The sequence below is a fragment of the Teleopsis dalmanni genome, chromosome X, assembly GCF_002237135.1.
Source record: "Teleopsis dalmanni isolate 2A chromosome X, ASM223713v2, whole genome shotgun sequence".
Taxonomy (NCBI): domain Eukaryota; kingdom Metazoa; phylum Arthropoda; class Insecta; order Diptera; family Diopsidae; genus Teleopsis; species Teleopsis dalmanni.
In genome coordinates this window covers 56,896,117-57,018,012 of record NC_051848.1, presented here as the reverse complement: position 1 = coordinate 57,018,012, position 121,896 = coordinate 56,896,117, and the positions used below count along the sequence as shown (strand labels likewise).

Below are 121,896 nucleotides of genomic sequence, written 5' to 3'. Positions count from 1 at the left end.
ACTCATTTTATGGAAACCCAAATTCTTTTCTTATTACGGATTTACACACTTTTCATGGACTCTATGGTTAACTAAAATATCTTTTACGAATACCAATAATCAATATATTTAAATTTCCTAACTTTTAGATGGACTTCTTTTTTTACGATAAATTATCTAACAGTCTTATATGCGTTGGTTGTTTCCTGATGGTTTTATTGGCTACAGAGCTTCGTCTACTGTATAAGTAACGGATAGACATCGTTTTATTATCAGATGAAAACCTAAGTTCTTAAACGAACCTGCGCAGTTAATTGCTAATATATAGTTAATATAATAGTTAATATATTGAAAATCTGTAGAAGACAGTCAGGTCCATTTGTTAGTAGACTTTCATAGTAGTAAGTCTTAATGTTGCCAGACCAAGGCATTTGCAAAAAAAAGTTCTCACTTAATTCTTTTTACCCCTTCTATCTGTAACTTCTGCATTACTTTAAAAGAAATACTTGATCTTTCGGTGAAGTTGTCAAATGGCCTGTCAGCATCGTCGCGAGTTTTCATACTTTGATCTAGACTCTGTCCAGTCCTCGTTCTCGATAAATTCTAACTTGCTTATATTAGTTTGGATTTTTTACATCCTTTTGTATTTTTTTGTATTTGGAAAGTTATATGCGTTATTATGTTAAAAGCTTTATTCGTTAAAAAAAAAGCGACCTAGTCATAGTTTCTAGTCCGACATTTCATAACACAAAAAAGTTCCAAACACAGTCATATACGTCTTGATCATTGCAATGTACTCTAAGTATTGCAATTGTCAGACGTTACTACTTGTGTAACCAATACATAATAATTATAAATGACTCGATATGTAATATAGAGTTTGCACAATTTCAAAATAGGTTTACGTAAGGTCATACCGACGACCCTAAGGTACGACCCGACTTAGACCTTATAGGCCCATTATGTTACTGTACAGAAGTTCATAGGTTTAAAAATCACTATGAACCTTCAATGAAATCTAAAATTTTCTTTAGACTAAAGTTCTGGAGCTAAGTAAGATTCTAAAAAAAAATAAGCTTGTGTGATTGGTCACTACAATTCCCTTTCATGTTTCGGCCTAACGCAGCACTTCTCTACAGCTGCTTATGTTCTGTTTACGCCTTCTACAATTCGGTATATCAAGTATTGTTAGTACTCCCTGAATATGATCATTCAAATATAGATATGCTTTTCCGATCTACGTATTATTTCTTCAATTGTCATGTTAAATATATTTTCTGTTGGAGCATTCTCTATAATATTTATAGTAAAACCGGTGAACCTATTAACTTTTCTAGGGATTCAAATAATTCTAATATGTAGAAGAAAACCAGCTTTATTTTTCGTTTGCAGACAGCTGCATGCTTCTTCTATAACCAATATTTTCCAACCAATAGATGGGGAACGCAGGTGCACAATAGACATAAGTAAGTCTAACTGTGGGTCTTCATATACAATTTTTGTAGGTTTTCCTTAATCTTCTTATTTTTATTTCCGTATACAACAATTACAAGAAAACGCACGTTAAAACAACGAGAAAAAATTCAGTTGGACGTGAATTAATAATTAATTTGCATAAGTTACGACATGTCGAAGATAATATTTTGTGACGGCGGGGCTTATCACTACGAGTCTACGCTTGCTATGACTTACTAGAGCACAGACAGCGGTACAAGTCCGATAATAACAGAGACTCAATTGTATTTAATTCATATTTCGCTATATATGTCTATTGTTTATAAAAGTCTATTGGATGCTTTATATATATAATGTCAGCCAATTAATGAATTTTATTTAGTGCTAATTAAAATTGTTTCGGTTTAAGTTATTTTATTAAAGTGTACATTTTAATTTAATTAAATAAAAAAATAAATAATAAGCAATAAACAATAAACAATAAACAGTCTAATTTAAGGTGAGACCTGAGGATTGTAATAGAATAATTATTGCGGTCTGTTATTTTTTGTTGCAATTGAAAAAATGTTTATTGCGTCAATGCAACATGAACTTTCATTTTGTGTAATTGCTGTGCTATGTTTCTAAAGTACTTACACAAAATTTCAAAGTTAAGATTTTGAATATTTTGTTGTACTGCTTAACGGTTTTAGCAGTATATTATGTTTTAAAATAATTAAATTGTTTTAAAAAAATGAAAATAAAATTTTAAATAGAAATTAAAAAGTTCTTTTATGTTTATTAAATTGTTTGGCAACAAAAGCAGTTGTGTGCACACTTCTGAACGCATTTCAAATGTTTCACAAAACTTTATAAACTTAAATAATAGTCAATAATTGTAATAAATCTTTTCACTAATTAAAAACATAAAAAAAAATATAAATTTTAAAAAATTATAATTATTATTTTAAATAAACTCAAGTTTTTTTCTTCATTCAAACCCCTTAACAACATGTTTATATAAAGTTTTCCAATAAAATCTGTATTATCGACATATTTGTAATAGCAACATGTTGCTTATAGAACTGTCAAAACCGGCGAATAGAAATACAAAAACAGAAAATCAGATACAAACAAATTTTCTAAAAATAATAATAAAGTTTTATTGTACATTTTGAAAATTTCATTTCGGCTATAAATAAATTTTCTACACAATAAAAATGTTTCAAATTTAAAGTGCATTAAGTTTACATGAACAAAACACATGAACGTATGCATTTTGCAAAATATTGCATAGAAAAAAATTGAATGGTACAGAAAAAAACAAAAAAGTGTGATAACCTCTTTGAACTTAATGTTTTATAAATGTTTTAAGCAAACTGATAACGTATAACGTTTCTCAAATATAATTTATTTTATTTTTAGAGTTAAATACTAGGAATTGGAACGCAGTTTGGCTTTTATATTCTTGTGCGAATTCATACCACGGATTTATTGAACAACGGCATTGTTATGATGCGGTCTTTGCTGCTATTACTGGCAATTGTTGCCATTTTCGCTACAGTAAAGGTGAGTTATTATTTTATAACACTAAATAAACAATTTCACATAAATATTTAATGTATTATATGTGTATATTCTTGCTTCCAACAGTCAATGCCATCTGGTTGCGAGGATACTTGCAGTGCACTTGACTTTGAGGCGCGCGTTTTTATTGAACGTGAAAGTGAATTACTAAGACAGCGTCGTCGTCAGGATTTCATAGCTGCATATAATTATAATATTAATGTTACTGAAGCGAATCGTCAGACTATGATAAATGTAGCTACTGCAAATGCTGTACTTAATAAGGAGCTCGCACCAGAACTTCAAAAATATCTTGATAAAATTGATGATGAAGATCTACTGCGGCAGGCGCGTATCCTCTCTAATGTCGGTTTCGACGCACTAAGTGAAAAAGATTATAAAGAACTGAAGAATGCAATAACCGCAATGCAGAGTAATTATGCAACCACAACTGTTTGTTCGTTTTTCAACAAAAGTGATTGTTCACTAACATTGGAACCACACATACAAGAACGTTTATCAAACAGTCGCGATCCAGAAGAATTGAAACATTATTGGAAAGAATGGTATGACAAAGCTGGCACACCAATGCGTAAAAACTTTACCAAATACGTTCAGTTAAGCTCGAAGGCTGCACATTTAAATAGTAAGTAAAAAAAATATCTGTTTAATGTAATGTTAAGTATTTAACTCTCTCCAATGCTTTGTATATTTTATATATGTATATAGAAATTGCTTAAAAATGTCCAGTGTTTAGTTACCATTGTGTCCTGAAAGCATGTGTCTCTATAACCATTAAAGCGGTTATGGAGCCATGACGGTTTATCACCGTCCAGTTACCTCAATGACTGCAGGCTTGAATATCAATAATGAATGTTGAAATTGCTAAGTTACATAGTTTCTAATTGTTAAGTACTAAGTTTTCTAAATAGCACCAATACATAAAATGTTTTCTCAAAATTTAGCAGTTTGAATTTCATCCAGATAGCAATACAGTAGAAGCTCACAAATTAGAACCACTTGAGTTTTCGGGTAGTTCGAATTTCCGAAAAGTTTTAATTTCTGATTTTTTTTTATTTCTATAAAAAATTATCAAAAAAAATTAAAATTCTGCATAAAAACTTTATTTTACAATTGAAATTAATCCTTCTTAAGTATAATTGTATAAAACAGGCTTGTCCAGACTAGATGCGATCGCGGTTCAATACAAAGTACTGCACAGATTGGACGTTTATAGTTGTTATAACATTAGTCAACTTAAGTACAATGTTATCGTTATGAAGAGTTAAAAGATTGGTTAAAAGATTGGTCATGTGGTCCGTAGGTAGCGAGTCATTCTTTTTGCATCGATTTATTAAGTTATTAACGCTTTCAATCGCTTCAAAATGAGACACATTTTGTGTGGGATGTGGTGTGGGTGTGGTGTGGTGTGGGATTGGGAAGGTCAACTTCAATGTTATTTGAAGTATCATTATCGGTATTAAACTCATATTCAGATCCGTTTTGAACTTGCATTTTTGAATGAGTTTCATTAAAGTGCGCATTTTGGGAATTCCCCCTTTTAGTTTTTTGAAACAAAGTATGAACAATAACATTTATCAACTAACTATTTTATATAAAGCTTGAAAAAAAAAAACAGAAAGGCGAACTTGCTCAATAATTAGAGCCAAAATGAAATTTTTTGATTCTAATTTCTGGACAATTCGAATTTGTAAGAGTTCTAACTTGCGTTGTCAGCTTCTACTGCCTATATCATATAGCTTAAGGTACAAAAACACTTTTGAATACATACAAAGGTGTAAGCTTTATTGTCTTTGCAATTCTAATATGCAAAAACCACCAAAAATTTTCGGATTTTATGTTATGACATCACCTGGTTGAATGGCTCACAAATCATATTAGAAACCCTATAACAATAATCAAAATTTTATGATCAATATACTTATCACTCATAGATTTTTTAAAGAGCTTTAATAGCTCGTATTCCAACGTCTTCATCTAATTGGAATACTATACACAAAGTTAGAATTTCTACAAAAGTGTTTAATCTGATAAGAGCAGATTATGAGGATTTAATTGGCAATAGACGTTATAGGTGTTTTTAGTCCATTTGTAATCTTAGTTATTATTATTTTCAGATCTATTCAACATTTATTTACTTCTGTTTACAAACTTAAAGTTCTAACACAATAGTTGTTCTTATTATCATTATTACTTATTAGTCTTATTATTATTATCTCAGCGGTTATTATAACCTATAGTCGTGGTAAGGAAGGGGAGCTGGATTTTGTAGTTCAAATAGATATGTGACACCAGGACGTAAACCCGACCGTTCCTGGAATTGAATTGAATTGAAAATTGTCGGTATTTTCTGATTATCCACACTTAGTTTACAGTTTGACAGAAAATATTAGATATTAAGTGTTATCACAATAAATCTCTTTGTTATCTGTAAGTATTTTCTTCGTTTTAATAGCAATTAATACCGGTTAAGTGTTACCACAATGGATCTCCTGTTTATCTGGTTTTGATAGAAAAAATCTCTCAAAGCAGAGATCAAGTGGTATCGTAAATGATTTTCCCGTGATTTAAGTGCTTTGGATTACATTCTCGCAATCGCGTTAAGCTAATCTAACCCCGTTTTTGTGTTGATATTGCAAGTTCTTTTGTGATATTGAAGACCGATTTTGATATAATTAGGTTGTGTTATTGTTGGAATTTTGGAATTCGCTGGGCTCTGTTTGTAAAATTTCTTTGGGAGGTGATGAACGGCACTTGGTCATCGTGGTTGACGAATGCCTCCCAGATGTGATTAACAATATTTTGTAATGTATCTTTTCATGACGACCTCATGTTAGAATTTTATTTTATATTAAAAAAATTTTAAACACCTATGCTTATTTTTATTTACTTTAATAGATTTTATGTCCTATGCTGACTATTGGCTACATTTTTACGAAGATAATGAATTCGAGGAAAATTTGGATGCTGCCTATAAAGCAATATTACCATTATACCGTGCAATTCACGCGTATGTACGTCATCGTTTGAATGAACATTATGGCAATGTAACGGTGCCCGATAATGGAAATATTCCTATGCATTTACTGGGAAACATGTGGGCTCAAAATTGGGATGAGGCAATGGAATTGTATACACCCTACCCGGAGGTGCCATTTTTAGATGTTACATCTGAAATGGAAAAGCAAAATTATACAGTAGAAAAAATGTTTCAATTAGGTGATGAATTCTTTAAGTCACTTAATATGCGTCCATTACCTGAAAGTTTTTGGAATTTGAGTGTTTTGAAGCGTCCCACCGATAGACCAATTGTTTGTCATGCATCAGCTTGGGATATGCTACAAGATAGCGATGTACGTATCAAAATGTGCACAGAAGTCGATACACACTATTTGTATGTGGTGCATCATGAGTTGGGACACATACAATATTATTTGCAATATGAAAACCAGCCAGTAGCCTATAGATCTTCAGCTAATCCCGGTTTTCATGAAGCCGTTGGTGATGTGATTGCATTGTCAGTATCAACACCTAAACATTTGAAGACAATTGGACTGTCGCCAACAGGTCAATTGGATGCGAAAAGACGCATAAATGAATTATTCAAAACGGTAATTATATATAAATTAGTTTTGTGAAGATTTTATAAATTAAAAAAAAAATGTTTTTCCTTTTTCCAAATCGCAGGCATTGAAAAAAGTTGTTTTCCTGCCTTTCGCATATACCTTAGATAAATATCGTTATTCTGTATTTCGTGATGAAATTGATGAATCAACTTGGAATTGCGCTTTCTGGCGTATGCGTTCTATGTTTACTGGCGTTGAACCACCAGTAGTGCGTACTGATCGTGACTTTGATCCTCCAGCAAAATACCATATTGACGCGGATGTTGAGTATTTGCGTTACTTTGCAGCGCATATCTTTCAATTTCAATTTTATAAAGCATTGTGCACCTTATCCAAACAGTATGTACCTAACGATATTAACCGTCCTTTGGACAATTGCGACTTCTTTAACAACAAAGCGGCAGGCAGAGCGTTTAGGTAATGTAAAATATGAGTTGCACAATTTTTCTTATTATTAAATAAATAAACTTATTTCTAATTTTTTATAGTAAATTTCTGACCGTTGGCAATTCAAAGCATTGGAAACCTGTACTCGAAGAATTTACTGGTGATGATGAGATGAATCCAGCTGCTTTACTAGAATACTTTGCACCACTCTATGAATGGCTAAAGACTGAAAATAAACGTTTAGGAGCTATTGTTGGCTGGGAACACACCGATAGTAAGCTTACTTAATTTAACTATAAATTTAATTAATTTTTTGCTTTATGTTAATTTTTTTCTCTTCGCAGAAGTGGCTCCTGATTGTTGTCCACCTTTTAGTACTTGAATCTGATAAAAAACAACCACTATAAATTTGCAGACTAAAAATTTAAATAGTTTAGAATTTAGTGTTAAGATTTTTACTTAGTAGCTATTAAAGATTAATGATTATTAACATAAATGGCGCATATCATATGAGATTTTGACTTTACAATATATTGATTATACAAGCATAACGTTGAGATACTACATCTTTTCTACACGCAATACTCATGTTATTCAGATTAATATTAAGAATACTGGTCATTGTAAACTTACTTGCCATTTTTTAAATATAAATTATTTTAAAAATTTAATGCATGTTTTCTAACACGAAAATCCAAGAATTTTAAATTTAATAAAATTTGTTGTCTACAATAAATAACCAAAAGAATTTAATAATAGTGTTTTTTAATTAAGTTAATTTCCTTTTGCTATATTGTAATTGTTATAAGCGTTTCTTTAATTCAATACACTCACAGGCTATATGCTATACATTATCTGTAAAAACTATTGGGAATTTATAATTTAAAAAGTGCGCTTAAAAAATATTTCAAAAATGAGTTGCCTGTTTTTTTATTATTATGAATAGACTGTACATGCACTGCGACCTGAAAAATGTTTTGTATAGCTTCTCGCCCAACTAGTCCAATTCCAAATGAATGGTGTAGTACAAGCATAGACCAAGACACCACCGTTTCACTTGTGCTAGGGTCCATCCAGTCAGTCATGTCACTTGTCAAAATTGGTAGGACTATGTTATGCCCAATTATCAATTACTTCGTACTATTACTTAGTAGCTGACTACATTAGCTAGAAGTGTCGAAAGTTGATGCATTCTGAAGTAGTACACATGGTTGAGTTGCAGTTTTTTGGTACTGTATTCCACACAATTAGACTACAGTGAGAGTAGTCAGTTATTCTAACGAAGAAGTGTAGTTTTATCATGCATTGAGCATTACCATGATAGGTTTGATCTCTAACTTATAGTGTTAAAAGGAGTCACTTTTGTAAATATATCTATAAATATTCTGCAATCCTACAAATGTCATATTGTATTTGTCATATGTACTTACTTGTAAAATCCCTTTGGGAGGGTGGTAAATGACACTTTGTCGTGGTGGTGGAAAAGTAGCCTTGAGACATATACTAGGCCGCTCTTAGAACCGAAAACTCCACCCATCACCAATCCACTTTTACTCTCTACCCTTAATCAATCATTACCTATCGCTATTCTAGCTCATGTATTTCACTTGTGACTCCTTTCATGTTATCTGCTTTATAGATCTTAGTGGATTACACCAACCCGCTGACTTTTTTTCTGTTCCCGAAATTAAAATGACTACTTTGTTTTAAATCAATTGGGGCGGTAAAAAAATATTTACTGAAGGAGTTGAAATGCATGGATGCCTAGGTCATACGCTGGCATAGTAACTTCTGTTCCACTTGCATTTAAATTCATTGATTGTTTTTTATTATTTTATTTAAGAACTCTAGATACTTTTCACATATTATACATATGTAAGGTTCATAAGTCCATATAAATCCAAAAAGTTCTTGAACGTCAATAACTAACTATGAGAATAGTTCTATTATTTTATGAGAAATATGTCATTAATTTGTTTATAGCGTAATATAATGTATTATATATACTATAATAATTGTTAGAATCCATATCTATATTAGATATGGATTCTAACAATCTTCGATTCAAGTGTGATGTTTACTCACTTGATGGCTTATAATTCTTGATTTATCATAGCAGTAAATAAGTGCTCTCTAACTTTATTTCTCGGTACGCTTAGGCTATATGGACTTAAGTCTTGAGCTGAGTAATATTGTTCAACAATGGTTGTAATTTAGTACAGCTTAGTAGACTGTCTCAAGCAATAGCACAATAGATTTAATATGGAACATTGTTTCTTCTAGTTATGTTAATATCTGATATACTAAGAAGTGATATAATTATTGTTTATAACACGTTATTTAAATGGCTTTGCAAAAATATATTTATGTTGGCAAATATTATGTATCTATGTATATGATAAAAACGGTAAGAAAATAGTATATAAGCAGTTAAAGGTGAGTCCAATAGTCTTACATATAGGTAGGTATATGTAGGAATAGTTTTAAAAAGGTCTTCAATATTTGAAAGACCTATTTTTCACATCAATGGCATTGAAGAATTTTATCATTAAAGCGAATAAATATCAATTCAATATATCCCAATATGATATATTCAATTGACGTGGTTAGGAGTTGATATCATTGATATGAGTTTAAATTTACTAAATAAATTTTTTACAATTTAATTGTTTGTGTGAAGGGTGCTAAAGCTTCGACAAAGCCAAAGCAAACTGTTATTCTTTATTAATCTGTTTACTTGAACATTATTACAATCAACTTAGCAGATCTATCTTCTAAAAAAAGTGCTTAAATATTTTTTTTAACCATTACTAGTGCAAATATTTATTGAGTCTTTAACTCTTTTTACAGGTTTAAGAATGGTTAATATTTACTTAACTAATTCAAACGAATAAATTTAAAATTAATAAATGGAAAAAGTTATTCGCCGGTATATCTTTCTCATTGGGTCACAACCATTTCGGTTCCATAATATTTGTTTTTACTTAAATATTAGATGGAGTAAAATTTTTCAATGCTATAGATTAAATAAATTAAAAAGAAATTATGATTTTAGTTATAACTGAATGAGTTTAAAAATATTCTTCATACAATATCTTTATAATAGATATAAATTATATTTATTCTCTGGTTAGTATTACCACTCTTAATAAGAGCATATGGCGGATTTATATATATGCATTAGTAAAAAAGTTATTACGGACTCTCAGGGTTGCAATTAAACAAAACACAATAATTGTTTAGTCGTTCAAATCCGATTGATTGATCAGTGTCAAAGATATAAGCATGGGAGTGTGTTTATAGCATATTTATTCACTTTATTTAGTCCATTTTTCGATGATCGTCTTATTGTTCCAATACAGTGCGTTCAGCAAGGCCTCAAACACTACTATTCGCCAAGTAGAATTTGCACAAAACCAGGCTCTGAGAATACTTTTTAAGGTATCATGATGAACCCGTTCAAAAAATACATAAAGGATAAAAAATTGAGTTAATGTGGCATTATCAACTGCAAATCCTCCTCATACTCATTGAACTATATCAATATGTAAGTAAGAGATAGCAGATAAAAGATTAGTAATTACTGTAGCTCCCCAAACAAGTATTTGTCTTCATGATAAAACATATCCATATAAACATATCCAAACATATAATAAAATAATTACTCCAACTAATCAGGTTTGGGTATATTTATTTACGAAAACTAACAGGCTTACCAATACCGCGTTATCAAATCTCAGAATGGTTACAGGCTCTTCGGGGAGGTATGCAGATCTGAGGTCAGTTATTGCTTACTCTGTTGAAGTGATAAACAATAATCAGTCAAGGCATAGAGAGAGGTTATGAAGAGACCTGGCAGTTAATAGAGAGTAAAAGTGTTTAAGTGCACTGACTCAACTAGTCTCAACATAACACTAGAAGTTTGTTTGAAACACTGGTTTTACAGTGTATTTTCTTATTGTTTCTTTCAGTGTCGTATCTTTACTTATATTCACACTATGCATATAAAACATTATTATCAGTATGCATAGGCAGCAAAGCTGTGATATGTAACTTGCGAACAGCAATGTTCATTGACAAGCACTAAGAAATAACGCAAGTAATGTCATGTTATGATTTTGTAGATATGATTTTGTGTTTGTATAAATCAAACTTATAGTGAAACTATTTTTTTTTATGTATTACGTTGCCTTTACTTCAAATTTAACAAAATAGTACAATTGAAATAAAATTTGTACAAATTTGTTTATGGACTGTTTCTAGCTGCATTGGTTTAATCCGTCTGCATACTCACTCTGAAATTGTTAAAATTTGAAGCTCTGAGATGAATTTAATATTAAATTTATGCAACTTACCTACTTGACTAATTATATATATTTTGGTTTTGTAATTGATTTTGTCATGCACACCATGGAATTCGGACTTAATCCATCACCATCCACCACAAAAATTTGCTTAGTTAGTTGGTTGGGCAATATGTATGGATTCTTTTGAACATATTTTTTTTTATTTTTAACAATATTTTTAATTTAACAAAAACTAAAATTAATATTAACGACTACTTACCTGAATCTGAGCCACTGTTTGATTCAATGTCAGAGTCAGTCTCATCATCGGTACTTGGTTCGCGAGAGGAATCAAAGTATTCCTCATCCTCTTCACTGCTCGACTCATTACAAGGCACTACAACTTCTTCCTGCTCCTGTTCCTCTTCCAACAACACTGGCGCTGGAGGAATACCGCTAGAACTAGGTTCATCGGACTCCTTTAAAGGTAATTTAGTGCAATCGGACTTATTTGGAGTTGCCATGATTAACAACAAATTTTGCAAATAACTCAATGCAAAATAAATTGAACGATAAATATTGCAACGTAATACATCAAAAGGCAAATTGATATGAAATTCTAAGAAATGACAATTATGTTTTTAAAAAAAAAAATTCTCTCAAGCCTACTTATCTTCTACGTAGGAAAAATTTTTAAAAAATGCATATGTCAAATATAGAAAATCTCTTTCTTATTAATTTTTGAACATTATTTTCACAAATTTCACTCCAAAGTACCATCACAGAAGAATAGTAAGAGGAAAATTCGTAAGGAATAATTTTTTACAATAAGGTAATAAGGTAATTGGATAATAAAGACATGATGTGTCCGTGACGTAGATTGTGACAGAGACGGATTAGCGTTAATATACTGGAGAATATTTTTATTGGTAGCGTTTTTGCAGTGTTCTTCCGTAGTGTTCTACGGAAGAGCAGTAGGATAAATCTACTGTTCTTTCGCGGAGTAGGATAAATCTACTAAATCTAGATGATTTATCCTCTAATCCGTACTGTCTATACCATTGTTCTTTTACTAAAATTATCCTCAATTTTCACACAATCAAATTTTTATTAAGTTTTTAAAAAACTTTCCTTTACATTTACTTTGCGTAGTATTTTTTTAAACATATTTCATACTAACAATATAAACTGCAAAAATATAAATTGGATAAACTGTATATTAAAAGTAACTGCTGTTGTTATTCATCGTCACTTTTTGTTTCCTCCGCAAATTCTGGGTTCCCAAATTCAAAATAATAAACAGACGTTGATTTCAGTTGTCCGTTGGTCATCATTGCGCTTAAGACCCATGTAATCATCCGTCGAGTTGTGGGATTCAGAGGTACAGCGGTGTGATTCTCTGTAACTTCTCGTAGTACGGCCGCTATAGACATTTTTCCACCGGTTTGATGTAGTTTATTCAAAGCGTCAGCGACAACATCTTTGGTCAAATATCCTGTTGTGTTCTAAGAAATGTTAGAATAAATTTAAGCAAAATTAAATAATAATTATGAATTTACCATCTTGAATCAGGATCTTTTAATTAAAATTTGCTCAGTAACGCGTGTATCATTTACGGAATCTGCCGAAACACATGCAATGTATCGATAATAGTGCTTACAGGTTTATTAGAACACTACCAACTACCAATACTACCAACTTTAGAAATTTCCTACTGAGCATACATTATTTTCTTTACCAGGAGATATATAATTTATAATAATATATAATTTAACTTTTGTTCGATTTAATCAAGCTTTTTATAATAAATGGTTTTTAACAATTTAAAAAAATTATTGCATGACAATAGTTACTAAATATTTATTATAAAGCAAAATGTATATCGAACATAACCTATAATTTTAAATCAATAGCCTGTAAACCCTATAAGCTCAACAGAAAAGACATACAGTACCCGAGAATACTTAAAGCAGCGACAGCATGATATTAACATCTATTAACATCTGTTCATACCATCTGTGGTATGAAATAAAATAATTTACATACTTCTTTCGTCTCCTTCCAAGTAATACATATAACCTGGTATATATACTAATGGTATATTATTGGTATATTGTTGGTATATATACCAATGGTATATACTGGTATATATAACAAGGTTTCAACGTAAATAATACCGTAAATAATAAAAAGAGAATCGACTGAAATAGGTTTTATGTTAGAGTAGTTCTATTAGTATTTCACAATGCAATCATATATCGCAATACAAAATCAGTGGCTCTCCTTATTGTATAATAAAGCCATTAGTGTTATATATCGTTAGGTTGATAAGATTGTGGCAAGAAATCAATTGTGGAACTGTGTGCAGTAATCTTGACGTAGAGGTAGCGAAGCTATGGCACTACTATGAAACAAATTATTTTGTGTTATCCTAAGAAGGGATATTGAATACATTCATATGTCCAGCACAGCTTTGTTTTGCTTCGGTCTTACACTAGACAGACACTTGTCCCAAGGTGTCTCTAAATGGGTTTCGACCAACGCCAATGTGATGGAGTTCTTTGATAGAAAGCAAGTGATTTATATAATACAATTAGACTACTTCTATTATCAATGATAATAGGATTAATATAAATATTAATAATTAATATTATAAATAACATAAAAATTATAAATATTATGTTTATAAAGAAAATCAACTTTATAAATCATTATGCTGTGTTTATGATGTAAAATTGATAAGAAAAATTAAAATCGACTTTAACGGGACCAATATTCTATTCGGTTAAGAGAACTATTAAAATAACAACAATTATATGAAAAATGACAAATGGGAACTAGCTACATTGTATATATAACAGAAAGGCCTTTTACTTTCACCTATTATTATTATTATTATTAAAAGAAGGAATTGCGCACTGCGACCTAAATGATCTATTCTGCCCTTTACTCGGTTTAGAGTGTTTCTCTAAATCCGATTTCTTTAATGAAAGACTTGAAAAACTAGTCTTGAATCTTTATGATGCATGAAATACCCTCCTAGAGGTTTTTTTCGCTTGTGCATTAATGCCTGATACTCCCAAAGCACAGTTAGATTGAATTCCTAACTTCTACAGTGACCGGTCCAGATACTTTCACCTAAATATAATAGAGTTTTTGCATGTATAAAAGATGTGATAGATTGATTATTTCAACTTACAGTTAATAGTTTATATGACAAGTTACCTATAGAAAGATTTTCAGTTTATGTTGTTAATGTTGATGTCCCGGATTTTATATAATACAATTATAATATATTACTATATCACTATGAAATGTGATTTATATATTAATGTATATATTATATATAGTGATATAACTACATACATTTCATTTTTATATTATATTAAATTAATACCTATGTTACATTTATATATATAAAAATATAAATATATGGCTGACAATATAAATACGAATACATATATATGCATATAAATATATATATACGTATCTATATATACATAATATGTACATACGTATATGTATAAACATATAAGTGCTAATTTCTATACATAATCCATGTAAATTCTGATTGAAAGTCTAACTATATACAATATTTTTATAGTATTTTATATATATATATATATATATATATATATATATATATTATATATATATATGTATATATTTTTTTTATAGTATATATACAATGCGAGGTTCCTAATTGAAAGTGTAAATATGTATAAGATTTTCATGGTATTTTGGTAGATTCTCTTGTTCTTGAGTTAGTGCTATTATGCACTTTTACTTTATAATGGCTGGGGGGCTTATCTCTACCTCACACTAGGCTTTAACTAGGCTAAAAAGTCATATAATTTATTTGTCTTTTGGTAGATAATTCTTTTTTAATAGAAAAATGATGTCAAAAGTTAAGAGAACTATATGCAATTAAATTATTTTATGAGCAAAGATTTTTACATATTGAGAGGGCTTTCAAATTACAGCTCAATTCTGCAAATCGAAAACATAATAAATAGAAGAATCCTTTATTATTTGTTATAAATTGACGGGAATGACGTTAAGAGAAATAAACTTTTTTGACCTGTTTTAAGTTAAGAAAACTTTGACGTATTTTAAATCAAACTGTCAGTTGTTAAAGAAAAATTTATTTTAGAAAATGATTTAAGCAGTACATATTTTTTTCCGTTCAATTATTTTACTGTTGACTTATTGTTCCGTAGAATCGGCCGAAATTCCGAACATTTAATAAACGTAGGAAATGTTATTATAGAAGAGGATTAAAGCAAATATACATTTAATGCTTTTATTGCTGAAACTTTGGTCAATAATATTTTATTGTCACTAACAACAATGGATGATGCCACAGGAAGTGACATAAAGGTATATCACTTGAAATCAAAGGAACATTATTTTCAATAACATAATTTGAAGAGTCAATATTAATTTATTTTATATATTATAGATTCAGAATTTGGATGAATCGGTTAGCACTCTGTTTTTGACATTTCAATGTATGGATGTAGAAGAGCATAAAGCGGATGCTATTAAAACAGTTGGTACTATCTTACGTCAAATTAAAGTGTTCGTGCCAGGAATGGAAAATTTATTGCCAAAATTAGTTAAGTCATTGGATCATCCAAAAGTTTCTATTCAGGTGGAAAGTATATTGACATTAATAAGTATAGCCGCAAGAAGGGTTAATGGACCAAATTCCTTAAAACTAACAACTGTGTCTTCCGTCGATTTTGAAGACATTTTTCGCATTGAACTAATAGTATTCGATAAGCTCTTTGTTACCTTGCAAAGGGTATTACTGAAGAGTCAAACGGTCCTATTTTATACTATTAAGCGAGATATACTAAAGCATCTTCTGGTTATTATAAGGAGTTATTTAAATAGGAAGCATTATCATGTGATTGCAATTATGCTGTATTACATTTTCAAAAGTTCTGTGGCATTAACTATGGAATACGCGAAGGATGCATTGCATTTATTCCAAGCATTGCTGGGTGTTGCTGATATTCCACAGTTAAAGTTGATAATAAGAGGTTTGCGGGAATTAATCAGGCACCCGGCTAGAATTGTGCCACTACATACAGCTGGAATTTTAAGTGCCGCTTGTAAGTTAATAGTTCATAAGAACGATGATATAAAAAAGCTGGCTTTAAAATTTGTTGATGAAGCTAGTGTCATTTTGTATGTTCAAATAAATCCGGAAATATTGCTTATATCCCCAAATAATGTTCACAATTTACTTCGTTATGGAAATGAGAAAATACGTAGGCGTTCACTGATGATTCTGTATCATTTAACCGATGCAAAAAATGGGCTTTCTCATCAGCTGGTGGTGCATGGTCTAATACCTTCCATTCTATATAGATTTAATGAAAACGGTATCAAGTCCAAATATTTTGCACTCAAAGTGATAAAAAATATCACCGTCTATGCTAACAGTTATGATGTTGAAAAACTCATTGATACTCATGTTATACCCGTTCTATGTGAATACCTCACCGGGAATGCAAATGATTTTCTTATCATTTGCCTATCATCTATATACAATATGCTCAGATCGCTGGTGTGTGACACTTTTTTTGCATTACGTGATTTTAATGCCTTAGATAAAATTCAAATGCTTCAGATCGACGAAAACTGTGTTATAAGGAATCTAAGCAAGATAATATGTAAACATTTCTTATATTTAGTTCAAGAATCTATTTCGGACGCTTAATCCAAAAAAAAAAATTCATTTTTGGATTTCCAAAAATTCATATCGATATGTAGGCAAAAAATTTTAATGAATTGCCGCTAACCAAGCGGCCTCCAAAATTTAATTGTTGAACAATACTACGACAAATAAAAAATAATTATTAATCTCTCGGTCATTTATATTTTTTTTTAATAATTTTGGATTCTAGTATTTTATACTTATATATTTGGAATAAATTTAATCAAAAACAAATACGTTTTTTTTTCATTATTTTCTTCTTCATAATTATTAGTGGGTATAATAACCGTGATTCAGCTTTATCCGTCTTAAGAAGTCTATTTCAATAGTTTTTTTTTTTGTTTCTTTTTTCTTGATGAAAACCATTAATTAGCAGTTTAAGCTTTGCCAAAGGTTCATGATGGTTTTAAACTTCTAAGTATTTCCTTTATACGGTAACACAATGGGCCAATAGGATTACTTTTGATTGCCGGTTTAACCTAACCTAACCTGTATTCATCGTCCTAACGGGATACTGGACTATACGGCGGCATAGAGCCAAGCCTGACCTGCCTTGTCGTATCTCATATAGTTCATATCTATCGGCGTTCGTGGAATCGATCGAAATAAAATTTAATACTTATATATTAATTCAATAAAATATTTACAACTAATAAAAATCATTCTTAACCACAATTGTGCCCTATTTAATATCAATTTACATAAATTTTATAATTATTAAACCGGAATACCTGTTGTGTTTATAAATAGGATTTTCTAAAACCAGGCCTAAGTTTTTGGAAGTTTCATTCTTTAACACACTCGATGATATTTATAATATTGATGTTGGTCCGATCGCCCAACTTTCTACCCACAATTACGGGAAATGTGGAATCAAAACTGCTTTCTTAGCTAATTGAAGAGAATTCGATCCTTGTGTTTTATCTACCTTTTTTCATGGTTATAGTAGTCACGATTCAGCTTTAAAGATCTCAAGAAGTTGCATTCAATAGTTTCTTTCATTTGCTGCTGTCAACTAATTATCGCAATGTCTATCCATCTTGCTTGGGTTTGCTTTTTAATTCCCTAGAATTGCGTTTTTCATACTGTGTGAGGTGTGCAACCTTTTTCGGTTCACAAGAGATTTTAATGCCTGTTACGATATCTGCTTGGTCATGTAATTGATGAATTTCAGTCACCGTTTTCCTTTATTTTATCAAATATCTGCCTGAAAATGTGTCTCTCAAAGACAGATAAGAGGTGCAGATAAGAGCTTTATAAGAAGAATGTATTTTGTTTAGATAACAACTTGATCGTAAATTTGATCCCAAATGTTTCATTTCTTTAATCTTAATTTGGTGTCCAACAGACTTAAGCTCTCTCACCATCATGGCCCCATAACCATTTCTGTGGCAAGAATCCTATGACTTCAGTGTATTGCTAGCATATCGTTCCTTACTGCAAATTATATTCAAAATCTTAAGCAAGAAGAGCATACTCATACATCGATCACCTGAGTGCGTCAATATTTTTATTGCAGATATTCCATCCCCCTTGCCGGACATGGAGCAGATAATATTCGTTAATGATAATTCCTAAGTCTATAAAGGACTTAATAATTTCGACCTTATAGTTTCCTATTTGTGATTCGGGTACTAAACCAGAAGAGCTTAAACAGAGAGCTGGTTCAAGAAGCACCCAATAGTTACATATAACAGTCTGAAAGCCAAGATGAAAAGACAAAACATTTGTACCGGGGAGAGTTCGCAGAGGAAGTAGTAACTGCTGCAGTTAACGACAACTAGAAGAATGTATTCAATGCGTTTCGATTAGTGTCCAATAAAAATGTAAGAAAGAACGTTTTCATAATATGGCAAGAAAAACAATTTAATGTGTCATGCTAACCTTTTGCATGGTTTAATGTTGTATCTCGAGTATATCAAATATACATAATAATAGCTTTTGTTTTCATTTCCAAAAAAAAAATTAAGAAGAAATAAAATTTTTTCAATGTTAGCCATAGAAAATATTGTTTGTATTGGGCCGCGATCACATCTTGTCTCGACAGCCCTGATTTAAAATATCGCACTTATTCAAAAATATTAACTCTTACTTAGTACAGAACTCTTACTTAGTACAGAGTCCCAAACTCTTACTAGCTGATATTTGCAATTAATATCGCTTTAGGAGAATTTTGTCGGTTGCTGTCAACTTAGGTGACTACCATCCACTGTCCCATACCGTATGAAAATATTATTTTTATTACACTGAAACATCACCAAACAATGTTTAAAATGATCGATGTGATATTCTACTACTATTCTACATGTACCTTGCAAGGTTTGCAAACAGGATGCCGGAAATAGGGTCACAACCTATGCCCCACTAGGGGAAACTGAAACTAAGAACGAGAAGAAAATTTAGATTGAATCCAGATTTAGCAATCGAATAGGCCCTTTCTGTCGCCAAGTAAATAGTTATAAATAGTGTATAAATAGTAATAAATAGTAATTTTCTTAATTTAAAATTATATTTAAACACTAAGTCAACAACGTCTCCAACCATTTTGCAGACAAGTTGTTGTTTAGAAGACCTACAGTTAGTGCACTAAGAAATCGGTTGTGGCTTTCTACAATTGTGTTGATATATTTCTTCTCTTAAAAAAAAAAGATTTCTAGGATCTAAAACCATTTTTTTATAATTAAATTTTTTTTTATTGATCATATAGTTGTTCCTGCAATATTGAGAATATATCTCAAGAAAATCTCTAAATGGAGTCCGCAGTGATATCGGCATCCATGAAGACATCAAAAAAACGAAGTTAGAATTGTTCATAGTAAGCGTACTACTTGGAGCAAAAAGTGATAAAATTTATTGTTTAAAATATGTTGAAATTTTAATTAATATGTTGTATAACAATTCGCTTTACAGTTATAATTACCGGATTGAGCCGATTCTTACAATGTCGCAATAACCGGTTTCGATCACAGTTTCGAAACCCGACACTTGCAATCTAAAATTTATATATGGACTATTAAACTAACAAATTTTTTCAAACATTACACTACATGTATATAGTTATATCGAGTATGGTTCAATATTTATAGTCAGTAGTGTTTGGAAACATTCATTAACACCTAAAAATATTTGGAAATATAACATTTGATTTAACAGTAAAGCTATGCATTATATTATTTAAATAAAGTATTAAAGTATCGTATTAAATATATATGTATATATATAAATTTACATAGTTTTACTGTAAAATTATATTGTTATATTTCCAAATATTTTTAGGTGTTGAAACCGGTCGATACCGGTTAATACGACATTGAAAGATCGGCTCAATCCGGTGCTTATAACCGATAGTCGTTTTAAGCGATAATATAAAATAAAAGAATAAATATTATAACAATACTTACAGAGAAGTATGTATCTTTAGTAAATCATTTATAATTACATATTAAAGCAATCAGCTATATTATTTCAGAAAATATAAGCGTATATATATTTCCCAGATTCTACAGATAAATTATTTTCCGTTGTCGAAGAACATATGTTTTAGGTGAACATTTTTCTTCAGATATTTTTAAGAGAAGAAAATTTTATTTCGTTTGAACTCGTTGTGATCTGTAACAACTCGTTTTTGCTTTGCATATTCAATTTTAAGCGACACGTGTTCTATTGGAGCATTAATGTCAAAAGAATACACTTTATCTCACCGTAAAAGGTTGCATATTGTCTGTGAGTATATGGCAAGCCAAATGTGATTATATTAGTGATTTTATAAGTGATTTCAACTATATTGATTAAACTACACAAAAGCCAATGTTGCTCTAAATTTGCATTATATTATTTTTCCACTGCCAGCTAAAACTACTTATGTTAATGTAATCAAGAGTTGGTCGTTTCCATCGGCATGACTTGATTTATACATGTGTCAGAAAGTCATAGTAGAGCATTTCTTTGTTTACATATCAATTGTTAGCAGATGATATTTAAATTTGTTTTGTTACCAGAAATTAATTAATTCAGTATGGAAAACGCAGAAAATGCTAATAATTTAATATATAATGTTTGAGAAATTGTTCACAATGTGAGTAAAGTAATAGGTGAATATAGAGAGCAAAGTGACATGCAGCGAAGAAAATTAATAATTATTAAAAAACAACAAATAGTATTATTTTTTCTATATATTGCATATTTAATTTTTAAAAACCAAAAACTCTATTAAATACTAGTACGTACTTCACTATTTTTTAGAAATAAATAAACTTCACTTAATAACACAAAAAAATTAAATATATAATTAATATATTAAGTCATTTATATATATTTTATGTATCTATTACATATTCAATTAAAAAATAAAGATTTTATTAAATACTTATTTTTTCAGTGTTTTTATTTACAGCTCAGCTGTTGTTTGTTTATGTTTTACATATAAAACATATGATAACTATAACAAATTTTGGTAATTTCGCTTGTGGGAAATTCAGTTTTAAGGGTTGCATTCCACATTTTATGCTTTAAATGAGTTGATTTATTTATAATGTGTTAATTTATATGAAAGCTCTTTGTATGGTAAATTATTCTCATTAGCGACCTAATACCATGTTTCCACTGCTTACTTAGTAAGTACTTAAATAACTTACTAAGGACGTGTGCGAGTTGCGTTCTAAATGAGGGAAATTCTAAGTTGTGCCGATAATATGGTGATGTGTCGAAACGTGTTGATAAATGGCTTAAAGTGTGCAGTGCAAAAAATTCCAAAAAATCTCCCATTTGGTTTAGCATTAACTTAGCCTAACTCACACACGTCCTAAGTACTTAAAGTAACTAATAAGCAACTTAAAGTTTTTTGAAAGTTCTAAGACTGCCTCTGTTTGTTTAAACAAATCACATAAAAGAATTAAATATATAATTGATTTATTAAATCAACTATAAATATATATTTTATATATCAATTACATATTCAATTAATAAAAACAAAGATTTTATTAAATACTTACTCCCTTAGTGCTTTTGTGCACAGCTCAGCTCTTATTTGTTAGAATTTTACATATGACACATAAGTCAACTTTTAGTAATTTCCCTTGTGGGATATTTATTTTTAATCAGCTGTTGTTTGTTTACGTTTTACATTTAAAACATATGATAAATATTACAAATTTTGGTAATTTCCCTTGTGGGAAATTCAGTTTTAAGGGTTGCATTTCACATTTTTCGCTTTAAATGAGTTCATTTATTTATAATGTGTTCATTTATATAAAAGCTCTTTATATGGTAAATATTTCTTATTAATTAGTGGTTAAAGAGGTCATGTTATGAGGTTTTATAGCGTTTTTTCTGGTTGTAATTTTTCATTATTTATCACTTTATAGTTCAAAATAGTTTCTGTATCATATTTGATTTTTTTTTTTTTAAATAAATAATACAAAAATATTTTGAAACGCATATTGTGTATCTATAATTCACATATTAAATAACCCAAGTATTTATTTTCTGGTCTGTATGTAAGGTGCTTTTAGAGTGGTCTTGATCAACTATAGTAGATTTTTTTTTCTTTTTTTGCTAATTTTTGTTTGGTAGTTCTCTCTCCTGCTTTGAAATGCTCAACGGTCAAACAAGTCGCTTTGGTATCTGTCAACAAGCCGCGGGAATTCAGCGGTGCTGCATATAAAAATAACGAAATTTCTGCTCATAATTTTCAGTTTACGTGCGGTAAACAAGCGCATAAGTTCGGTTTAAGTAAAGATCGAGAAGTGCTCCAACATAGATACGTAAGTTTGTGGTTTCCGATTTAGTAAATAAATTATTTTGCAGCTGTTTCTTAATAAGATATAATTAAAAAGAACGTGCTTTATTTATGCAGTGCAAATTTTTTCATTACACAAAGTTTTATTGAACTTCTAGACCCAAAGCCACAGATTCTAAATCAACGTTTTTGTGACTCAGTTAATATCGATGTAAATGCTTTTGATATAATTACATTTAAATAACGATCTTGATCTCGTTGTCCATTGAATTGTTATAAAAAAACTATACAACAGAAATAATAATAAAAAAAAAAACAAATTACAACTGTAATTACAATTAAAATCAGAACAAACTTTTTTTAAAAAAAAAAATAATTACGAAGTTCCCTTTTTCGGTCGTCAATGGAGTAAAATTTGACAAGAAATACATAAAAATGACAACTAAATTCTATTTTATCGTCTATTTATCGTCGGAAGAGTGCGGTTTTTCTATATTATTATTAAAAAATTTTTAATTAAATACATAACTTTTATTTATTTTTTTTTGTTATGATGTATTCGTTTAATGAATTCAATAATTTAAATAATTTGACAATAAAAGGACACGCTAGAGTAAATTTAGGTTAATCAAACAATCGCATTAGAAATTTTATTGTCAACATATTTCAATAATTTTGTCTTTGTTTAATTGAATCAAATAATTATTTTCAATGAATTGCTTAGTGGTTAATTTTATATATAATATATTAAATGTACTTATATACGTACATCAACGCACCCGACAACTTTAAGACAATTCCAATTCCTTGAACTTTCAAATATTACCAGATTACCAGATTACAAGAACAATATAACGAATATATAAAGGAATATAAAGATTGTTCACAAATATCAAATAGCAGCAGTAGTAGTAGTAGTGGTTTAATATATATCTATTTTAATAATAGTAACGTAATTACCATGACTATCTAGGCTATCTGGTCCAATCGTCCAATGGTTCAATCAACTAAACGCGTTAGAAATTTTATCGTCAACATATTTTAATAATTTTAGTTTTGTTTAATTAAATCAAATAATTATTTTCAATAAATTAATTTGTGATTAATATCATACATAATATATTCTATTTATATATTTATTTGTGAGTTAACACTAAAATTAATTTTAAAGTTATTTAATAATAAGGGACTGGACTACTAGGTCTTTTACCCTAAATAATATATTATATGTAATTGCATTCATCAACGGATCCAACAGATTGTAAAATACCCAACCTCTTGAACTTCAAAATATCCTTAAATAATAAAAATATATAATTAATATAAAAAGGAATATAAAATACAGGCAATTACAAAGACATCAGATCCATCATATTATAAAGCCCCGTATTCAGTTATTCTTAGTGTGACTTAAAACTGTCCACAGATAAAATAGAGTAAAGGTGCTGATTCACCAACTCAGACATCTGAATATCAAGTATAAAATACAGTTAAACTTCGATAACTCAAACTTCTATAACTCGAACTAGAGTACAACAGGATTTAAAGAGCAAATTATATACAATTATAAAAAAATTCTTTAACTCAAAGTATCCATAAGTGAAACCTATCTTTTTTTGCAAAATGGCACTTCGAGTAATCTAATATATATTTAGTTTAATAATAGTAACACAAAAGATAAGCATGGTATTAGTGGTCCGCTCCAATCGTCCAATGGTTCAAGCAACTATTATTAATTTATATTATTGATTCAAAAATTGCCTTCATGTTGTTTTTGGACGTCCTCTTCTTCATGATCTAATCGAGTTCCATTCTTAGGCTGTAGAAGTTATGGTGCGCGTAAATTTTTTTATATTATGATATCATTTTGTTTCACTAAATCCAATAATAATAGATTTAACTTTGCTTAATTCAATTAAATTATAATTTTTTATTAATAATAATTAATTAATTAATTAATTAATTTTATACATAATATAAGTATTTACTATTATCAACATATCCAATATGTTGTAAAATACTCAACTCCTTCACAAAATTGTTAAAACTGTGTTGTGAAAAATGCTTTCCAGTATTTTTAGAATAAAATTTTCCTGGAGTTTCTCTCTCTCCACCTACATAGATTATAAGTTATACCACAAACATTTTCCGAAAAGTTCCTTCTTTGAACTTTAACAAATCTTATCAGTCATGTCATACGTTATTACTTACTTATTACTAAATAGTGTATTTAGCGGACTTAATAAAGCATATTTACTTAAGTAAAATTAATTTTTCATGAAATTGACTTATTATTTACATAAATAGATTGTGAATAAACTTTTACCAACTCAAAAAAAAAAACAGGTGGTTGATAAATTTAAAGTCCCTATCCAATATTCCGATCATATTGTTATATCCCCACCATATATCTTCCTTCTTATTATAATATATGTGGACTATCTTCGGTCTCTCTGCTCTTTTTCATTTTATTTCTTTACTCCTTATTATCTTGCTTGTTAATTGTACCCCCAGTCTTCCTTCTTATTATAATATATGTGGACTATCTTCGGTCTCTCTGCTCTTTTTCAGTTTTTTTCTTTACTCCTTATTATTTTGCTTGATAATTGTACTATCAGTCTTTCTTCTTATTATAATATATGTAGACTATCTTCGGTCTCCCTGCTATATTTCTTTGCTCCTTATTATCGTGCTTGTTATTAGACGTTATTAAGCAAATATATATTATAGCAAATTATACTATATAGGCCTAGCTTTAAGAAAACTCTGCAATGGAAATTTATTTAATAAAGCAAAAATGTAGAGCAAGTTATACTATAAAATGTTGGTTTTAGTTTTTTATATAATATAAAAAAATCAATAAAATAAAAAAAATAGAAAAAGTTTATCTCATAAATCTTGAATCTAAACATCTTGAATCATTTAAAGTCCACTCTACGTGTAACATAATTTCAACATGTTTAAGCCATCGTCCCAAGTACATTTACCGTCCTATTAATTATTACAAGTGTTTTAGTTGACTGACGATGTCATCTGTGATCTTCATACTATAAAGCTAACCTAATTCAATTTACATAAATTAACTAACTATCTTTTGTTTTATAATGTCTTCTATCGTTTGTTTTTTTTTTCTTTTATTTCTTTGAATAAATTGCACATCAAAAAGAAAACTTTATTGTGCATAAATAATTAATAATTTAAATAATCTCGTTTGGCGAAGTTCAGTCTTTAAATTACTTTTATTTATGTTGTTTCGTTTTCTAAATGCTTTTTGACGTAATTCGTAGACCCATTTCCATGATAACACCTAGAAAGTGTTAAAATTATATTACATTCAACATGACATTATTAATAGATCTTAACTGATTTACAAATGAATAATTAACCATAAATGCAAAAAAAAAATCGTTCTGGAGATAAGAAGTAGATTATCAGTAGCGTTAAACTGTGAGCAATAGAAATATAAAAATTTATTATCGTTTTATAGTCAATAATCTGGTAATGGTATTTAAACAAACACCGAAATTATCTAACAAGTTTTCGTTCATGAACATTTTATTTCATTGAATAATCAGTCTCAGCTGTCTAAATATATTGTGAGCATATTAAGTTACTTTTAAATAAAAGTACAATTAAAATCGGTTTTTTTTCTTATTTTGTAATAATACTAATAACAAATTTTTTTAAACATTAAAATAAATAAAGACAAGTCAATGGTAATCTACAATCCAAAAGTATATTACGAGTGGTATCAATATTTTTCATTTCTTCTTTGATATGATTAAGTCTATTATATTCTATATGTTAAGTAAATTGAATACGTTCACTCAATACAACTGGGTTCCACAACAAACCAACAATAAAAAATGAAATTATTTGCTTTTAGTATCCATATGTGTTGTCTTTCTTTGTCTTATATGATTTTGGCACATCTCCTTTCTTCCAGTATCTCCAGGTTGCACAATCCTAGGTTCTCACTTAATTCACGCTTATGTATTACATGTCTTTTTTAATAGTATACTTGTTGAACTACCCAATTCGTACTTAAGTTCCTTTATCTGCGAAATTTGACTCAACGTGAAGTACTATTTTCATGCAGTATCTCCAGGTTGCACAATTCTAGGTTCTCACTTTATTCACGCTTCTGAATTACATGTCGGTTTTAATAGTATACTTGCTGAACTACCCAATTCGTACTTAAGTTCCTTTATCTGCGAAATTTGACTCAACGTGAAGTACTATTTTCATGTAGTATCTCCAGGTTGCACAATTCTAGATTCTCACTTCATTCACGCTTCTGTATTACATGTCGTTTTTAATAGTATACTTGCTGAACTACCCGATTCGTACTTAAGTTCCTTTATCTGCGAAATTTGACTCAACGTGAAGTACTCTTTTCTTGTAGTATCTCCAGGTTGCACAATCCTAGGTTCTCACTTCATTCACGCTTCTGTATTACATGTCGTTTTTAATAGTATACTTGCTGAACTATCCAATTCGTACTTAAGTTCCTTTATCTGCGAAATTTGAATCAACGTGAAGTACTCTTTTTTTGTAGTATCTCCAGGTTGCAGAACTCTAGAACTCTAGATAGTGTACTTACTGAACTATCCGGTTCTTAATTTAGTTCCTTTGTCTGCGAAACTTGACTCAACGTGAAGTATTTTAGTTTTTAATTGTGAGATTAGGTAAAGTTTGTAACCACGGCCACGAAAGCTAAGGGAGATAACGTGGGAATTTCGGTAAAGTAATGGAACATAAGACTAAGTAATACCTAAACAAGTATTGTAAGCAATATTTAAGATATATTGAGCTTTTCAAAACACTATTCGATTATTTCTTGTTAGAATATTGCAATGACAATACAAAATCATATAAAATTCAATTCATTTCTTGAGTGTGACAAGTATGTGAAGGAAAATAATTCGAAATATTTAATCTGCTAAGTTCTTACAAATGAGATAACCATTTGAATGAGATAACCATTTATTATTGGGTATTGTTTGCGGTGGACGTTTCAAATGATATCGTATTACTATATTACTACTCATAAACTACCTATAAAAAATGTAATAAATTGATTACTAATAATTATTATTTCATATTTAATATTTCTAAATTTAAATATTTTTATACAAACTATATAAAGAATTTGTGACATATACAATATAAATGTTGAAGATAAAGTTTTATAATTCAATTGAATATATATTTGTCCTACTTTTTTCTTCCATAACGACTTATATGATTTAAGATAACCATTTTTTTTATCACTATTTTACTTCATTAACCGAATATATCTTAAATATCTTCTCTTCTTTATACTGTCTGCTTTCATTAAAATTCTAAAGTGAGATATAAGTCGCATATGTAAATTAATTAGATTCTGATAAATACTTTTTTTTATTCAAATCACTTATTTAACAAAAAATTTTAAAACCCCCTATTCGATATATATATATATATATATGAATACGAATATATACATAAAACATATAAGTATATGCATATATTGATTCACAATTAACTTTAGGCCAAGAGAAATTAATGTCAGTGATCATTTATTAAATATTGAAAATTTATTCAAAAAAATTATTTAAAAATACACCAAAAGAAAGAAAGAAAGTTATTAATTTACATAAAAATATTTTTTTTATCGTTTATTAATAAATCGAACAATCAAAGTTGTTTCCTTATTATGAAGTGATATTTTTAATGTATCACACATACACGTTTTAAAATCCATTTAAATAAACCACTTAAATAAATCCATTTTTTAAGTCCTTAATATAGTCATAAAAAACTTGCTTTGATATTTAATTGATACCTCTTACAAAGCAAAATATGGTATAAGATCCAGAGTTTATTCGCCCACACGTGAAAAAATTAATCACTCCCCATGGATTTTGTTCCAGCACCTTTCCCCTCATTCCCTGATTCTGACGATTGTTTCACATTTCTATACTTAAGAACATATTACGACAGGGTTTCAAAAATTTTCTGCGGATATTGAGCAATAGCATAATAGCCTTTATGCAAAATCTTGCCCATTCCCCATTACTTTCCCCATATATTTACTATATCAATTAATCCTTTGGTCATCTGTTATTCAAAAGATTTTTTTTTGTATTTAAAAAAATATATATTCTAAGCTCTTTGACTAAGCTCTTTGGATAATTTCAATATTTGAAGCTCTAGCATTACCATATTACCAAATAGCTATATACCATAAATCCATATTAGTTTTATGATGCTGTTATGCAAGAGTACTTTATACTCTAGGCACAGGGAGGATCTGTTGTTAATGAGCAATTTAGAGGCTTCGTGCTTCATCCGAAATTTTTTTTCATCAGTATGCTTGCGCCAAGTTAGTCGTCTGTCGAGGTGAATACCTAAATACGTTATATTACCTGGTTGTGGTATGGGAATGTTATTAAGCAAAATTGTTGGAGATATACTCCGATGTATAAGTAATGTTGTAATGTTATAATCTTAAATATACAGTTAATACAATATATTTTATGTATTAAATATGTTTTAAAGCGGCATTAACTATTTGATGAGTTTTCTTGCGACATTATAGATAACTTTATGACACTACTCGTATTGTACTATATAGAACATATAAAATATGATTTTATTCCGGAATTTCGTGGCATTTTACACCAAAATTTATTAGCTAATTGATCATTAATATTATATATATATATATATATATATATATATGTGTATATATTAACAGCGATGTTTCTTCATAACCTTGACTGGATTATTGTTTATCACTTCATCAGACTAAGCAATAATTCACCTCAGATCTGCATACCTACCTGAAGAGCCTGTAACTATTCTGAGATTTGTTAACGCGGTGTTGTCAGTTTTCGTAAATAATTTCAATGCTCTATCCTTTATGTATTTTTTGATCGGATCCATCTTGAGGTCCTTGAGGATGTCATTTGTCCTAAGGTACCATGGTACCTTGAAAAGTTTTCTCTGAGACTGGCTTTGTGCAATTTCTAGCTTGCGAATACTAGATTTTTTATATTTATAAAATGATATGATATATTAAATTGTGATATATACGTATATATGTATATATAATATTATTATATATAACATAAAACAATACTCCTTTATGTTATTAAAAATATTTGTAGTTTGGATATATGATACAAGACATTTTAGATCCGCTATTGTGTTTAACGTAGAGAGAGAGAGAGAGAGGCAGAAAGTGAGGGAGACAGAGAGCGAGAGAGAGAATAAATTATTACAATTTACAATAATTTAATTTAATTATTTAAATTTAAATTCAATTATTGCATTAAGACGCTTTTAATAATCAGGAAATTTCCTTGAATAATTTTAATGAAAATTGATTAGTATGCCTTTTAAGATGACACGTAATGATTTTTATCTAATCTTCGCAATAGACGTCTATTCAGCAACTAAAATTAAATTATTTGCTGCAAGTTTAAAAATAAAATTAATATTTTTAATTTAAAATCAAATTTTTGTTAGCAGAACCAAAGCCACAATAGCCTGTTAAATAAATGGAAAAAATTATATATATTTATTAAATATATATCCAAAACTTGATTACTATTCATAATTAATTTTGTACTTAATTTAGTAAACTGATTACGATTCAATCTTAGTGATTTTACATATTACTTAGATTAATTAGTATATTGTTAATATAAAATGATTTAATTATTTTATTATTGGAATGTAAAGTACTTTAGGGAAAAGTTTTTCTAGTTTGTTAAATTTTCATTCCATTACTTATTTGTAGTTATGAGTACTTTTTTTCGAAACTTTATGTGGTTGGTTAATGGATTACGTGTTTCACGTGAATAGGTTTACTCTTAAATGAGAACATATAATCAATTTGAAAATAATTAAATGCAATATTAACTTGACCTTATAGGGTTTGAGATATTGGTATTATTAAACTGTCATCGTTGATGCATATTTCAGAAGAATTTAAAAAAAAACGAAATATATTTTCAAAGTATGTAATTCACAATAGAATTTATTGACTTAAATAGATAGGATTTTAATAAAATCGAAAGTAGTTTCAATGATCGCAACATTCAATACACAATACAAATAAATTTTGTTCTTAATTTCTATCTGTAAAATTTACATATCAGACACATTTTCTTCAATCAAATTTGAGAAAACTTTTTGTATTTTCTTACTTAGATTCTCAATCTTTTTATCTTCATGGTGTTGAAGCACTTCAATCTTCTCTAAACCCTTGCATTCTCGTAGTGCCAACTCAGTGCATTCTCTAGCTATTTTCAACATATTATATATGGAAGTCAAAGCACAGTAAACATCCTTACTTGAAGTCTGTGTAATTGATTGACACAACAGTGGAATAACATTTCCATCAATAAGTTTCACAATATCCGACTTTTTACCATAAACACTAATATTTTTTATCACTTTGATTACTATATATTGTATGGTTCTATTGCTCTTGTCAAACTCATGTACAATCAAAGGAACTAAACCGTTGTGAACGACTCTATGTACTAATCCATTATTAACTACAGTCAAAGAATGTAGAACCTCCAAACAATATCTTCGAATATTTTCATCAGTATGTGTAAGCAAGTTGAGAACATTGTTTAGTGGAATACGGAGAGCGTAAGGATTATTTTTGATATAAACGTTTGTGCTGATATCAACAAAAAGTCTCAAGGCATCTTTTTTTACATCATCGTCTTTATGTACAATTAAAGTGCTTAATGTATTTAATATATCCGTTTGAAGTAGTAGTGAAATTGCTTTTGGATGTTTAACCAGACCCCGCAAACCTTTTAAGATCCACTTCATGTGAGCTTTGTCAACTACGGTCAATAATACTTGAAACAAATGCAATAAATCTTTTCCTGTTTTATCAGATAACTCTACACTGTGATGATAAGTATAGTATAGCATTAATGCAATTACGTGTATATGCCGTCTTTTTATGTGACTACTTCTAATAACTACCAAAAGTGTCTCAATTATTTCTTGTTTAACAAGGTAAAGTACGGACATTTGACCGTGTAACAAAACCTCCTGCAATTTTTGAAAGACAAGATCATACGTGTTGGACTCAATGTTGCAAATTTCATTTATATCTACAAAAGAGTCATCTTCAGTTTTAAGTAGATTTGGCCCCTTAATGGTTCTTGCTGATATACGCAAAATTGCCAAAATACTTTTAATACGTATATCGACTTCTTGATGGTTCAGAGACTCAACTAACTTAGGTATTATATTCTCCATTCCTGGGACGACTCTTGAAATACTGGTCATTAGTTTACCCATCATTCGAATTGCCTGAGGTTTTGATTCTTTTATGTTGAAGTCCAGTAAGGAAGTCATAAGAGCTGTCTCTCGTATCGTCATATCCAGAGAAGACTTTACAATTAAGAATATCGTTAGTTGACTATTTAAATAAAATTGATATATTTAAATTTACCTTTTTTGAAATACGTGGAACACTCATTTTGTATTTTATAGTTGCAAGAAAAATTTCAAAGTACCCTGAATTAAATTACATATATGATTAGAAATTTGGATTTTTTTTTGCATAAAACCATAATCGTGTATACTTTTTGTTAATAAGTTTTCATGAAACTTATATATCACAGATACAAAAAATAATAAAAATTATTTCAACTGACACTATAAGTTTTTTGTTTGGAAACTGACAGTTTGAAAAAAAATTTATCTATGGTTGCTTAAATTTAAGAATTAAATTATATATACTATAAGTTAATGAATAATAGCTTCTTTGTTTCTTTTTTTTTTTTCTAGCCAAATGAATGAAAAATAATGCTCTTTCATAATTCACAAAATGTTTCTATTATGGATCTATTGCCTACATACTTTATATAAAGATATAGATTTCATTTGTCATTTTATATATTTTTAAAAATTTTTAAAGATCGAATATACAATATAAAATCTTCCATTTTTCAAATACATTTGTGTGATCAATTATATGTCTGGTTTATTGTCTTTATTACGACAACCATATCATTATTAAGTAATATTCAATTCTCGGTATAATGAAAGATAATATCAAGACCTTTCGTTATTTCGAATACATATTATATATAACATTTGTTATTTAGAGAGAACATTTTCAGTATGTTTACGTTTTACAAGTATTTTATCGTTCCTTATTTAGAGGTAAACCCTCTATATCGGGTATGTATTCAACTGAGCGACCACTCTGTATGCATACTTGAAAAAATTATTAATTATATAGCAAATGTACTTAAAAAAGATTTAATTTGTATTAAATTTATTACGTTAATTTTACATTAATTAACATTATCTCAAAGTATACCTAACTTAATATTAATAACCTGAAATTACTTTCTAAAAAAAAAACCATAACAATTACAGTAAATATATAATAATTTTATACTTAATTAATATTATAAAATCTTGAAGTTAAGTTGTTAGAATTATACCGAATTTCGATAAGAAAAATCCCCACTTGTTAATTAAATATTTACTTTTCAACGAGTAATTCATGTTAAGCAGTCTTAAAAAATTAATTGGTTTTAAAACAAAAACAATTCAATAAACACATATTTTTTTATATAATAATAATAATATTTTACTGATTGCGAAAAATATTAATTTCTTTATATGTATTATACATATATTTAATTATTTAATTTATTAAAAATGTAGTTTCTTTAATACATTTAATAATAAACTTTATATGATGCTTGGTAATAAATTAAGACATATAATTATAGTAATTTATTAGATATAGCTTATGGAATATTTTAGATTAATATATGTTATTTACGAAATATATATAATATATTATAAAGTAAATATTTTCAAAAAGATGTTTTATTTTTATTTAATTTTATTTCACTTAATTTATATTGTCTGAAACAAACCAATGAGATACAATACAAAGCTTTTTAAATTTAATTTTAATTTATAGTCGTTTTTTTTTGTTTTTAATACAAACACTTAAAAGAATTTATTTGTTTTAAAAAATAATAAAAATTTTAAATAAATAATTTTAATTAACCTTCAGGGCTCTGACATATATTATGTATCAATTATTTTTTATATTCTTTAATTATTTTTCTTAGCCAAACATTATGCTCCATTATACTAAATATTGTATTAAATACAAATTAAATTACATAAATATAAATAGGTGTCTCTACAATTCATATTAAGTTAATTCTGTCGACGTTTAATATCCAGCTCTTTTTCCACCATTTGCGTAGTCTTCCCGGAGCACAAGCCTAGGTCTTAATTTATTTGTAACTTTGATGAGTAGTTCGTAAATTGTAAGAATAAGTAATAAACCCGTTTTCTTATTCTAATAACCTTCACAATGTCCATCATTTTTTGACGATTATCTTAATTTCTGATGGTAAATAAAAATTCGTCTGAGCACTGACTTAATAAGTAAGATTTCATCACTTCATATTCAAGTCTTTATTTCACAAACCCGGTAATCTTACCACTTGCGTATATTTTTCCTTGTCCTCTCTACAGTTCTAAAACTTAAGAATTCAACTGTGTAATCAGAATGTAGTCCTAGGCTGTCCAGACCAGAGCAGATCGCAGGCCCATACAAATTACTGAATAAATTACTGAATTACTGTTAGGTTGGAGAGCCGCAGAAATAAATATATATGCTCATATATATATATATATATATATATATATACACGAAAAATGTTTTATTTTTAATATAATGACTTACGGTTAGATACGAGTTTTTTTTTTGCCAATTCTAGAAAGGAATATATACTAAAGTCTTTATCAATTAAGTAAATTAACGTGAAGTGTAATAAAATGTTTAAAACATCTTAATTCATTTATTAGAAATATAATAAAAATAAAATAATGTGATGTTATCAAAATATAACAAAAAAACTTTGTCTACCTGTAGAAGATGTGCTATCCGCACATATATTAGCCGCAGATCGCATGATGCCCGTGGGTCGTGCTTTGGGTAGGCCTGATGTAGTCCATTTCAACAACGCATATCATATAAGGCAAAAATTGTAAGGCAGTCTTTTCAACCTAAGCAAATTTATATGTTTTTGTTAAAATAAAGAAGTTTTAGAAAAATGTATTAGTAAGATAAGAAGACATTTGTATATAAAAATGAACAAAATAGTCTACTAAGTATTAGTAGACCATAGATATCATGGTCTATCACGGTAAATATCGAAAAAACCTAACTCCTTTTTCAAACTAAGTAATCCTTACCTGAATGTAAGCCTATATATTCACTTGAGAACTTGTTTTTAGGTAGGAATATGTAAAATTACTGTTTCGAACCAGCTTACAAGACGGACAACCGGACATTACATATATGATTTCTAGTGAACAAAATATGTCACGAGCAAATAATGACAATAGATTGAAAACGGTTTCAATCCCACTGATTAAAAACATTTTTGACGTCAAAAATAATTAAAATATTTACAAGAAATGACTTGAAGAGTAAAATTTTTATAATTCATAATTAAAAAATTTGTTTTTATTGATTTTAATCTTGATGCATTCCTTTATCAGTGCTGGTCAAGTTCCATTTTTGACAACAACGCAACTACGATTCAGAGCACTATTAGGAGCTGTTTCAGTGAGATACAAAGTATCTCTTGCATCAATACGTGACAAAGGTTGAAACATCTATCTACTTTTATGCATCAGAATTAAAAAGGTCATTAGTTACCGAGATAATACCACGTTCCCACTGCAGCTAAATCAATTCATATTAAACATATTAAAATTTGGTTGTTTTCATTGGCGTTAGTTGATTTATATTTGCGAAAGAGCTTTTATATATTAACTAAAATGAATATTTTTTGTTAAACAATATATGATAATGTATTATGATATGAAACATACATTTGATATGTAAACTCATTTATAAATTTTTATATATCAATTAAATATTTTACTTATAAAAAGCGAACTTTTTAAAAAATTTTTACCTCTGGTTTGTTTGACTTTCTCGTTTTTTTAACATTTTATTTTATTTTTTAAATATGATAAATTTCCTCTTTGGGAAATTTATTTTGCATTGTTACGACATTTTTATTTTAATTTCCCTTGATTTATTCTTAACTAAGCTCGAAAGCTTGGAAGCTCTTTGTACGGTTAATCAACTTCATTAGCGACCTTAATGAAATGAACTGCTTTAATGAAGGCAATGGAAACATACTATAAGTCGTTCAAAGCAACCAAAACTTCAAAAGTTAGCCAACAAGGTTATGGCATTTATATTTTGAGATGTGCGTGGTAATTTATTTATCGATAAATAATTATTTATTGATACAAGTCAATAAAAAACAACAGTTAAATTAACAAACTTACACTTCGAATCGTAACCTGAATTGTTTGTTTCGAATGGTTGTATTGCAAAAGAACACCAAAAATTCAGAAAAAGTGTTGGAATAAATATATCTCTCTTAAAAAGTGTTATATGGACTAAACTAAAAACTAATTAAATAATTTGTCACATATTAATATCTTTGTGGTTGAGAACACTATTCCTTTTAACATAATAATGTCTAGTATTGTGACGCTTTCGAAAAAAATTTTTATTTTAAGTACTGATTTCAATAACAGTAGTTCCTCCATAGTAATCATACGGGTATGGAATCTATAAAATAATACTATTTTATTCAACGTTTGATCCACACACGTTAGAGTAGCTCATTTCTAGACTTCTGAAAAACTTTCTTTATTATTTATTCAATTGCGCCTCGGGGACTTGAAGAAGTCGATATGAATCCTTATCTATAATATTACAATATAATGTTAAATATGTAATTTAATTAGTTAAATCAGAGGGTTTGGTTCTCTTAAGCCATCGTACGAGGTCTTCTGTCTGAAGGAATGCTAAAGCTTTTGTTTTGCAGTAAACTTCTAAGTCTTTTTTTATATGCTTTAGCCTGAAAAATTGATTATATCTATAGATTTGTTTAATTGATTCATAAAGGAGTTTAATAAATTAATTTTATTAAATTTTAAATAATAAATTATAATATAAATTTGGTTTTATTAAGATTTGTGGTTTGGTTTAGTTTGGATCATATCATAATTTCCTGGTATTAAGCATTATTTTCCATGAAAAACATATATAAGAATCACAATTCTGTTGCTGATAATACACTTCAGTCGGGATAGGATAGACGTAGATGATGTATAGCATGACATTTAATTTTTGGTATATATAATGTTTTTCAAAGTTTCTTCAAATGTAATCGAAAGTTTGACACATTTTTATGGGCCGGCAATCGGTGCTGTTGGTTATTTCATCTATAACATTTGCACATTCTTTGGTGTATGTCTTCATATACAAAGTTTATTGGCGATATATAATATATACGAATTTTTATGATTTTTAACAAACTAAATTCTTAATAGACTTTTGAAATACTTCCAGTACTCTGGTAGGATACTGGCATTTAAACATTTTTATAGCCCGTATATAGTTTGTTTGGACTAATTAAGAAATTCGAATATTTCTTAAGACCACTGATGATAAGTACTTGGCAATACTCGAAACAGCGTTGCATGGTCAGCCAAATTTCAATAAATTAAATAAAATTTTTGTCCTTGTTTTTTCTTTGCTATTCGAATCCGTCTAACTGATAGTTTCTGTTCGTCATAAAGACGCGTCTCCCTTGGCAAGAAAAAATTAACATTAATAAAATATTTAATTGATATACTTAAATTCAATGAGGAACCAGTTCAGTTTTCTTTTGAAATATATAGGTAGTAACTCTTTAAAATTGATAACGTATTTAATAATGATTTGAATTGTAACTCAAATACACTATATTTAATTATATTTATTTCTGTTTTAAGTATCATTCTCATCTCTATCTGACAATTTTATTGCACTTCAAATAGTCAGTTTAATATAGTATATCCCGCCAATATTCTGAGAAGTACTTGACACTTGATAAGATTTAACTTATCTTATAAATATATTGCTTCAAGAACTGCTTATAAATTAGTTAAATCAATATATTCTGTATAAACAACTATAGTTTGATAATTTTTTACATTTGCTTTCTTCACTTTTCTTAAGATTTATGGGTTTCGGTATAGGTAGTTAAGATATTTATTATTGTATAGTTGTTTCTCGTAGATTTTGAAGTGAAAGAAATTCGATAAGAAATCCGTTGTACGTGTGTAACTACTTTACTGGACTTGAAAATGAAATTCAAAAAATAAAAAAATATATAATATAGAATGAATATATTATGTCTGTATACAATATAATAATCGTAAATATTGCTATTTAAGAAGAGTATCTACTTAAGATAACCATAGTGAGTTACTGTTTTTACTCACGTATAAGACTTTCACTTGTTTTTTAGAAGGCTTGACGTTAACACTCATTTTACGGACGAATAAGTGTTTTATTTTAGTATTGTAGGATCGCAAAAGTGAGTCTGAATATTTTTTTTTAAATTAGAAATTATAAAAAATATATAAATATATTACAAACAAAAACTAAAAATAGTGTAGTCAACACGTAAAATTTTTTTATAATATATCTAATCAAAAATTAAAAAAAAATATATTTTAAACGTTGAGAAATAAGAACGCAATAATAATTAAATAATATATAATCATAGATAAATCTCAATACAGACATAATTAATAAAGATTCAAAATTTATAAATATCTAAAATTTATTTAATATATAAAGTACATAATAATATAAAACAATATATAAAAATAGAAAATTATTTAAAAATGCATGAAAGACAAAAATAACAAAAATTAAAATTATGATAATTATAATTACAACATAAAAGTTTCTTTTATTAATATTACTAGGTAATCACATTTTTTTAGTTTTTTATAAGTGTACTCTAAATTCAAAACAAAAAAATTTAATCTTACGACTATATGGTATACATTTTTTATTTACAGATAAATGTACTAAAAATTATGTAGAAATAAATATTTGAGACTAAAAAATATTCTAATAAAAAATATTCTAATAAAAAATATTCTAACAAAAAATTATAATAATTATACTAAATTCATTTATTTTATTAAATAAATTTTAATAAATAAATTTTATTAATAATTTTTATTTTAAAATAAAATTTTATTAAAGAATTTTTTCGAACAGTAGTGAAATACAACAACAAAAATTTTATTTTTTAAATTATTTTAATTAATTAAATTTTTGGCTTACCATATAGCTGTTTCGAATATTGCCAAATACCCATAATCAGTGGTCTTGGAAATAATTCTTGTATTTAATTATTCGTAAATAATTTTTTGGTTTTTTGGAGACTGCAAGTATCAGGAATCGAACTCGGGTCCTGCCAAATGAGAATCTCAGAATCAGAAATTTTATTTTAATAACAAATAAATGATAATAAAGGTTAATAAGTTTTTATCTGATAATAATGATAATAATGTTAGTGTTAAGTCAATATATTGTATTGTTAGGGGATGTGGCACTGCGACCGTCGGATCTATTGTACTCAAAATATTGTATTAATAATTGTTAATATTTAAAGGAAAAAATCGGTAAAAAAAAGTAATCAACAAACTTATATTCGAAGCTTCTAAATTAAAAATTTATTTTATAATTAATTTACTTCGAACTTTTTATTATTTTTTTTTTATATTATTACACTTTTTTATTTAAAAAAGTTAATATTTGAAATAAATTGTTGCATTATGTAGAAGTAAAAATTTTTATTAAAATTGCTGAAATCTATTAAAAAAAATAATCAATAAATTTTTTTTGAAAGATATATTCGAAGCTTTTAAATTAAAAATTATTTTTTTTTTTAACTTTTTGTTATTTTTTTTATATTATTACACTATTTCATTCTAAAAAAGTTAATAATTCAAATAAATTATGGCATTGTAAAGAAGTAAAATTTTTTTTTAATTTTTTGCACATAAGAACATTATAAAGGATTTGTTAAGAATATTAATTAAAAACTGAAAATTATTTCCAGTTTATTTTAACTTTTTAACTTTTTAAAACGTGATCGGATTATTTTATTTGTCAATTAAATGATTTGAAATACTTCAAAACAAAAAAAATTTTTTTTGAGAAACAAGCCTTGGATTGCCTTACAATTTTAATTAATTACGAATATTTTTTTAAGTAAGCTATTGACCTTTAAAAAAAATTTTTATTGCTTTAATAACAAATATTGTGAACTTTTAAATTTCACAAAAAAAAAAAAACAAAAACAAAAACAAAATAAACACATTTTAATTTAATTTAATTAAAAAATAAATTTTTGATAAATATGTGATAAATGATTTAGCTATATCCAATTATCTTAATTTAATAAATAAGGTAATTTGATAATAATTTAATAAACAATTCTATATTGTTCACTTTAACAATTCTGAGAATTGTGTATTTTTTAAATCAATAAAGTATAATTAAAATGCACGTACATATAACAACACATACTTCACATATAAAAAATAGTTAACATGCAAAGTAATGTATAAAAAAGAAATAATATAAATTTATTTAATAATATATATAATATGAAATAAGCAATAATAATAAAAAAAAAGTATTAAGCATATATAATAGTAAATATCCTATAACAAAATATTGTTTTAATTACAAAATAATATTATTTATATATTAAAATAAAATTTAGATACATTTAAAATACACGTATATCTGAGAATACACACTTTACATATATACGATATATAATAAAGGACATTGTATAATATATTAAATGCAATAACACAAATTTTTTTTTGTTATATATTTTATATATTTATTTTTTATATTTAATTATTCGTAAATGGAGAGGTTTCGAAAAGTAGTGAACTACAACAACAGAAATTCTTTTTATATTATTTTAATTAATTAAATGTTTGGCTGACAATACAGCTGTTTCAAATATTGCCGAATATTTATCATCAGTGGTCTTTGAAAATAGCTTGAAAAAGCTTAAATAGTCCATACATACTTTTTACAAGTTACAAGTGTCAGGTATTACACCTGTACAAATTAGAACCGTGGACTCAGGTGTATAGTATATAATTGTACTACAGCATTTGATTACAAATAAATAAAAAATTTTAACTAAAAATTAATTAATTTTAATTTGTTCCATAACGTAGAATTAAATATAACAGGAACCATGAAACAGTCACAAATCATAACAGTTATTCGCTAAATATCCATTTAGTAACCATATTTGTTAAGCTATGTATAGTACAGTATCTATCTACGTATGTAATGTCTATGTTATATAGATAACTTCAAATTAAGTGGTAAAATGGAATCATTTGCACCAACATAAATCGAGTGTTTATCATCTGTTAATTAATTTAAAAAAAATTAAACCCAAAATCGGTAGCAAAACAACCCTTATAATTGTTAACTGCATAAGGAAACCGTTAATTTTTTTTATCTCTACCAAAAAACATAATAGAAGAAAGAAGAAACTCTAATCTAATGTGTAGTTGCCTCTATTACCTGCCCAGACCCCGCACAATAATTCCTGGAAAACCCAACTTCGAGAACCCTATGCATAATGACATTATCTACCATAAGAGTTTGATTTTTTTGTATGTGTTTTAGTGAAAGAGAATCTGTATGGAAATTGTGTTCAAAGTTTTTCTATAACATTTGTTTTTACCGATAATGACTATTTCATAATTCCCAGACTTTTTTCCATACAAAGTATGTTTCAATCTACAATCTGTGAAAACAATGACATTCAAAATCTTTTAAAATTTATATACCATAAAGCAACTACTATAATGATTCATATTATTTGTATATATAAAAAACGTGACGGCATAAAATTATATTAAATTTGTCAGGATGTTTTTTAAGTATCGCAGGGTATCATTGGACATAGTGCAAGTAATTTTAATTAACTCATTGAAACTATCGTCTGTCTATATATTTGCCTGCAAGTTATAATAAAGAAGCTATCCATATAGAAACTTTCAGCAATACTTTTTAATATGTCATCTATATTATTGTATTATATATATTATATATTGAATATTATATATTGAATATTATATATTAATATTATGTCTTCTATATTGGAGATTTTGTAAAGTTAATTTATTCCGAATCAACTCGTTAAAATAAATTTATCTACACATATCTGCTTATGCCTCATATCGATATATGCCTCTATGCAAATAGACAGAGATAGTATATATAGTATGGAGATAGTATAGAAATAGTATATATATTATATAGCTATAAATTATATATTAATTTTATGTCTCCTATATTGATGACTATGTAAAGTTAATTTATTTCGAATTATCTTGTTAAAATAAATTCATCTACAGATATCTACATATCTTGTTTTGTCTGTTAGTCTGTGATTTTAAATAGTATATATTTTATATAGTTTTATATATTATATATTAATATTATGTCTTCTCTATTGGAGACTACGTAAAGTTAATTTATTCCAAATTAACTCATTTTAACGAGTTAACGAAATTCATCTTCACATATCTGCTTATGTCTCTCTGTCTATTTGTCTGTGATTTTAAATAGTATATATATTTTATAGAGATATATATTATATATTGATATTACGTCTTCTATATTGGAGACTATGTGAATTTAATTTATTCCGAATTAACTCGACAAAATAAATTCATCTACAGATATCTGCATATATTGCTCTGTCTATTTGTCTGTGATTTTAAATAGTATATTTATTATATAGTTATATATTATATATTAATATTATGTCTTCCATATTGGAGATATTTTCCTTTACACTACCTATTCATGTATTTTTACTTTTTAATATTTACGTTTACTTAAGTAGTTTTTTTTTTAATTTAATTATTATTATAGAGTTAAAAAAAAATAATTAAAATTACAATAAATTATAAAAACAATTGCAGCTAACAGTTAGTAATAATTGCTTTAGACAGTATTTGATCTAATGAGTTAAAGGTAAATATTTATTACGTGTTTAGATTGTTTGTTCTCATTACATGTTTTTTTTTATTAGTTTATTGTTTAATAACATATAATTTTCTTTAATTTAAAATGACATTTATTTTTTGCAGTGTCTAAATATAAAATCTAATATCTTTAAATGAAATCTAAATAGCAAAGTATTATTTGTACGTGATTGTATTATGTTTTATTTGGAAACTATATCGGAATACAAGTTAAAGCCATTGTAATTATGACTACTGAGAGTTTCGAAAAAATATCCTCGACTATTGTTTATTACAGAACTAAAGATAATTTGGTACCAGGAGCTCTTATAAAATTAAAATCAATAAAGTCCTTCAAATCATCATGTGGTCGGTATTCCCTTGATAAGAAAATCTGTCCTTTAGTTTTTCAAATGCGACTTAAAAATATATAAAAAAAATTTTAAAATTTCATTAAATAAATTAAATACTTTGATCATAAAATATTTTAAATATATAAGTGATCTTTGAATGATTGCAAATAACCTAGGAACTAATAGACAATTTTGAAATTTGAAATTGTATTTTTATATACCTATGTACTCGTAATAAATATACATTGTCTCATAGAAGTTAACAATTTTTTATGGAAATTTTATATGAAGTTGGGTGTTGTAGTGGGCGGAATATTATGAAACATTTTGACCTTTAGTGATATAGCACAAGTGTTTAATATACCATATTTCTACCTATTATAGTTTTTAAGATACTCAAAATATTGAAAAGTTTATCTGGTTTGTATCAGAATTTGGAGAAGGCTCAAGTGAGCCGATTGAGTTCAAAATACATTCAATAACAAAGCTAAAATCAAAAGCTATATTCAAGGAGTTATTTGATTTCACTATCTCTACTGGTTGAGAAAATTGCCTTACATCGGTAAATTTATTTTCCGAAAAGTCTAAGCTGGCACGGTATCATCTCAAGTGAATGCAAAGATCCTTGGTTGACCTTACTTATGCATATATTTACTAATAGATGTACTTACTATATTTACTTATTTTGAAACACTTATATATATAGATATATATATATATATTTTATACAAACTAGAGTACGAAAATATAAAAAATATATATAAATATCTCTACTCAACATTAGTTCCTTATTTTTGAATATTTATAATAATTATATGTTTTTTTTGTTAAATTTTCAGTCAAAAAATATGAAATTGTTCCTTATAGCCTTCCTGGCAACATTGGCGGTAAGTTCAATCATTTTTATTCTTTAAATACAATTAGGAATAATATAAACTCATATATATCCGATGATGGAATCCTGAAAATTAATGTTATTTCAATTTGTGTAACTAACAGTTTTATCTTCTAAAAAAGTAATTAGATAAAAATTTCAATTACTATCTCTTATTAAACTCTACTATTTTTTTAAAAAATTGTTAAGGCTTCAATTATATAGAATATAATTTAAATATTTTAATTTTTGACTTATATTTCAATTCTATTATATTGATTTAAATTTAGTTTGTTGAAAAATTATTCTTCAAAGTAAAATAATTTCCAATATTTTTGCAACTTGGTTAAATAATTTTTAGTGTATTAATTTATTTATTGCTACATTATTTATAATATGCTTTAAGTATGCTTATGGCATGCTTTAAGATAGTAGTATTTATCATATAGCGTGAGTATCATTTACTAGGTTGCACAACATATGTTGGGCCTACAATATACGTACCAACACCTAGCTAAAGATTTTTAACGCATGTGTCAAATCGGTATGCCTATATGGATTGTAAACCTGGCTTGCTAACTCCGCAATCGAAAAAAGACCTCAAAAATTTATTAATCATTGCCTGCGCAACATATCTATTTAGCATATGGTGGCCTAAAATGGTTTCAAATGAAGAGTTATAGAGAATAACGCACCAAACAAACGTAAACAACGATATAAGAAAAAAGAAGTATGGTTAGATTGGACACAAACTGCATAAGCCTTATAAAGATATCACGCATGCTGCACTTACTTGGAACCTCTAGGGAACTAGGCGCAGAGGCAGACCAGCAATGACCTGGAGAAAGACAGTTCAGCAGGAGACAGGCAAATCGTTTATCGGATTAAGACCAACAGCCCAAAATAGAAACCAGTGGAAAACTTTTGTAGACTTCTTAAGCTTTTAATGAAGTATAGAAATAATAATAATATATCATATAATAGTGGTCTTTATTAAGTTTTTAAACTTAGTTTAACTTATTCATAAAATAAGATTATATTGATATCATAATTATTACATATATTATAATATCCTTAATAGGTAATTACAAATGTTTATTCTAAGAGCCGTAATCTAATATAAAATATAACTCGGATTAGATATAGTACATTAATATACATCATGATACTCATTCGTCTCTTCCTTATTCTTTTCAACAAATTATAGCTTGTTCAAGCTGCCTCCAAGGAAGAAATTGCTGCTGCAGAATACCTAGATAATTTGAATAAAGAGATTGCAAAACGCACCAATATTGAGACAGAAGCATCTTGGGCATATGCATCAAATATTAACGATGAAAATGAACGTAAAAAAAATGAAATCTCTGCTGAAGTTGCAAAATTCATGAAGGAAGTGTCAAAGGATATACAAAAGTTCAAGTGGCAGTCGTACCAATCAAGCGATTTACGTCGTCAGTTTAAAATGCTCTCTAAATTGGGATATGCTGCTCTACCCGAAGAAGACTATGCTGCATTTTTAGAGATCATGTCAACTATGGAATCTAATTTCGCCAAAGTACGTGTTTGTGATTATAAAGACTCCACCAAGTGTGATCTATCATTAGACCCAGAAATTGAAGCAGTTATTACTACTAGCCGTGATCCTGAAGAGTTAGCCTACTACTGGCGAGAGTTTTACGATAAGGCAGGCACGGCAGTACGCACACCCTATGAAAGTTATGTAGAATACAATACCAAAGCAGCCAAGCTAAATAGTAAGTAATTTAATTAAATTTAATAATGAATATTGATTAACATTTCATATTTTTTAATAAATTCTTTTCTAGACTTTACGTCTGGTGCTGAACTGTGGTTAGATGAATATGAAGATGAAACAATTGAACAACAGCTTGAGGATATTTTTGATGAAATTCGTCCACTTTACCAAGAAATACATGGTTATGTGCGTCATCGTTTGCGTGCATTCTATGGTGATAAAGTAGTCTCTGAAAAGGGACCAATCCCAATGCATTTATTAGGTAATATGTGGGCACAACAATGGTCAGAAATTGCTGATATCGTATCACCGTTCCCTGAAAAACCGCTAATTGATGTTACTGCTGAAATGGTTAAACAGGGTTACACTGCAACAAAAATGTTCGAAATGGGTGATGATTTCTTCACTTCGATGAACTTGAAAAAATTACCGCAGTGAGTATTGATTATTTATGTGGGTTGATGCTATTGTTTTTTTAAAATTTTTAACTTTATTAGAGATTTTTGGGATAAGAGTATTTTGGAAAAACCAGATGATGGACGTGATTTAGTTTGTCACGCAAGTGCTTGGGACTTCTATTTAACTGATGATGTACGCATTAAGCAATGTACTCGTGTTACACAGGATCAATTCTTTACAGTACATCACGAATTAGGACACATACAATACTTCTTACAATATCAGCATTTACCATTTGTCTATCGTACCGGTGCCAATCCTGGTTTCCATGAAGCGGTTGGTGATGTGCTCTCACTTTCTGTCTCTACACCAAAACATTTGGAACGTGTGGGTTTGCTAAAGAACTATGTTCGTGATGATGAAGCACGTATCAATCAATTATTCTTGACTGTAAGCGTGTTGCCTAATACTTCTAATTATCAATTATATATAAGTAATAAGATATGTATTTTTTTAAGGCTTTGGATAAAATTGTTTTCTTACCTTTTGCTTTCACTATGGATAAATACCGTTGGTCATTATTCCGCGGGCAAGTTGATAAATCCAATTGGAATTGTGCTTTCTGGAAGTTACGTGAAGAATACTCTGGTATTGAACCACCAGTTGTACGTACTGAAAAAGACTTTGATGCACCAGCTAAATATCATGTCTCAGCTGATGTTGAATATTTGAGGTAAAATAATTACAGAATTAAATTACACTTTACCATATTATCAATAGAAACCGAGTGTTTGAGATATTAGAGAGTTATTTGTTGGTAGTTTTATATATGGTTTTCTAGCGATAAGTAAAGATAATCTATATTTCTTATTTTAAGTTTTTCTGTCATTTCAGCGTTTTCCCTTTTTTTTATAACTTTATATATTTGATCACTCTTCTACGAGCATATACGTCAGAAATATATCTAGATTATGAAAAAATCAGGGTAATTGGCGCAGTGCTTATTGTGTTTCCTTGTGTAGTATTGAGTTTTTGTTTAACATTATTTTTTGAAATAAGACAACATCTAAGAAATATTCAGAACTTCGAATAGATATTGAAAATAAAATCAAAAACAAAGCCATATTTTTTCCGGATCAAAATCTGGCCGGATCGAAAAGAATGTTGGACTGATATATTTTTTTATTAAAGCGTAACGTAAATTGAAACGAAGAAAACTCTGGTTCAAAACTTTAGAAATATTATAAGAAGTCATCCAAATTTTGATAACTGCCCTGGCAGTGTGATTAGACGCTCTAATGAGTATCAATAGAACACAGAAAAAGCTTTACCGATTTTTGTATGATCGTAAGTTTTGTAATGTTTAGAAGGGATTTTGTAAAAAAGTAATTAAACTTCTTTTTTATATTTTTTGTCTATTCAATTATTCATAATAATAAAATGCTTCATACAAATTTATTTTTACATTGCCTCATATTTTATATGTTGGAATCTGCGCGCTACATTAGTTGTATTAACGATTTCTTCAATATCATTATATACATAATGCTCTTAAGACGTTATAAATGAACGGATACAATTTTCCTTATTAAAGAATCAGCTGTGTATCACGATAAAGGTCAGACATAAACACACTTTTATAACTTATATATTTGTCTAATAGCTGATGTTGTTTAAACCTGTTATCTCTGTAAGACTCTAGTCAATTCTTCTGCTTTATTACCAATAACATATAAAACCGTATCATCAACTATTGAAGTGAACTTAAAACTTCATATATATATATATGATATATATCTATATATTTCAAACATCTTAATGGATAGCCTCTTGTTTTATACAAAAGATAGACCTAGGTAAGATTGAAAGGGTGCCTTTAGAAACGAACATCAGTACTTCCACTGGCAGGCAAATATTGTCGATTGTAATGCCAAATCACACAAGCCATTTTTTTCTAAAATTGTTCCTTATGTTATCTTTGCTTACCTATTTGTTTATCCAGATGAAGTTAAGCAGTCTAGAAGGTCTACTTGCCGTATATCTATTAAGGAAATTAAGAAACCGGCGCTTAGACATTTATTATGTATTGTTCGACAAATTTCAGTTCCTTTTTATCACATGGTAACTTCTGCACAGTTCACTTGTTGAAACACACCAACACTGAAAGATTGGTGCAATGGCACTGTATCTCCTTGTTATTCCAATAAGCACAGGAAGTACAGATTTAATTTTCTTTCTGTCTTTATGATTAGTCCATGATTTATTCGTTACTACAATGGTGAATTCATCAACGTTCCTAAATAGTTCTTAGGACGGCCTTTATATTAAGTTGTCGGTGCTATATATATATTTTTTTGTCAATTTCGGAGGCTCTTACAGCCATCTCATCAGTTAGTTAGTTAGTCCATGATATATTCGTTACTACAGTGGTGAATTCATCAACGTTCCTAAATGATTCACAAGACGGTCATAGTATTAAGTTGTCGGTGCTATATACCATATTTATATTTTTGTCAATTTCGGAGACTCCTTCAGCCACCTCATCAATTCATTGACTTTGATATCATTGTGACCAGAAACTTTACAAAAACAGAGCGTGTGATGTTCATTATTCATTATTGAGGCATTATATTTCATTGAAATGATTAATTTTAATATTCTGCTTTTAATTGTCTTTATTGCTGGCTCAATATTTATAATGACAGACATTGATGTTCAAAGGTTGAATCGTTCTAACCTGTATTAACCTCTCTGATGAAGCATCTGCTGCTCTTGATTGCTGTTTGATTTTTGTTTATTTTTAGCATAATGTTTAATTTATATTTTTTAGATTTTTTTTAATTTAAATAAGTTTTGTACCATTAATAAATATTTCTATAACTTTTCTACAATGTTTAGATATCTTGTTTCGTTCATCATTCAATTCCAATTCTACAAATCAGCTTGTATTAAGGCTGGTCAATATGATCCTTCTAACACGGAATTACCTTTGGATAATTGTGATATTTATGGCAGTATTGAAGCTGGTGACGCTTTCCAGTAAGTAACTTAAGAATATTAATTAATTTTAATTTAATTTAACTTACTTTTTTGCAGCAAAATGCTTTCATTAGGTGCATCTAAAGCATGGCCCGATGCACTTGAAGCTTTTAATGGTGAACGTACTATGACCGGTAAAGCTATTGCAGAATATTTTGAACCATTACGCATTTGGTTGGAAGCAGAAAACAAAAAGAACAATGTGCACATTGGCTGGACTGCCTCAGATAGTAAGTTCCACTTAATAATTATCATAAATGATAAAATTCCTAAATTTGATATATTCTTCTCTTAATTTTTCTAGAATGCGTTGCTGCGTAAGAGATGTTACGATTCGAACAGTTTCATTTCGTTTTAATCATAAAATTATTTTAACACTGATTTTTCATTTAATTATTTTTGATTAGCAAAATTATTTAAATTACAGTATTAAAGATTTTAATACAAAAAAAAAAAAAAATAAATAAAATTGTTTTTATTATTTTGTCATTTTGCATTGAAATAGTATTCAAAATTTAGAGCACCTAATAAGAATTACACCAACATAAGCCATCAATCCAACACTGTGTGTTAACCAGTCCTTGGTTATTAATCGCATATATTTTTGATTTGGTAGCAATTTTTGGTCTTAGGTATCCTTCTAAAATTCCATTGCTTATCGATTTAAAATATTTGAAGAGATAGATTGTTGAGTCTGTATAGAAGCAGACGAGACTTCAAGTCACATTCTCTGTGACTGCCTAGCCTGGATCTGGACCAGAAAAAGATCACTGGGTCAAGAACTACTTTCCCTTTCTGATAGTGGAACGTTCTCAACGGCTGATGTTCTGGCTTTCATTAGGAAGATGGAATATCTTTTTTTCGGTTAGGGTCTGTTGCAACACAAAAGATCAACCATGGTCGCAGTGCTCCGCTCCGTTTGGCGTTTTTTACCCTGTTTATTATTATGTTGAGGCTAGTTGAGTCAGTGCACCTGACAACTTTTACTCTCTATTTACTGCGAGGTTTCTTCGAAACCCCTCTTTGCGCCTTGATTGGATTATTGTTTATCACTTCATCAGACTAAGCAATAATTGACCTCAGATCTGCATACCTCCCCGAGGGGCCAGTCACCATACTGAGATTTGATAACGCGGTGTTAGTAAGTCTGTCAGATTTCGCAAATAATTTCAGAGCTCTATCCTTTATGTATTTTTTTATTGAAATCAATCTTGTGGTCCCTGAGGATGTCATTCGTTCTAATGTACGTGATTGAAAAAATTATTACACACAAAATATATACCTTTAAACCGACATATTTTGTACATTTTGCCAAAGACCCGAACCTTTTGTGAACACAAACGATACGCATTGGTTTCTGTTGTTAAGAAACCGTGTCTATATCGGTGCAATACAAAATTTATGTAATTGAAGTCATCACAACCAATTAAATAAGATTAAATATTAAATTAAAGTGTGCTGGGCATGTGCTTATTAGAGACAAAATCTCCATTCAAGGTAAGGGTAAAGTTGCCGTATATAAAATGAATCCTAATGAAAAAAGACTTCAGAAAACCGAAATTAAATTAAATTAAGAAATTAAAAATGTGCAATAAAACATTTTGAAAACATATTAATATATCAAATATATAGAATTAAGCATGCTATCAATAACCAAAATCAAACCTTTAAGAGTTTGAAGTAGAAATTAAAAAGTTGTATCTTAAATTTGTTGACACAATAAACCACACATAGCAAAAAATCATAGGTAATCCATAGAAACAGAAAAAATGAAGACACTGATTTCAGATTACGAAATATAAAACGATCAAGATTCAAGCTAACAATTATAAAGGCCATTATCAAGTAATTATAATATAATTATAGTATATCGCTTGGTCTTTTTAGGGTAAAATGATAAAGGTGTTAAGTCTATAATAATTGCTTTAAAGGATACTATTTTTAACATCATTTTTTTGCTTCTTCGAACTAAAGCTTACAAGCGTGAAAGGCAACTATCTTCTGCACTAGTTTAACTTTAAAATTAATTTTATCTAATTTTATTAACCAGAGCTAGTATGTTTGAAACTCCAAGTTCGAACATACAAGTGAAGTACGGTTTTGGGTTAGTTGCTTAATGAACACTGACTCTGATTTTAAAATTTGGTAGGGCACGAGTTCAACCTTTGGTACTTGCAGTCCCAAAAAATTGTTTACAAATAATTAAATATAAGAAATAATTCCAAGACCACTGATGATGGGTATTTGGCAATACTCGAAACTGCTGTATGATCAGCCAAAAATTCAATTAATTAAAATAATACAAATATAATTTTTGTTGTTGTAGTTCACATTTAATAGAAACCTCTCAATTAAAAAACTATAGTTTCTATTAAAAGTGCAAATAGTCTTTCTTATTTAATTGGCCATTATAGACGTGGGTCGTCCTTGGCCGCGTTGAGTAGCCTCCGCCAGTCATCCCAATCAGTTGCGAGCGCCCCAAATCGTTGGTCACGTGATCCTTCTATCGACAACATGGACGTCTTCTACCGCGTTTTCCACATACGAGTACCGAATCAAATACTTTTCTAGCCGGAGCACTAGAGTAAAAATAGTCACTAAAAATAAAATATTCTTTCTGAACTCATAATGGTATTGGATAAGTACCACTTCCACTGTAGTCTAAAGTGATTACGCTAAAATTACTGAAAAAACCTTGTCGTATATGTGCTTATTCGCTTATATTCTTTTTTAGCTTGCCAATACTCTTCGTATGTGATGTGGGTTCTGCTTATTATTTTTCGGCGACTCATGATTGAACTTAAATATTTCATATTAAGCGAGCACTTGTACTATGTATATTATAATACCATTATGACCTCACGAATCTTATCTCACGAGTCTATATCATTATTTTTTGCTGTCCGCTATTGTGTTTTTTTTTTGTTTTATAGGTTCCGAAATATTTTCGTTGGGTATTTTAGCTTATCTGTAGCTTCTTATTCCTACAAATATCCCTCTAAACGTTTTATTTAACTCGGTTGGATACATAGATCTGTAAAAAAAGGGGTCACAAATTATTTTGTAGTAACAGGTTGAAATTCTAATTTTTGTACAACTACATATACTATAAATATACAACTACAAATATTTTTTATTAATTTGATTTTACATAATTGAAAAGAAATTTTTTGCTAAAAAAATTTTTAACTTCCAAAATCTTTCAATCTTAAATATAGATGTCTATTTCTTTTTACGCTGCTTTATTTTAGCATTTTCCAGTGTGGTCTAGTTTATTTCTGTTCCAGTTGTCAATTAAATGTTTCACCAATTATTCGGTTTCCGGTTTTGGATTTTTCATTTTTTTAAAAACCCTATCCAGCAAGAAATGTAGAATTTGTAAATTCCAATCGTTAATTACTGAATATTCAGGATTCCCAAATCAGGATTCGTAAATAATAAAAAGGAGATCATATACTTAAGACTATAGGAAGAAGCTTATTTAAGGGGATTTTTGGAAAGCTCATATAATTTTAAATTTAAATAAAAAAATAAAATTGAAACAAATTAATATCATATGATTGTGTTCTTGAAAGAGATGGGTTAAACAATTATTTATAAATATTATACTAGAGGTCTACCACAGGTCTACTTCTCAAATTGAGTTTGTTTTCAGATTTCCTCTCTGTAACACTTATAGTCAATGGTTAAACATAAACATATGCCAATTGACAAAATGATAATAACCTTAATACGTACCCCTGGGAATATAATTTTATTAATTTTTCTTTAAAAAAAAATCTATTGCAATTAACTCAATCGTTTCAAGCAAGGAACTACTAACGGACCCGTACCCCAAAATTTATTAATGGGTAGTTTGATATAATTTTAATAATATATAAAATATTTTATTTTTTATTTATTCAATAAACAGTCATCATGTATTGATAATATGTATGAACGTGTATATATAGTATATAGTCAGTAAAATAATTTTTGGGGGCTTGAGAAGTTAAACCAGCTTTCGTGCGAGGCTGCAGAATTTCGAGCTCACAAAAATATAAACAAAATGGAATTTTAATTAGAAATTTTATGATATATATAATTGGAAATGGTAATTATTTAAATGTAAAACAATGGTACTGGAGCTTTTTTATTTATTTGTTAAATTTATTCTTTATTTCACCCATCAGAATGGTACTACTCTTATTAAAATATTGAAATCTATAAGATTTCAATATTTTATTAACTAAATTAGAATTACAACTTATGGCTTTAAACCACTACCATCAGTCATGGGATTTTCCATCTGACTTCATATAGTTGTTATTATGATTATATTAAATTATTTTAAAACACTACATTAAATAGAGTATAGACTTTTATAGATGTGAAAATTTAAGGGTTTTAAGAATTATAAAATTAATAAAAAATTATTATATTTTGCATATGTGCACAATAAAAGCATTTTTATTTTCATTTTAATATTTCTAGACATTTTCAAACTTTTCTTTATTTTGTTTTATGGAGTTTACTTATGGAGTACCATAAGTACCATAGATACATTCTTTTTTAATATATAATAATTCATCGAAAAAAAGGAATTGTCTTTTTTTATTGCTTGTTTTCAATGAGTGTGGAATAAGATGGATGTATTACGAAAAACTAATGATCGATGATTGACATATTTTATTATAGCTAAAACACTGCTCATATTTATTGCATATTTATGATAATTTGATCGAGCTCTACAAGTTCCAGACCACTTTTTAAATTAGATTTTTTTAAATTTTCTAAGTGTATTTTATACATAAATCTAATAGTTTTCTAATATTTATAAATGAATTTATTTATTATTAGTTAAAAATAATAATAAAATCAGTACAAAAGATCTTTTATAAAGCTCTGACCCACTGGAACTTTAAATTCGTATTATATTGTAATTGAAAAGTAGCTCCTATCCACTACAAAGAATATTATCAGTAATAATACTTTTGTACTGATATTATCAGTTTATCAATTTCAGGCAGTTCAGGTGTGACTCATATAGCAAACGGTATTTCAGAGATTTAATCGGCTTTGTTGAAATGAAATATCTGTAAAGTATTCATAAAAAGACAATGAACGTTTCTTGATTGTTCTATAATTTTTAATAAAAGAGCGAAACATTCATTAATTATTGTTATGGTTTATCAAGTTAAGTTATAGTTTATATACCCTATTTAGTACGAAGATATGTAAAAATATATATATTTCATTGATATATTAGTATCTTAAATATGGTGAAATTTATTGGTTTGTTGTGTATGATATTGTATATTTTATATGAATCAAATCGGAGTTTTTAATTGTTTTATTTTCAGGAAATTTATGATGTTTTAAAATCCTTATTTATTTAAATGAATTTATGAAGAAAGAAATATTTTTTTATTTTTTATTTAAATTATTCATGGTAAATTATATTTTGCGCTTTTCATGAAAACAGATGTTAAAAGAAATATATCTCATGCTTTTCGTTAAAGAAAATAATCGAAAAATAATCGAAGAAAATAATTGTCATTATAATAAAGTCGTGTTTCTCTATTGATATTTTTTTATTATTCAGTAAAGAATGGTTTCTTAAGTTCAGAAGGTTTAAACAGCTGACTGTTTAAAGCTCATACTTTGTATGAAAAATAATAATTGCGAACCAACAGCAGACGATTAAAAAAATGTTTGTTGATACAGCGTCCATAAAACGGAGCTTTCACTGTACTTTTAAAGAAAATGTAAGAAGAACTGCAGCTTATAGTATTATTTTTTATTCATTAGTTGCTAAAACAAAATTAAATAATTTAAAATTTAATACTTCACAAACTTTAGTGTTAACTTAGGATATGCCTAACATCACAGTAACAAAACCAACTGACATATTCATCATGGTACTGATCCTTTAATCTACTTAATGAGAACACCTACAACAGTAACGCATTTTAAACAGTAAGAATAGCACAGAGTATGGCATAATCTCTTCGAAACACCTTTAATGGCATTTTGCAACCGGTAAATCTGGATCCAATCTAGAATTACTATCGATCCCTCAAATTTTGTGGCCTAATAAATATTTTTCAATTAATCTAACATTTTTTTAGGACTGTTAGTAGACATTTAAATTTCTTATAAATATATATAACGAATCAAATCACATTTCCTTTGTCAAGTCATATAAAACAGCTGTTAATTTCAGGATAATGTTGCTGCTCACTCGAGATTCAACCAATAGAAAATGATAATTGCACTGATAATTACCTCATAATTACGAATCGAAAAATGGCAAAAGTCTATGTATTGTTTATTCGAAGTCCAACTCGGTTCTTAGTAGAGAAAAGAAGCATAAGAATATCAAAAAAATCTTCAACTTTAGTCGCTACAAAAAGTAGGTCACAGTGTTATTACTTTTCTATATTTTTAACCAATAAAGTTGCAGGACTAAAATTTAATTTAGGTATACCTAAGCAAATTTAGTGGACGTACTATACTTCACTAGGAAAGAAGGACTGCAGTAAGTAATAATAATATTGCAGTAAGTTAATATTAGGTGTAGTAAAAAAAGAAATCCATTATTTTCCATTATTATCCCGCGTTCTACGGTACAGATGGGGAATATGAAGAATAAAAAATATTTAAATATTAAAAAATGTTATTTCCTATTAAACATTTTTAATGTTATTAAAAGTAAATAAATAAACAAACCGGACATACCGGAATTCGGTAAGTCATTAACGATCCATTCATAAATGAATTCAATTTAATAGATTAAAAACTAGTATATAACTTAAATTATATGCTTGAACTGTTTTTTTTTTATATTTATTTATAATTACATCTGCCTTACAGGAAATGGCATTTGTAATTGGGAGAATTTTAGTATATAAAAATACGTAATGTTAAATAAATATTTAACAAATACAATTTTTTCAATAAGTAAGTTTAGAAATATATATAACAATTTTTACTTTAGAATATTATATTTAGAAAGTCTGTTGGGAAGGAACGTATGAGTCTTCTAGTGTGAGCTGATTCTTTCGTCGGTACTCTTTCGTCTGGAGTTCCGAGTTTTCATATGCCAATAGTTGAGTTACGTGCTTTACACTAGCCGCCTTTAACACCTCGGTTATTTGCTTAACGCCTAGGTCCTTATGAATTTCTTTATTTGGTATATACCAATCAGCATTAAAGATAGTTCTTAATATTTTTGATTGTTGCCTTTGAATAATTAATTTGAATGTTGGATTTGGAGGCAGTACCCCAAAGTTCAATGCCATATCGAATTAATGGCATACCATTTTATATATGGTTGTACTTAATTTATGGAATTTAAGTTATGTGTTATTTTAGAGATAGAAATGTAGATATTTTAGTGATAAAGAGATGTGGCTGTATAGATTCCGCTGACAATCTATATTGAAAATATATCCTCTTCTGATTATTATTACGATTATTATTCCTTTTTAGATTAATTTTTATAATAAATTATAATAAAGTTTTTAATTTTGAAATTATAAAGAAATTAAAATAGTCAATAGTCGAAAAGCAATAGTATTATTTTTTATTTACTTTCAGTCTTTATTAGATGTATAAAATTGTTGAGAGCTATATTATATATAATATTAAATTTGTTAAGCATAATAAGCATAATTTTCTCAAACTTCTAAGCTTGGTTCAATATGACGATGACCTATAAGAAGGTCTTACATATAAATATACTGCATGCTTTTATCATTCTATATATCGGTTCTAAAGTTTTTAGTAATATTTATGTTTGAAATAATTTTTAGAACATTTTTTTATTGTTTTTAATAATATTGTTTTTAATATTAATATTTTGTTTTTAAATATTTTTTTTAAATATATTTTCTTTTAATATATTTTTTAATCATTTAATTTATGGAAAATAATAATAAGAACAACAAAGCTGCGTAGAATATGTCCGAATTTAAAAAATCCCATTCGAAATTCACCCAAAAATTAAGTGCTTAATTACTTTTATTTACTTATTTTTGTTTACTTAAAAATTGAAAAGCTTTTTTGTTCAATAAAAAATGTACTAATTTTTTTTTTTTTGTTTATATTGTTTAAATTCACACATTGGCAGCATATATTATTTTATATACTTTTTTATTTTGCTTGAACCAAATTTTTTATTACCAATCTACCTTGCCATATCAATTAGCATGTGTAAGATGAGAAGTAAATTAATAAAATTAATAAATAAATTAAATTAAATTTGGCTAAATTATGTCTTCATCATATCAGAAAAGCACTTATCGTCATTAAAAGCCATTAAAAGTTTGTATAAATAATTCAAAAGTATAAGAGTCATATCATTTTACATACGAGTCTGACGTTGATAAATACAGGGTGCTTTCTGAATACATAGAATCTGAATATTATTCCTTGTTTTTCGACTAAAAGGTTTTTAAGGATTGACTATTCTTTGACTAGATAACTCTCGGGTAGTGTTGAAAATCGACCCTTTTCTCTCCTATATGTTTTTTTATGTTATCCTGTGTAGCAATACCGCATCTTTAATTATTTATATTATTTATTTGTTATTATGTATATGTCTTTTGAAAATTGTCCTCCAATAGAAAACAATAACCTAAATTTGAATTAACTAAATCATGATTGATTTCATATCCATATTACCTTCGATCAACATACCAAATTATTTATGCTAATTGTTCATTCGAAATTCACTCTCTTCGGGAATAGGCTAAAAAAGACAAATGAATATACCGAACCACTATAAAACCGGGAAATGAATTATCAATCTTATAGAAAATATTTTTTTTCAATAGATCACCTCACTAATATGTGAGCAGAGGTTGTACTACACCAATCTAGAGCAGAAATCAGTGTATATATAACATGATGAGTCAGGTCTAACAACACCACAACAAAATATATTTATATCAGCGTGACAATGCTCTGCATCAAGTGAGTTCAGAAAGTGTCGTGTACTACGAACTACTGAAAAAATAATATTATCATTGCCGACTGCTATAATAAGTACAAATTATATATCTAAAATAAACTCAGATTGAAAAATTTCTGATATAGGAAAAGACATATGTACGTTAAGATAATCTCTCATCATAACAATGCCAGACGAAATATTGCTAGTGGAAAACTATATCATATACGGCTGATACAGCTCTGTCAAATTACCACTTGCTGTGGTACATATAGCAATTTTGATGGAGAGATTTCGGAAATCGAAAAAACATGAATAATGAGAATTGCATTGGATTGTATATACAAATAAAAAATTCTTTGGACGCATAATTCGTATGTTGCCTGGAAGTAGGTTGGTAAGTAGGTTGGAGTAGCGGCATTGTTTTCAAAAAGTACACTTAAGCTCAAATAATAGCCCGTTGTGGTGCCACAAGAATAGCTTTGGTATGTACATAGATTGAAATCAGTATACAACCAACGCCGAAAAAAGTGAAGACTCAGGAAAACCAACCTGACAATTTTATAAATTTGGCTAAGTCTCTAATTATTACAGGATGACAGTTCGGTCAGATAAGGGGCCCCAAGATTTTTAATCTTCTCCTAGCTAAAGAATGGCACTCACACATGAGAGAAAGCACGGCCTGCTTCTCATCTTCAGAGTCACAGCCTCGACAAAAGTCATTGTAGGATAGATCTAATCTCATAGCATGCCTTCCTATTTCACACTGGCCCGTCAGCACAGATGCCGTAGTGCTGAGCAGGCTACGGCTTAGTTGAAGTAGCTGACTAGTGTGTTTGTCTTATCTAAATCAAACCAAATCAACCTAGACATCTGACAATCGGGTTCATCAGCCCAGTATTGCTTGGCTATGCTTAGGTATTTTTGTTTAAATGTCAGTTTAACTGTAGCAAGTGGAACGCTAATAACTGAGATGTGAATGGCAGTGATTTGGTGGTCGAAGTGAGAGACTGAAAGTTGACAACAAATTACATTACTGATAAGCATTATATTGCATAACAGGAATTTTTCTAGCTCAATATATCGCACACCCTCTTCAAAAGAAGTACAATTTGAAATTCGATCATTTTCTAAAAACGCAAAAAATGATTAGCAGCGTAGTATCATTCCTAACAACAAAAGAGATTCTGCTTAAAAAGTATCCAGATTTTGTTGTTTGTTAACTACTCCTTAAGTAATAGGCCTTTTTCAAAAATTTTTTTGTTGTGTTTGTACACCCTTTCTTCACATATTGTACAAATGTGAGCGCCATCTGTCAATTAGTTTGTTTACAGCAGCTGTTAATGTGAAACTACCTCAAGTGCATTTAGCGATTTTTACTATGGAAGATTCTTGGCGATTTTTTGACCAAACACGGCACCACTGTCACTGGATCCGTGCGACTTTTTCCTGTTCCCGAAACTCAAATTGCTCTTTCGTTGTAAGCGTTATGAGTCGATTGAATCGGTAAAAGAGAATTCGTTGAAGGAACTAAAAGCCATACCTTCACGGGCCTACGAAAAGTGTATGGAAGTGTATGGGTTAAGCGGTGGCATATGTGTATCGCTTCAGAAGGAGCATATTTTAAAGGAGATAAAATAAATTTAGAATAAAATTAAAATTTGTGTGTTTTATTTACAAAATCCGAGTACTTTTTGAGTAGAAGGTGTTGGCAGATAGGTAAACTATAAGCAAGTTCCAGATATAAACTGAAAATAGAGAGATTTTAAGTTGTGCATCTTTTGAAGAGAATGTGCAATATGTATTTTGTGGTTGGTAGCAGAACTTCTCTTCTATATCTTCTATAAAATATTGCATATTCACTGTTCTGTTACTAAAAGAATAACTTGCGCTATTGATTATGGTAATTGTTTTTGAAAGTTTTATGCTTAGAATATCTTCCACGCTCATTAGTTCATAGCCCTCCAAAAGCCTCAATCTTGCGAGATTTATGCGTTTATAAAGAAAGTACTCAATTCATTTTTTTCCCTCATTTCTCCCTCTAGCTTCTATATTTTTAATACAAATGAAAATATAACTTTATTAACATCTAACTTAATCTATATTTTGTATGATTTTTGATCTTTTTTTTATGATGCAAATTAATCAAGATTAAAAACCGGGCTTGTAAATTGATTGAGTAGAATTGAGCAGAACCAGTTTGGAACTGCAAACTCTGACTGTAGGTATTGTGTAATAACGTGCGAACCCTTCTTACTAGACAATGAAGAAATGATGCAAATGATGAACTACATCAATGGCTCTCGGGCTACTGAACCAGCTTTGAGATAAAGTACTCTAATTACTTATGTGTAATAATCGTTCAAGCAAGCAAATGAATGGTTTATGATTTTTAAGTTAGCTTTTCTTTTCAATGAGATTTTCTTTGGCAAATGTTTGTATTTTCAGTGTTATACAAGATACTATCATCGCCAGTAATGAAACACTGAACTCTATATAGTAATATTTAGTTGTCACACTAATACTATATATAAACAGAGTTTTTAATTATAACGTTATAACGTTTGTCGTCTGCCTATTAACACAAATACATATATATACATATTAATACATACATATATTTTTTTTTCAAATCATTCACATATCCATATAAAAAAATCGAATTGACACCGCTTGTTATTGTGTTGAATTAATACTAATTAATAAAAATTTGTTATAAAAAATATAATTCATACATACTAAATAATTTTCAATGAAAACAGCATAAATCCGCTTTTTTCTTAGCACTCAAAGACAAACGAAATCTTAATGAAAACGAAAAATATTAATAACAAAACGACGACATAAAAGTTGTCTTAAGTGATTTTAAACATGGCTTAATACATGGCTTAATACATGGCTTCAGCGCAAATAAATAAAACACGATTGCAATGTAATCACCGGCCAAGTACCAGCGCCATTAATAAAAATAGTAGCTAGTTGACTTGCATTCCAGGCCCAGACATCGCGTCAGTCTGTAATTAGAAATACCAAAGAAAACAACACAACAACGGAGAACAATTTTTGAATTTACGAAAAACTTTACGAAGACACTTAAACCGGCCAGTGAAGTCTTCAGATGTGAAGACTATAGACTACAACGGCAACAGTCTTGAGTCTTCCAAAGTGAAATGTACTAGAAGTACGTGAATGAAAGTACCGGAGTCACGTTTAAGTCACTCGTCGTCTGACCCAGAAGCATTAAACCGTAAATCTCTTGAATGACAAATAACCACAAACCGAATGTGAAATAAAATTAAAACTAAAATAAAGTAAAAATATTTTGTTTACACTCTCTGTAGGTAAAAGTGTAAAAAAAAAACAATAATTTAAAAACAAAAAATATACACAAAAAATAATAAACTTTGTTTAAACAAAATTCAAATTTCAAAATAAAAGTGAAAATTTAGTAAAAGGAGTTGAGGTGAGTTTATTTTAATTTTATTTAAATTTTGAGCAAAATTTTTTCTGCAAACGCATACGAATTTTTTAAAACTTTTGTAATAATTTCATCAAATTTCATCAAATTTCATCAAAATTCATCAAATAAATTATGTTAACAATAGCAAATAATTTATGCATTCATGTACCAACGATCACATTTCAACAAAGTGAACTCGTATAAATTCAGGCCTTAAGAAATTGTGTCAAACCATTTAAAAATCGTTCAACTCTGCACTTTGTTGCGTTTAAATCTGTGCGGGTTTTTATCTTGTGAAGTTGATGAGATTCTAATGCTCTTACGAACAGAAAAACCATAGAGCATGAATGCGATTTGCACAATGCACACAAGTAACTGGGATCTTCACGGCACTCAATCAACGAGTTGCGCTGTCTTAACTTAAGATAAAAACAAGAATGCCATAGTCGAAACTACAACACCCTTTACACACACGTTTTTAATGAAGATTAGTTTTAAAGCCTTTTCACTAAACTACTTTTTTAAGATAATGACTATTTATACCATTCATATCAGACTATTCATATCATATCAAACTAGTTCTCTAATAGGTACATTATGTATTCTATACATATCTGTAATCGAAAAAACTAAGAATGACAACAAGTGCACCGTGGTTTATAAAAAATGTTAACCTACATAGAGACCTTTGTCGCGGTTGTGACTCTGAAGAGAAAACAATTTTCTATCTCATGTGTCAGTGTCCATCTTTAGCTAGGAGAAGATCAAAAATCTTGGAGGCCCCTTTTCTGACCGATCTGACTGAGCTGTTGAAGACTTGGCCAGATTTATAGAATTGTCGGATTCATTTTTCTTCAACTAAATGTGGGAGTCATTGCCTTTTTCTGCGTTGGAAGTATACTGATCACCTTGTCTATGTACGAACCAACAATATTCCTGTGGTACCACAACGGACCATTATTTTAAACCCAAGTAGGCTTTCTTGGTATACAAGTACGGCACTTCAACCTAACCTAATCTAGAGACTTGGGCGTATCAAGAGTAATGGAAGAAGCTGCTCGATGTAGCCGTCAGTACCTTTTAAAATTTCTACTGAACAAAGGCCACAAACGTTTAAAAAAGAAGGACGCAATTAACATCTGCTAAGTTTACTTAATTTTTATTTAATTTAAAATATTATAAATTTTATTTGATTAAATTGAATGTGATTTTTAGTTTGATTTATTTAATTCAACCTAATTTTATTACAAATTATTTAAAGTCTTAATAGTTTTTTCCAAAGCAATGGCCTAGGTTAAAAATAAATTTAGTTTTTAAGATTTGATTCACTTATCGTTGGTTTCTAAATTAAGAATTCAATAAAAAATTTATAAATTGAAAAAAAAAATCTGTATCTGTATAATTAAATAATATACAAAACAGTCATTCATCAGACAATGTATATTTTCCTAACTTGAAACTAGACACATCGAAAGTAATATAATACTATGTTCAGACAGCTAAATTTCCTTAATATCGAAAAAATGAAATTAAGTTAATTTGGAAAGTGTTCATACTGCCCCAAATTAAGTAAATCATGTATAACAGCCTACACAAAAAACAAGGCTTATGTTATTTTATCTACAATTTTATCCAAACCCATTCTTAAAGGACCACGAAGAATTTTAAGAAATTGATATAGAATGCATCCTAACAAATTTAAAACAAAATAAATTGGTTAAAATAATGCGAGTTGTTCTTAGATTAAAAATGCATATATCACATAGACCTTTCATATTTAGGTGAAGCATACCACTAGGTTAGGTTACGTTGTACCGGTGATCCCAAGGAATCCACTTGGGTTATAAGCCCATTATGTTACCTTATAAATAAAAACCCAAGGGTTAGAACCACTTAGAACATTCGACACAGCTTATAAGATAGATAAATGAATAGATAGTTCTTTATTTCAAAATATTTTAACTAAAACATCGGTTGGAGTAGCTCATAAATATATTGAAAAAAATAAAGAATACGATACTGGCTTAATAGTCATCTGTCGGTGGTGTTGGATTTATATAAATTTGCCTTCTAGCTTAAAACTATAATAATAATATAAGCCGTATTCCATCAGGAACATGGACTATTTACATAGAATCGCCAAGTACTTCCGTTTAATGCCAAATGTCTCAATTCGTTAAATAATTTATTAGTTTCCTGCCGGATTATGCTTCTCCATGTGGTGCGAGGCTTGCCGGGTCTTCTGTTGCCTTGTGGATTCCATTGCAGGGCAGCATGGCAGACCTTTTCATAAGGTTTCCTTAATGTGTGCCCGAGTCAGTTGTATTTCCGTCGTTTTATTTGTATATTTATGTTTTCTTGGTTTGAGAGTTGCAACAACGTTTCATTGTCCACCACTCGTGGCCAGCAAATTCTCAATATATTTCGCAGACATCTGTTGGTAAAAGACTGCAGCATGCGGTTAGTTTCAATGTTCACCAACCATGTTTCAGAGCTATACAGCAAAATCGATTTGACACATTCGTTATATATATTGATCTTAGACTTCGGAGATAGTTTGCTTGAGCTCCAGATGTTACGGATAGTTGCAAATGCAGATCTAGCCTTGTTAATTCTGTTTCGTACGTGAATGTATTGCATTTATTATGCTTCCAAGGTAGCAGAAATTTTCAACGGTTCCAATATAGGTGTTACTGATTGTGAAAGTGGGAGCTTGATTTGATTTAATTATGCATGCCTTTGTTTTACTTATGTTGATTCGTAGACCCACCAGTGCAACTGTAGTTGCAAGGGCATCAATTTTTGCCTGCATATGCTCTTTATTTGACAAAAGTAAAACTATGTCGTCCGCATAGTCGAGGTCTTCTAGGTGTTGGTTGACCCTCCATAAAATGCCCCTTCTTTCAACAGTGATTTTTTTCAACACGGCTTAAAACTATTCACAATTCAAAAAAAAAAAATGAAAGTTTAAAGATTTCAAATTAATCGCTTATGTTCGTTTATAATTAGTTTTCTGTATTTCAAAGCACTAGTAATATAGTTAATCAATCTGGATAATTTTCCTTATTTAGCATACTGATTACTTGCTCTTCCACTAAAGATTCTCTTTCAAAACAAACTTATTTAAAAGGCTTTAATATAGCACAACAGCCTAAGAAATTCTGTATGCTTCACATATCACTTGGGACACACGTAGTAAATTTGATTTGAGCTGATCCTCAGGATGCCTTTCTAACGTAATACCTAACGGTAGTTCCAGGGGGGACTCTCCGTCCGGACATGAGGACATGTTTTTAGCGGATTCAAGTTTTGAACTGACTTAGGCTTTCGATACTTTTGAGTCCTCGTTAAATAAACTTTCTTATAGAGTACCCAGTCCAGTAAACTTTCTTGAGGTACTCAAAGCACACACAAAATGTCATTTCATTTCTGGAATTACACCCTAAAATTAAATTATTTTTAATTCTTATAATAAACACTGGAACCCTATAAAAAGCACGTTATAGGTAGAATAATATTGCTCCATCCAAGTGTCCTCTTTTGAACCCGATGTAATGTTTTGATATGATTACGAGTTTGTTGAATGTCAATAAAACTTGTTATAAAAATTTTATGATTTTTATAATATCGTATATATATATTTAAATACAAAATTTTAATATATAAAAAAACTAACAAACAGTCTTTTACAATTTCGTTTAAATTTTTTATTTAAAATATAAATAAACGGAATAGTGCCAGTCGACTGATGTGCTAATTTTTTAAATTTTATTGACAGAATAATATAAAAATTTTAATTTTTTACAAATTTATATAAACAAAAGAATTTATTTCAATATTTCACGAACTTATTTCACACTTTAATCAGAATTCTTCAAATTTTATGTATAAAATAAAAAATTAATTAAAATTTTTAACATTAACAACAATATATCATAAATTACAAATATTGATATGGTAACATGTGAGAGAATGTTACCATTTTTTTTTTTAAATTAATTCTAAAAATATTTGAAATTATTTTTAACACTGCTAAAATTTTATTTTTAAAAATCTTGTCTTACTTTATTTTATTAGTTTGTTAATTAAATTTAAGTTTATTAAAGAAATCAATTGAAAACTTCACTGAAAAGTTAATTTTTTAATTTGATAAAAATTAAAATTAAAAATAAAAAAAAATCTATTCATTGATTTTATTTCTACGTTAATTTAAGAACAAGAAAATATAAACAAAATTCTTTACAATCTGTTAAAAAAATAAAATTAAAGGAAAACTAAAAAATGAAATTAAAAACTACATAAATTAATTATTTGTTTTTATTAAAATTTAATAAATATTATATTAATTATAATATAAAATAAAAATAAATAAAATATTTAAAATATTCTAAAAAAAACTAAAATTATAATTATTCCAAAAATTTAAAAAAAATAGCAACAAAAAGTTGTCTAAATTTTAATTAAAATATATAATTAACCTATAGTTCAAACATTTATCATACACTCAATGCATAATTTATATATACACACCTTTAAAAATAATATAATAATAATAATAATAATAATAATAATAATAATAATAATAATAATAATAGAATAATAAAATAAAGTGAAAATAAAGTAAGATGATTATAAAATAATATGATAATAAAATATGATATAATGTAAAATGAAATTAACTAAAATAAATTAAATTAAGTTTTAACTTATTAATTATTTTTTTTATTTTAAAAATAAACAATCAAGACTCATCCACATTCAATAAATAATATAAAACTTTGGAACTGTAGTAACATCACATTATAGCTGAACCATTCGATTAACAGATTATGGATCCCAAACAAATATGATTCATATGCTTCTTCATAATCTGATTTTCATAAATTTCTTTTAAATCCATTTTGTCAGTGTTTTTGGTCACTTTGAATTATAATTTCTTCTCTAAGTGAAGGAAAATTTACGAAAGCCATAAAGAGGCAATATTCTACACAGATGTATTCGGGATTATAAGAACACTACACAAACAGCATGAAAAAAATGATTTAGATTAGAATGAGTATAAACAGGGTACTGACTCTCAACCGACCTGAGCACCGCTACCATATGTGATTTTTTGTGCTGTAGTACACCCTAACTGACAGAAGATATTCCGCCCTTCAATTGAAAGCCAAAATGTTAGCCGTTAAGGACCTCATAATGTCAGAAACTAAAAGTGATTCTCGACCCAGTGATCTCCTTCTGGCCCAGATCGAAGCTGAATAGTAACAGAGAATGTGACTGAAAGCCTCGTCTGCTTCTAAGCAGAGTCGACAATCTATCTCTTTAGGCAGACACATTTTGTTACTGTTATAACGCAGTCCGTGGTGACCCGTTAAATATCTCATCAGCAACCTCAACTCTGTTTGTTTTGCTGTTCTGGAAGGATACCTTATCGTAACTGTAAGGACGAACCAGTTCTTTTCGGTTGAAGGAAAAATAGCATGAAAAAGATGTTACTAACAGTACAATTTGCAATAACTTCACTGCTACATTTAAAGTATTCTTGAAGTTTATCTATTACTACCTGAAGTATTAAGAATTAGGTTCACTTTATTTATCATTAACTTATCAGAGACCCCTTTTATATTTAGTTGATACTTATAAACGGACAGACAGACGGATTAAAAATTCCTTGCACTCGAACAGTTTTAGAGTAATACAATAGATCGAGTTTGTTTTGGACAAAGTGATCGTATTACACCTAGAAAATAATCAATATAAAATACTATGTACCGAAAAAGGCTCAATTAAAAAACAGACATAGATAACTATGCTCAAGCATAGGTTTTTATAATTTTATAACTAACTATAACTATTTTCAGTACTTTCAGATCTAATAATTGGTGCTTTTGTGGGCCATTAAATTCTAGCATTTTTTTTGATATGAGTTGGTTTAATATATTGCTAACTTTTGTAAGTACATTACTATAACTTTTAATATAAATAGATAAAATAAAAATTTAATGAACTTTTGTTCTTAGCTTTTATTCCTACACGTAACACTGGGTAATGAGCCGAAATCAGTTGATGAAGAACTTCAAAAATTCCTCCACCGTGTTAATGACCGCTTGGCGGATTTGTATAACAAAGAAGTCTTAGCTGCTTGGCAAAATGAAATCAAAGGTCCCAACGATTTGGTAGCATTACTCCAATCCGATATAGCAACGCAGGAAATAATAAGCTATCTGAAAAAAATTTCCACAAAAGCAGCCAAATTTAAGCGATTAAATATCACCGATGAGAAACTTAAGACGCAATTAGCTAAAATACCTGTAGTTGGGTATGAAGTCTTAGACAATGATGATTTGGACACTATGTATGCCGTCACTACAAATATGAGTGATATATATAGAAACGTCAAGTTATGTTCATTTACCGATCCAAATAATTGTAATTTAACTCTCGTACCCGATGTGCAGCATATATTACATAGCAGTAAAAATATTGCAGAAATTGAATTTTATTGGTTGGAATGGCGTAAGAAGACTGGTACGGCAGCAAAAGACGATTTCATTCAATTTGTGGAACTCTATAGAAAAACAGCAAAATTAAATGGTATTATATTTGAATACATCAACTTACATTATATATAGGTTAAAAAATTTATCTACAATGCATATATCATTGTTTGTAGGATTTGCAAAACCTTCTGATTACTGGTTCAGAGATTTGGAAGAAAATAGTGTTGAAGCTTTTGATTTACTGGATAACATAATGACTCAGCTACGTCCATTGTTTGAACAATTTCATGCATATATACGTTCTGAGTTACGTCAAATTTATGGTTCGGAATTAATAGAGCACAACAAACCATATCCACAAAATTTGGCTGAAATTTTTATTGGCAATTCATACCGTCGCACTGAACCAGAATGGTATGTCAATTTACCATATAATGACGTAGGTTTACCAAATATTACCGAGGGTCTATTTAAACGCGCACTAAATAATTCACAACGCATGTTTTGGAATGTAGCCGAATATTATAGATCAATTGGTTTACCACAACTGGAAGAGTAAGTTAAGGTTATGTTTGTTAAAAATTTTAAACACTTATTGTTCAATGAAATACTTATATCTGTTGTAGAAAATTCTGGACTGATAATACGATGCCGAGAGCGGATACTGATGATGTGACTTGTTGGCATAAAGCTTGGAAATATTATGGAAACCAACATGTAAATTTATCCTATTGCCCAATAACAAATGAGGAGCGCTTTATGAATATGTTTGAAGCAATTTCTGATGTTTACTACTATCAGGCATACCAAGACCAACCAACACTGTTTGAAGATGAACCATTTCCCAATTTTAGTGATGCTTTGGGTAAAGTCTTTTCGATGGCAGCTTCTTCACCAAAATATTTGGAAAAACTGAAGATTATTGAAAATAAGTTTACAACGAAAGATGCAAGAATAAATCGACTTTATGTTATGGTAAGTTAAGTATTTTATCTTTAACTTATTTTTTATCTAAGTTGAGAGATGTGACTTCTTTTGGAATACTATTATAATACGTGCTTCTATTATATACAGTAAAAGCTGTGTTAAACATACGCTCTCATTAACGGACATCTGTCTTAATGATGGAATGTTGTTAGTCGTCAGTTTTCATGTTTCCTGTAGAGTACGTTCATTTATATGTATCTGCGAAAAATTGTTGGTCCCATCGGTATCCATTTAATATCTTCAACTGTAATATATAGACTATTATTTATTTAAATACAATTTATTTATTACAAATACCAATTAAAAAATAAGTGATACATTATGTAAGGTACTGTCAATTTATTATCAAGACTTTTTATTTAGATTAAATTTTACAAAACCGATTTCATATCCAGTTTAAGGTCTATATACATGAAATGAGACACAATCTATAAAGATTCAGATTTTTAGATATGTTAAGATACGTTTATTAACATTAAATTTATGAAATTATTCTACAAATGTATAAAAAATAAAAAAAGATGGGTTTTGATTTTGCTAAATGCTTAATGCACTTCACAAAATAGCTATAGTTTCTTTTATTTTAAATTATTTACATTTTACTTATTTATTTCAAAATTCTCTATGCAAAGTTTTGTTTGATTAACAAAAACACTGATAGACTAGTTCATATTAACAGACGTTGTCCGCCGGTTCACATATCAATTTAATTCCCAATAATTTATGACTCCATCCCTTTGTGATGGCAAGGATTCTTAACCTGAGCCCAGGCTTATATTCAATCATTTCCATTACGTTCTTTCTTATTCTAACTATCTTGCTTATATATTCTAATACTCCTTTATATAAGTCATCCTTTTATGGACATGTCTTCCAGATTTCTATGGACTACAACAATAAGAACACGTAATGGTTTCACCTCATCGTGATGATGAGGTGTATATATAATACAATTGTTCTTCAAAAACATTTATTCTTCCCATACATATGTATGAAGATAAAACAAAAAATTTTAATAAAATCATAAACAAGGGATATGACTCTATTATAAAAGTACATATAATAGAAAAGGTAAGAAGTTAGATTTGACGTCGGAAAACATTCATTATCCCATATGTTAGAAACCAATTATTTAGTATATACTTTGCAATAACTATTTCCGCTCATTTTATATATCCAATGAGTATTTTAATTTCATTTATAAAACTTTAATTCTATTAATTATTTATTTTCAAAAATGAAACAAAATGTTTCTTATCAGTGGTTATAAATATTGTTCAAAATTACCGGTACGTCTAAATTCATATATGGTAACAATTTTTAAAATTATCATATATAAGTTAAATTCAAATATATGCAAATCATATTTATATAGAAATAGGTGGCTACGGTTCATTTATATTTTTCAATAAAAGAAAACATATGTTATGTTTATGTATATAAACATTTTTTTTCATAATACATATAATTAATAAATATATAATTAAATATAAATATAAAAATATAATTGTTATAAGTTCTTGTTGTTATCACCACAATTTTTCGAATACCTCTGTTAAAACGTACAAATCCTTATACTCATGTATAATTATACACATGTTAGTATAATTATACAATTATAATTATAATTATACAATTATAATTATAATTATACAATTATAATTTTAATAATATTATAAGGAGTTTTTTTAAACAGTAGTGGACTACAACAACAAAAAATTTTATTTTTTATATTATTTTAATTATAAGTTCGATTCCTGGTACTTGCAGTCTCAAAAAAATAATTATTTACGAATAATTAAATACAAGAATTATTTCCAAGACCACTGATGATGGGTATTTGGCAATACTCGAAACAGCTGTATGGTCAGCCAAAAATTCAATTAATTAAAATAATATAAAAAATAAAAATTTTTGTTGTTGTAGTTCACTACTGTTCGAAAAAACCTCTTTAAGACATTTTTTTGTATATATTTATATTTTATATATACATGTATATATTTGTAATTATTTTCAAATTTATATTTACATATACATTTATATTAATCTATTAATTTATTTATCTTTTTATTTACTTTTAACTCCATTTACATTTTTATATATTATTATCTTTATATTTTTATATTTATTATATATATAATAATTTATGAGCGCGCTAATTGGTCATTTAAATAAAAATAATAAATTATAGTATTTTTATTTAAATCGCCAATTAGTCCGCTCATAAATTATAATATATTATATTTTTATTAATAATTATTATTAATAAAAATTATTATTATAAATAATTATTATTAAATTACTATATTTTTGATCATAATAAAAGAATAAAATTTTTATTATATACATATATTTATATTTATAATTTTATTTATATTCATGTTTATATTTATAATTGTATTCTTACATATATTTATATTTGTATTTACATTTATTCAAGTTGTAATGTTATTAATATAATATAATAATTTAATATAAGTATTGTATTCATATAATCATAATAAGGTATACTAAGGTATAATTCGAAGTAAAAACATAATTAAATAACATTATTTAATAAATCAATATATAACATAATATTCTTTATGAATTCTTTATATCCATGGCAAAAAAATATATTACGAAAAAGAAAGCCTGTAATTGAAAAGCTAATAACATTATTTAGATATAACAACTTTAATAAATAAAAGGCTAGGAATCAAGATTTTCATTTTATAGTTTTTTTAATTCACTTTCTAATAATAATTGACTCAAAAATTTTAAGGCTTGTATTTATACATGCTGATACATATTTATAAATATTACATGTTATTAAATTTATTTTACATAGTTTTTACACGAAATTAAAATAGAGAAAAGTTATGTTGTACTAAGTAATGTAACTATTTTTTAAATAATTTCTTACATCTAAAAATTATAAATATTTATAAGACATGTCAATAAGATAAATTTATAACTTTTTGCGTTATTATTAGTATTATTGTTCATATTATTATTGTTATTATTAATATTATTATCAATAGCATTATGTTTATACTATTTTAATATTAATATAAAAAATAATATTATATCTATTATTTATTTTAAATAATTGTTTTATTAATACTTAAGTAAGTTTATTATTATTTTAATGATTTAATAATTGATTAAAGTCATTATTTATATTATTATCATTATTAGTGTTGCTATTATCATTAATTGTATTGTTATTATTTATGTAACAATGATTACTATTAATATTATCATTATATATAAATAAAAACTTTCTTTTTTTGTTATTATTTATGATTTTTACTAATTTGTATGCTATTGAAATAGAAAATATCAACATGGAATGTCAAGTGACTTTTTTGAATGTATGATTTAATTACTTTAGTAAACAATTGTGATTAATTTTTTTATTTTTATTTTTTTGAAATTCATCGTTTTTGTTTATTAACAGTTTATGTTCAATTTAATGGATAATTCCGAAAAAATAACGACAATTAATTATCGAACGAAAACATTAAAAAGAGAAATATAGCTTTCAGTTTAGTATTTTTCAAAAACACTTGATTTCGATTATTTTTCAATACTCACTATTGAGTTCGTACCATATATGCTTTGTTTCTTTTATAGACTTGTTTCTTTTATAGTGTTAGATGTTATTTCATTAAGAGTTTCCTCTTTTTTACCTGCAGCATTCATTAAATATGTGATTATTGTTTATAACAAATGTATTATACATGTCAGAATTCTGTTGAACGTTAAATTAGGTATTCGTTATATTGAACATTTACTGAGTATAAATTACATAAAGCTTGTATAAACAATAAAAACAAATAAATAATTTAATATCTTGAAATTTGATCTTATTAAAAAAATCATGAAAACAAATGAATAATTTAATAACTTATTAAATTTGATCTTATTAAAAATATCTAATAATATCTATTTAATTTATATCGCCGTTTCTAAGTTTTTATTAAATTTCTTACGCAGAGCGGGTTACATAAACATTTAAGTTAATAATATTTTATTTTTTTAAACTGGTTAATTAGTCAATAGACTACTACTCTGTAGATGACTATAGAATATAGTCGATATATTAGTCAAAATAAAATAAAATTTTTAAAACAAAAATTTTTTTTTAAAAACCGATTCAAAAATAAAATTATTACTAAAGAACTGTTGGTCATTAAAACAATAAATTATTTAAATTAACAGTAAATATTTAAATTAGGAACATTATTTTTTAATTATTTTTATTTTTTATGTTCATACAAGCTTTAGTAATATATATAAAATAAAATATACACTTAAAAACGCATAATTATTATTGTAATTAACTATTAATTATAGAAGAATTTACTTTAAATATAAATTTAAAAATCACTAGTATAAACTGCTTCCTACCAATCTCAAATAGTTTAATTTGTTAAAGCACAATTTGCAACATATGCTATATAAACTAGCATTTAGCATATTATAAATAAATAATTATAAATTATTTACAAAATTCTGAATTGAAAGTAATCAGACTATCTAACAGGCTAGGTTTCATCAGTACGGTTGATAGAAAACGGTTATACATTTCTAAGAATAAAATTTATGCACATTATATTAGTATTAAAAGTTAAGAAGATTGTAAAACCTGGATATTATTAAGTAAAAAAAATTGGTTTAGTTTCACATTGTTATAATTTTTTTTTATTTTATGGTTCCAATACAAAATACAGATGCGTAATTATGAATCTAAAATAGAGAAATAGTTATTATAAAAATAAAATTTTATTATTTTATTTATAAATACCTTATATTTTTTAAGTTAGATTTATTACAACATAATTGTTGGATATCCTTAAGATATAATGTATAATCCGTACAAGTATAGTGTTTATACTAAATCTTCTCATACACGATCGCTATATTTTGTTCGCCATACCTCAATCAGTAGTCATTTGGACAGAGAAATGTCTCTTAATTTTAGAAAGTATTTTGCAGTAAATTAAGAATGTAAGCACCGATGTCTTCGTCTTCATTTGTCCAATTAACCGTAATTGTTTTGTGTTGAGTATCTTTTTCATCTTCCTCAACTTTTAAACTCACAGTTTCGATACACACATTGCCAGTCTCGTTTACTTTTACTTCCCAGCCAACCATCTTTTCCTGCAGCATTTCATAGAGGCTTTGTTGAAGTTTAATAATTGGATTTGAATAATCAATTTTCACTTTTGATGTGAAACGCATTACATGTCGATTTATTCCAACCTCCTTTAGTGCTTCAGTCAAACTTTGCAACATAATTCGATTATCTTTGATAACAAGCACACCATGAATTAAACGTCTTCGTTTTGGATCTGGCGGCTGTGCATTGTACTTACGATTTTCACTTTTGAGTAATGCAACGGACGCATCACAAGGTATACGTAATGGAGTAGTTATAACACAAGTTTCGCCATTGCTTGGCATATATGTTTCAATTTTAAATTCTTCCATAATTTTATGGCGCAAAAACTCCATTTTATCGGACTCACCATGCACAAGCATCACATTTTTTGGTTCACAATTTTGTATAAGTTGCATTATACCTTTTGCATCAGCATGCGCCGAAAAGCTCATGTATTCCACAGCCATTTTGACATCGACAATTTGTCGGTTTTCGAACTCGATTCTTTTGACACCACTTAATATTTTGTTACCAACCGTACCCTGCACACAATAGCCTGGCATTACGACCATGTTATTTTCATTCGGTGCCCACTTCTTAAAAATTTGTAGTGACAGACCCGCGTGCAACATTCCTGGTGTGGCAAACACAACCATTGCACCTGGGTTATCGGTGTACGCTTTATCAAAAGGCTTTATATGTTTAAAATCAAACATATTGCGCTGTACAAAAGTTTTTCGTATTTTCTGGTTTGTCCAAGTAATAAACATTTTATAATATGTATTCGCTTTTTCTGTTAGACCCAAAGCAAAGTAAATTGGAATTTTTAAGTTCATGCGTTCCCAATATGTTTCTAGCAATATGCATAATTCCTGGGCACGTCCCAACGCAAACACTGGTATCAATACTTTACCGCCTTTATTGACACACTCATGCACCTTCTTCAAAAAATCACGTTCACGACAACGCTTGGAATCACGAATGGTTGTAGCATAAGTGCTTTCGGTTATAAGTAAATCTGGGCGACATTTATCAATCCATGCAGCGCCCAAATGTCGATCTGGAGTCATATTATAATCGCCTGTATAAACTACTGATTGAGAACCCACACGTATCCAAAACATAGCAGCACCCAAAACGTGGCCTGCATAATAGGCTTTTATTTCCAAATCATTATCAACCATTACACTTTGGTGCAATGTGACAGGAATAACTTTTTTCATGCAGTCTTTTATATTCTGTGTCGTAAAGAAATTCGATTCGCCCTTACGTTCTACTGCCACTTTACGCATATCTTCTAGCAGTATAGGCGCTATTGCCTTCGTTGGATGTGTCATGTAAATTGGTCCATTGTAACCAATTACTTCAGACATATAAGGCAGTGCACCGCAATGATCTAAATGAAAATGTGATATAATAACGCAGTCAATATAGCTAGTGAGCAGTGCATCTGGCATAATATATGAAAAATCAGGGAAGCGCCGCTCGTCGTTAAATCCCATATGCATGCCACAATCCAACATAATATTTTTATTGCCCATAGAAAGTAATATGCAGCTGCGGCCAACATCTTGGCCAGCTCCAAGCGGTGTTATTTTAATTTCTGGCATTTTGCTTTGATATCACTTAACAAGCAACAATTTTTTTTTATAACACAGTGAATTATTTTATTTTTATTTACTTAGATCAGTACATATTAATCTCACTATCAATAAATTTGATAATATCACTAATGATGCCTGAATCACACAATACAACTAGTAAAACCTAACGCATGTTGCATTTAACAACATATGAACAGTTCACAATAATTAAATAACAAAATACTGAAAATGACACTTGAAAATCTGCCAACCGAGCATTCACAATAACTTGTTAATGATTGCTAAAAAAAAATTTCATATATAAAATTTTAAAACCATATTATAGCCGTGTGCGAGTTTGAGTAAACTGATAGCAAATTGCTTGAAATAGTAAATTATGTCGTTATGGCAGCGAATGTAGGTATCTACCAAAATTTCGAGAAGGGTATATTAGATAAAAATTATATATATTAAGTATTAACATTGAAAATTTTATAAAATGTTTAATAAATAAATAAATAAATTTGAGTACTTTTAACCAAAAATAATAAAAAAATAAATTTTAACATAAATGCAGTGTAAAAATCGCTATGAAATTTTAATTTACTTTACTTCAATTTGCTCAAACTCGCACACGGCCTATATCGTCCACAAATGCATGTTTGAAAAATTAGAAAATGCTTGTACACACAGTGATGTTAACCACATGAAGACTTTTTTGTTCATAATATTCAAATAAACACACTTAAGTAAAGAGGAGAACAAAATAAAAATACAGCAATCTTTTTTTCTCAATATATAATGTATTACACTTGAAAGCAAATAAAAATATAAATGAGTTATTACTAACAATTGGGGAAACAAAAATTATATTGAATTTATATGTTAAAGCATTTTAACAGCATTTTTTGATCTAATCGACAAACTTCTACCGTACAAATAGAATGACAAATTTACTTACTACTGATAGAAAAATTTCTATCGGTTTACAGATCACAATACCAAAATTCGGTATTATCTATTAGCAGTAGAAACTTGTCTACTGACATTCAGCGGTAGATAACCCATAATAGGCACTATTGCTTTTGTTAACAGAATTGCACATGCTATAAAATATTTTGCTTAAATATACAAAATTATAATACAAATATGATATGGAAACTTATATATATATATAAATATGTATAAATGTATAATATAATTTGATGTATATATAATTTTATGTATTTAACAATTCACATACCTTTTCATGTTGTTAATAAATATGCTAAACTAGTACTGATATGCTGAAGTATAAAAATTCCAATTGCTAAATAGAAATGAATGCGTAAGTGCATATCTTGTAAAATCGCTTAAAGAAATAAATGCATATAAATTAGCAACAGCTTATTCCAAAGTTCGAATTTAACGATTTAGCAAGTTACTATACCCTGCACTATGTTAATTTGCTAAATTGTTAAACACAAATGATTCATGTATATTAATGTACATACTTTTAACACATTTAACATTTTAACCATTTAAAATGATATTAAGGTCGTGTGCGAGTTAGGCTAAGTTGCGTTCTAAATGAGGGAAATTCTAAGTAGTGCCGATAATGTAGTGATGTGTCGATACGTGTTGATAAATGGCTAAATGTGTGCAGTGCAAAAAACCCCAAAAAATCTCCCATTTGGTTTAGCATCAACTTAGCCTAACTCGCACACGTCCTAAAATACAAATCAAAATAATGAAAAAGTTCACTATAAAATGACGATTTCGACTTTGATTGAATTGTGTGACTAAAAACAACAAGTTGCTTGCTTAAAGTTGCTAAAATGTACGCAAAGTATATTAGTACATATATCTAAGCACCTAACTGTGAAATGGGTAAACATTTTAGGAACTGCAGAAAAAAAGTTACTAACGGAATAAGTAATATATTGTGAATTTTCATTAGAAATTTTAAAGAACATTCCAGTCATCTGTCAAAGTTTGTAAACAAAAATACAAGCAAAATTAAAAAGTTTCACAAATATGGAAATTTTGAAAATGAAATATTTAAAAAATATGCAACATTGTAGAAAACAAATCTATATATATATAAGTATTATTAAAAAACAGTTTAAAATTTTTAACTTATTAATTGCTAAAAAGTTAATACTTATTCAAGCATAAATATTCTAAACTATTTTTAATTTTGTTGTAAAAGGAAATTATAAAATTTCCCGCGTTGTGAACATTGCTTTTAGTTAATATATTTTAATTGATAATTTTAGCTCTTATATACCATATATTTTATACAAAATGCAATTTGTTTGCATTTTGTGCACATATGCAAGATTTGATCTTTGCGAAAACATGACATTTAACAGATTGCAATAGCGATGCCAATATATCGCTTAACTGTAAAAACCACCGATAGCACCTCATATCAGTTTTTCAAGTTAGTAAAATTCAAACAAATTTGTTTGTACACTATTGTGAATAGTTGAGATTTGATAACATATGTTTTTGTGCTGTCTCACAGAAACTATTGTGACTTGCCTTTCTGATATGAAGGAGAAATATTTATGCCTTGTAATTGTTGAATTTGGATTAATATTTTATGTAATATTTATATTATAAGACATTCAACATTTATCGAATAATGAAACGTGTGGTAATTATAAAAATGAATGAATGGATGGTTTGATAAATATTTAATGGATGTTTGACAATTTGTGTACTAGCGAAAATTCGGAAGCATCTGCATTATACCAACCACCTGATTTATAATAATGATTGAGTGGTATTAGGACTTTATCTTGCTGTTGGCGTCTTTAAGCCATTTTTCAACATGTACATGTGCCTGGCGCATACACCAATTTGTAGGATTTACCATTGTGGGTTATTTAAGAAAGGCTGAGAAATTGAAACCTAATGAGAACCTCAACACGATTTGCAATTATTTGGATTTCTTTTATTTGAAACCATTTTTAAGAAAAAGTACTTGAAAATAACTAAATAAGGTATTGTTATATATGTTATAGAATATCTATAATATTTTTATTCTTTTTCCATGCAGGACTTAGAGTAAATCATGAATGAAATCATTGATAGCTGTCCTCATTAATTGTGGAAACTTTTATTAAGAAAGAATCAGCAGTTTCAACGCAACTAATTTTGTAGTCAGTTATTTTTATATACAAATAGTAAGGGGTGTATTTTATATTACATATGTATTATATATTATCAACACTTAATTCTTCAAATTAAAAATCCCCAAGACACAATGAGAGATGAAAAGTTCAGTTAATAATAAATTCTCTATAACTCTAGTCGTATTTGAAAGCAGTAGCGCCGTCTCTTCAGTAAAACTCTTTTTTAATCACATTCGGTTTAATTATTTGTTTTTATACATTATATTTATACATTTCATATTTATACATACATTTATACATTATTTTTATACATTATATTTGCTTTCAAGTAAAAAGCTAAGTTGTAAAAAAATTTAAGAAAGTTATTGTATTTCAGAGTTATAATTGCTATAGTCATCACAGATTCATTTTCATGTAGAAGGTGAAAATTATTCGCTAAATAAATTCACAGTCAATTGTTTTTTATGACGATTGCTAAATTTAAAGTTTTCGTTTCGGCGATTTCTATAGTATTATCTTGTAATTTTTATAAAGCGGCTAATAGTTGGGTATCTGATGTTAATGCACTTTTTATAGCTATTATCGTATAAAAATTACTTTATTTGCTAAATGTGGAGTGTTTTGGTATAGAAATTTTGTAATATTTATATCAGAAGACGATGAAGGGAAGTTAGGCAATATAAAAGGAGGCGGATGGATATGATTTGAAAATAATTATAAGACAAAGTCGGAAGCCGCTGCAGCTCAAGTCTAGTGTAAACGTTTTACGAATAGATGTGTGATATCATAAGAAGTAGAGTTGCAGCTAAGGCACACGTTGGGCACGGTCTTCTTTATACTGCTCTGCTATGGGCAGCTGAAAGTCTTTGTCAATATTCGGCTTGACTGATTTTTCGTTCGTTGCGGAAGGTTTTGAACAAATATGACTTCACACAATGGTGCCTATTGTGTATGTCTATTTGTCTGGTACAAGAGGATAAAGCTATTTATATGTTAAAGTCGATATAGCTGATTTAAGAGTTCATGTCTATTTGCTTGTATAAGAGTACAGATACAGATACACAGATATAAACTATTGATTTTCTTGTCTATTTTATTTGCTTGATTTTAATTAATTATTGTATTTTTTTCACGATTAAAAATTAATATATTATGTCAGTCAATATTGAAACTAGTTAAAAATAAATTTGAAATTAAAGATAGCATGGAACTAAAAAATTTTTATAATAAATAAGATTTTGCTGAAGACTTTATGTAAATGAATTTTGATCTAAATGCTATATTGTATTTTTATTACAAAAAATTGAATAAGTACAACAGTAATAAAATTAATCGATCTGTTGCTTTATGTTTATGAAATCTGATTTTCTTTAAAAAAGAGAGTTTTTCTAGCTAAATGATTGATATATGTTTGTAATATTTTTTTTTTTGGTAATTTACAATTTCTGTTTAAAGATTACTAATACACCATGGTGCCTTAGTCCATCAGAGTTCGTATTTTTAATTTAACTCATCGTCAGTTGGTTGTCCTATAACAAAATTTCAAATCGGTATAGATATGTAGCTTCGAATTTTACAGTTTAATGTCAGATCAGGTATGAAATTATCCCTACCGAAATAAATATACAAACCGATTGTTTGTATTAAAGAAAAAGAAGTTTTCTTGAAGTCTTTTGATTTTTATATTCGAATGCAAATATATATTGTTTAGGAATATCTATTTTAAACAAAAATTTGTATGTGATAGTGAAATATTAAGAATTTGCGCAAAGATCTTTGCAAAGTTTGTAAAAGTAGTATATTAGTAGTATAAAGTATATTCCAACGATTTAGGTTGTTCACCATTTTTAAGATGTCTTATATTACTGTTGGAAATAGACTTGTCAGAACACATTAGGATAAATTCTTTGCTTTTTTTATTGCAATATTGAGCACAATTATTATCAGATGACTTTTTCTAATAATAAAGAGTTATCTTTCTATCCTTGATGAATACAATGTATTAAACACGGTACATAAACTTAGTACATTATGTAAAAACCGCTATATTAACAGCTCTTTTAAAGGTTAAATTTTTAGTAAAATTACGATAAGATTTTACTTAAATCTTAAGACTGGTCCTGGTCCTCTATTCATCTCTGAAAATGAATTTAAGTTATTACTTTTTGATTTCTAAAGCAACTACGATAATATGTCGTTCGTATTACAAAATTTATTTTCAAATATTTTCAAAATACTTTTTAATCAAATATTTAATTTAATATTTATTTATAATATATTTATATTAATTTGATTTTTAACATTAATTAAAAATCAACGAAATCGAAAATAATATAAACTATTGTTTTCAATAGAGAGATATTTTGTACAGTAGTAAATTATAACAATAAAAATTTTATTATTTTATTAATTAATTGAATTTTTGGCTAACCATACAGCTGTTTCAAGTATTGCCAAATGGCCATCATCAATGATCTTGGAATTATTTCTTATATTTTATTATTCGCTACTAATTTTTTGAGACTGTACCAGGCATTGAACTCGTGCCCTGTCAAATTTGAAGCTTAGAGTCAGTGTTCACTTGCTAACTGACCCAAAGCCATACTTGATTTGTATACTCGAATTTGGAATTTTATTAATTTGCAATGTTTTATAACAATATATGCAATTATAATTATATTAAAATATATTAATATTTTATATTATTATATATTTATGTTATATATATTTTTAAAATTTATATATTGTATATATAAATATATATTTATTTATACTTACTTATGATATGTATTGCGAATTTCATTGTAGGGTCTTCGCACAATTTTCCTTCTACCAGTTTTCTATGTGTTGGATCGATATCGTGTTGATGTTATCGATGAGAAAATTGATGTTTCAAATAATTGTGCATATTGGGAACTGACAGAAAAATATACTGGGGCTGAACCACCCATAGTACGAACAAATAATGATTTTGATGCACCAGCAAAACTTTTGATGGAAGTGGATGATCAATACACAAGGTAATATCTTTATTGCTTTCATTTATGATTGTATTTTATTTTTAATAAATATAATAAAATATATTTTTATAAAAGCAAATAAAATAAAATAATTTAGAATATAAATTTATAATAAACTAAATAATACTTTTATATTGCAGTCATTTAATGAGTACTGTTTTACAATTCCAATTGTATAAACGTTTCTGTGAATTGACAGGACAATATAAACAGGATGATCCTAACTTACCTTTAGATTTGTGTGATTTATCAAATCAAACGATTATTGGTCCATTATTGTTGTAAGCACCTATTTTTTTTATTATGCACTTACAATATACATTAATATTATTTAAAAATATTTGCAGAGATGCTATATCGTTGGGTTCTTCGAAATCTTATAAAGACATTATTTATATGCTAACTAATGACAATGAACTGAAATTAGATGGTTTGTTGGAATATTTTCAACCTCTTTATGACTGGTTAGTTGAACAGAATAAATTACGAAATGAGGAAATTGGTTGGACCAATTCAGATCGTAAGTATTTTCGAAGCACTTAACAAAAATTATTTAATTAATATTATTTTAATTTGATTTGCAGGTTGTGTATCATAAATTTAAGTTGAAATAACTAGATTAAGTTTCAATAAAAATATTTTATTCTTTTTATTTTAACTTATAAGTAAATAAAATTCAATATTGGTATTTACAGAAAAAGTTTATATTTAATTAATATTTATTATTTTTAATATAGAATAATGTATAACAGCTCATACAGTTCTTAAGGCAAATATCATTTTATCTTAAATAGTTTTAAAATAAATGTTCATTATTATTATTGTATAGTATATTAAATAATAAACTGCTTAGTAAAACATTACAAATACCGTCAACAGTTAGTTATTTTAATCAATAAAACAAAAATGTAATATAATTGTAATAATTAACAAAAAGCTCATTAGGTTATGACTGAGGAAATTTGTTGGAATAAGATTATAGATAAGCACATTAATTTACGTTTTTTTGACATTTTTCAAGTTTTTAATTTAGTAATTCGTAAAGTATGCAAATGGACGTGTAAGTAATTTAAAACTAGTTGGTTAAATTATCAACTAAATTTATTTCCAGAGTCTTACCGAATTGCGATAGTCATAATATATGTATAAGCTAACACTCGAGTCTTTCTAATTCGGCCTTTTGCTTAATTTCATTAACGGATTAATCATGCGATATTATTTGAACGCATAGTTGCTGCCAAACGGGACATTATTTTGTTTGTCTGGAAAAGTCCCGTTTGACTTCGGTAGCTCTCAACTCCACAGAAGCTTGCTTATTCACTATTACTTGAGCTTTGAAATAAACCACACGCGCTCATTCAATACAAATTAAATATTAAATAAATACTTAAAATAATTATAAAAACTAAAAAGTCTTCTTAATTATTAAAAAATTTATACAAAATAAAAATATAATATAAGATTAACTTATATTATTTGAAAATTTTGTAAGGGTTATGTTGTGTTGTTACACATCTGGAAGTGGTTCCAGAAAGTAGATCCACGTAATAATCGAATCTGTTTTTACCAACAGTGATTGTTCTCTACAGAAGTAAAAAATAAGCAATGTAATTTATTTTCCTCTATTAACATAACTTAATTATTGTAAAGAACGCTCGACTTTAAAAATATATTATATTTTTTTTTAAAAATAATTATAAGCAAACTTAATTCTTAGAGAATTAAAATCTAGATAATAACTTCATAATAATATCAGCATAAGTTCTGAAACAGCTTTAGGTTTAGCTGTACCCCTTGCGCTGTCTTTTTATGAAGACCAAATTCGTTAATGTTGACATGACGTGTTAGTCCAGCTACTTTCATAGCAAATAACCTGCCAAGATTACGATGGAGTTTTCAGTTTCTGACATCAAAGGATCCATAAACTACACTTCACAATACTTTATGTTGAAAGGTTATTTTCAAAGTCGTGTTCTGTCTTATTACAATGCCGCTTAAAACATAGAACGTGACATAGAACGAGTTCTAAGAGTATGATTGGCTTCAAAGCTACTGAATCTGTAATGGCTCAGATGTTTGCACTAAAATAAATGTCTCAGATTTAACGGTGATGCTCGTATGATTTTGTAGAGTTTAGATAAGCTTTTAACTGTAACTACTACTTAACTACTCTCTGAACAAACTACTACTTAACTACTCTCTGATTTAAGGGCCTGAAGAAAATTCATTCGAATTGACGTTATTACGCTAAAAAACAACAAAGAGAAAGTGCTCTTATAGAAAGTATGCAATAATGCTGTTGACATCGATTCAAGAGTAAAATATGGAGGTTAACAATAGTTCTTTTCAATCAATTATTTATTCTGCGACAAAAGTCTTCATACTTTACTATAAATAGTTCTTTGTTGACATAGCATTCAGAGCTAGATATAAAATATATGCTTTTCTTTGAATATGTAAAACAGCACATGTATCTGAAATTGTAATGTGGGTAATGACTACTTTGGAAGGGAAATGTAATATTATGAGAAAAAACTTTATAGAAAAAACAAAATGAGACATATAGATAATAATTAATTACTGTGCGTAGTAATCGTGGAATATACGCTACTAACAGCAAGATATATAAGACGTTCATAAAGAAGACTAATGAACCGATTTAAAGAAACTGGTGAATAGTAAGAAATAGAAAATATTGGAGAAATATTATTTACTTATTGTAGTGCAGATTTGACTCTTTTCGTTCTATTCTCGGCATTTTTGTTTATGGCTACTCTGATGGAAATAATGCTTCTAAGGTAACCGACATTTTTTTTTAGTTTTGTTCCTCTTGACCAATGCTATAGTCAAAGTTCTTAGGCAGTTTATTTTTGACTGATTCCTGTGTCTATGTGTGTCAGTTGTTATCATATACGAAATAAAAAATCTGGAAGTATTTTTGAAAGGTCTATTTTATTGTGTGTGTATACTATGAAAATACTATAGTCAATGTTTTTAGGTAGTTTATTTTTGACTGATATCTGTGGCTATAGGTAAGTGGCAGATGATGTCATATACGAAATCTGGAAGAATTGTTTAATGGTCTATTTTATTGTGTGTGTATTGTAACCCACGTTAGAAGAGTGGGCCCTTGTTTGTCCTGGTGGTTCCGGGATATAGAACCAGTCCCTCTTAGAACTATTTCACTATATTAAAATAACTACATTAATTTTGTATGAAAGTTTTGTTTCATCAAAATAAGGCACCGGCTTACACTTTGGTAGTTACGAATGCAAAAATTTACAAATGCCATTTTAAATTAATTAATCATCCATTGGCTTAAATGAAAAAAACTTTTCTAAAATATAAAGAGAGCATCCACTGTAAATGAATATTTTGAAATCTTTGATACGAAGCACCATTTAAAGAGCTAATAGTGTTTAAATAATAGTTTGAAAAACTATTGTGTTTCTAGCAGGGCTTCTTATCGGGTTTCTTATCGGTTTTCTAGCAGGGCGCTAGAATAATTTTTCGGAAAATTGTTTTGCCTCCTAGACTACTGCCATGTCTACGTTCAGATGTAACTATAGCACATAATGAAAGAAACCAAATTCATTTTATTACGGATAATTAAGGTATGTAATTCCTCGCAAGTGTTAAAACAATAAGGATTAGAATTACGATTTCAAGCCATACTAATGTTGTGAGAGCTGTAAGGTTAATGTTCTGGTTAAACTCAGTACTATGATTTCGCAAACCACAGTAAAGTCATAGATGAGAGTTCCTATATTCTTCCTTAATATAGCAAGACATCTCTAGATATTTTTAGTAAGTTTAATAAGTAATACTTTCAACGTATATACGACTGTCATTAAAGACAGTGAGTATGTTTGATAGGTATACATGCGACTAGATTGAGTGCTTACTGAAGAGACTTCTGCAGAAATTGTTATGATCTCTGAAATATTCTCTTTTACCTTCACTTGTAAACTTATATTATAAAAGTGATAATGAAAATTCTAATGGAAGTCTTCAATAGAAGAGAGAAAAAGAATTTGAAACTGCGAAGCCTGATCAGAAAGTAGCGAAGTATAAACACGGAACCTGTGATTTAATACGGATCACTAAACAAAGTATAATATCAAATGTATAATATGACTCACATGTAATGATGAATGATATCTGGTCTATATTATGTCAAATGGAGTAGTTATAATTGGGACGGACAGACGGTTAATGGCAAAGTACTGAATATGCATATGTTTAATATAAGTGGGCGTTTTAAATTTTAGAGACCGCTTGAGAAATTATATTTTAAAGATACTTTTGCATAAGTTAAGAATAAAGAAAATTTTTTTTTGAAAAATTTATTGAAATTATTATCTTTTTTGCTCACAAACATTTAAGAAAATTAAATTTTAAAATGAAGCTATTTTTTAATCAAAAGTCTTTTCATTGGTTTCATCTTTGGCACTGCTAAAAATGACACATTTTTAATGATTTGGAATTATAATAATAATAAATAAAATATTGATGTGAGGTATACACATGTGGTCATGTCAAGTTATTGTATACTCATTCATTAAGTTTTTCTAATATCTATAACAATGGCCTTCGTTTTCCACAAGTTTGGCTGTTAAATGATATCCTCACATCCATATATGGGCTATGACTCGCATATAATATTTTTTGTTCACAATTTATCTATCTGAAAGGAGTTCTGGATGTATTACAGCACAGTAATAGAAAAAAATGATCTTCAGCTGATCTTAAATTGAATCCTAACCTTGAAACAAACTCTATATAAAACTATATAAAGTTTTCAAGCTGAGGATACTGAGGATGTGCTGACACTATATAACTATGTATGGTATTTACAGCTATATAAAGTTCCAAAATCATTTTTCAAACAGAAATCTAAAATTAACTTAGATTAAGCTCAGTCTGACTTCATGGTTCGATTTCACTAAAAATATGATCAATCCAAAATTGAATTTTAAACTGCCTTAATAGCTAGATATGAATAAAAGAATTCAACTCCTAAGTTTAATCAATCATTCGATCAGTTTTCATTCAAACTGCCAGTTTCTAAATAAAAAACTTATAGTGTCAGTTGAAATAATTTTTATTATATTTTGGATCCGTATTGCATTAAAACTTCTTGTTAACAAAAAAGGATACAAGATTATGATTTTATGCAATGAAAATCCAAATTTCTAATCATACCTATATGTAATTCAATTCAGGTGTACTTTTAATTTTTTTCGCAACTATTAGGTACAAAATGAATGATCCAGATACATCAATAAAGGTAAATTTAAATATAACATATCAATAAATTCATTTAAATAACCACTTATTAATATTTTTAATTTTGAAGTCTTCTCTGGATGAGGCTATTCGAGAGACAACTCTTATGTCTTCACTACTGGACTTCAACATAAAAGAATCAAAACCTCGGGCAATTCAAATGATGGGTAAACTAATGACCAGTATTTCAAGAGTCGTCCCAGGAATGGAAAATATAATACCTAAGTTAGTTGAGTCTCTGAACCATCAAGAAGTCGATATACGTATTAAAAGTATTTTGGCAATTTTGCGTATATCAGCAAGAACCATTAAGGGGCCAAATCTACTTAAAACTGAAGATGACTCCTTTGTAGATATAAATGAAATTTGCAACATTGAGTCCAACACGTATGATCTTGTCTTCCAAAAATTGCAGGAGGCTTTGATACTCGGTCAAATGTCCGTACTTTACCTTGTTAAACAAGAAATATTTGAGACACTTTTGGTAGTTATTAGAAGTAGTCACATAAAAAGACGGCATATACACGTGATTGCATTAATGCTATACTATACATATCATCACAGTGTAGAGTTATCTGATAAAACAGGAAAAGATTTATTGCATTTGTTTCAAGTATTATTGACCGTAGTTGACAAAGCTCACATGAAGTGGATCCTAAAAGGGTTGCGGGGTCTGGTTAAACATCCAAAAACAATTTCTCTACTACTTCAAACGGGCATATTAAATACATTAAGCACTTTAATTGTACATAAAGACGATGATGTAAAAAAAGATGCCTTGAGACTTTTTGTTGATATTAGCACAAACGTTTATATCAAAAATAATCCTTACGCTCTCCGTATTCCACTAAACAATGTTCTCAACTTGCTTACACATACTGATGAAAATATTCGAAGATATTGTTTGGAGGTTCTACATTCTTTGACTGTAGTTAATAATGGATTAGTACATAGAGTCGTTCACAACGGTTTAGTTCCTTTGATAATACATGAGTTTGACAACAGCAATAGAACCATACAATATATAGTAATTAAAGTGATAAAAAATATAAGTGTTTATGGTAAAAAGTCTGATATTGTGAAACTTATTGATGAAAATGTTATTCCACTCTTGTGTCAATCAATTACACAGACTTCAAGTAAGGATGTTTACTGTGCTTTGACTTCCATATATAATATCTTGAAAATAGCTAGTGAATGCACTGAGTTGGCACTACGAGAATGCAAGGGTTTAGAGAAGATTGAAGTTCTCAAACATCATGAAGATATTAGTATTAAGAATCTGATAATGAAACTACAAGAAGATTTCCCACATTTATTTGAAGAAAATGTTTCTGAAATGTGAAAATTCCAGATAGAAAGTAAGACCAAAATTTCTTTGTAATATTCTATACGCAATATTGTGATCATTGAAACTATTATAAGTCAATAAATTACACCATCCTTTACATATTTTGAGAAAATAAAAAGCTAATCAATATTGCTAAAATCCTAAACTGCTTTTGTAAATTGTTTTTTAGAATTCATTTGCAAAAGTACGAGGGAATAATTTTTTCATTTATACGATAGATAAGCTTTATTTATATGAGAGGATTTTCTAAAATATATATTTTCAATTAGGCCATCTATTGGCACTTACATACGTTTTAAAATAAATGATTTGCCGATCTTAGTTTGAACATACAAGTCAAGTATGATTTTGGGGCAGTTGGCTAATGAACATTGACTCTCAGCACCAAATTTGGCAGGGTAAGAGTTCAGCCCTTGTTACTAGTTTCAAAATATTATTTACGGATAATTTAATACAAGAAACATTTCTAAGATCACTGATGATGGGTATTTGGCACTATTTAATATAGCTGTATGGTCACCCTAAAATTCAATTCATTAAAAATAAAAAAAAAAAATTTTTGTTGTTGTAATTTCATTATTGTCAAATAAAAACCACTCTTTTGGAAACAATAATTTATATTTAGAATTAAGTTTCGTCAAAACGGACGTTAAAAATCAGTTTAATAGCAAATATATATCTTAAAAGGCTCTGTCATATTTGATACTCATAATTACCATCATTATGATACTATTAATTAATTCATATTAATTATTAATAGTCAGCCAATGAAAACCAATTGCTTAGATATCAATTTTCAGCTCGAAATATTTGAATTTTGGTTTACAATTATTGTAGGACTTCTGGAGTTTATTCTGCGTTCACCGTCTTCTGTGATCTTTTAGGACGAATTCATTGTCAAACCTTTCATTTGAATCGTAGTAAATTGTTAACATTGTTTGTTCTTCTAAGAGTGTTATTTTCTCTGTTAGAAGGGTTTAAACAATAGTGAAGAAAAAACAACTAAAGTTTTTTAACTTATTTGTTGAAATTTGGCTGACTATACAACGCTGTTTCGAGTGCTGTCAAGTACTCATTATCAGTGGTCTTAGGAAATGTTCGAATTTCTTTTTAATTAGCTTATAATCCGTATATAATTTGTTTGGACTGCAAGTGCCAGGCTTAGAACTCCTGCCTGTCAAATTAGAGAGGATAAATAATCGTGTTTTCTCACAAATAGCCAAGACTGCTCAAACTTTCAATGCTTAAGTTCCAAATTTTTTGTGTCTTTATTTGTAAGTGATACTAGCCAAGCACTTATCGTGCTTTAAATCAAAACGCGCTTATAAACTACAGTTTTATTTGGAAACATAATTATAATGGTTTGAAACTTATTTTTGTAGTTGTCTGTTTTTATTTCAAAGTTTTTGACTTTAACATTTTGTTCTTGGATTCTATTGGAAGACCATAGCTCAGCACCATCACCAGTTATAGTGACTGACATGTTTAACTGTAACTGCATCCCTTCAAAATATTTTTAACATATCTTTGCAAAGTAGAAGTCAGGAGTATATTTAGGTGTTCATCAGAGCACTCGCATAATGCACATTTATCGTTTACCGGAATTATATTTAATTGTCTATATCGCTTGTACAAATCTTCGATCAAAATTCAGTGGATTGTGCATTGCTCTCTATGAGTCTCTTTGATGAATTTTTCATACCTTTTTGATATTTTGTTCACTGCTAGTAGTTTCTGTCAGTAATGTTAGATTATCATTTACAAAGTTCTCTGTCCCGAATCAGCCAACGGAATTGGATTAACGGAAAACTTGCGGATGAAATATGCATTCATTCACGTACACAGTTTTTAGGATTGTGTAGATTTCGGGACCACTTCTTCTGAGAATTTAAAATCAAAATTATATATTCTCCCTTCGATAATACATAAAATATCAATTCAAATGCGAAAAGACAAACAAATTTGCTCAAATATTAAGAGTAAGTATGTTACATAAAGTAAGTGCATCACATACATCGGATTTACATGTGGCGTAACATAGTAGATGACAATTTAAAGCTTATTTAGTAAAATATTTCATTAACATTGAAAGGATTCACTAATAGATATAGTATTTTTATGGAACCATTGGATCTCAATGGAACTGCGACTGACTAAGCACAGTCATTTTTCAGATTAATTCTTTTAGACAAATTAAACTACTTAATTAATAGTGGTTGATGATTTTCAAACTGTTTGTGATTGAGAAGAGAAGCCAATTATTCCTGGAATGATATCTGCCGAGACTAAAGTAACAGAATCTGATACAAAAGGATGATGGTGCCCCTATGTTCCAATGGGAGAAGAGGATAAGAAAAGGAGAGTGATTGATAAATTTTAATAGGTATAAAATAAAATCTTAATCCATTTAAATGATTTATACATTTCTTGTACCACTGAACGTCTCCTATGTTAACGGTCTTTTGGTATAAAACAATATAAGGTATTAAAAAATGGAAAAAGTGTTAATAATATTTCAAATGTGTTCTTTAGTAATTTTTTGAATTGTAAAGAATTACTTGACAGACTATCTATTATTATTTCAAATATTATAATGTGTATTATTATGACATATTGTTTAATGACATGGTTTCTGACTTCTCGATAGTGAATAGTTATACGTACAAATATTTGAATGCTTATACCTTTTCTTAAGCCTCAGTAGTCTTCCAAAATTAGCTCAGACATACAAAGTAAGTCGTGGTTACTCTTCCAATAACAAATAAAAATACATTTCCGTATTTTAATTTTTAAAAATAATTTATGTTATTATTCACATACGATTGCTTAAGTGATTTAGAGTTGACTTAATTTATTTATTAAGTAAAATACACTAAAATATTTTAAGTGAAGGTTACGCTAGAGTGGAATAATTAGTAAGTAATTATGTTACTGACATGTTAACCTATATTTTTTATTTTAGATACGTAATTCTTTATGGGGCGAGTGTGATATATTAATTATGTACAATATTTTAAAAAAATTTATTACCTAACCCAATTGCAGTACGACAGTAGAGCACCTGCTTAAATAAATCAAAGTATCTCATAAAGATCACTTTAAGTGAGCTGATGGGTGTGTCATTGATTCATTAATTCTGACAAGTATATACACCAACACAAAAAGGTGATTTTTCGAAACTAATTTGATTATTCAACAACCGCACTAAAGCACTGTAATTAATGATACCAAGTTATGAATATCGTCTGTCCACATCCAAATTAACATCCGTACCTGGATTCGCAGTTCATTAAGATTTTAAACAAGACCAGTCGAACTATGAGTAGGGCGGCTGAGAGAATGAGTACTTGCATGAGACATCCTCATCATGGCTACATTCTGTAATTCGTATAATGTATTTATTATTGCTATTATTATTATTTATTCTGTTCATTTTGTTAATGTTTAGTGGTGTGATTAATATTCGCAGCGAAAAATGAGTTAAGTAATTGAAATTTTCATTGTAGTTCAGTTGAAAACACAAATAAATGATCAAATCGTGTTTCATACGGGCAGCGTATCTAACGACTCCGCGGGAGAACAACTGAACTGGACTAAGAAACTGATTGACGCACTGACAGGCGGTTTGTCAGACGGTCGAATACTGTACTTAGCCTGTCACGCCAGGCTAAATTGTATTGAAGATTTCAATAATAGCATTTACATTTAACAGTGTAATTTTCAAATATTTTAATTATTTTAGTTAAGTCCGAAATGCAATTACTGAGAGTGAATAATTCGTAATGTTGGGAAATACTAACGAAAATTACGTGTTTCAAATAGATTCAAAATTGTACACAAAATAATTTCAATTATAAAATCGTTTACAGATCTATGCGATGGATAAGAAAAGCTTTATTTTCTCGGAACAACATCTTAGTCATTTAAATTTAAATATTATTCGATTAAATCATTAACTATAAAACATTACTGCTTTTGAAGAAGACTTTGGGGTCATCAGCAGTTCATGATAAGAAGGTTTCGATGTTTCAAAAATGTTCACTTAATATGCCGAAAATGTAATTATTTTATATTTTATATTTACTCTATATATAAAATATTCGTAAAGTTTTCTCCTTGAATCTAAAAGGTCAATACAACAATACACTTTGACAATAACATCCACATTTAAAGAAATTTCTGGTAAATGTTTGAAGGCGATATAAAATTATTCTCAGAAAAAAAACAGATATTATAATACTAATAGTCATATTATAATGACCAATTATTAACTATTATTAATAGTTATATTATGACCGCATCTAGCACAGAGACTTTAAGCTATGTTGTGTCCCTTCATCAGGTAAACATAAATCTTCTATGGTATACTTTCTCAACAAATAGTTATATTTAAAACGAAGTTTTAATATAATTTAAATTATTTTTCTATTATTAAATTAAGTTAAAATAAATTATAATATATTGTATTATAATAAATTAAATTAAATTAAATTATATTAAATTATATTAAACTATATTAAATTATATTAAATAATATTAATTTATATTATATTATATTATATTAAATTATATTAAATTATATTAAATTATTTAAAAATAAATTAAAATAAATTAAATTAAATTAAATTAAATTAAATTAAATTAAATTAAATTAAATTAAATTAAATTAAATTAAATTAAATTAAATCAAACGAAATGAAATGAAATGAAATTAAATTAAATTAAATTAAATTATATTAAACTATATTAAATTATAATAAATAATATTAATTTACATTATATTAAATTATATTAAAATAAATTAAATTAAATTAAATTAAACTAAATTAAATAAAATTTTAATTTCTTGTGTCGAAACTGACGCGTATTATGACGAAAAGAAACTTTTTAAAAGTTAAAAGGGTTTGAATAGAAATGAAAAGACATCAACAAAAATTGTTTGTTAATTTATTGAAATTTGGCTTACTCTACAACGCTGTTTCGAGTATTATCACATATTCATCATCAGTGGTTTTAGGAAATATTTGCATTTTTTAATCAGTTTATAGTCCTGCTATAAGCCTGGGCTACTATTACCAGGCGCAGAATTCTGAAAGTTTCAATTCTCAAGTACCAAGTTTTTTGTCACTAAAAACTACTAAACTACAGCTACATTTGGATACACAAGTTTAACCAATTGAAAGTTAACTTTTAAGGTTGCCGATTTTTATTTCAAAACTATTCTTTTAAATCTTAAAATTAAAATTTTTTTCATATTTAATTTTTAGCAGCTCGGTCGACCTTACATTTACTCACATCCTTAATTCTCAAAAAATGCAAAAATCAACACAGATCGTTTGTCAGGGTGCCTGTCCCTGACAAACGATCAGATAGACATATGGATTGTCATTGCTTGATCGGTTCACTTTATCAGGCTTCTTCTTCTGTGTTTGCTCCTTGTACGCCAAATATTATAATATAATTAATTATAATAAAATAAAATCGTATATTTTAACTATTACTCAAACATTATTTAAAAATGCGTAACAAAATTAATCATTTTGTTGTAAAATATTTTAATGCTATAATAAAGCTATTATGACATTCCTAATAACACTTTTTTCAAAACATCTATATAAAAAATAAATTGCTCTACTAGACTGTCGATCTTTATAAAATAGATTTATTTAATATATATTGACTGTTCGGGTGTTTTGGAAAAACTCCAGCCTGAGGTATTATACATGTCATATGGAGCAATCCTCTCTGTGTTTAATATAAAGGATAAATACCTGGAATTTAGAAGTCAACATAGCAAAGTCAAAAATAATAATATTTAAAAAATATGCAAGGCGTCTTGCATGCGATGAAAAGTGGTACATTAACGGTAAATTATTGGAAGTAGTTAAGACATACAAGTATTTAGGCGTTTGGATAACATATAATGCAACATTCGAAACACACATTAATAAAAGGCTAAAAGAATCAAAACTTTAGCATTAGGAAATGATATGGTAGCTCTTTCAGTTAAATACAAAGTTTTCCAAGTTGCTGTCAACTCAATTATGAATTATGCTTCCCAAGTTTGGGGTTTTGAAAAATATAATGAGGTGGAAAAACTGCTGACTTATTTTATCAAACGTATTTTTCGTCTACCTGTCAACACGCGAGACTACGCAATTTACCTGGAAACGGGCTTATCAACACTACATATCGGCACTTTAAAATCCCACTTTCAATATATTAACGCTGTTATGAAACACACAGATAACAGGCTTACCAAACGGCTTGCGACATACTTTTTAGGTAGAAGGAGTTCGTATTTTGCGGCATGGTTAAATTTAGCCGAGGAACATGAAGAAAATTTGAATTTAGAGGACATGAATGGTTGGATTGACTGGCAGCAGCGCATTCTTCTAAAACAGGATCAAAGTGATAGAGACCGATTTGTTTATAAGGCCAAAACAAGCTACTCTAGACAAACATACAGAGAACTAACTTACAATCTGGGGAAAATGAATTATTTTAATGATAAATATACTGTGGAAAATATTCGTTCAATTTTCAAATCTCGTACTGAACTCATCAAACTCAATTATTTACCCTACGTAAGTGGTGCACTATCTGTTTGCAGCCTATGTAATAAACAGGAAACGGAAAACGTTAAACACTTTCTCGCAATTTGCCCAATTTTAAAGGAAATAAGATACAAGTATTTTGGGAAAACGACTTTGAGCCAAACAGAATTGCATGGTATCCTTAATGGAATGAACTGGCTAAATTTATGCGCATATCTTAATCAAGCGATAAAATATAGGCAACAAATTATAGATGAGATCTTTTAACCGCACTTATGTATGCACACCAACAATATATACTAATTATAACATCAAACTCACTACAAGATTAGAGGGATTAGAAAAATAGGCAATCGCTAGGTAAAGCTGACGACATTAGTCATAGCTTTAAGTAAAAAAATATATAAAGTATGGATAATGATTGTATGTTTTTTAAATTATTAATAAAGAAGAACTAACTAACTAACTAACTAAAAAACTAACTAACTATAAAGGATAAATATATTTTATTTAAAATTTGTTAGATAAATTAAACAATTCCATTAAAATCGTAGAAACGTGACTTCATAAAAATTTAACTTTGGAGGATTTTCTGCTATATAGGAAAAATGCTTACTTTTAAAAATTTAGATAAGTGGCTTCTGTGGACATCATTTTATACTTCAGATGATTTACAGTATTTTCCATAAAGTTCAGGGACTGTAGTCGAAAACTAAAAGAACCTAGATAGTGAAACATTTTAATTGAATTGAGAAAGATATATAAGAGTCCAGTTTTTAACATTAAACACATTACTTGTGTTATACTTAAGTTACTTAATAAATTTAAAGTCATTTACATTTTTAAGGGCCAAAAACGTTAGCAAAAATTTTTTTTTTAAGTTAATAAATTTTGCTTAGAAAGCTGCGCTTCTTACAAGGCTTCTAAAAGCAAAGAAAAGACAAGCACAAAAATTTAAGTTAATTTATTCAAATTTGGTTGAGTTTTGTCAAGTACTCCTTATCAGTGGTTTTAGGTAACATTTGAATTTCTTTTTAAGTAGTTTATAAAATTATATATATACCAGGCTTAGAACTCATGCCTGTTATATTAGAAGCGATGATTATTCGTGTTTTTCCACAAGTAGCCAAGGCTGCGGAAACTTTCAATCTTCAATCTTCAAGTTTCAGGTTTTTTGTCACTTTTTACTATTTCTTTTCAAAGTGATACTAACCAAAGCACTTGTATATAGCCGGAACGACAATAAAGAAATGGATTACTGATATGATCACTCTATCGCTTGAATAGGAAATCTCTGATAACTACAGTGAGCGTAATTTACTTAGACGCACACAAAAAAAATGCTTTTATTTTTGTTAAAGAGCAAAGCTATTGATATTTTTTCATTATTGTTTTTTCTTTTCCATTACTAAACCTAAACAAACATAAAAGGAATGTGATTTTTATTTTGCAAAGTTATAATGATGAATTTCATAAAAAAGAAGCTAAGTAAGTGCGCAATTTTTATAGACGCATATATTTGTTTCGGTAGTTCGGACTAGTTTATTTGATTGTTCTGTAAGAAGGTTTGTATTTCATAACACATTAATATTTGAGCTAATATTCTAAAAGCAAAAACCATACAAATTCTTTACGAAATAGGCTCCGCATTTGCGCAAGTCGAATGGCAAAGGGAAAATTTCTAAGCGCTGAAGAAAAAGCCAAAATAGGGTGTTTACATCAAAATGGATTCTCAAAGAGGAAAATTGCAGGCCACATAAACCGATCGGAACACGTTGTAAGAAATTTTTTACGTTTGGGTGAGGAATATGGTAAAGCCCCTACGAATAACAAGCGAAATGCAAAGATAAATCGGCGACTCAAAACCCAAATAAAGGAAGAAGCAACAAAAAATCGGCTCAGTGCAGCTCAAATCGCATCAAAATTGCAGCTACCAATTAAAAAAAGAAGAGTGCTGCAAATTTTACATGCAGATGGTCACATAAAATGGAAGAAAATAATGAAACGGCCCCCTCTGAAAGAAATGCACAAGAAGAATCGCATTGTTTTTGCTAAAAATCATATGCATTGGATCAAAGAATGGCACTCGGTTATTTTTTTGGACGAGAAAAAATTTAACTTGGACGGGCTAGACGGTTTCAGCTCTTACTGGCATGATCTTCGCCAAAACAATCCCATAAGAATGAGTAGAAACTTTGGAGGCGGATTTGTCATGATATGGGGTGGCTTTTCACTCCATGGAAAACTTACTTTGTGCTTCATAAATACAAGAATGAACTCAGAGAAGTACACTGAAATGCTGGATGACGTTCTTATAAAGTTTCTGGAGGAACACGCCGATCGGGATCTAATTTTCCAGCAGGATAACGCCGCCATTCATGTGTCCAAGCTTTCAAAGTCTTACTTCTCGTCGAAGCAGATAACGGTAATGAATTGGCCAGTAAGGAGTCCTGACCTAAAACCCATTGAGAACCTATGGGGAATAATTTCACGGAAGGTCTATGCCAACGGACGTCATTATTCCACAGTGAGTGAGCTCAAAGCATCAATCCAAGAGGCTTGGGACAAAATCGACGATGTGATTATCAAAAAATTGATAGATTCGATGCCAAATCGAATTTTTTCAGTTATAAACCAAAACGGAGGAATTACAAAGTATTAAGCATTGTCAAAACTGTGTAAACTCTTTGATTTGTTTTGTTTAAACATAGTGCGCCTAAGAAAATTGCGCGTTTATTTTGCCTTATTTTTGTGTTTTTGTACATATGTAAGAAGAATGACTGATATGAAATATATTTCTTTTTTGTTTTTTACTATCAAGCACTGCTTTTTCTTTTTCAACAAAAAAAACATTTATATTCGAGTTCGTTGTATCGTTTTTGAAAAAATATTAAGTGCGTCTAAGTAAATTGCGCTCACTATATATGATATCAATCAAAAGGTTATGACTTAGAAAATAAAATTGGATGAATAATCAGCTGTATTAAATAATTTAGTATCAAAGTGTATGAGTATTACGATGCTCTAGCATTTGGATATATTTGAATAATACACTTGAATCGATTACCTTCAGTGCTCGGAAGTTGCAAGCTGCTCGATTTAAGACTTATAATAAAATATAAAAAGAAATTTTAGAAGACTCCACAGTGTGTCGTGTATTATTGTTAAATTAATATACAATAATTCATGTGAAAAAAATTTTTAAATTAACTCGAGAAGCTTTACAAAAATCTGGTAGTATTTGTAAAAAATGCTGTTTAAAAGCAATACTTTTGTTTTACTCATTGACCAGTTTGAAGCAAAGTTCACATTTAATACTCGTTATAATAATTTAAATTCGTAATATAGTTAATAATATTATTATAATGTATTCAGTGAATAATTCAATTATATTAATAATTTTAAAATAGCTTTTCCCTTTAATTGCAATTTAAATATTCTCTTGAGTTCTGTGTTGCAGTACAGTACGGAGCGCGAGTAAACCGACTTATCTATTTTTTTACGCTTAATAACTTTGCAGCGAGTTATTTTCCCACAGTGGGAAACTGTTCGAAACTAAATTTATTTCCATGTAACCACATAAAAACAATCAAACAAAAAAATAAATACTTCAAGTTAAAAATGAAACATTTAAAAAGATACTTACTTTGCTGTTTTAATTACAATGCAAGGCAGCGAATCGGTCGGAAAGTATTTAGGTTGAGTGCAGGGCAAACTAAGATTCGCAGACTACGAGCAAATGCTGGTACAGGTGCGCAGATGTACATGTGTCCATTGGATTCCTCTTGGGTTACGTGTTTTTCTTATGTCATTTTGTGTCTTTGGATATGGATTTAGATTATTACATATCGTTGTATATCGTTGGGTCTTTGTAATGGCTTCGGAATATAGGTCAGTTGTAAGCGTATCGAATTGCAGTGTCAACATGGCAGTTAAATTGAAACTTAAGGCAAATTTTATGGCAATTCGCAAAACCCGCATTTTCCTCAACAGATCTTTAATAGTTGTAAAAGCGTAAATATTCGTTTTTATGTTTTTAAGCTTTTTTTTTAGTATGTGGTAAACATGCGACAAAAAAAAAATCCAAAATTCTCACATAAGCCTAGGTCAACTTGCGCATGTTAAAAATCATTTTAAATAATTTACAACTGCAGTATTGCTACCGACTGTGATGTCTGTAGAAAAGTACCTCCATAGAAAGAAAAGAGAATCATTTAGTGTTGTCAGCTTAACAAATAGTTATTCGGTTCATAAATTTACACGAAAACTTGTAAATATATTAGGGGTATTCACTCTGTCTTACATAGTCATTGCAAGGTGCACGAATGCTACACTAAAATTGCAAGAGTGCGAGAACATCCCTGTTGCAGAATTACGACATCAAAATAAAATCATTTAGTGTTGTCAGGTTAACAAATAGTTATTCGGTTCATAAATTTACACGAAAACTTGTAAATATATTAGGGATATTCACTCTGTCTTGCATAGTCATTGTAAGGTGCACGAATGCTACACTAAAATTGCAAGAGTGCGAGAACATCAAAATAAAACAGCTGTTTTTGCATAATCCACATGAGAAGCAAGAAATGTCAAAACAGCTGTTTTTTCCTTCTTTTTTATTTCGTTGCAAGCATATGTACATGGGTTTTGGTATAGCAAGATTGTAAGCAATTACAAGGAACTTTGTGCATGTAATTTGTTGTTGTTCATTATAAGCTTGCGCAATCTGTGCATTTCGTGCTCCTTGCAATAAGTTTGCAAGAGAGAGATAGGGTTAATTGTAGGCCGTATGCGAGTTCGAGTAAATTGAGGTAAAGTAAATTGAAATTTCCTAAGGATTTTTTGTATGTAGTTTGTTGTTGTCCATTACAAACTCGCGCAATCTGTGCATTTCGTGCACCTTGCAATAAGTTTGCAAGAGAGAGTTAAAAACCCTATTGTAGGCCGTGTGCGATTTTGAGTAAATTGAGGTAAAGTAAATTGAAATTTTCTAGGGATTTTTTGTACTGAACTTATGTAAATATGTATGAGAAAATATATAGAAATAAAGATGTTTGATCTTCGGACAGCTGATCTTCTCGAACAGATGATCGGCTTTGCTTTGATTTAACTTTATTTTGTTTTATACAAATATCAAACGCACAAGAATGTTCTGATATTCGATCATACATGTTCAAACATCAGAATGTTGAAAGCATCAAACAGCTCGAATAATATTAGTTAACATAATAAATATTACGGCGGTGTGCGTGTTCGAGTAAATTGATGGTAAATTGAGAGAAATAGTAAATTAAGTCGGTATAGCAGCGAATGTTGGTATTTACCAGAATTTCGAGTAGGGTAAATTAGATAAAAATTAAGTCAATTAGGTGTTACCATTGTGAAAATTGCAAAAACTGCAGTACATAAAATCCTTAGGAAATTTCAATGTACTTTACATCAATTTACTCGAACTCGCACACGGCCTAGGTCTTCATTTTTATAACAGAGAGTTTATACAAAAATTGGAGACAGCTGTAATGCGTAGAACAAACTCTGATTAGGTCTGCAGCGTATGTATTATAATTTTTTGCATCGAATTTTCTTCAGTTATGATATTTACTTTTTGTTTAGGGAATATAGGAATAAACAAAACTGCTGCCATTAGAGCAGTGAATTTCACACCCTACGTCGAGAGCCCATTACATTTACAAAAGGCCTATGTATGGTGTGAAATTTTGGTCTGGTGTTTTTTTGATATGACGTAGGTGCCACACAAACAAATTGAATGCTCTAATATGTCCCGTGGAGAGAATGATAAGGTTAAGACAATGTATTGAATAAAAATTAAATTTAAAACTAAGGTGCCACTTTACTTACGGAAATATAAAAATTAACTTTGTATATGATTTGTATATAATGTTTTATTAATCTTATAATTCTTAATAGGTATGAATTCTATCAAATATAAAAAATTTTTTGTGCAATCTATAATCGAATGATTGAAGTTTTTTTAATATGTCATTTGTAAATGTTAGGTGAAGTCAGAGAGAAATTTCATAGCTATTGATTAATTGTTATTAATTATTTGTAGGAGCAATATAAATGTTCAAATATATAGGGTAGTTAGTTGGATATTCTGCTCCATAAGCCTTCAGGAGGCATCTGAAAATCCATGCAACTTTACTCATTGTGGATTATTACATATATTTTGTCCGGAATTTTTCTCCCATTTTAATTTTATATCATATGACACTTGTTTATCCCAATCAATGTTTCCATAGCTGTTGCAATATAATTTTTACTGTGACAATAACAGGATTGATTAATCCTGATGGATCGAATAATTTTGATACATCTGATAATATATTTCTATTTGTTTTTTTATTTTTCTCATTCCAATAATTTTCTGAAGGTATTGCTTTCTGAAGGTACTTTACTGCTAAGAAAGGAGTGCAAGTTGTTCCATATGTAACCGTTTGAAGTGCATAAGTCTTTAGTGGTTCATTTGAGTTCCAACGTCAAAATATAAACTGATATTGTTGATCTGGTTCATCTATCCAAATTCATCTATATATTTTCTTAATATCTGCTTAAAAAACACACCCATGTTTAATAAGTCTAAGCAAAATATTAAATAATTCATCTTGTAGCTTTGGTCCTGAAGATAACAATTCATTAAGACATAATTTATTTGAAGTTTTGCATGTTGGTTTTTGTTGTAGTGCTGTCAGAATATAAAATATAATGATATGGTCAATAATATTTAGAATCATTTTTCGATAAATTTCGAACTAATTTCATATAACCTAATTGTGGCTTTGCTATCTATCTTTGCTGCGCCACATGCTATCCACCCAAAAACACTTTCTTGAAGAAGATGTAGGTCTTTCAAATTAATTCTACCCTTTTTAATAAGAGTATAGAATATTTCTGCTGCTAATAATAAATCTATTTTACTTGGTACATCAAAATCAGGATCAGTTAATTTAATTTTTTTGGATAATGGTCCCATAACTAATTTCTGAAAGAGTGAATTTGAAAATATTCTTAGAAGAACTAATACTCCAATATTGGTACTATAATAAGAACGAAAGGCTTTAATTGTTATATTCACTCGTTTATTTACTTTAGATTTATTTTCTGCAATATCTTCAATTATTAAACACTTTCCATTTGGGTTTACATTTAATTTGTTTAATAATCTCTTCATTATTGAACATACTTGAAATCCATTATCTAGTATTGCTCACGAATTGAGATATTTATTCACATTACTTTTTTATTTCAAGGAGTACAGTAGATCAAAGAACATGTTTTTCTAACTGTTTTTTTTTCCATTCCATTGGTATTTCCTTTAACTATAGCCCTATAAACACCAATCTGTTCTTTATGCAATATGGAATAATGATTTTTATTACATTTGTTACAACGAATGGCATTAGAATTCCTAGTAAGATGCCCCTGTTTTAAGCATTTTGTACATACATTATTTTCCATTACTTTGCTACATTTATCATTATATGATAAAGTCTTTTAAAGGTTTCCCATTTAGAATATTCCCCATCAAAATATGGAACATCTATTTGAGGAAGGGTACTTTGGAAATTTTCAAACAACTTTGATTATGTGTAAACGGACACTGTTAACTTTGGAAGAACAATATGCAGAAAGTCCAACTTTCTGAATTGTACGTAGTAATAAAAGTAGCTCGCCTTTTGTGGTTTGAAAAGGGATTAATAGTAGATTGATTTACTTACCTTTCCCAATGCTAATTGTGTAAAGAAGATTGGAATAAATATTCGACTGATAACTTTGTACCTAATAAGAGTACTGATTAACTGGTTCAATAGATAAGTAAAATAATAATTAGAAAGGTCTGTATATGTTTTGTTTTGATTGCCCTATTGAAAATCTGAAGTTCTGAGTGGCTTCAATTTCTAAAAGCCCTTATATTGCAGTCCTGTGCAATGCGGTAAGGAACTTAATGGTCAAAAGTTAAACTCTTCCAATTGTTTTCTGTTTTCACAAAAGAGGTTGACAATTTTTGTGAAATATTGGAATGTGGTTCATAGTTCGTTGGAACTTTTTTAACAAAACATTCTTTAAAAGTGACTTTACTGGGTTAAAGCTCCTAATATAGTTTGGAAATAATAATATCTCGGAATAAGGTGAATAGTTCTTTGGACCTTTTTAAATAAAACACTCTTTAAATGTGATTATAGTGGGTTAAAGTGTTTGTTGGTTTTATTGGATCAAATTGCTTTTTGTTTTAACAAAAGAGGTGTCAACCTCTTTGATATATCTTGTGATATATCGGATTGACCAGCAATAACCTGGAAAAGGACAGTTCAGCAGGACACGGGCAAACCGTTTAACCAGTTGAGAGCAATATCACAAAATAGAAACCAGTGGAAAACTTTTGTAGACTCCTTAAGGTTCTAATATAGTATGGAAATAATAATATCTCGGAATGAGGTTCATAGTTCATTGGACCTTTTTTAATAAAACATTCTTTATTCTGTGACTTTAATGGGTTAAAGTGTTTGGTGGTTTTAATAGTTCCAATTGTTGTTGACAATTTTTGTGATATATCGGATTGACCAGCAATAACCTGGAAAAGGACAGTTCAGCAGGAGACGGGCAAATCTTTTAATAAGTTGAGAGCAATATCTCAACAATAAAATGGAAACCAGTGGAAAACTTTTGTAGACTCCTTAATGTCCTAATATAGTATGGAAATAATAATATCTCGGAATGAGGTTCATAGTTTATTGGACCTTTTTTAACAAAACATTCTTTTTTTAGTGACTTTAGTGGGTTAGAGGGTTATATAGTGACTATCGATACTTTCCATTTACGAATAAAAATTAGTTACTGATTTATAAATATCGCTGATGTTGAATTTTTTTAATGAGTTATTGATTAAGTAGAAGAATTCATTTTTTTTAATTTTTAACATATATCACATATTGGATATAAGATAAGTACTCACTCTGGAAGTACCAGTTATTTTTATCTGAACATTTGTGTTGCACAAAAATAACAGTCACATATTTTTTTTGTATGTGAAAATGATTTTTTAATATTAACACCACCCTCCCTTATAATTGCATACACACATGCAAACATCTTTTGCATATTGTTAACTTTTCGTGCTTAATAGTTAACAATACTTTTTTCCTACTTCACGAGTATCTGAGTATCTGAGTATCTTAACTTAGCGAAGCTCAGTTCAGCTCATTTAAGTTTTATTTAACTTAGCCACTTGTTGCTTTGGTAGCTGTTGTTGTCGCGTTTTATTTTATTTTTGTTTTTATTTTTTTTATTTTTTTTTGTTTTTTTTTTTTTGTTTTTCTGATATGCTGAAGTTATGGCGTAGTGCTAATTTTGATTATCTCATACTCGGCGTCGACACTTTGACGTTACAAATTTGAATTTCGAACTTAAATTTATTTTTAAAAAAATTCTTATGCGAAAATGAAGTTGTCAGTACTGTTTTAGACGCGTTGCAATACATTACATTTTCATTGGAATAGAAAAAAAAATAAAAAAAAAATAAAATTTTAGATACAATTTTAGATACTTTAGTTCTTTTACTTATCGGTAGTTATGCGAATGTGCTAAGAATCCTCGAAAAGGATCACGGAAAATAGAATCGAAATAGAGTCAAATAGAGTCAAATTTTAGCTATAATCAACTAAGTTAATATTAATAGCTAGTATATATTATACTAATAAAAACATATTAAAGTGGAATATATTCAAGCCATATCGAATAACGTACAAAAATTTTTCTACTCTTATATTTTCTATTCTACTATCACTAATACTGAGAAAATCCAATAGTTAATTTTAAAAACAAAAAAAAAATCTAATAGTTAATGAAGTGTGCAATATAATTTATATATTTTTATGAAATATCATAATAAATTATATAAAATAAAATAAATATTAAAAAAAATATACCACATTTAATAAAATCTAATAACAAATTATTATTAACAAAATAATAATATTAGAAAAATATTAAAAAATAACCTTCATAAATTAATAAAAAAAGTTCAAATAAAAATAACATTTAATCAAATATATATTATAGTTGCGAATATATTAATAAGAAATATATATAGAAATATATATATATAATATATAAATAAGAAACCGTACGAATTCTAAAAGTTTTTTAATTTATTAAATTATAGCGGTTTTGCGTAACTACTATAAAAGAGTAATCTCTTTGTCGCTACCAAAATTAATAAAATAGTGTTTAGTTTAGTATAATAAATCTACAAGTGTGTATTGTTAATAATATTATAAAGTAAAAAAAAAAATTGTAACCTCTTAAATCAAATATATACATATATCCTCAAATATGAATCATAAATTCCTTATCAACACTGCCATTTTGAGCACTTTTATATTTATTGCCTCTGACTCAGTTCAGGCAAGTCCACAGCTTGATTTGCCCCCACTTAATACACCAACACCTCAGCCAGAAATTTATTACAATGGTTATCCAACTAGCTCGCCAGCACCAGTCACACCTACACAAGCACGCGGTGATTTAGATCGTAGTCAACGTTATGGTCCACCTTATATTGATGATGGTGGCGGGGAAGACGGTATCGATGATTATCGTGTACGTGTTTCTAAAGTTCATTAATAATTAGTAATCATTAGTAATCCCTTTAATTCCTTTTATAGTACGGTCAAACCTATGATGAGCGTATGCGTTATGGTTATGGCTATCCAAACCCTTCACAAAATTTTTCTAGTGATTCACCATTTAGCGATCGTGCTAATTACAGAAATGATGATATACGCTATGCCAATCATAATTATGATAATGAAAACGAACGGTATCATAATCGCTTTGCGGATGTTATAAATGATCAACGTCGTTTACGTGATCGTTATAATAATCCCAGTAATAGTCCTATAAACAATCCAAATATTAATATTAATTCCAATGAACGTTACACAACTACGCCATTACCACCTTCATTTTATGGTACAAGCACATACGATCCAAACAATCAATTTTTACGAAATGGTGGTGAACGTAATCGTTTCGAAAATCCATATATAAACAATCAGGATCGCTTTAATCTCAATGATCGTTATGCGGATCGTGAACGATTACAACAGGATCGTCGCTATCAAATTGAATTGGAGAAATTGCGTAATTTCTTAGTAGAAACGGATCATAAGGGTTCGTTGGAGTGTACGGCCAATGTAGCTGCACAATGGAATTTCGAGACTAACGTAAATGAATTTACACAAGCGGAAGCGGTAAGCTTAGTTTTTACTTATCTATTCATCTCTTTTTAGCATTCGTTTGCTATATGCAATTACAAAGCTCAAAATAATTGTAGTGTCGTTTAAGTTATGGGAAAATTTTCGGTAAAATTTTTCTCTGATTGCCATTTTTATAACATTTTGTAGTTTGGCTTTTAAGTTTAGTGATAATATGATAAAGTATGTATTTAAGTTTTTATATAAGGTTGCATATACATATGTTATGTACATTTTCATATGTAATTTGTTAAATGGTTTTTTTTTGCTTTGTATAAAAAATACTTCTCACATGCGAACTATTGTTTTAAATATCTACGTAGTCATTGTTATTGTGTATGTTAGGAATGCGGTCAATTTCAACTGAAAACTTACACAATTTGTACAATTTGTAATGCTCAGAACCAGTATATACTTGTAAATATATGCATCTGCAGCATATGCTTCCAACTCAAGGTCATGCAAAGTATTCAGACTACTGGGATAGTTACTTAAATTTTTTCAATGTCATCGCAATTTCGTGTGCAATCTACCATCTTTGAGACAAGGCAGAGTCTTGCAACACTTTCGACCCCAACGAAGTGCAAGGCTACAGACTGCAACGATGCAATACATTTTGTAGTTAAAAAGTGCGCTTTGTTATGATTTAAGGTTGTTTTATTGGAATTCATTTTGTAAAAATTGAAATACAAATTTTTTTGAAGTTTGCATTTGAATATCTGAATGTTTACAAAATTCAGTGTATCTTATTTCTAATATAGATCCATTTATTATGTATACTGCACTGCATTACTTCACTAAGACAACTATGATTATAATAAAATCCATTCTACCAGAAATGAGTTTCATCGCTAAAAATATAAATAGATCTGTTTTTTTGTTATTATAAAAAAATGAATCTGTTCCAAGTAACTCTCTAGTTCAATCAGGAAATAATTAGGCAAGAAATTTTATGGTCACTATGCTCAAGATCTTCCGTCAACTGAATTGCTTTAAAAATCCTCATGTGGTGCCATTAAAAAGTTCAAATTCTTATGAAAGATATCGAAGTCATCGATAATAACAATTTAATATACATTTATTACTATTAAATCACTATTTTTAAAATATTGATCATTTTCTTGACTTCTTTTTTTTTGTAGAATGTAGAAGAAGGTACGATGGTAGAAGAAGAAGATGATACATACCAGTAGTTGGTGATCTTCGTTTGAGAAAATTTTGTATTTTAAAATTAACACGAGAAAATCTGAATTAATTAAAATCCATGTCAGTAGTGGAGAAATAATATCTTTGAACAGAAGATTAAAAAGGGGAGCTGCTATGAAAACTATAAAAAATATATGCGTTCTTTATAAAAGACATTCATAATTTCTGGGTACAAGAAACGGGAAGAGGAGTGCTACGAAAACGTTAACTAAAATATACTTTCTGCCACAAAATTAAATCAGTATCTCAAAAATGAATAGTTTATCCAATTTTTTGTAAAAGGAATGATCACATTTTAATTAGAAGCCATGTCTGTAGCGAAGATATAACCTCTTTTAACCGAAAGTTTTATGAAGCTAAAGGGGAGCTGCTAACAGCTTGAAATAAATATATAAAGCTTGATAAGATGCTTAAAAAGTGCTTAGGGAATTGAAAGAGAAACCATTATATGCTCAATCAATTAAAGTACTTGCATTGATCTATTCATTTTAATTTACATTTAAATATGCATTTAAACGCTCTTTGTATGGGGTGATATGCGTCACTCCATGTCTGGGACTAATACCAGATATGATCCAAAATAAGTTATTTTTCAATTTGAAAGTGATATTACTTTTATTTCATCTAACAAAATGCTCAATGCATTACTTTGACTTAGTCAAGTAGTCAAAATCTTATAGTAAACGAAATTTATTGATGGGTTTCGATTGAAATGGATAGTAACTGCATATGGGTCATACTCTTAAAGGCAATTTGGATAAAAACTTTTTTAAATGACGTCTTTAAAAATGTTGAATTTAATTTATTAATGGTAGCGGCTAATGTTCTTGTAGAATTTCAATTTTAGACTAATTTTTAATTGATCAAAAATTTAATCTTTATTAATAATAGAGACTAAATGCTTAATGCGTTTTAAAGATAGTTGATTAAATAAAAATAATATTTTTATAAAAAAATTATATGCATATAACAGTAAACTTAAATTAGCAATTTTTTATTAGAATCTCTCTAGACTTTTTTCTACTTAATAGTAGTCAATTTGCATATAGAACTCTGCATGTCAGTAAACTATTTCAATTTGTATTCAATTGTTCTCTACAAGTAGGTCTCAAACACAGTTTGCATGTTACTATAATATTTTAACAAGATTGTTCAAGTATGAATATATACCTACAAATATTATCCTACAGTATTTAAGACTTTGTTGTATAATTCGATAATTAGGAATAGTAATAAAAAAAATTACTTATAATTATATATTCACATTTATGTATAAACTTTATTTAAATTTATTAACATATTAATTCATAAATTTAAGATTTTATAAATTCATTGTTTATTTATTCATATTATTTTTGATTTTATTTTATTTTATAAAAGTTATGCTTAATTTTCATACGTATTTATTTTATATGTAATAAAAAAGGATATAATAAAGAAATAATATAAAATACTAAAACAAAAATCAGTTTTACATATGTATATATACATGTTCACAGACACTGGTGCTATTAGTATCAATTTAATCTTAATAAATCTTATTGTTACCATATATGACCAAGCGTGTCTCGAATGATAAATCACGCAGAAAAAAGTCCATTACATTCAATTAGATAGAGCTTAAAAAAAATTATATTTGAATATACTTAGAAAATAGTTTAAATTTGGATACGCTATATGTCCTAAACGGAGGGAACCATTATACAATTTGTTAAAGCTAAATACTGTATTTTACGAATACTTTGTTCATAAAACCAGGCAATCACGCGATAAACTAATGAGAACCTCTCTAACAAGCACGCCTATATTAACGAAAACCCCATCGCTTACATATAGAGTATTTATTTTTATATGAGGACTATCTATGTTTCTTCGGTATTTGTCAACATTATAAATTGGTGTCCAATTGATATATGAACATAACATACTATGATATGAACACGTACCATCTTTTTTTTCTTAAAGTAATTAAGATTTTCAATAAGGTAGATATTTAATTATTCCATGCTATTTATTTAAGCAGATGCGCTGCATCAAATGTTTCACTATAGCTGTCATCTCATTGTTAATTAGTATTTATTTAGGCGTATAAGCTTCAACACATGTTTTACTATGGTTAACGTCTTATTGTAAATTAGTATTTATTTAGGCATATACTCCGCTAGAAAATACCATGAGGAAATATACATAAAATAAAGAAATAGTTTAAATTAATCAGTATCTTATAGCTACACAACTTGTATATCATATGTAGTATGTATAATACTACTTCAATTATTCTAGACTCTCTTAATATTTTAAATAAAATTCCTATTGCATTAATGTTGACCACAAGCGAGTAGTCCATAATTAGATAATTAGATTAGATTTTTGTTGTAATAAACATTAAAAATATATCCAAAATATTTAATTACGAGTAATTTTCTATTTATTAGAATTTTTACAGAAAATATAAAAATCACAATTGGCGACATAATAAGGATTTTTGTTTAATAAAATATATTGAAATCATTGCTTTAGATAAATTTGTAGAGTGTAGGTATAAGAGTTCTTATATTTTATTAAAATAAATGTATTGAAGTCAAATAAACTTAGGATATATGATTAAAAAATATATATATAAATTCATAAAAAATAATATACATAATATTGTTAATTTTCGACTAATTTTGATATATGTATGTATATTTATGTAATTAGTTTATTCTTTTTATTTTAAATAAAGTCAAAAAGAATACCTTAGAATTGGTTAGCACGTACTAGATTTTGTTTTTAATATTATAGAACCCATAGGACTTTTTATAATTTTGAAATTAAATAATTAAAAAAAAAAAAATTAAAATGAAGCTCCAAGGCTCACTCACTGAAGTTGCACTAGGTCATTAATAATATGTGCTCCCTGTGCCTAGAGTATAAAGTATTCTTGCATAACATTATCATAAAACCAATATGGATTTATAGTATCCGGCAATATGGTAATGCTAGTGCTTCAAATATTGAAATTATCCAAAGAGCCCAGTCAAAAATACTGAGAACAATCACTGGTGCCACATGGTATTTTAGGAATGAAAGTATCCATCGGGATCTACAAATTCTGAATTCTGCGTTAAAGCTGCATTTAACAATATAACAAAAAAATACAATAAAAAACTGACAGAACATGTTGGCTCCTTAGCAAGAAATCTCGCACTTCTATCCATTACTTTCCGCCTAAAAAGAGCTTAAAAAAATAATTTTAGATTAAGCGAAAACATATTACTAGCATTGTCTGTTTCTCTGAACTTGTTTTTAGTCAAGTATCCTAAACATTTAATTCTCTTTGCGCGAATTTAGACCATTGACCAAATTTTTTGGTACAAATTATACATACATATACATGTACATATGTATACATATGAGTTCGGGGTTATTAAGGTTTTATAAAGTAACTACTTGCTTTTGGAAGTCATCATCAGAAAAATCATGAACGGATTATATATAATTTTTTATATATAACACTTCTTGATGCGGTTATAGCACATTCACATTGTCTCATTTAGGGAGTTTTGCTCATTATAATCACTAATGAGGATAATTTACTATACAAAAGTCTGTCATATAAATGAGCTCATTTACAATAAATCAGCTCAATTTAGATTAAAAATGTCAAATATAACCCTTAATAAAAAAAAAATTTGCCGCAAGGAAATCAACAAAAGTTGAAATATTTGTCATATATTTCATATGTAAAATGTAAACAAACAACAGCTGAACTGCAAGCAAAGGCACTGAGGAAGTGAGTATTTAATAATTAAATATATAATTAATATACAAAATGTATATAAATGATTTAATATATCAATTATATATTAAATTTTTTTATGTGATATATTATTAAGTGAAGTTTTTCAAAAGTTCTATCAGCTGCAAAAATGACCGCATTATAATGTGAACGTAACCTTATTAATATAAATGAGCAAGTGCCTAAATGAGACAGTGTGAATGTACTATTATATATATGGTGGGACGTTGGGACAGCGCACTGTCCTACAAGTGGCCCCACTGAGTCGAAGGATTAGTCGAAGCATACCACGAAACTTCTTGGGTCCTTTTTCGTCCTTCGATTCTCGGATGTTGTTATTGAGTTAAAGCTAGAGTGGATTCCGTTCGCATAACTACATCTTTTGTTAATGCAAGCAGCTCATTTAGCTTGAGGTTTCCTGCCAAGTCATCACCAACCCAATGGTGTCCCAAGACAGTCTTCCTCCTACTTGCCAGTGCTGGATATTGGCACATTATAAGCACCGCTGTCTCCTTTTTTTCTAGACATAGTCTGCAAGTGTCTTCCTCAGCAAGAGTTATATTTTTGAGGTGATACTTGAAGTTGCCATGTCCAGTAATTATTGAGGTCACCCAACTTAGAGTGCTCCACGAATAGCTAAGCACTTTTATCGCTTCCCTGGCCCACGGTTTCGGCATTATGAATTTAGTTTCCCTACAAGTTCTCAACTCTCTCCATCTATTAAGATGAAGTGAGATTATCCACTTATAGACATAGACTGCCGTCATATTGTAACTCAATGGAATGTACTATTAGTCTTATGAGTTAAATGTACTTCAAATAGTATTTAAAGATAGGATAGAAGAATCAGTTTTGTCTGTACTTAATGATTCTATTAATAGTTATAATTCTAATTTCTAACTAAACTTTTTAAATGAAGTTAAACATGTATATAATTAAAACTTACATTCAGTATTTCAGGCATTATGGCAGAGTTTATGTTTGTACACAAGGGTTAATATTATTATTATTATTTATTACTGATACAAAAAATTCATACAGCACTTACAAAAATTATAGAATTTATTTAAAATCTAAATTAACAATAACATAAACAAAAAAGACATATGTTTTCTAATTGTTACTTAAATTTAAGTGACCCCTAAGGTCAGATTGTGATTTGCGAAATCCGTTTTTTTTTTTTTGACAGTAGGTGGAAGCATCGAAAACCACCGCATGCGACTTGAACCCACTAAACCACCTCTTTAGAATGAATGGAGAAGATTTCGAACAGCATTGTGATAACTTCATTCCAGTAATCAGGGGAGAGAGGAGCAAAAATAGACTTAATACCTAGCGAGCTAGCTTTATCTATGCCAGAAAGCAAGCGCGAATTCCGTTTGGTATGCGTTTAAGATATTATTGAGCTAAACCCAGCTATTCATATTACTAAATATTTTTTTGATAGAATCGAGCAATGAAGGGTTAATACAGAAATCACATTTTGTGAACAAATATGATGCGTTGCCAACTACTTTTGTTTTATACTTTGAATTATCATTACCGTTTGCAAATTTCTTTTTTTTTTTTGTATTTATTTTATATTTGAAAGAATGGTAAATCCATTGAAATAATATTGTGTGCTTTGTTGTTGTAGTTCTAATAGAAACATGCAATTAGAGTTGTTGTTGTTGTTGTGAAGAATGTTTTTTATATTAATTTTGTTGGAAATTATAAGCTGTAAAGCTGTCCCCTCTCAATTATTTATGAAATGATGTGTTTGCTTTGTTTTTGTTTTGCTTGTTTTAAGCTTTCCTTCTTTGTTCAAATTTTACTCGGTTGAATATTGGCTCTGGTACCTGTTCTAGTGGAAGGAATGGAAGACGATGACGGACAGGCGCGCGGGTATATTTACTGCCCTCGTAAATTAATTTGCTTGTTATAGTTACAACAATAAAATATTTGTTTATTACAATTAAATATAATAACGATAATAGTATAGTATAGTTTTTTTTTTTGTAAGCGCAACGGTGTTTTACAGTTGATTAATAGTCAGAGTTAAATTCATTTAAATAAAAAAGTTTTGCTTAGTCTTTAAATTGTGTTCAGTGAATAATTATAAAAACTCGGTTATTAAAAAAATTAAATAAATTTAGTAAAAAATTTTTTTCACACAATTAGCCTTCATTTTTTTTTTACATTCTGTAGACTTTTCTATTATATTAATTTGTTAATTTATGTCTTCGTTTTTAATTTAATATGATTATAACAATGTATTTAAGACAAACAATTATTAAATTGCTTATAAATGCTCAGAAAAAAGTCTATCAGAAATTGGACTTATTTAGGACTAGTCTGAAACCACAAAGTAAGTAGTATATATCATATTTCCATTTCCGCAAAAAGTAATAATTATATCGATCTTCATGACTTTGAACTATTCTTAAGTATTCTTAGTACACGTGGACCAGTTAATAGGCAGTGAGTACTTTAATTACGCTTTACTGTTCGGTAACGGGTTTACATGGATCAATTTGAGAGTAGTGCGTGCGGACTAGTTAGCGCACAATCAGTTTTTCAATAAAAATATTAAATGCTACAAAAATATAATATAATATTTAATAATTATTCATTTTTGTTTATTTTGCAAGATAAAAAAATATTTACTATATATAAACTAATATTATACTAAAGTAGTTCTAATTGTATTTAAAATTTGTTGAAATTTATTAAAATTTGTTATACAACATGCTTAACTTAAATTAAGGTTGTAAGTCCTTTAGATTAACTATATTCTCGTTTGAGAGTCATTAAAGTAGTCAGCAATAGTTTAATATTAAATATATAATTTCTTATAGACATTTATTTCGTTTTTTTCAACAGGGTATATTCAGATTTATGCATAAATAATATTCAAATATATGTATACTCGTATATTATGTACTATATTTTAAAACAATAAATTTTTTCTTTTAGCTTAATAGCCAACAACATTATGTTGATTTTCAACGTATAGTAGCTGAACAATCTAAATATGTTAACAGAGATCTTATATTCGATAGACGCCTATATAGGCAACTAATGTTGCAATCTGAAGTTGGTCCCAATGCCTTACCACTTGATACACTAGATAGGGTAAGTGAACTCCTATACTATTATTCATCATGTTAATTATTTATTTATTAATTATTTTTATAATATTATACAATACATATTATTATACTATATATTATTTCCTATTTTTAAAGCGAATGTATATCTCCGTTTATTTTCTTTTCCGATTTTATTCTAAGAAACTGCCAGGATGTTTTGTTCAAAACTATTTTATTTTCTAGAGTTGAGTCTTAAAGCCACCTATTCAAATGTATGGTGCTTACCTTTTGATTATTACTTATTAACTCTATATGATTATGAATTCTATGCTTTAAAGCATAGTATTTCGATAAATCATGCCCATTTATTTTATTGGTCGCAACATATTCAATATTTCCTTTCCAAGCTGCTTACATACATTATTTTAGGTCTTCTTCGTCATTGAATCATAGGCGGACATAAACTCATGCCCTAGCCATATTGTTCAATATTATATTTTTATTGCAAGTAGTCTATTCAATTGTATAACGTTGATTTAAATTATGATCGTACGAAGTTCGCAACTAAGGTACAGTTTGTCAATAAAATTTTAATAATAAAAATTATTAAAAAAATGATAATAAAAATATTTATTTACCGTTGTTTGAAAGTTGGTTTTATTCACTGGGTTTCAGATTTAAATAAACAAACATAGTTGTACTTGTTGATTTAACTTTAAAATATTCAGCGAATATATATACATATATATATATACCTATATATACATATATATATCATATCGTATATATATATACATATCATAAATTAATATATGATAGAGCATATGCACAATTTTGACTTTTATGTTCACACATTTCTCTGGAAGTCTTGTTATATTACTAAATACCTATTTATTGTAGTAAAAGTTCACTTAAGTGAACTTTGATTTCTAATATAATTATATGGATATTATGGAAAGTAGTGCAGTTCTACTTGCACACGTTGAAAATTGACGTTTTTATGCGTGACCAATAGCTGTTTAGCACATAGCTATAGCCTAACTTAATTAAGCTACGATAGTTGGTTATACTCGAGGAAGACTTTGTTTCCTCGGTAGATTTCAGGCGAAGGCTTGTTCAGAACTTAGTTATCGTGTGACCATGGTCTCGAAGAGGATATTGCATCTGTATGGAGGACTGTTAATCTATGGTAAAATTCATAAAAGCTTTCTGTGGTGAAATGATTAAGTAACTCTGTAACTTACCTATTGATGAGTGTGTTCTTCTATAGTTGCACGCTAAGATTTTGTTTTTTTCATTGACAATTATTGTCAAAAACAGAATTGGTGAAAGTATGTATAGATCTGAGGAACATTTGTATAAAAAGGCTGTAAAGGAGAACTATGGTGTTTAACTGAGTATTCACAAATTTGAATTTTTTAGTAATGTGATCTCAGAAGTAATGTGATCTCAAACTATTATTTGAAATATATTCGTATATGAGTATACGAAGAGATCAGCACCCAATCTTTGTTTTTTTTGAACCCAGGTTTTTATTTTCTAAGTATGGAATTCAGTTTAACCCCATTAAATATATATATATAAGAGTATTTAGTATATTTTCACTTCATATATACTATAAATCTTGATGCAATATTTAGAATTTTTTTTAAAACTCCTTAGAGATTAATAAATTAATATCACTTATTATTCAAACTATTATTTGAAATATATTCGTATATGAGTATACGAAGAGATCAGCACCCAATCTTTGTTTTTTTTGAACCCAGGTTTTTATTTTCTAAGTATGGAATTCAGTTTAACCCCATTAAATATATATATATAAGAGTATTTAGTATATTTTCACTTCATATATACTATAAATCTTGATGCAATATTTAGAATTTTTTTTAAAACTCCTTAGAGATTAATAAATTAATATCACTTATTTTATTTGCTTTCAGTATAATCGACTTATTAATGAAATGCTGTTTATTTACAATGGTGCAAGTATATGTGCTTATCAGCAGCCTTTTCAATGTAATTTGCACTATATACCTGATCTTAAAGAAATTATGGCTAGAAGTCGTGATTGGGATGAATTGCAGCATACATGGGTAGAATATCATCGCAAAGCGGGTCGTGAAATGCGTGATGGCTATGAGCAACTAATTGATGTTATGAATGAGGTGGCTTATTCAAATAGTAAGTGTGAAAAATTGTTATGGGAAGATTTTATTAATCTTTTTATATATTAATATTATTATAATTATTTTTAATTAAAATTTGTTGTTTTTTTTAATAAGATGTCACTAATGGCGGAGAATACTGGTTTCTTGCTTATGAATCTGGCAATTTTCGACAGGATGTCGAAATTGCTTGGGAGCAAATACGTCCACTTTATGAAAGTCTTCATGCATATGTTCGTCGCAAGTTACGTGATTATTATGGACCTGATCGAATCAATCGCATTGCACCCATACCAGGCCATATACTAGGCAATATGTTTGGACAATCATGGTCAAATGTTTTGGATTTAATTATACCATATCCAGGACGTAAATTAATTGATGTTACACCACGAATGCTTGAGCAAGGTTACACGCCACTGCTTATGTTTCAATTAGCTGAAGAGTTCTTTACTTCAATTAATATGTCCGCTGTGGGACCTGAATTTTATCGAAATTCCCTTTTTGAGCAACCACTGGATCGTAGAGTTTTGTGTGAACCATCTGCATGGGATTTCTGCAATCGACATGATTTTCGTGTAAAAATTTGTACAGAAATCAATCAAAAAAGTCTAATAAGTGTACATCACGAAATGGCTCATATACAATATTTCCTACAATACAGACATCTACCGAAAATATTTCGGAACGGTGCCAATCCAGGTTGGTGTTTTTCATTAAGTTCATGTGTATATTTTTATATATATTTATATTATTTATTTTTCCTAGCATTTCATCAAGCAATTGGAGACGCTATTGGTCTCTCTATAGCAACTCCTAAACATTTTCAAACGCTTGGACTGCTACAACGTTCTGTCGATGATGTTAGTTATGATATAAATTATCTTTTCACCATGGCTATTGATAAGGTATTATATTTTAAAAGCTGTACTTTTATATACAAATGTGTAAAATTTTATTCTTTATAGGTAGCATTTTTACCTTTTGCATTGGCGTTAGATAATTGGCGATATGACTTATTCAGTGGCCGTATTAGAAAGCATATGATGAATTGCCATTTTTGGGACTTAAGGTAAGTTTAATATTAAAATGTTCGAACATATAGGGAATTTAGATTTTTAAAATTTCGTTTTAAGTGCTTAACTTTATTAGTTTTTTAAATGCTCAATATTTTTGATGGTTATACAGTCGAATCGCGATAAATCGTACCCCTATAAATCGAAAACCTCAATAATTTCTAACAAACTGTTGGTCCCTTGAAGAAACCTCATTAATTTGTAATATTTTCATACATTATGGTCCTCTCGTTAATTCGTACTGTATTTGAAATTCAATGAACATTAAGCTTTTCAATGCTTTACTGACATTATAAGAAGGCGTCGAAGGCAATGGATCTATTTAACGAATGGCTTCAGATGCTGAATGATAGCATGAAAACTAGATATCGAAAGAAACTGGTTATTTATGGATAATTCTACAGCGCATAATGGGTTGTACACTATTTACTGGAATGCAAATTGCTTATAAAGCGTGGAATTGTGCCAGCAGATCTTCCATTTAAAACTGCTTCTAGGCTTGCGGAAGCAGTCAAGTCGAACAATTCAACATAGATTATCTATGGGAACGTAAGAACTTTAAAAATGTCACCCTTTTTGATGATTACGTGAACATTGATAAGGACGTGGCTGTATCTGGTATGTTTACATAATGTCTAAAGGTGCGCCTATTAATAATGAGAGCGATGAGGATGACATTGTCGGTGAGGCACAACTATAACGAATAAATAAGTCAAATTGGCCATTCAACAACTACAATAATCTGTTTCAAATCATGATGTCAAAAAAAATGTTTTTTATTGTTTATAAAGTTTGGAAAAATTATTTGAAGATATAGGCGAAATGAATCTGAATCAATTAATAATTACCAACTTTTTTAAAATTAAAACTTGATCTTTCTTTATATAAATTTTTATGTTTTTATTTTTTTATTAATTAATAGTACGTAGGATGTAAATACAAATGTAAATTGGATTATTTATCTATTATCTATAATATAATATATATAAAATGTATGAATATCAACTGAAATGTAAAAGCACCGTTAATTCGTATTTTTTTTCTTTTTTAAACTCGTTAAATCGAAACCTTGTAAATTCGAAAGCCCCACTAAGTCGTAAAAAATGTTGTTCCCTTGCGATTTCAGATTATCGGGATTCGACTGTGTATATGTATCTGCAAGCAAAATGATTTCTATTAGTGCAATTGTATTTATTTAATTCTTACCTATTTTTAAATTAATTTACTCTTGAATAGAATAACTTGCCTTACGTGTAATTAAGAATTTTTCAATAAATTAGAAACCAAGGTTTTTTTCAGTGGAAAAAATCGAAAATCATAAAGTTTCTGGAATTTTTAAATATTTCAATCAATTATTTTATATCCTTAATTTGACTTTAGTGGTCAAAATATTTATAATAATATTTGATAAATATTTGTTTTTACAGAAGTAATTTAATCCAATTCCAGTTGATTATGCCATCGGGTTTTTATATTTTTTTTCCTTAAACTACTTTGTATGCCTTACGTGATCAATAAAATTCATGTAATTTTAATTGGACATGAGCTATATTTGATCATTTCCTCAAGGTGTGGACATATTTAAGATTTTGTACACATATCTTGATAAAATGTAGTGATATTTTTGGTTAAATTAAATTAATTTCGACTTTAGTATTTATTTTTAAAAAAATTTATGTATTAATTTTTTATGTAATAAGACTAACTTTAATAATTAAAAAAACTTGATTTTCAGAGAACGTTATGGTGGTATTAAGCCACCAGTGCTTCGATCAGAAAAAGATTTCGACGCAGGAGCAAAATTTCATATTCCAGCAAATATACCATATATCAAGTAAGTGCATTACAAATTACATACATTTATATAAAATGTCATCTTAACTTTAAATCATTATTATAAATTATTTATTAGAATTTTATTATTACAAAATTATATTGGCATTGTATTATAATCTTCGCATTTATAACATGTGAGTCCCCACATGTCCTATGAAGACAATAAGAAGACCATTTAGACTTTAAGACCATTTTTAATATCGGAACAAATGAAATATAGTTCAATAATACTTATGTCATAAGTCGATCGTAACATAGGTAAATTGTGACCAGAAAGAAAATACATATTATAACATTAAGTTAGTTCAGTGCACACTTAAAGTGATTTATATTAATATACAATATTTAGATAGTTAGTCGTATGAAAATGGGTACTGAGATTTGGCTTTGTATGTAAACAATTCTTTATTAATGGCGATTTGTGCATTCGGATTGTTTGATGTCTTTAGGTTCCTATTCAATATTAGGCATATATCAGCGATGTTAGCTAATTTATAGGTTTACAATTTCACGACACGTACGTTGGAGTTATCGAAATAAATGAATGTACACATGTTGACTAAAACATTTGAGAGACATAGTTATATACAATATAGTTGTGTTCTGCACACACTAGGATGACATTGTAAAGTCTAGGACGTATTGCAACTAAAAAGCAAAACTTAATTTCATTCATTGAGTAAATAGCTAGACAGGGATATTGATCAGTAGATTAATTTAACTTATTGATTTGATCAATAAAACTATTTTATATTGTTTCTCATATTTTTTGCAATTGTTTTTTTCAAAATATTGTAAAAATATTCTATGTGAATTATAGCAATATATATATTTTATTTAATAATCACTTATTTACTTAATTGATGTTGTTAATTGATGATGTGACTCGCTGGGACCTGCTTGTTAAGTCCTTTTGGGAAGTGTTGTCCCTTGGTTCTTGCTGGCAATAAGTGGCTCTTCACGTAGACCCGACCGCTCTTGGAATGACTCAATTGTTCATAATAAAACATTGTCAGAGTTCTGCATTTCCATTGTCATATATTTTTTGTCATGTTATGTTAGTATACTATTCGCAGAACTTGTCAAAGTGTAAATATCTAGTCATTTTCCCTATTAGCACATTACTATCGGATTGGTAATGTGCCTGCTGTTTTTCAGACACTGTATTAAAACAAACATTTCGTTCTAGGAAGATGGTGGAAACTACCGATTCTCAAGAACCAAAAATCTTTAGTTAAGAGAAATGTTCTTTACATATTTTCAGTATAATCTGTATATCCAAAGCTAGATACCAATCTTACGGGTATTATTCCGGTTTTGAAGCATCTCGATTTCTTTATCTTCTGTAGCCTCTGAAGACTGAAAAGTGAGACTATAAGTAAGATTTTAAGCGTATTTTAATTTTTTTTTTTTTAATATAGGTTTTAGGTGAATTGGTTGGGAGTATAGTTTCTGTGTTGTTTTGCATTTCACTTAAGTAAAAGTGAAACAGTAGCTTAGTTCTTCTTAAGTACATTTATAAAAGTGGCCAAAGAGAAATACTCTTTTGAATGTCTTATAATTTAATTGAACAAACTTTCTAGATTTTATATTGATAATATTGTTATTAATGTGAAGAGTATTTGATAATTTCTTCATAATGGGCTTAAGAGAATTTTGAGGAATTCATTTTCATTATCTACTGCTATTTCGAATGCTTATAAGCTCGCTTAAACAACTGTATGTGATATTTGTATATTTTACGATGATACGATTGTATATTGTTTATATATTGCATATTGTATTAAATTTATTTTTTATTAATTAAAACTAAATTTATAAATAGATTCTAACATAAATAATCGTCGTATATGTTTCCAAGAGTGGTTGTAATAATACTTCGCTCTGAGGAAGAAGTTAAACCAACTTTGAAACGTCGGCGATATATTCACATCAGCTTTTTCTAAAAACAGAGATTAATTAAATTAATTATTATTATAGTCCAATAAATTGCTTGAATGATATTTATAATTCAGTTTAATTGTATTATTTGGCAACACAACTGACTAAATTTATGAAAATTGATTCCTTCTATTGTTAGCCAGATGATGTGATGTATATGGGTTATGGATTTAGCAAACATTAATTATTGTTCATAAAAATTTAAACAAATAGTATTTATACGTAATTACACCTGCGAAGAGTAAAATGCTTTTGCCATTGGACTTCCAGTAGTAGACTCACATAACGATCGGTACGTACCATATTTGTGTATTTCTGTAAAACCCATTGAAATGGAATACATATATATGTTTCGTAGTAGCTATAAAAAGTTAAATATCTTGTGCGATTATGAATTTCCCGCATTCACTTTCCACTTCGTTGGAATTGAAAATGAAATTG

The 121,896-nt window shown here is 28.3% G+C and overlaps 8 protein-coding genes across 11 annotated transcripts; 6 read left to right on the top strand and 2 right to left on the bottom strand.

The window, feature by feature from the left end:
• Positions 1 to 1,913: 1,913 nt before the first annotated feature.
• On the top strand, positions 1,914 to 7,684 carry LOC119661821 (angiotensin-converting enzyme-related protein). Of its 2 annotated transcripts, none has more exons than XM_038071321.1 (7): positions 1,914 to 1,933; positions 2,839 to 2,982; positions 3,067 to 3,625; positions 5,899 to 6,611; positions 6,688 to 7,043; positions 7,115 to 7,287; positions 7,358 to 7,684. In XM_038071321.1, exons 2-7 carry the CDS (start codon positions 2,926 to 2,928, stop codon positions 7,393 to 7,395), a joined length of 1,896 nt encoding a protein of 631 aa, XP_037927249.1. In that variant the 5' UTR covers positions 1,914 to 1,933; positions 2,839 to 2,925; the 3' UTR covers positions 7,396 to 7,684. The 2 variants fall into 2 exon arrangements, with proteins under 2 accessions (XP_037927249.1, XP_037927248.1); XM_038071320.1 differs by lacking the exon at positions 1,914 to 1,933 and adding an exon at positions 2,539 to 2,724.
• A 7,795-nt stretch (positions 7,685 to 15,479) lies between these two features.
• On the top strand, positions 15,480 to 17,169 carry LOC119661825. The gene is made up of 2 exons (XM_038071325.1): positions 15,480 to 15,679; positions 15,762 to 17,169. The coding sequence occupies exons 1-2, from the start codon at positions 15,650 to 15,652 to the stop codon at positions 17,028 to 17,030; spliced, it is 1,299 nt and encodes a 432-aa protein (XP_037927253.1). The 5' UTR covers positions 15,480 to 15,649; the 3' UTR covers positions 17,031 to 17,169.
• Positions 17,170 to 22,709: 5,540 nt separating this feature from the next.
• Positions 22,710 to 49,528, top strand: LOC119661822 (angiotensin-converting enzyme). 2 transcript variants are annotated; one of them, XM_038071323.1, is made up of 9 exons: positions 22,710 to 22,789; positions 43,919 to 43,966; positions 45,161 to 45,707; positions 45,780 to 46,143; positions 46,207 to 46,558; positions 46,627 to 46,841; positions 49,007 to 49,147; positions 49,205 to 49,377; positions 49,452 to 49,528. In XM_038071323.1, exons 2-9 carry the CDS (start codon positions 43,928 to 43,930, stop codon positions 49,466 to 49,468), a joined length of 1,848 nt encoding a protein of 615 aa, XP_037927251.1. In that variant the 5' UTR covers positions 22,710 to 22,789; positions 43,919 to 43,927; the 3' UTR covers positions 49,469 to 49,528. The 2 variants fall into 2 exon arrangements, with proteins under 2 accessions (XP_037927251.1, XP_037927250.1); XM_038071322.1 differs by lacking the exon at positions 22,710 to 22,789 and adding an exon at positions 38,123 to 38,225.
• LOC119661824 lies at positions 30,842 to 32,395 on the bottom strand. The gene is made up of 2 exons (XM_038071324.1): positions 32,240 to 32,395; positions 30,842 to 32,178 (listed from the first exon to the last, which is right to left on the bottom strand). The coding sequence occupies exons 1-2, from the start codon at positions 32,264 to 32,266 to the stop codon at positions 30,904 to 30,906; spliced, it is 1,302 nt and encodes a 433-aa protein (XP_037927252.1). The 5' UTR covers positions 32,267 to 32,395; the 3' UTR covers positions 30,842 to 30,903.
• An 11,983-nt stretch (positions 49,529 to 61,511) lies between the features above and the next one.
• LOC119662563 (angiotensin-converting enzyme) lies at positions 61,512 to 82,528 on the top strand. Of its 2 annotated transcripts, XM_038072203.1 has the most exons (9): positions 61,512 to 61,545; positions 67,404 to 67,494; positions 67,563 to 68,136; positions 68,216 to 68,597; positions 68,669 to 69,017; positions 81,692 to 81,903; positions 82,044 to 82,184; positions 82,251 to 82,423; positions 82,488 to 82,528. In XM_038072203.1, exons 2-9 carry the CDS (start codon positions 67,465 to 67,467, stop codon positions 82,499 to 82,501), a joined length of 1,875 nt encoding a protein of 624 aa, XP_037928131.1. In that variant the 5' UTR covers positions 61,512 to 61,545; positions 67,404 to 67,464; the 3' UTR covers positions 82,502 to 82,528. The 2 variants fall into 2 exon arrangements, with proteins under 2 accessions (XP_037928131.1, XP_037928132.1); XM_038072204.1 differs by lacking the exon at positions 61,512 to 61,545 and having other exon boundaries at positions 66,300 to 67,494.
• LOC119662564 (integrator complex subunit 11) lies at positions 73,669 to 75,954 on the bottom strand. The gene is made up of 2 exons (XM_038072205.1): positions 73,822 to 75,954; positions 73,669 to 73,763 (listed from the first exon to the last, which is right to left on the bottom strand). The coding sequence occupies exon 1, from the start codon at positions 75,786 to 75,788 to the stop codon at positions 73,995 to 73,997; it is 1,794 nt and encodes a 597-aa protein (XP_037928133.1). The 5' UTR covers positions 75,789 to 75,954; the 3' UTR covers positions 73,669 to 73,763; positions 73,822 to 73,994.
• A 4,504-nt stretch (positions 82,529 to 87,032) lies between the features above and the next one.
• Positions 87,033 to 88,630, top strand: LOC119662565. The gene is made up of 2 exons (XM_038072206.1): positions 87,033 to 87,193; positions 87,263 to 88,630. The coding sequence occupies exons 1-2, from the start codon at positions 87,167 to 87,169 to the stop codon at positions 88,535 to 88,537; spliced, it is 1,302 nt and encodes a 433-aa protein (XP_037928134.1). The 5' UTR covers positions 87,033 to 87,166; the 3' UTR covers positions 88,538 to 88,630.
• Positions 88,631 to 105,332: 16,702 nt separating this feature from the next.
• LOC119662562 (angiotensin-converting enzyme-like) lies at positions 105,333 to 119,516 on the top strand. Its single transcript, XM_038072202.1, has 8 exons — positions 105,333 to 105,720; positions 105,786 to 106,373; positions 114,319 to 114,477; positions 116,378 to 116,618; positions 116,720 to 117,304; positions 117,371 to 117,510; positions 117,571 to 117,674; positions 119,414 to 119,516. Exons 1-8 carry the CDS (start codon positions 105,454 to 105,456, stop codon positions 119,514 to 119,516), a joined length of 2,187 nt encoding a protein of 728 aa, XP_037928130.1. The 5' UTR covers positions 105,333 to 105,453.
• Positions 119,517 to 121,896: the final 2,380 nt, after the last annotated feature.

Bases quoted from the DNA above. Each gene is read 5' to 3' on its own strand.
- LOC119662562 (XM_038072202.1), top strand. From the start codon at position 105,454: ATGAATCATAAATTCCTTATCAACACTGCCATTTTGAGCACTTTTATA. The intron at 105,721-105,785 runs GTACGTGTTTCT...TTCCTTTTATAG, and splicing joins ACGGTATCGATGATTATCGT to TACGGTCAAACCTATGATGA. The intron at 117,305-117,370 runs GTTGGTGTTTTT...TATTTTTCCTAG, and splicing joins TCGGAACGGTGCCAATCCAG to CATTTCATCAAGCAATTGGA.
- LOC119662563 (XM_038072203.1), top strand. From the start codon at position 67,465: ATGAGTTGGTTTAATATATTGCTAACTTTT. The intron at 68,598-68,668 runs GTAAGTTAAGGT...TATCTGTTGTAG, and splicing joins GGTTTACCACAACTGGAAGA to AAAATTCTGGACTGATAATA. The intron at 81,904-82,043 runs GTAATATCTTTA...TTTATATTGCAG, and splicing joins GTGGATGATCAATACACAAG to TCATTTAATGAGTACTGTTT.
- LOC119661825 (XM_038071325.1), top strand. From the start codon at position 15,650: ATGGATGATGCCACAGGAAGTGACATAAAG. The intron at 15,680-15,761 runs GTATATCACTTG...TATATATTATAG, and splicing joins CCACAGGAAGTGACATAAAG to ATTCAGAATTTGGATGAATC.
- LOC119662564 (XM_038072205.1), bottom strand. From the start codon at position 75,788: ATGCCAGAAATTAAAATAACACCGCTTGGAGCTGGCCAAGATGTTGGC.
- LOC119661824 (XM_038071324.1), bottom strand. From the start codon at position 32,266: ATGAGTGTTCCACGTATTTCAAAAAAG. The intron at 32,179-32,239 runs GTAAATTTAAAT...TTAATTGTAAAG, and splicing joins TTCCACGTATTTCAAAAAAG to TCTTCTCTGGATATGACGAT.
- LOC119661822 (XM_038071323.1), top strand. From the start codon at position 43,928: ATGAAATTGTTCCTTATAGCCTTCCTGGCAACATTGGCG. The intron at 46,559-46,626 runs GTAAGCGTGTTG...TATTTTTTTAAG, and splicing joins TCAATCAATTATTCTTGACT to GCTTTGGATAAAATTGTTTT. The intron at 46,842-49,006 runs GTAAAATAATTA...TACAATGTTTAG, and splicing joins GCTGATGTTGAATATTTGAG to ATATCTTGTTTCGTTCATCA.
- LOC119662565 (XM_038072206.1), top strand. From the start codon at position 87,167: ATGAATGATCCAGATACATCAATAAAG. The intron at 87,194-87,262 runs GTAAATTTAAAT...TTAATTTTGAAG, and splicing joins ATCCAGATACATCAATAAAG to TCTTCTCTGGATGAGGCTAT.
- LOC119661821 (XM_038071321.1), top strand. From the start codon at position 2,926: ATGATGCGGTCTTTGCTGCTATTACTGGCAATTGTTGCCATTTTCGCT. The intron at 7,044-7,114 runs GTAATGTAAAAT...AATTTTTTATAG, and splicing joins GCGGCAGGCAGAGCGTTTAG to TAAATTTCTGACCGTTGGCA. The intron at 7,288-7,357 runs GTAAGCTTACTT...TTCTCTTCGCAG, and splicing joins TGGCTGGGAACACACCGATA to AAGTGGCTCCTGATTGTTGT.